The 144,179-nt window shown below is 38.1% G+C and overlaps 3 protein-coding genes and 1 long non-coding RNA gene across 8 annotated transcripts in view; 3 read left to right on the forward strand and 1 right to left on the reverse strand.

Moving 5' to 3' along the window:
• The first annotated feature begins 3,166 nt into the window (after positions 1-3,166).
• LOC128124262 (40S ribosomal protein S3a-like) lies at positions 3,167-4,368 on the forward strand. The gene is made up of 2 exons (XM_052760436.1): positions 3,167-3,181; positions 3,613-4,368. The coding sequence occupies exons 1-2, from the start codon at positions 3,167-3,169 to the stop codon at positions 4,309-4,311; spliced, it is 714 nt and encodes a 237-aa protein (XP_052616396.1). The 3' UTR covers positions 4,312-4,368.
• A 29,423-nt stretch (positions 4,369-33,791) lies between these two features.
• LOC128125486 (zinc finger protein 420-like) lies at positions 33,792-68,687 on the forward strand. Of its 5 annotated transcripts, XM_052762939.1 has the most exons (7): positions 33,792-33,991; positions 35,281-35,365; positions 35,619-35,712; positions 55,960-56,076; positions 64,185-64,370; positions 64,848-64,974; positions 65,847-68,687. In XM_052762939.1, the coding sequence occupies exons 6-7, from the start codon at positions 64,932-64,934 to the stop codon at positions 68,003-68,005; spliced, it is 2,202 nt and encodes a 733-aa protein (XP_052618899.1). In that variant the 5' UTR covers positions 33,792-33,991; positions 35,281-35,365; positions 35,619-35,712; positions 55,960-56,076; positions 64,185-64,370; positions 64,848-64,931; the 3' UTR covers positions 68,006-68,687. The 5 variants fall into 5 exon arrangements, with proteins under 5 accessions (XP_052618899.1, XP_052618895.1, XP_052618897.1 ...); XM_052762935.1 differs by having other exon boundaries at positions 64,185-64,974; XM_052762937.1 differs by lacking the exon at positions 64,185-64,370.
• Positions 68,688-95,075: 26,388 nt separating this feature from the next.
• LOC128094428 (vomeronasal type-2 receptor 116-like) lies at positions 95,076-127,075 on the forward strand. Its single transcript, XM_052712807.1, has 6 exons — positions 95,076-95,290; positions 116,470-116,761; positions 117,101-117,907; positions 118,539-118,766; positions 120,207-120,330; positions 126,150-127,075. Exons 1-6 carry the CDS (start codon positions 95,076-95,078, stop codon positions 127,073-127,075), a joined length of 2,592 nt encoding a protein of 863 aa, XP_052568767.1.
• Positions 127,076-135,456: 8,381 nt separating this feature from the next.
• Positions 135,457-144,179, reverse strand: part of LOC128125438 (uncharacterized) — a 31,126-nt gene continuing 22,403 nt past the window's right edge. The window contains exon 3 of the long non-coding RNA XR_008223160.1: positions 135,457-135,575. This is a non-coding gene — a long non-coding RNA (uncharacterized LOC128125438). The remainder of the gene's footprint in view (positions 135,576-144,179) is intronic.

A 144,179-nucleotide genomic window follows, 5' to 3' on the forward strand; every position in this document is an offset into this window, starting at 1 on the left:
TAATTTATATACTTTATTCTGGCAATTCACACATGTATCATGTGTCCTTTGGTGGTATTTTCTCTACTCTTGCCCATATCTACTGCTCAACTTACTACTCATTTCATTCCTCAGTCTAAGTAGTTTCCTTCTAACTTTCTGATGTTTGTGTGTTTGTATGTGTGCATATTAAATTAATGAGACAGTGTAATATTTTCTTTATATTGGTTTCACATGGGAACCCATCCTTAGGCCTTAAATTCTCAAATAATGCATATAGTGATATTTTATTTGTGCTGAAATGTGATTTTATTTGTATGTTAATAAATAAAGTTGCCTGGGGGTCAGAGCTAATAGCAAGCCATTTAGCAGAACTCTGGCAGTGGTAGCACACGCCCTTAATCCAATCACATGGCATGCAATGTCTCTGTGTTCAAGGACACAGCCAGCATGGTGACACACGCCTTTAATCCCAGTACCAACCACAGAGACCTGGAGGTCTGTATAGACAGGCAGTGATGAGGAAGTCATGTGGTTGAGTTAAAATCAATGAGAAGGCAGAACAGAAAGGCAATAAAAAGACAGGTCACACAGGAGAAGGTCTCTCTCTCAGGGGAAGAATGGCAGCAATTGGTAAGCTAAAGGCTATTCGCTAATGCTCTTACCTCTTGGGCTTTTAACTCTTTATTTGGCTCTGTGTTTCTTATTTAATAATACCGTTTAGAATTACATCTACATAATAACTCTCTTACTTTTTTGTGTAAAATGTTTGCATACATGCACACACACAAAAACATGCACATGCACACAAAAACTCACAATCATATACACATAAACACATAGACACAGAGATATACACAATTGTATCTAAAATCTGTGAAAAGTCTGAATTTCCAGAGTCTGTCTGTTTAGGTAACATGGATAACCTACTAATTTGTCCCCAATACTTGTTAATGACATCATTTAATTCTTCCAGGCTGCAGACATCTTCATTAGGTGTAAATAAACCTGTTGAGGATTTCCTCTAAATTATGTCTAAGAGAAGTCAGGACTCAGTAATCTTATTTGTTTAACTTCATCTTTGGTTCCAATCATTTATGAATTACATAGAATCAATTTGTTTAAATTTCTCTAAAATCCATGTATACAGTTTACTTAAAAATCACTGTGCATATATTTAAGTGTGGTAATTCATGAAACAAAACTTTCAAAATTCTAAGAATGCATGGCAAATAGCAATAGGGAATCTTTGTACATATGAAAATAAAATCAAAATTTTAGCTGAAGTCTTTTCTTTATTTCTTCATCTTTTGAGAATCCTTATGATTGATTCCATATCTAGCATATTCTGAATAACAGTGAAATAAATCCAGGCATACAAATATATATGTGCTATGCTGACTCATGTGCTTTCAGAAGGTTGCAAAAGGTTGCATGAAAGGTGTGGATGGACCATAAGATATTCCTACATTCACTGACTGAAGTAACTATATGTGCTTACCACAATGGAGCCCTCAGGTTCAACTCACACTAGAAACATTCACTGTTATTCCCACAACTCCTACGTGCTCATTAATTTATTATAGGTCATATTTTAGTCACCAATTTTCACAGTGATAGGGGACTCCCAACTTTACTATGGTTTCCCCTTTATATAGCTAAAACAATTGAGTGTACTTTTATACTCATGTTGTCTTTCACAATTTGAAAAAATTAAAGTTAAAATCTAACACTGGTTATGAAGAAGTCAGCATATCTAATATTTTAATGTTGGCCATGGACTGTCTTTAAACTGCATTAATCATGTTGAGATATGTACCATTTATCCCTAATTGTCTCCATGACTTTTACAACTAAGTGGTGTTGGATTCTTTCAAAGGCTTTTCTTCATCTCATGAGATGATCATATGTTATTTCCTTTTTTGAGGTTGTTTATGTGGTAGATTATGTTAATTGATTTTCTTGTATTGAACCATCCTTCCATCTCTGGGAAGAGGCTGACCTTGATCATGTTGGATGATATTTTTGATGCATTATTGGATTTGGTTTGCAAGTATTTTATTGAGTATTTTTGCATCTACTTTCATAAGGGAAATTGGACTATAATTTCCTTTTTTGTTCAATATTTAGGAGATCTGCATATCAAGGTAACTGCCTCGTAAAATGAATTGAGCATGGTCCTTCGATCTTTGTTTTGTGGAGTAAATGTTTGAGTATTGGTGATAACTCTTCTTTGAAAGTCTGCAATAATATTTTATGACCCAGGCTTTTTTTTGGGGGGGGGACTTTTAATGACAGCTTCTATTTTACTAGGGATTATAGGTCTATTTAAATTGTGTATATGATCTTGAGTCGACTTTTGTAGGAGATACATATTGAGAAAAATGCCTGTTTATTTTAGATTTTCCAGTTTGGTGGAGTATGTTTTGGTGGAGTATGTTCTTATGGTTCTCTGGATTTCCTCAGTGTCTGTTCTCTTCCCCTTTTCATTTCTGAATTTATTTAATCTCTATTTTGTTTCTGTGTCTTTTACTTAGTGTGGATAGTGATTTGTTTATCTTGTTGATTTTCACCAAGAACCAGCTCTTTGATTCCTTTTTTTTCTATGTATAGAGCACTTTGTTTCTATTTTATTGACTTCAACCCTGAGATTGATTAAGTTTTTGTATCTACTCCTCTTGGGTTACATTATTTCATTTTGTTATTGTTCTAGAGTTTCCAGGTGTGCTGTACTGTTGTTAGTGCGAGATCTCTCCAACATTTTTATGTAGCACTTAGTGATATGAAATTGCCTCTTAGAGCCAATTTCCCACAAGTTTGGGTATGCTGCATATTCATCTTGATAGAATTCTAGGATATCATTAATTTTTTTTCTTTTTTTCTGTCTTGGCCTATTTCTCATTCACTGGAGAACACTCCTGTTTGCATGAGTTTGTAAGATTTTGTTGTCACTCTTGTTGTTTGTATCCAACTTTAATTCATGATGGCCTGATATGATGCAGGAATTTATTTTAATTTTCATGTATCTGTCGAGAACTGCTTTGTTTCTAAAAATGAGGTCAATTTTGGAGAAAGCACATGAGGTACAAAGAAGAAGATATATTCTTTGGGTGAAATGTTCTGAAAACCTCTATTTGGTTTACAGCATCTGATATCGACAGTATTTCTCTGTTTAGGTTTTGTCTGCATGGCCTCTCCATTGGTGAGAGTGGGGTATTGAAGTCTCCAACTATCAATGTGTGGAGCTCAATATACGAATTTTAAAATACTGGGTTCTTTTACAAACATGAGTTACTTTGTATTGGAGCAGAGATTTTAAGAATTGAAATGCTATCTTGGTAGATTTTTTTTTCCTTTGATGAGTATGTATTGTCCTTCCCCTAAGAGCTTTGTTTAGTGGTTTGAAGTCTATTGTATCAGATATTAAAATGGCTACACAGGGGCTGGAGAGATGGCTCAGAGGTTAAGAGCACTGACTGCTCTTCCAAAGGTCCTGAGTTCAATTCCCAGCAACCACATGGTGGCTCACAACCACCTATAATGAGATCTGGTGCCCTCTTCTGGCCTGCAAGGACACATGTAGGCAGAATACTGTGTACATAATAAATAAATAAATCTTAAAAAAAAAAAAAGGTGAAAGCTCCGGCTATGTTCAATATTAGAAACATTGGAAAGACACTAGTCACGAGGACTCAAGGAACCAAAATTGCATCTGATGGCCTCAAGGGTCGTGTGTTTGAAGTGAGCCTTGCTGATCTACAGAATGATGAAGTTGCGTTTAGAAAATTCAAGCTAATTACTGAGGATGTTCAGGGCAAAAACTGTCTGACTAACTTCCATGGCATGGATCTTAGCCGGGACAAAATGTGTTCCATGGTCAAAAAGTGGCAGACCATGATTGAAGCTCATGTGGATGTCAAGACAACTGATGGTTATTTGCTCCGTCTGTTCTGTGTTGGTTTCACTAAAAAATGCAACAACCAGATACGCAAGACCTCTTATGCACAGCACCAGCAGGTCCGCCAGATCCGGAAGAAGATGATGGAAATCATGACCCGAGAAGTGCAGACAAATGACTTGAAGGAAGTGGTTAATAAATTGATTCCAGACAGCATTGGGAAAGACATAGAAAAGGCTTGCCAGTCCATTTATCCTCTTCATGATGTCTTCGTTAGAAAAGTAAAAATGCTGAAGAAACCCAAGTTTGAATTGGGAAAACTCATGGAGCTCCATGGTGAAGGTGGTAGTTCTGGAAAAGCTACTGGTGATGAGACAGGTGCTAAAGTTGAACGAGCGGATGGATATGAACCACCAGTCCAAGAATCTGTTTGAAATCCAGATTTTTAATAGTGACAAATAAAAGTCTTATTTGTGATGATGAAAAAAAAATGGCTACACAAGCTTGCTTCTTAAGTTCATTTTCTTGAAATATCTTTTTCCAATTTTTTACAATGAGTTAATGTCTGTATTAATGTTGAGGTGAGTTTTGAGAATGCAGCAAAAAGATGGGTCCTATTTTCACATCCATTCTGTCAGTCCCTGTCATTTAAATTTGGGAATTGAGTCCATTCATATTGAGAGATTTTAATAACTAATGATTACTGATTCTTGTTACTTGGTTTTGGGTGCTGTTGGTGCTCTGTGTGTGTGCTTCCCTTATTTTCTTTAATAGTCTAAGATTGTTTAATCCCTCTGTCTTCATGGTAGGCATTTTCCTTCTATCACTTTCTATATGTACTTACTTAAAGATGGATATTATCTGTAACATAATGGATAACCATGCCACCATCAACAGACCCAGAAAGGCTACCTAACAAGTAGGGCTCAAGGGGGTATATGATTCTCCCTGGGAAAGTGAGATAGAAGAGATTTTGTGAACAGGCTGGGTGTGGGTGTGAGTGGGAACAGGAAGTATCAGATTGGGGTGGGTGGAGGGAAATAGTATTGAAAAAGATGACTGGAAAGTGGAGGAAACTTGGGGTCAGGTAGAAACCTGGTGAAAGGGAAATTCACAGGAATTTGTAAAGATGACCCCAATTAGGACTCCTACCTAGAGCAGATACATATCCTGAACTGTCCATCTCCTATGGCCAGGTAAGATTTCCAGTGGAGGGACTGGAATAACAACCCAGCCACATAACCATTGACCTACAGTCTTTCCTGCCTATGTAATGTGCTGGGGTAAGGGTTGTACAGAGATTGTGGGAATAACAAACCAATGAATGGTCAAGCCTGAGACCCATAGCAAGAGAGTGAGCTCACTCCTAGCACTGCCTGGACCACCAGGACCCAGAGGCTGAATGGTCCATAGATCTAGGATAGAAATAAACATGACTACAGAAAAAACAATGTCAATATAATGTGGCCTTATGATCACAGATTTGTGCCTAACCCAAGTGAATTCAGAGAGGTTTCTTGCATTAACTAAAGGTACAGATGAAAAGACCCACAGACAAACATGATGAGCTCATAGAATCCTGATGAGGAGAGAGAGGAAGGAAGGTAAACGCCAAAAAGATAAAGAACATCACAAGAAAACCCACAGAATCAAATAATCTGGGCTTGAAAGAACTCACAGAGTCTGGACCAAGAACCATAGAGTCTGTGTGGGACTGACCTCGGCTCTCTACATATATGTGACAGTAATATAGCTTGGTCTTCTTGCAGGATTCCTAACAGTGGGAGACCGTGTTGTCTCTAACTCTTTGGCTGGCTTTTGGAGACCTATTCCTCAAACTGGAGTGCTTTACTAAGCCTCAATACAAGGGCAGATGTTTACCCTTATCTCACCTTGATATGCTAGGTTTTGTTGATATCCATGGGAGGTCTGCCACTTTCTGCACAGAAATGGAGGAGTGGATTGGAGGTGCAGGAAGGATATTCTGGGGAGAGAATGGGAGGAAAGAAGAAAGGGGAAACTGCAGGCATGATGTAAAATAAATAAATTTAATTAAAAAACACACAAATGATAAAACAAAAATTTGAAAGTTCACTGGCTACTTTTTCTAACGATGTGCCCCTTTGTTTGTGTTCAGGAGTGTTAGGTATTTATCATGTGCATATGTGTGTTTGTCTGTGTGTATATATCACATGCATACAGCCACAAGAGCCAGAATATGTTGCCAGATGCCCTCGGAATAGAGATGCAAGAGGTATAAGCAGCCCTGTAGGTCCTGGGGAATAGAACCCTGATCTTCTAGAAGAACAGCAAATGCTACTAACCACAAAGCTACCTCTTCAGGATGGTACAAGGAAATATTTACCTAAATAATGAACTGCAATTTTACCAAAACTTGAAGAAATGGGTTCCTTAAAAGTCATAAATGATAGAAGTTAGTGGTAAAATTAAACAAATAATAATTTTGATTACAATCTTCTCTTAGGCATATTAGAATTTTTTAAAGGGCACATGAGGTTTATATACACACAATTGATTAGTATTCAGCTGGTACTATCATTTAATTCACTGAGAATTAAATGATACAATTATCAAGAACAGGAACAAAATAAAACATCATCAATTCAGAGAAAGAAAACCCTTGTTATTTTACCTTTAGCTACAAACTTAAATGTGAGGGGTGTGTGTGTGTATGTGTATGTGTGTGTCTGTGTGTCTGTGTGTGTGTGTGTGTGTCTGTGTGTCTGTGTGTGTGTGTGTGTGTGTGTGTGTGTGTGTGTGTGCACGTGTGTGTATGAAAAGAGCCCGGAGAGATTTTTTTCAGGGTTAAAAAAAGTCTGATAGTTTTGGACATGTAAATTACATAGCCAATGATAAGAAAATTACAGTAGATGAATAAAAAAGCCAATCATTATGTGGAGCACCAGGAACCCTAGGGAAGAGAAGGAGGAAGGATTGTAGGAGGAAGAGAGGTCAAGGACACTATGAGAACATGGTGTTCAGGCTCAACTAAACAGGGATCACAGGGACTCAACGAGACTAAAGGGGCAGTCACAGGGCCTCCATGGGTCTGTGCTAGCTCCTCTGCATACATGCAGTGGTTGTTTAGCTTGGGGTGTTTGTGGGACTCTTAACAGTGGGAGATGCATGTCTCTCTCTGACTCTTTTGCCCGTTCTTGAGACAATTTTCCTCCTACTGGGTTGCCTCATCCAACCTTGATAAGAGGGTTTGTGTTGGGTTTTATGGCCTCTTGTTATGCTGTGTTTGTTTGACCTCCCTGAGAGGCCTGCTCTTTATGAAGGAAAAAGGAAAGCAATGGGTCTAGTGGAGAGAGGAAGTGTGGCACGGTGGCCGGAAGGGATGGAGAGAGGGGAGGCTACTGTTAGGATGTATTGTTTGTGGGAATAATAATAATTAAATAAGAAATCTAGGATAACACACAAAAAAAAACAGGGGAATGAAGTGAATAATACACTTCAAGACCTAAAAATGGAAATGAAATCAATAATAAGAAAAAGGACCAAAGTAAAAGATTTCTGGAAATAAAAAATTTAAAAATTCATGTGGGAAAAAAATATAGCCAAACTTCACCATCAGAATGTACCATTCCAATTCAATTTTTCACAGAACACCAGAGGAAAATTTTCACATTCATATGGATAAACAACAACAACAACAAGAAGAACATAAACAAAATAGCTGAAATAACTAAGAACAGTAAATGAACTCTTGGAGCTCTTACCATCCCTGATTTCCAGTTGTACTAAAAATCTATAGTAATAAAAACAGCATGATACAGTCATAAAAAGAGACAGGTTGGTCAATTGAATCAAACTGTTGATTCTTTTTCTTCTAGAGCTCTCAGGTGGGCTGTTAACTTGCTAGTATGAGATTTCTCCAGTTTCTTTATGTGGGTATTTAGAGCTCTGAACTTTCCTCTTAGTACTGCTTTCATAGTGTCCTATAAGTTTGGGTATGTTGTACATTCATTTTCATTGAATTCTAGGAAGTCTTTAATTTCTTTCTTTATTACTTCCTTGACTCAGTGGTGATCCAGTTGAGCATTATTCAGTTTCCATGAGATTGTAGGATTTGTGTAATTTTTGTTGTTCTTGAATTCTAACTTTAATCCTTGGTGGTCAGATAAAATATGGGAGGTCATTCTAATTTTTTTTGTAACTATTGAGATTTTCTTTGTAACTGAGTATATGGTGAATTTTAGAGAGGGTTCCATGGGGTACTGAGAAGAAGGTACATTCTCTTCTGTTTGAGTGGAATGTTCTGTAGATTTCTACTAAGTCCATTTGAGTCAAAACCTCTGTTAGTTCTCTTATTTCTCTGTTAAGTTTCTGTCTGGCAGACTTGTCCATTGGTGAGAGTGGGATGTTGAAGTCTCCCATTATTAGTGTGTGGGGTTTGATATGCAATTTTAAGCTTTGGTAATGTTTCTTTTACAAATGTGGGTGCCCTTGTATTTGGGGCATAAATGTTCAGAATTAAGACTTCATCTTGATGGATTTTTGCTGTGATGAGTATGTAATGACCTTTTTGATGTCTTTTGACTAATTTTAGTTTGAAGTCTATTTTGTTAGCTATTAAGATATCTACACCAGCTTGCTTCTTAAGTCCATTTGACTGGAACTTTTCCCAGCCCTTTCCTCTGAGGTAGTGCCTGTCTTTGAAGTTGAGGTGTGTTACTTGCATACAGCAGAAGGATGGATCCTATTTTCATATCCATTCTGTTAGCCTGTGTCTTTTTATAGAAGAATTGAGTCTATTGATATTAAGGAATATTAATGACCAGTGATTGTTAATTCCTGTTAATTTTTTGGTGGTAGTGTGTGTGTGTGTGTGTGTGTGTGTGTGTGTGTGTGTGTGTGTATTTCCCTTCTTTGAGATTTGTTGGTGTGGGATTATCTATTGCCTGTGTTTTCATGCATGCATCATCTAACTTTCTTAGGTTGAAGTTTCCTTTGTAGTGCTTTTGTAGGGACAAATTTGTGAATAGGTATTGTTTAAATCTGGTTTTGTTATGAAATATCTTGTTTACTCTGTCTATGGTGATTGAGAGTTTTGCTGGGTATAATAGTGTGGGCTGGCATCAATGGTTTCTTAATGTCTGTTCAAGACCTTCTGGCTTTCAGAGTCTCCATTGAGAAGTCAGGTATTATTTTGATGGGTCTGCCTTTATATGTTACTTGGCCTTTTTTCTTTGCAGAGCTTAATTTTTTTCTTTATTCTGTATGTTTAGTGGTTTGATTATTATGTGGTGAGGGTATTTTTTTGGGGGGAGGTCCAGTCTATTTGGTGTTCTGTAAGCTTCTTGTATCTTCATAGACATTTCCTTCTTTAGGTTGGGAAAGTTTTCTTCTATGATTTTGTTGAATATATTCTCTGTGCCTTTGACCTGACACTACTATTATTGTTATTGTTATTGTTATTATTATTATTATTATTATTATTATTATTATTATTATTATTATATCCCTATTATTCTTAGGTTTGGTCTTTTCATGGTGTCCTAGATTTCCTGGAAATTGTGTGTTATGACTTTTTTGGCTTTATTTTTTTTTGACTGATGAATCTATTTCCTCTATTGTATCTTCAATGCCAGAAATTCTCTCCTCCATCTCTTTCATTCTCTTGGTTTTGCTTACATTGTAGTTCCTGTTCATTTACTCAGTGGAGGGTAGTCAGGCCTGCCTGCAGGAGTCCTGCCTACTACCATGCGACTGGGGCTGCAATGGGTGGGGATAGAAGAGCATGAGTTGTGCCCCTGGGCCTAATGCCTAGAGGCTGAAGTGATCAGCTAGGAGAACAAAGATTCACCTCTTGGTTCAATCAGAGCTGGTGGAGTCCATGTCTCAGAGAGCAGCTGTGGTCTTAGGGGAAGGGTGGGTTTGAGCAGTGGAGTGGGGCTTGTTGGTTACAGGGTCTGGTGAAAGTCAGGCCTGCCTTCAAGAGTTTTGACTACTGGCCTGCACCTCAGGCTGCAATGGGTAGGGGTATGGGGGCATGGGTTGTGCCACTGGGCCTAAAGCCTAAATGCTGGGGTTACTGGCTAGGTGAACAAAGACTCACCTCAAAAATTCTCTTTTTAGGTCTCTGTCCCATTTTAGCTGGACAATTTGTTTTGATTGTGTCCACTTTATTGAATTCTTTATATTTTTGGATGTTAATCTTCTATTGGACATGTAGTTGGTAAAATTTGTTTCTCATTATGTGGGCTGCTGCTTTATCTGATGATGGTATCTTTGCCTTAAAGAAGCTTTTAAGTTTCAAGAGGTCCCATTTATTAATTGTTGTTCTTAGTGCCTGTGCTATCTGTGTTCTATTCAGAAAGACATCTTCTGTGACAATGCATTCAAAGCTATTCTGCACTTTTTCTTCTATCAGGTTTAGTGTATCTGGTTTATAGGTTTTATGATGTGAGTTTTGTGCAGGGTGATGAGTAAGGATCTATTTGCAATATTCTAAATGTAGACATCCATTTTGATCAATACCATGTGGTAAAGATGCTGTCTTTTTTCCAATGTGTACTTCTGACTTATTTTTTTAATCAAAAATCTGTTGTTCATAGGTGTGTAGATTCATGTCTGAGTTTTCAATTCAATTCCATTGATAAACATGTTTGTTTTTATTCCAATATCATGCTATTTTTGACTAAAGTTCTGCAGTACAACTGAAAATCTGGAATCAGGAGACCTCAATCAGCTCTTTTATTGTTCGGGATTGTTTTAGTCATCCTGGGTTTTGTTCTTCTACATGAAGTTGAGAATTATCCTTTCAAGATTTGTAAAGAATTGTGTTGGAATTTTGACAGGGATTGCATTAAATCAGTAGATTACTTCTGCTTGGATAGCCAATTTTACTATGTTAATGCTACCAATCCAAGAATATGAAAGATATTTCTATCTTCCTTAATAAAAATTGTTAGATTATATTCCTAAAGCTAGCCACCAAGGTCATTTCCCTTATTTGGGCACTTTCTCCTCCTGAGGTTGGCTACAAAGGTCCAGCTATCAAAGTATTGAAGTCTGGAAATCAAAAATCTCCTTTTGGATGCCCTAATTAACCATTCCAATCAAAAAATTAAACACCTCATCCTAACATGGGGTTTCCCCTTTTAGCTCTATAAACTGCCATTTGCCTTCAGACTACATCTGTCTCCTCTCTATCCAGATGCAGTACTTTTTCCCACCCCACCCCCAGGCAACTGATGATATTTTGTTTGTGCTCTAACAACTAAAGCTTACCTAGAGATCAGAGTATGGAGCTAGTGACTAGAGGCCCGGCTGTAGCTAGAGTTTTCCTGCCTGGCCCACAGGATAAATCTTTCTCACCCGCCAGTCCCACATCCATTTAGACCTGACCAAGTAAACACAGAGACTTATATTGGTTACAAACTGTATGGCCGTGGCAGGCTTCTTGCTAACTGTTCTTATATCTTAAATTAATCCATTTCCATTAATCTATACCTTGCCACATGGCTCGTGGCTTACCGGCAACTTCTCATGCTGTTTCTCATCATGGCAGATGGCAGCGTCTCTCTCACTCAGCCTTTTACTTCCCAGCTCTATTTTCCTCCTTGTCCCGCCTATACTTCCTGCCTGGCCACGGGCCAATCAGTGATTTATTTATTGACCAATCAGCAACACATTTGACATACAGACCATCCCACAGCACTTCCCCTTTTCTTTTCTTAAAAAGGAAGGTTTTAACCTTTACACATCATGAAAGTCAGCTTGGTATATTTGGGAATTTGGGCGTAGCTTCTCTTACTACTTCCTGCTGGAGGGGGGCGCTGTATCTTATGGGGACACAAAGAAAATTTTAGGATCATGGAGTAGTCCATGAGGCTGTATCATCTGAGCCAGTTGCCTTCAAACCATTCTGGATGTTGGATCATCTGGGCCATGGTGTCATCAGAGACCTTCAGGGGGTCTTGGCTGGTCAAATCTGATGTATCTTTTTTTTTTTTTTTTTTTTTGGTTTTTCGAGACAGGGTTTCTCTGTGCAGCTTTGCGCCTTTCCTGGGACTCACTTGGTAGCCCAGGCTGGCCTCGAACTCACAGAGATCAGCCTGACTCTGCCTCCCGAGTGCTGGGATTAAAGGTGTGCGCCACCACCGCCCGGCCCAAATCTGATGTATCTTAATCTGGAACAAAGCCTTTGGCTTTCTGTGGGAACAAAAGCAGAGTCTCCTTTCCAAAGCAACACATCCTTACATCCGAATTTTGAAGTCAAGGTATCTTTAAAATATACATATTGGTTTAACTCAACATCTTTTACAATCAAATGTTTTTCTGCAGTTAAAAATCCCAAAGACAACACAATCCAGATTCTCTGTGTAATATTCATCTTTACATGGCTTATTTTTTATATTAATTTCACTGTCTCTTTAAAGACTTTATTTTTTAAAACTATGTATTTGTTTCTGTAACTGTATATATCACCTTTTTAATCTCTTTCAAGCCTATGTATATTTTACACACATTTTAAACTATTACATCTGAATCTGTCTTATTGTGAATCTATTGCCTTAAACTGCAGCAGCTGTGGCTGCTGGCTCCGCCCACCTCAGCTTCCCAACATGGCGGCGGTATGCTTACCGCCAGCTCTGGGAGCCATCGTGGGTCTATGCTTTTATCCAAGCAGCATGTAGCCCAGAAACCTCTTTTTTTTTTTTGTTTTGTACTAGCAAAGTCTAAATCCACCAAGCAGCTTAATGTGCTACTTGCAGAGGCCTCATTCCCGCCATACAGCAGGTCGAGCGCGCATAATAGGAACCCGCCAGTAGCTCAAACCAGCAGCTGCCACTCATTTGAGAGAGGCAATTAGGAACTGTTTTTAGCTCCGTTTTAGAATCTTTTTTCTCAGTTTTTAGGTGGAAACTCTTGCCCCACGTTGGGCGCCATTTGTAGCTAGAGTTTTCCTGCCTGGCCCACAGGACAAATCTCTCTCACCCGCCAGTCCCACAGCCATTCAGACCTGACCAAGTAAACATAGAGACTTATATTGGTTACAAACTGTATGGCCGTGGCAGGCTTCTTGCTAACTGTTCTTATAGCTTAAATTAATCCATTTCCATTAATCTATACCTTGCCACATGGCTCATGGCTTACCGGCAACTTCACATGCTGTTTCTCATCATGGCGGCTGGCAGCGTCTCTCTCACTCAGCCTTTTACTTCCCAGCTCTATTTTCCTCCTTGTCCCGCCTATACTTCCTGCCTGGCCACGGGCCAATCAGTGATTTATTTATTGACCAATCAGCAGCACATTTGACATACAGACCATCCCACAGCACCCGGCAGTGGTGGCACATACCTTTAATCCCAGCACTTGGGAAGGAGAAACAGGAAGTGATATGGTAGGGTGGAGAAAGGAATATAAGTTGGACAGAGACAGGAGTTTGGCCCTTATAGGCTGAAGAGTTGGCGAGATAAGATGTGAGTGGCTGGCTGTTCCTTTGTCTCTCAAATCTTTCAGCATTTACCCCAATATCTGCTCTGAGTTTTTATTATTAAGATCAATTAGAATTCACCCTACATCTGGCATCCAACTTGTGAGACATGAACTCACAAAAAGCCACTCATCTGTGGCTTTGCAGCCACCAGCACAGACTAGAGCTACACATGGCCAGAGTCAATAACCCAACAGCCAAGGATTTCCTTTCTGTTCCCCAAATCCACTGAATAAGTCTGGAATTTTTTTCTATTGTAGCCTGTCTGCTGCAAACTTCACAGGCACATGGACTCAGAATGCTGCTGAAGTTATCCTCTCTCAGGAGCCACCTCTACCTTTAGGCAGCTCCCACCACACAAGTTTCTTCCTCACGATCTCCTGTGTGCATTTTTCAGATAACAGGTTCTCTCTCTCCTGGTGGGTTGTAGGTTTTCCCTGGACCCCTTTCTTGGGCTACTGTCACAGTAGGTAGCTGCCTCACTTCACCATCATCTGAACTGTAATCTTTGGCAGATTTGGTGAGACAACTGGAAATTCTCAAAGGCAGAGTTTTTCCCCACATTAAAATGGGAAACTATTAAAATGGAGGGAATTAGGTTTCTGTATGACAATACACTGGGCAGTTTGGAAATGGAGCAATTAAATGAGAGGATAATTAATTTAGATGGGATTTATATAGTGTCAATTATAAATATTATCTCTTTGATCATTTTTATCTTATCACTAAAAAAATAGTTAATATGAGTGCCAAGATAAAAGTTTTAGAAAAACTAATTAAAACAGATCATAGAGATATTCAGACCCAGAGCAAGTAATTTAAAGGAGAACCAATTTCAGCATTGCATTATAAGATTGAGAGGAACAACCTAAGATTTTCAAACAACCAATCTTAATTTACCCAGTAACTTTACAGGAACTGCCAAATGGTAAATATCCCCAAGGGTGAGTAAGAGCTTAATAGACCCCTGTTCAAATGTTAGATTTAAGGAGATTCAAGGAAGCAATAGTCTCATATGGTGTGCATTCACCTTTTGTAGTCAAGTTATAATAGAACTATCTCTCAAGACTGGGAGAGACTTGGTTACAACAATCTCAGAGCCTGGTCCTCAATTACAATGGAGGACCTGGTGGAAAGATAAGGCTAAAACCATTGAACAATGAAGTAGGGCTACAGGTATGAAAATCTCCCAAGACCAACCTTTTGGAGAGGGAGATTATGCTGATATACAAAGCCAATCTCTCTATGATGACTACACCTGGCTTTGTACCACACAGCAGCCTTGAATGCTTGCAACAGAATTGAAGAAGTAGAAAAAAACTGAGTCATTTACTAAAGTTATACAGGGCCCCAAAGAAACCTTCACTGATTTCTTACAGAGATTGACTTTTAGTAGTAAATTTGTCTAGCAGAAGCTAGATAATTGAATCTCTGGCTTTTGAAAACACTAATGCACATTGCAAAGGGGTAATTAGGCGATTAAAGGCAAGATCAACACCCTTAGAGGAGTGGATGTGAGATACAATCAATACTGAATCTGAAAAACATGATAATTTTTAGATATGAGAGGTGATTTCCAAAGGTTTGAAGAAAAAATGAAGTATCAGGTGTTTCAATTGTGGTAAAGAAGGTCACCTAAAGAGGGATTATAAACAGGTCACCCTAGAAACAATGCTTTTTCTAAGAATAATCCAAGAAGAATGTCCCTCCCTTCTTGAGTATGCAAGAGGTGTGGCAAAGGCAGACATTGGACTAATGAATATAGATCAATAAAAGACAGACAAGGTAACCCTTTGCCATTGGGGAATGACTTGATGGGCCTTTTGAAGACCACCATGTCAAATTCAGTTCAATCATTCCCTGTCACCATGGGGGAAACTCCTTCCCAGAGTAATTAAAGAACATAATTAATGCCTATTGGAAAAAGCCATGCTCTGGATGATAGAACAGCTATAGAAGATAAAACAAAATTTTCAGGAGAAACCATGAATCAAAATTGATAAAGGTTCAATTTGAATAAGAAAGACCCTCTTAATTAGAAGAGGTGACAGTTTATCAACCAGCATGACCATTCAATTTAAACTAACTTCTATGACTAACAAATGTTTTGGGTTTCTTTTTATCAGATATAACTTACCAAAGGAAACCTCCCCAAAATTAGGGTTGGGGAAGGGTTTTTTTTGTCTTTTCAGAAGAATGAAGGCATCCAGCTAAGGAATCTGAAGAACACTGGACAAATGAGACATCTGATGAAAAAGGAAGAAACGTTCAAAGGAAATGTTGCAAAAAAAAAAAAACCAAAAAACATTAAATTGGTCTATTAGTATATCACATCTCCAACAGGATAAGATTTCATAAATCTTCCTAAATGTTTGTTTTGGCTGTTCTTTATGGACATATAATGCAAATGGTCTTTTTGTAGTCCCAACTAAATTGAAAATTAAAATTGGCTGGAAATGAAGTGTGACTCTCTCCGTCTCTAAATCTAAGTATGTTTGTTAAAGTAAAATCTAAAATCTCTGTCTTATGTCTGAAGAGTCACCTGATATGGAACAGAATAAAAATCAAAATTGAGGACTATTCTATTCAAACTAAGCTCATAATTCTTTTGGTTTTGTCTGTTAACATTTTTCATAAGGTATAAATATATCTCAACATATTTATGTGTGTGTATATATATATATATAAATTTTTGTCATAATATTAATGGTCATATAGAGTACTAACTAATTCTAGAAAAAGGATTCATTTAACTTCCTGTATATCATTTCAGGTTTTGAGTCTCTATCAGGAAACTAGGAATTAAGTTTTGTACTCTGGATGTTGTCATGATATATTGTGTTCCCCAATATATTGTGCAGTCTAATAAAGCTTATCTGAGGATCAGAAGAAAAAGCCAGTCCCTCAATTAAACATAGAAGTCAGGCAATGGTAACACACACCTTTTATCCTAGCATTCAGGAGGCAGAGATCCATCCAGATCTCTTTGAGTTCAAGGCCTCATTGGGAACAGAGCCAGGTGTGGTGGCATATGCTTATAATCCCAGCACTAACCATAGAGGTCTAGAAGTCTGTACAGATAGACAGGAAGTGATGTAACTGGGTAGAAAAAGGAAGTGAGGTGGCAGAACAGAAAGGCATATAGGCATGAGTATACAGGAAATAGCTCTCTTGGTAAGCTGAGGCATTGGTAAGGTGAAGTTGGCTGTGGTTTGTCCTGTTCCTCTGATCTCTCAGTTTTTTCACCCCAGTATTTGGCTCCAGGTTTTTTATTAATAAGGCCATTTAGCAATTCATCTTACACATGGTACCCTAACTTTTGTGGCACAAATTCACTAAAACACTGCTCGTGGCCTTACAGGCCCCTGGCTCAGGCCTGAGCTCCATGTGGCTGGAGTGTCCACCACATGTGGTCCAGAGTCTCTTTGGCTTTTTCTCTCCTTGTGGGTTGTGGACTCTCTCTGGATTCCCATCTCAGATTACTATCACACTAGATAGCTGCCTTGAAACTCCCTCGGACTTCTGCTGTTCTGCGTAATAAGCAGATTTGGTGAGTCAATTAAAATATTTTAAAGGGAGAAATTAGTTAAAAGAGAAAATTTTCCCATATTAAAAAATGGGAAGCATTTTTACAATGGAGAGAATTTGGTCTCTGTTTGATAACACATTAGGCAGTCTGAAAATGGAACAATTGAGTGAGAGGATAATTAGTGTTGATGGGATTTATAAAACGTCAATTATGAATATTATTTGTTTGATCATTTTATTTTAGCATTAAAAAGGTTGGTTAATTTGAGTGCCAAGATAAAAGTTTTAGAAAATCTTTTTTAAACAAATTATAGAGATTTTCAGATGCAGATAGAAAAATTTAAAGGTGAACCTATCTCAGGAATGGATTAAATCATTACAGACAAACAGCCTCTTTTCAAACCAAACTTAATCTATCCAGTAACCTTACAGAAAGTGCCAAATGCTCAAGGGTATATATGAGCTAACTGGACTCCAGTGGAAATGTAAGATTTGAGATTTAAAGAAGCTATGGTCTCATATGGTATGTATTTTCCATTTGTAAATTAGATATTAAACTCATGGTCAACTTGTAATAGAATGTTCTGGACTGGAAGGATTTGGTTACAGCAGTCCTAGAGGCTGGGCCACAGTTACAATGGAAAACCTGGTGGAAAGAGGAGGCTAAGACTAAGAACAATATAGGGCTAGAGGTATGAAAATTTTCCATGATCATATTCTTGGAGATGGCGATTTTGTTGAAATACAAAGACAAACTTTATATGATTACCACACCGTAATTTTATTCAATTCTTGGGACAGAATTGAAGAAGTAGGAAAGATATCCCTTCTGGATTATGCAGAAGGTGTGGTAAAGGCAAATATTGGACTAACGAATGTAGATCACCAAAGGGCAGACAAGTTAATCCTTTGCCATTGCCATCAGCAAACCCCTTGAGGGACCTCTCACAGGCTACCATGGCAAATTCACTTCAGTCATTTCCTGCCATAGTAGAAGAAACCCCTTCTCAGAGCAATTAAATAATCAAATGCCTATTGTAATAAACTATACTGCTCAAGGTGATAGAGTAACTATAGCAGAGAGAACAAAAAATTCAAGAGAAACCATAAAGCAAATTTTTTGTCAAACTTCTATAAATGAACAAAGACCAAAATTAAAAATATGAATAAATGACATTCTCATGGATGGTCTTGTAGACATAGATATGGACATGCAAATAATTGCACCAGAATATTGGCATCCAAATTGGCCTCTTCAGGAGATCAATATTCAGCTGTTAGGGATTGAAACATTGTCTCAAGTGAAACATAGCACAAGGAGGGTCAAATGTATAGGGCCAGAAGGACAGAAAAAAATTAAAGCCATATGTGGCTAATATAGCTATGAATTTATGGGACTGTAATATATTACAACAATAGAACACCCAGATTAACATTCCTCCAATCTCAGAAACAAACCATAAACTAACACATGTTTCTGAGAGGAATATTAGAAGATATAAAGAACAGTCACCAGTCATCCAGATTGTACAAGAACAGGACACAACAGCTGCTGATCTTTCAAAGACACCAACAGCTTTACCTTTAAAATGGTTAACAGACAAGCCTATATGGTTTCAGCAAGGGCCTTTAACAACAGAAAAGCTGTAGGCCTTGGAAGAACTGGTACAAGAGTAGTTAAATGTTCGTCATATTGAAGAATCAAGAAGTCCCTGGTATTCTCCTGTATTTGTTATTAAAAAGAAATCTAGTAAGTACAGAATGGTAGCAGACCTAAGAGCAGTTAACAAGGTAATTCAATCAATGAGCACTCCACAATCTGGAATTCCTTTGCATATTCTGTTACCTAAAGAATGGCCTCTTACAGTTATTGATTTATTGTTATTGTTATTGTTTCTTCTCGATACCCTTACGAGAAAAGAACAGAAAAAGATTTGCCTTCATGGTGCCTACTTATAATTCTCAGCCAGTTAAAAGATATCAATGGAGGGTTCTCCCACTGGTAATGTTAAATACCCCAACTCTGTGCCAATATTTGTGTGACAGCTATTGGAAGTAATACATAAACAATTTCCTACTTTTATAATTCATCATCACATGGATGATATTTTACTAGCTGATTCAAATGCACATAATTTAGAAAGAATATTTGAAGAAGTAAAGAAAATTTTGCCTTGTTGGTGTAGCTAAAGTTTTCTTGCCTGGTCCACAGTCAGGACAAATCTCTCTCACCCGCCAGTCCCACAGTCTCTCAGACCCAACCAAGTAAACACAGAGACTTATATTGCTTACAAACTGTACGGCCGTGGCAGGCTTCTTGCTAACTGTTCTTACAGCTTAAATTAATCCATTTCCATTAATCTATACCTTGCCACATGGCTCATGGCTTACCGGCATCTTCACATGCTGTTTGTCATCATGTCTGCTGGCAGTGTCTCCTTCTGCCTTCCTGTTCATTCTTTTCTCCTCTCTGTTAGTCCCACCTATACTTCCTGCCTAGCCACTGGCCAATCAGTGTTTTATTTATTGACCAATCAGGGGAACACTTTTGCTATACAGAACATCCCACAGCATGTTGGGGATTACAAATTGCTCCTGAAAACATACAAATAGGATATTCTATTAATTATTTAGGATATGAAATAGGTCTACAAAAAAAATTAGACCCAAAAGGTGCAAATTAGGAGAGATGGATTACGACTCTTAATTACTTTCAAAGATTATTCGGAGACATTTCCCATCTATGGACTGTTGTCAGGGGAAAAAATGATAAACTGCATAATTTTTTCAAAACCTTAGAGGATGATAAGGACTTAAACAGTCCAAGAGAATTACCAGCTGAAGCTGAGAAAGAATTGGCATTGGTGAAAAAGAAAATACAGCATGCACATGTGGATCATGTGACTCCAAAGCTTGATTGCATTTTAGTTAATTTACCCTCTAGGCATTCTCCTTCAGGAATTTTAATGCAGAGGGAAGATATTGTATTGGAAATGATAATTCTACCATATAAAGGGAGTAAACAAAAATCAGTTCTAAAATCTCATGACTATGATGACACTTGGATAAGACAGGTGATTTCCAGTGGTTTGAAGAAAAATAATAACGTCAGACACTTTAATTGTGATAAACAAAGTCACCTAAAAAGTAACTGTAAACAGGGTTTTCCTAGAAACAATGTTTTTTCAAGGAACAATGGCAACAGAGGGCCCCTCCCTTCTGGATTATGCAGAAGATGTGGTAAATGCAAATATTGAACTAATGTATGTAGATCAACAAGGGACAGACAAGGTAATCCTTTGCCTTTGCCTTTGCCTTTGCCATTGGAAAACTCCCTTAGTGCCCTCTCTCAGGCCCCCAAGGCAAATTCAGCTCAATCCTTTCCTGCCATCATAGAAGAAACCCCTTTGCAGAGCAATTAAATAACCAAATGCCTATTGTAAAAAACCGCACTGCTTGGGGTGATAGAGAGAACAAAAACTCAGGAGAAACCATAAAGGGAATTTTTTGGCAAACTTCTATAAATGAACATTCTTATTGAAGGTCTTGTAAACACAGGTGTACCCCTCCCTTCTGAATTATAAGGACTTTGAACCACTTTGCTTAATTTTTTTTATTTGTTACCTGCCTTTCCTTTTTGGTTTGTGTCTGTATTAAAATGTAGGGGCTCTAGATATTGATGTTTCCCGTACAATGCCAGGCAGGATCCCATTAGCTCTTTTTACATGTTAAATCTATCACTTTGGGGATATTGTTTGTAATCTATCCCAGAAAATTACTGCAAGCTCTTTACCAAAGTTCACTTTCAGCCCCTAATTTGTCAATTTAATCATTAGTTAAAGGTACTACAATTTCTACTGGGTCTATTCCTGCTAATTGATGAAATCTCAATTTTCCTTTTGAAATCAACTCTGAGATCTTTTCCACATAAGTTTTTACAAAAATCAGAATTATATGCTATTCTGATGGTATTAATGGATTTTGGGGGAACCTCTCAACATAGTTATTAACTCTTAGTATGCTGAAAGAGTGGTATTATATATTGAGACTGCAGAATTTATTGCTAATGAGTCAGAATTAACTTTGTTATTTACTTATTAAGTTAAAAGATACAACCAGGAATAGGAAGCATTCCTTATATATAACTCACATCTGATACCATACAGGTCTGCCAGACCCTCTAGCACAAGGTAATGATGAGATCAATAAACTATTGACAGGAAATGTGCTGGAGGCCTCAGAATTACATAAAAAATTATGTCTGTAGTAAGGGTTTAAGAAAGGAATCTTCTATAACTTGGCAACAAGACAAGGGAATTAAAAGGAAATATTGTACTTGTTCTTTTTACAATGAAACTCCATTACCAGCAGGATGTAACCCAAAGGGTATTCAGAGGAATGAAATCTGGCAGATAGATATGTTTAATTTTGCAGAATTTCAAAAATTTAAATATATACACCATACCATTGTTACCTATTCAGGATTTCAATGAGCAACTGCTCTGAGTTCAGAAAAGGCTGATTCTGTAATCATGCATTTGCTAGAAGTTATGGCCATCAAGGGTATACCTGCACAAATTAAAACTGACAATACTCCAGCATATTTCTCTGGCAAAATGAAACTATTTTTTTTGCTTATTACAATATAAAGCATATTACAGGTATACCACATAATCCTATATGCCAAGCGGTTATAAAAAGATCAAATCAAACTCTAAAGGACATGCTAAATAAACAGAAAGGGGTAACAAAATCTCCCAGAAATAGATTACATAATGCTTTATTAATTTGGAATTTTCTCAATGCTAATGGGAAAGGAACAACAGCTGTGGAGAGACATTGGATAATAGAAAAAAACTACAGAATTTAATCAAACTATATACTTTAAGGATGTGCTGGCCTCAGAATGAAAACCAAACTATGTGTTACACTGAGGACGAGATTTTGCTTTTGTTTCTACAGGAGAAGAAAAGCTATAGATACTATCAAAATTGATAAATATTCAATTTGATCAAGAGAGACCTCTTGATTACAAGAGGTGATAGTTCATCAACCAGCATGACCATTCAATTTAAATTAATTTGTACAACTAACAAATGCTTTTCATTTGGTCAGATCTAACTTGCCAAAAGGGAACCTCCCCAAAGTTAGGTTGGGGGAAGGTTTTTGTTTTTGTCTTTTAGGAGAATGAAGGCTAGGGAATCTGAAGAAAACTGGACAAATGAGAAATCTGAAGAAAAAGGACAAATCATCCAGAAAAAAAAATGTTCCAAGAAAGAGTAAATTGGCCTATTGGTATATCATGTATCTAACAGGATAAAATTTTATGTCTTCCTAAATGTTTGTTTCTGCTGTTCTCTCCAGACACTTAACAAAAATGGTCTTCTTGTAGTCCCAGTTTAATTAAAAATTAAAGCTGGCTTTGGAGTTGGAGAATGGATCTCTCCTTCTCTAAAGCATACTTGGTAAAAGAAAATGCAAAATCTCTGTATCATGTCAGCAGCTCCATCTGATATGGGATAGAAGAAAATCAAAACTAAGGGTTTATTCCATTGCCATTAATCTCATAACTCTTTGGTTCTATTTTGACTCTTTAAAACATTTCTTAAGGTATAAATTTTATATCAAAATTTGTAAGAATAATATATATGTCTATTTTGAACTTTTGTCGTGATATTAATGGTCATATAGAATACTAATTCTAGAAAAAAGACTTCATCTAACTGCCTTACATGTTTTCACGTTTGAGTTTTTATCAGTTTTCTGCAGGGAATCATGACCACACCTAACAGCAAATTTGATGTCTCCAAAAAGTTGATGGGGCCCCACAATGATTATTCCATCAGGATGATGATAATACCACTAAGCTGACAAACACCTCCCAGAGATCAGCTTTAGACTACAACTGCTTAGCACAATCTTGAGATGAGACAATCCAGCCTCACAGACTACTCAAGCAAGGACTTGAGACAAGCCCTGCATTTTCACATTATGCAGAGAGTGGACAACAAATGATACAGGCACCTTTCCCAGGACTTGAAAATTAACTCAAAATTTTTCTTCTCAGGATACCCTAAAGATGCCATAACCCCCAGACAGAGGAAGTAATTTTAAGAACATGACGCCCACATTCCCAAGAGGTGGGGTGTGTGGTTTTTGGTAATTCTATGGGTTTGGGACAATTGTCATTGTTTAGAATAGTTAGTTACAAGTTGTTAATTGTTAAGTGTCAGGAAAAAGGTTAAACAAAGGAAATTAGATTCAGGATTCTTGTTTGAAAAATAAAAAAGGATATAGATAAAAGGTAGGTCATTGAATCTACTCTGAAAAAAGATATAAAAGATAGAATAAAGGATAGACTATTGAATATACTCAGATAAGAAAAAAAGAGAGACTATAGATATGATAAGATACAAAGGTGGATTATTTAATCTAGTTTTAAAAGGCAACTACTAGTTTTAAATATTTTACATTAGACTTGATTTTTGTATATTGTATGCAAATTGTGTATATTGATAGAAATTTGAGATGTATTTTTGTTAGAAAATGCTGTAAATATATTTCTTATCTTGTTCAAGGTATTGGACCTATACAGTTCATTTAACAATGTAATGCAATTTGCTAATCCTTGAAAGTTATTACCAACTATATAGGATATAAAAAATGTAAGTTAGTAGTTAGTCATTACAATCAAACTTGTAGTCATATTAGGTATGTTTTCAAGGTCAAGCAGAGATATATTTTAAATAGACAGGTTATCTTCAGACACTTCAGAGACCTACAAAATGTGGTATTTAAGATGTTTTAATAACATAGTTTGTTGGGGGGTTTTTTTTATGACTATGAGACATGTCTGCTCCTGACAGCACCAATCTACTTCACAGAAGATGATGGACATTGAAGGAACTCCACATGGAGTTTACTTTCATTGTGGCAAAAATTAGCCACTGGGCAAGAAAGTGCCCTCACATCAACTGCTGACAGTATACTGTCCAAAATGGACAAGCAGGACACAAAACAAAGGACTACCTGCCAATCCTTGCCAAGACAAGGTAGGAAGGCTCTTTAGAAAATCCTGCTTCACAAATGAGTCTGTCAGATATGCTAAGCCTATACACTGAAAATGATGCCCCAATGTTGCAGAGAAACCTTGGGTAACTATCCAGGCAGCTGGCTGTTTCTGTCATAACTCACATTTTTTGAAAGTCGCTTGTTTGCACTTCCTGTTTTACTAGGTAATATTGTTTCCTTCTCTGGTCTGTGAGGGAGTAGAATATTAGATAGTTATAGTTTTTCTGTTAAGAAATTCAGAAAAGAAAGTCACCAAAGAGGTGTAAAGTATGTGAATTTGAATGACATTGAAAGAGAGTTTTGATAATGTAAATTAGGATAGAAGGTAAATTAGATACAATCCTTTGGATTCACAAAAATAGGATAGATAATGGAATATTTTCTCTGAATTTGTCAAATGCAAATGGACTAGACATTGTTGATGTATTTATTTCTTGTATATGTTGTATATAGTTATAATACTTATTGTATATAGTTTTCCTTATATTAATTATAACTTTTTTATTTTTTATTTTAGATAAAAAAGGTGGAAATGTGGTGATATATTTTGTCTCCCAATATGTTGTGCACCCTAATAAATATCTGGCCCCAGTTTTTTTTATTAATAAGACCATTTAGCAATTCATCTTACAAGATGTACATAACAAATATTAATTTTTTAACCTCTTTGAGTTCTGCTGCATATGATATTTAAATGTATAAGTTTTCTGCAGTGAACCATTACCATGCATAACAGCAACATTTGAAGTCTCCAAAAGGAGGATGGGGCCCTACAACAATGATTCCACAGGGATTATGAAAATACCACTAATCTGATGAACACCACATAAAGACAGAATTTAGACTACAAACTGCTCAGAGAAATTTCAAGATGGATAACTGTTATGGTACAACCTCACAGACTACTCTAGCCAGGACTTGAAATAAACCCTGCACTTTCCCATTATACAGAGATTGGACAAGAAATGATACAGCTAGCTATCCTGGGACTTGACAACCTAATTTTTTTCAGGGTCTCCTAAAGATGCCGTCACTCCCAGAGAGTAGAAAGTAATTTTAAGAGCATGAAGCCCACATTCCCAAGAGGTGGGGTGAGTGGTTTTGGGTCTTTCAATGGGTTATGGATATTTGTCATTATTTAGGGTGGTTGGTTACAAGCTGTTATTTGGAATGGCAGGAAAAAAAGCTGAACAAAGGAGATTAGATTCAGGCTTATTGTTTTTGAAAAGAAAACAAGGAGATAGAGAAGTGAGAGGATAAAAGGGCAGTGTTGCTAGAGTTTTCCTGCCTGGCCCACAGTCAGGACAAATCTCTCTCACCCGCCAGTCCCAAGCCGCTCAAACCCGATCAAGTAAACACAGAGACTTATATTGGTTACAAACTGTATGGCCATGGCAGGCTTCTTGCTAACTGTTCTTACAGCTTAAATTAATCCATTTCTATAAATCTATACCTTGCCACATGGCTCATGGCTTACCGGTACTTTACATCTTCCTTGTCCAAATGGCGGCTGGCAGTGTCTCCCCCACCCAGCTTCCTGTTCTCTCAATTCTCCTCTCTGTTAGTCCCGCCTATACTTCCTGCCTGGCCACGGGCCAATCAGTGATTTATTCATTTACCAATCAGCAACACATTTGACATACAGACCATCCCACAGCACTTCCCCTTTTCTTTTCTTAAAAAGGAAGGTTTTAACCTTTACACATCTCCAAAGTCAGCTTGGTATATTTGGGAATTTGGGCGTAGCTTCTCTTACTACTTCCTGCTGGAGGGGGGCGCTGTATCTTATGGGGACACAAAGAATACTTTAGGATTATGGAGTAGTCCATGAGGGTGTATCATCTGAGCCAGTTGCCTTGAAACCATTCTGGATGTTGGATCATCTGGGCCATGGTGTCATCGGAGACCTTTCAGGGGGTCTTGGCTGGTCAAACCTGATGTATCTTAATCTGGAACAAATCCATAGCCTCTGGCTTTCTGTGGAAACAAAAGCAGAGCCTCCTTTCCAAAGCAACATATCCTTACATCCAAATTTTGAAGTCAAGGTACCTTTAAAATATACATTTTGGCATAACTCAACAGCTTTTGTAATCAAATGTTTTTCTTCAGTTACAAATATCAAAGAGAACATAATCCAGATTCTCTGTGTGGTAGCCATCTTTACGTGGCTTATTTTTTTATATTAGCTTGAGCCTATTGCTTTAAACTGCAGCAGCTGTGGTTGCTGGCTCCGCCCACCTCAGCTTCCCAACATGGCGGTGGTTTATCGCCAGCTCTGGGAGGTATCGTGGGTCTATGCTTTTATCTAAGCAGCGTGTAGCCCAGAAACCTCTTTTTTTTTGTTTTGTGCTAGCAAAGTCTAAATCCACCATGCAGCTTAATCTGCCACTTGCAGAGGCCTCATTCCCGCCATACGGCGGCGGCAGGTCAAGCACGCACACCAGGAACCCACAAGTAGCTCAAACCGGCAGCTGCTGCTCATTTGAGAGAGACAATTAGGAACTGTTTTTAGCTCCGTTTTAGAATCTTTTCTCAGGCTTTAGGTGGAAACTCTTGCCACCACATTGGACGCCATTTGTTGCTAGAGTTTTCCTGCCTGGCCCACAGTCAGGACAAATCTCTCTCACCCGCCAGTCCCAAGCCGCTCAAACCCGATCAAGTAAACACAGAGACTTATATTGGTTACAAACTGTATGGCCATGGCAGGCTTCTTGCTAACTGTTCTTACAGCTTAAATTAATCCATTTCTATAAATCTATACCTTGCCACGTGGCTTGTGGCTTACCGGTACTTTACATCTTCCTTGTCCAAACGGCGGCTGGCAGTGTCTCCCCCACCCAGCTTCCTGTTCTCTCAATTCTCCTCTCTGTTAGTCCCGCCTATACATCCTGCCTGGCCACTGCCAATCAGTGATTTATTCATTGACCAATCAGCAACACATTTGACATACAGACCATCCCACAGCAGGGCAGATTATTGAATCTGCTTTGAAAAACATCTACTTGTTTTAAATATTTTACAATGATATGGATTTTGGATATTGATACAAATTTGAGTTTATTTTTTTAGGACATACTGTACATACATTTCTACTCTTGTCCAATGTATTGTACCTATATAGCTCATTTAATCATATAATGTAAATTTCTAGTCCTTGATAGTTATTATTAGAAACTATTTAAAGATAATAAAGAAATGCAGGTTAGTACTTAGTCACCTATTGCAATCAAACTTGTAGCAATATTAGGTATGTTTTCTAGGTCAAACAGAAATATATTTTAGATAGACAGGTCATCTTCAAACACTTCAAAGATCTACAGAATATAGCATTTAAGATGTTTTAATAACAAAGAATATTTATGACAATGAGATAGGTCAGCTTCTGGCAGCACCAATATTCTTCAGAAAAGATGATGGACATTGAAGAAACTCCTTATGGAGTTTACTTTCTTTGTTGCAAAAGTTAGCCAATGGGCAAGAAATTGCCCTTGCCTCGACTGCTGACAGTATGATGTTCAAATTGAACAAGCAGGACACAAGACAAAGTGATTGCTGAGCTTTGCCAAGACAAGGTAAGACAGCCCTTCAGAGTATTCAACTTCAAAGAAAATTCTATAAAATATGTTAGGTCTGTGGGCTGAAGATGGATGTCCCAATATCACAGAAGAACCTTGGGTGAATGTCCAGCTGGCCAACTGTCTCTGTCATTTTCATATACTTTGGAAATCGCTTGCTTGCATCTCCTGCTTATTCAAGTAATATTTCCTTCTCAGGTCTCTGATGGAGTTGAAGACTAAATAGTTATAGTTATAGTTTTCCTTGTTAACAGATTCAGAAAAGAAACTCACTAAAGATGTGTGAAGTATATATTTGAGAAACAGCAAAAGATAATTGGGATTAGTAATGTAAATTAAGATAGAAGTTAAATCAGGCATAACCTTTGGACTTATGAAGACGAGAGAGACAATGGAGTATTTTTGAATTTGTAAAATGTTAATGGACTAGACATTACTGATGTAATTATTCCTGTATATATTGTATATAGTTATTGTTTATAGTTTTTCTTATATTAATTGTAACCTTTTTTATTTTAGACATTTTCCCATCTCATGTGTTCTATTACCCATTCTCTTCTCCCCTACCTCTAAATATCTCTCTCTCTTCTCTTCCTAGACCTCCTTCTTACTTTAATATCTCTCCCCTCTCCCTCTATGTCTCTGTCTCTGTCTCTCTCTGTCTCCTTCTCTCTCTCTCTCTCTCTCTCTCTCTCTCTCTCTCTCACAAACACACACACACACACACACACACACACACACACACACACACACACACACACACAAATTCTACATATGTGGAAAAAGCAGACAACACTCTTTTTGACCCGGGTTTATTTCACTTGACACTATGATCTCCAGTTTAGCCCATGTTCCTGCAACAGTAATGATTTTATTCTGATTCATGAATTCATAAATTCATGATTCATAAAATTCATTATGTATTTGTATCAATTCTTTTCTTTCTTCTTCTTCAAAATTTTACTGGTACACAGGTATTCACCTGACAGGACTGTTCTCTAAAATGTATAAGGAACTTAAAAATAATTAAACATTAAGAAAATAAGCAGCCCCATGAAAATTGGGCCATGGAACTAAACTGAAAATTCTCAAAAGAAGAAACATTTGTGCTCACCATCACTAGGCATCATTTTGTCCATTGTATGATGTTTATTTTCACACAGACATATTGTTTCAGCCATCTTATGTGCATTGACCACATCCTGCATCCCCAATAAATGGTTTTTTTGTATCTATAGAAAATCCTATGACACATAAATGAAAGAAACCAAACATGTAATATTTGTCTATCTTCATATAACCTATTTTACTCAATATAATGATAATGCCCCATTTAATGTTTGTTTGGGGAGGAATAGTTGCTGTACTGTTTGTAGCAATCATACTACAATACTACAGAAATGAATACTATATGTATCAGCATAATAGAGCATGCTATGACAATGTGGAAGTTGTTTCATTTGGCCATTTGCTGTGAGCCATTGGTGATGTGGGGGAAAATGTATTGAGGAGATCTCTCCTCTCATTTATTTCACCATGGATTTATTACCTTAATCCTAGCCAATGAGAGATTAATCTAGTTGGTCTCTATCAGGACTGGAGAGATGGCTCAGCAGTTAAAAACACTTGTGGCTCTTACAGAGGACCCAGATTTGGTCTCAGCACCCACAGGGTGGCTCACAACTGTCTGTAACTCCAATTACAAGGGATTCAATGCTCTGCTCTCTGAGGCACTGTGAGCATGTGGTGAATTCACACATATGCAGCCAAAACACTCATACATATAAAATAAATATACTTTAAAGCATCTTTACTGCCTTATGAAAAAATAACCTAGTTTATACATTTAAAGGGTGAGTCAATTATTAAGACATACTTTTATTATATGACTAAAAAATTTCTAAACTGCTTTATGATACGCAAACTTAAAATTTTAGGATAAGTCTGTTTGCAGAGACCATTTTTCATAATTACTAGGCTTGATATAATTAAAATATACATAGCTTATAAATGTAACAATAGGCTAATTTTGTTAATTGTGATTTAAACTGCTCTCAGAAACTCTATTTTTGGCAGCAATATCTTCATTTCTTTTTACAGAATTATTTCTTTTACATTTTGAGATTATAAAATAACTAAATCATTTCTTCCTTTCCCTTCTTCCCTCCAAGCCTTCCCATATACTCCTTCTTGCTCTCTTTCAAATTCAAGGCCTCTTTTTTCATTTAACAGTGTTACATAAGTATATGCATATGCATGCAGATTATATGCATTAGTGATTAACTCCAAGTCATTGTTATGCCCAGATCGTGGAGACCCCCCCAAAAGACCACCACAGAGACCGAATTCCACATGTAAAAGCAAACAACCTTTATTCTCTTCAAGCTCCGAGCTTGGTCTCTCTGTCTGTCCAACACAGTGGTGAGAACAAAGAGCCCAGAGCCCAGGCAGGGTAGGGTTTTTTATCACAGCAGAGGTTGGGGTGAGGGGATTTCCAGGGTTTAGGACTCTGATTGACTGACAATTGTCTAGGGGTATCTGTAAGACAAAAAGAGGTGTGTGCTAGACTCATCTGGCCACCTTATCTAATGGTTGCAATGTTTGGGATGTTAGGTACTTCCCCATCCCTGAGTGGATCCCTGGGTGGTGTTAAGCTTAAGGCTTTTCCTGGACCTGGGTGTTGCCTGCCAGTAAGCCTGTCACAGAAGCTGTGTGTGGGCCTCCAAGCCTGTCATGGTGATGGCTGTGTGGTCAAGCTGTTTTGGGGCCCCTCCACAGTCATCGATAAAGAATCAATGTCAAGGAAAGAAATAAACACCTCACCATTGGAGTCATTTAATCAAGAGGAAGTCCAGATTTTGCTCTCTCCTTCATGCTTTCTGTGTCTTCTGACCTCTGCTGTCTGTTGCATGAGTCTCAAACTGTGCCTTCTGGAAGGCTGTCTTGTGAATCTGTCTCTGTGTGTCAGTCTGTCTGTGTACTCTGTCTGTCCCTAACAAGATACAGGGAGTATGAAGTAAAGAATTCAGATATGGACTCTTAGTTAAAAGCTTTCATTTCTTTCCTTAACTCAACTTGGAGGTATTACTGGTGATCTGGAGTTAATCACTAATGTGTTTAATCCATGCACATGTGCAGAATCTATTAGCTGGTGACCGTGCTCACTTCGGCAGCACATATACTATTAGCTAGTGATGTCTTTTTTCTTTCTTTCTTCCTTTTCATACACAGAGAAACAATAAACTTACAACAATGTAAAACAAGTAGCCATATCATCTGAAAACTGAACTCGCTCACAACCCTGTGCTTTAAAGACAGGGCTTTAATTCTGAGTTTGTTTTCCTGAGCTTTCACCCCCTCTAGAGCTGGGATACCTTTTTACTGTCACACTCATGACTGTACAGCTTGAGCCTCAGAACACACCAGAGAAACATGGTCTTCATTATAATTATGACAAATCTATTTCTTAGCTAGAATCCCTAAAGGAACTTGGATAATTCTAGGGTCTCTTTTCCTCAGCTTGGGTGTATACAGAGAATTGTAGAGAACAATCAAGAGACCGAACAGTGTAGTATATACAGTAGTTTTACTTCTAGTTTTTTTGAGAAAAATCTAGACCATTTTCCAAAGTTGCTGCTCTAATTTACACTCCCATAAGCAGTGTATAATACTATCCCTTTGCTCACATTCATGTTAGAATTTATTTTTCCTGATGATGGCTATTCTGACTGTGATGAAATGGAATCTTAAGGGAGATTTAGTCTGCATCTCCCTGAAATCTGTGTATACAGAATTATTTTTGTCAACATGACCTGAGAAGTACCCAAACTAACTGCACATCCTAATCAATAGACACAAGTGTACAAGTGTATCTGATGTCCACTGACTTTAAACACCTCCAGGAAACTACATTGGAAACTCCAAAAGAAATGGACAAATAATCTGATTCATACCATATGCCAAAATTACATCAACATTGAAATAAATAAACTGATAATCAAGCAGCAACAACAGTGAGGCAATAATAAATGTACCCCCATTCAATAAAAAAAAGAAGAGAAAAAGAAAAGAAAAAGAATCACCAAGAAGAAGATTGATTCATCACAGAAGTCTGTCAAAACTTCAGAGAATAACTGATACTGAAGCTACTTAAAATATTCCTTGATTTAAAAGGAAAGTGAGGCTTCCAGACTCTTAATGAAGCTGGTATTACCTGATTCCCCACAAAAATGAAAGTACAGACTGATGTGGTCATTTTTATTATTTTTTTTTTCCTTTTCACATGATATACCTCACTTTCAGTGCACTCTCATCCCTGACTCCCTACAATCCCGGACCATTCTTCCAATAATTCTCTCTCCCCATCCCCCCCCCTCTGTGTGTGTGTGTGTGTGTGTGTGTGTGTGTGTGTGTGTGTGTGTGTGTGTGTCCTCTTCACTACCTCTCTCTCTCATATTCATTTCTATTCATTTTGGTTTTTTTGACCCATCGAAATTAACCAGGGCCATCTGTGAGGATGTGGGTTTGGTGCTATGTATTGGAGCTTGGTAGTTTCTCAGAGGAGACACAAGCAAAGACAGTGATTCCCCTTCTCCTAAAGTCTATCCATAACCACAGTTGAGAGCTAAAGGGAGGGGTCCTGTGAGTCTCTGCCCTTCCTAGACTGATTGTGACTAAGGCAGGTCTTGAGTGTGGGCAGTGTAGGTAAGACTGCTGCTCTGGGTTACTGATTACTCTAGTTGTGTGGAGTCTGGAGAATGGCAGTTCATGCCCATCCCCCCTCTTCCCCTTCTTATTTCCTTCCCACCACCTCTTCCTCAGTGTTCTCGGAAGATGGGATGGTGTAGCTGACTTGTTTAGGGCTGTGGCCATATACATTATTTATTTTCTGCATCTGGGACAGCAACGGGTTTCTGCATTTTTTTTTAAATAAATTTCCTATGTTTTATGTAAAAACAGCTTTTAAATGATTCCTGGAAGACAAAGCTCCTTGAGAGTTAGCAAAATGGCAATGCCACCATCTAGCAGTTACAGGAGTGCAGCACAGGGTGAATTCAGCACTAGGCTGTAAAAGGATTGAGTGACCACTGATTTCCTGAGACACCCATTTCCTCTCAAAATAATGAGCTCCTGAAATGTCTTCCCCCAAGTCATTATTGCTAATAGTGTAATTCCAGATAATTGCCTGATAATAGTGGAGGTCTGTGAAGGAAGGATAAAGATGGCTTATTAGAGTCATTCATTTGTATAATGATGAAAATGATTATCCAGCTTCCCAGTAAAGCTCTCTAGGGTGAGTTTCTGTGTTTAAAATATAGAATACTTTTTATATAAGAGTAGGGTATGCAGCTGGGTTTCACTTTTACCTTAAATAGTGCTACTTGTATGGAGCATTTTATTTTAATTCTTTGTTTTCTTTGATTGAGACATCTGGCTCCTCTATTTGGTCTTCAAACCTGATACTGTCTCCTATTTGATTTATTTTATTATTAGGCTTATTGCATTCTCCATTTCCTGTTTCATTTTATTTTGGTTTTTTTTTTCAGTGTTTCTAGCTATTTATTGAATTTACTTTTCATATCTTGCATTGTCCTCTTTTCTTTCAGGCATTTGCTGTTTTCTTGCCCATCGATCATTTTATACTTACCTCTTTGAGTTCATTAACGTGCTCTATATGCTTTGACCTCCTTGAACATGACTCTGGTTTTTCAGTTCTGTGTCATGGATATCATTTAAAGTGCTTTTCTTAAGGGATACAGCTAGGATCTGAGATTTGAGTCAAGGGCATTTTGTCTTCGTTTTGTTTTGGGAATGGGACCTGATCACCAGAATTAGGGTGTTATCTTTTGCTGTGCATTTTTAAACCAGGAGGCTGCTACCCCAAGATGAGAAGTTAGGAAGGAAAACTTGTATCCGAAAGGGTCAGAACCCAGGGTGGAGGTCAGATACGGGGGTGCAACGTCCTCCTAGACCCAGTTCTGGTCTAGGCTGGCAGCAAGCATGTGGGGAGGCTGTGCAGAGCGGGTCCAGGGCAGCCTGACAGCAGGAAGGCAGCCTGAGACCGAGTGGGAGGGACGGGTCTCGGCAGAGCGGGGGCATTCACCCGATTAGAGGAGAGAGGGTAAAAGAAAAAACTTCGATGGACTTGGAAAACTAATTTGGAAACTAATTAAGAAAGGGAAAGCGCCTGGCATGGGCGGACCTAAAGGAACCACGTAACCGGAACCGGCGTGTAGTGGGCGGGGCCAGGGAGACACTCTCAGGACCCAGGCCAGAGTGACAGGAAATTCCACCATTCACTGTGGGACCTGGGAGAGCTCAGTGGTCGGGATTCCGGGGTGGAGGACAGTCGCTTCTCTCGGAGGACCTGAAAACTCCCGGTAGCCACAGGTGCCACGTGGGGTGTCCTGGCAAAGTCACCAGTCAGCAGCGCAGCGGCGGGAACCGCAGCCCGGCGGCCCTGGAACCTCCCAGGTCAGAGGAGCTGCGGGGCTGGGACCTGCGGGAATGGAGCAGGGGTGTGCTCGCTGATGCTGCTCTTAAGGACGCCGTTCTCACAATTCTGTCGCTGATACCTTACCATTGTCGGGAAGTTTGAGATCCTATGAACTGGGACTTAATCGTGAATTTTTCATTTATCTTATGATTGTATAGTATTTTCACAAAGTAACCTGGTAGAGCTTTATGCTTGCATTATGTGCTGTCTGCAAACACCGTTCTTTTTTCTATTTACAAAGCTCCTGGAATTTAAATTCATGCATGCTTTCCCTGGGACTAGGCACCCAAAGAGCTTTGTAGATATTAGCCACTTGAGGAACCAGTGCAGATTTGATTGAATCAGAAAATACACCGTGACAGGACAAGACAGTGCAGGAGTTCCTCCATCTTGTATTCTTGCTGAGGCTGTTTCCAGGGTTAACTAGAGTCTGATTTCCTTGATGGAGAATCACATGGAAAAATACCCAACTCTGTTCTAGAAACCAAAGGTCAGGATGTCCTAGCTAATCTATCTTACTTAGCCTTTGTTAAAACTGCTTTTTTGTGGAGAACCTACCCCAGCTAACCTTTTATCCTAGATGCCTGTGTGTGCAGGAACCCCGCCTCAGGCAGGCTAACATCCTCTCTTAGATTCTGTTAAAAACTGCTTGCTTCTGTTAAAAACTTCCCCTGCAACTTCCAAGCAAGACTCCTGGACCGAGGTCTCTGCTCTTAAAAATTCCATGTTCTGGATACTTGGAGCCTTGCCTAGGACCCTGAACACTTGAGTGTGGTCTCTGCTGGCTGGAATAAAGACTTTGAGTTGGCTATAAACTGTTTGAATGCTAATCTCTGTTGGGCTACCCATAACAATACTTTAACAAGTGCTGCAGTTATGGTTGTGAACATTAACTTTTACTAAGAAAACTTTTACTCCCCATTAATTTTCCATCTGAAATCTATGCACTCTATGATGTACATGCAGCATTCAGAAATGTATCTTCCTATGTTTAGATATTAATGTAATACCTTAGGTCCAAGCAAGCACTTTATGGATGCTGTGAATGGATATCAGCCCACACTCTTTTTATAGTTGGGAAACTCACTGTGAATGAAAACAAAATTAGAAAGCACTCTTTGAATTATTATGATCACTTACCTAGATCAGAAAAATGTCTCCTTGGTTCAAGAAAAGCCCTCTGTCTGTGCACACGTAGCCAAACTTGTTTTTTTATTTCAAGGTTTGTTGACATTCAGTGCTGTGACTGTGAACTTACTTCTTGCAGGAGGAATTGGAATGCCTCAACCCTGCTCACAGGGCTCTTTACAAAGATCTCCTGTTGGCAAAGTACAACAGTCTGGTTTCTGTGGGTAAGAAAGTTTTCTTGCAGTCTCCGTTTCTCCTGCTCAGGGTATCTGAGAAAACTACTGTGACGTGTGTGAGCTGTGAGTGAATGAGTCTCACATCTCACAGAGTAAAGTGAAATCCTCGGAGAAAGAGAGACATTTATCCTGATCTTTTCTCTCTCCCTCATGTTTATCCTTTTGCAAGCGTCGGCATCCTTCATGTTTGTTCCATGGAAATTTCCAGGTACTTTCTGAAGAATCTCTTTCCTAAATGCAGGTCTCCCCAGTGCTCAGCCAGATCTGCTCACCTGCGAATCAGAACAATGAGCCCTAGATGGAGAAGAGAGAAGAGACAGTAGCAAAGGATCCTGGTGTGTAAGAGGGATTGAGGAGGGGGTGAAGGGATAGCGAGAGGCTCAAATGACAGTGGAAACAGAGCATTAAATTGGTTTTGCCACATTCTATTTCATTTGAATTGATTCTAGAGTATTCCACTGAGGATAATCTCAGGATTATCGTATTGTAGGCATTAGAAGACTATCTAATGAAAGACTCAAAGGCAAATCAAATTTTATTGTCCCTCTTTCATTCACATCACTGATCGTGCCTTTATACCAATATTAAAGATTTTCATTACTATAATTTGAATATAATGTTTAGTTAGAACCATTGATGCCTCTTGGTTTTTCCTGTTCTCAATTTTTGGAGCATTTTATAGCTCCTTCAGGTTCTGTTGTCTTAGGGTTACTTTCTCCATTTCCTAAAATAATGCCAGCAGGATTTTGGTAAGATTTGCTTAGTATCTCTGCAGAGTATGAAACTCTGACTGCATTGTCTGTCCATTGATATTCCCTGTCTTCTGTCTTCATGTCAACTCTCAATGGTTTGCATTGCTATAACTTCTATATATTTTGAAATCACCTCTGAATTTGGTCCTTCTCTCATAATTTTTGAAGTTGTTTCTCACAATTTCTCTATTCCTGTGAAAAATGCCTATATGAGCTTGGCACAAATTACTTGGAGCCTTTACAGAACACAAACGTTCTTTTATATTTCTTCCTGTGTTTGAATGAGAACATACTATCAGTGAGTCAGTATTCACTTATCTTTTATGTATACTTTTTTACTGTTGATATCAGCGTTGCAAGTTCTTGGAGAAGATACTTTTTAGTCATTGATCTTTACTAGGTTTGAAGACTTGTTCTATTTCTAAGACATGGTTACACTGGAGCATGCTGCTTGAAGTTAGAAGACTGGGCGTCTTCTGCTGTTGTGTGGATGATTCTCTGGAGGCCTGCTAGACGTTACTGGTTTTCTGTGCTGTTCATGGTTTTTCTCACTAATGTTCTGTCTCTTTTCCAACATCACCCAATGAAGGATGTTGAAACTTCCCTGCTTCACTGTCTTACTTGCTTCCTACAATTCTGCCATTGATTGCTTCATGTATTTGGAAACTGTTATGTGAAATGCATTTATATTGATCACATAACTTCCTGGAAAATGGACCATTTGATCATTTGTTAAAATTTTTGTTTTCTATGTTGATAGATTTGGCTTTTTCTTTTATCTACCATTATTATGACCAACCCTCATCACAGCATATCTTATTAAAAAACTTCCCTCACTCTTAGCATTTTGTATCCTTATATTTGAAGGAAGTACTTTCATAGAATATTCTTGTATAATATTAGTGGGACTAGCCTTAATTATTATACAGCCCAGGGGCTCAGGAGAGAGAACTACTAACGTCGAGGACTATTTTCAGGAAATAGAATCTCAGCACACCGACTTCTTAGTCCACTTGCTTTAATTCCTCTGGCATAACATCCTTTATACACAGTTTCAGTTCTGTTCTCGTGCCTAGCTCCTGTCTTGCCTGATTTCTCTATCTATTGCTCCCTCTAAGTTCTATCTTAATTCTCTCATCTTAATTCTGCCTCAACTAGGTCCTTTTCATTTTGTTCTTACCTAGCTAGTATTTCCCCATCTGACTCTTCCTCATCTTCCATCATGTTCCTCTAGTACTCTCTTCTAGCCCTTCAATCTAGTTCTTCCCCATCTCAGGTTGTTCCTCTCAAGTTCTTACCCATCTAGTTCTTCCATTCTCTTTTCTCTTCTCTGTCCTCCTGTGCCCTGGAAGTCCTGGTATATATACACTTACAAGCAGTAATCCCTTAACTGTGCAAAGCCAGGCTCCCAGGGTCAAATGGAGGGGTGATAAGAATCACATAGAGAGGCAATAACCATTAATTATCATTTGCAACCCCAAAGGTAAGTGACCAATGGGGAAATGAATTAACTAAAGGCTAGATTCAGGTAATATCTAAGAAGAGGGCTCTTATGTGCTCAACTATAAACTTAAACATGATTGGTAGAAAATGTTAAGATCTATAAGTTGCTAGGCCAATGGGAGAAAATAAAACTGTCTTCTTTTTTCCTGTGACTCCTATCTGTCCAAGCTATCTGCCGTTTTTCTGTAGAGTGGGGGAAAGTGTGCTCAGTCGCTAGGCAACCTGTGTACAGCTAGATGCCTCTGGTGATAGTTAAAGGGAGATCTGGAACTAGAGGTAAAGTTTGGGAAAGGAGGAAGTTAAGCTTAATTGGCACATCCACCAGGCCTTCTCAAACAGGTAGCCTGGATGCTTAAGTCTGTTCTTAGAGAGTACAGAAGTATCTCTGATAAGGTACTTTCCTCGATCTGGGGATGGACCTGGCCGGATGCTGCCAATGATGATAATTACAGGGAGGCTTGAACTGGGGTTCTGGCTGAGCATAGCTGTCAGCACAGAGAGTTATCTAAATATTCCTAGAAGTGATTAGGTAAGGAGTTAAAAGTCTATAAAGTTAGTAAGGCTGTAAGAATGGAGGGTCCGAGCTAAATTGTGTAAAGCTATTACTTAACATCCACCTGACCTAGGTAGTGTCTCCTTGTGGAATTTGCCTTAAATCAGGAGACTTTCATGTGGACTGTTGTTACTGCTAGTCCTTGAAAGTGGCCAAGGGAGCTATCTGATTCCAGAGAAAGCCTTTCCTGAGGCTGTTCTCCAAATGCCTGGAATGTGTGGGTCCAGAGAGTGATCAGTCCACATTGTTAGCCCTTCTTAGGGAAAAGTCAATTGGGAAAACTATGAAGGCATGCATGATGAAGACAGCTGATATATAACAAGCCAACTAACACCAAAAGCTTTTTGGGATTTGGCTTCCTCTGGAGGAATTCCCTGATCCCTCCAGGTAGTGACTTTGCCATAACCAGCTGAGTTCTTATGATATATTCCTGAAGCTGTATCCTATATTTATGTTTGATTTGAGGAACAGTGTCCACATACATTTCAAGAAATCACTGAAGGATAATATAAAAACAAATCATTTTGTTAATTTTTCTTTATTTCTTATGTCTCTTTCTGAGTTCCTTTCTATATTGTTGTTATTTTGCAGCATATTTAATTCCTTCATCAACTTGATTAGTATCTTCTCTGTGTTTTCTATTTTTGCTTGTTTGGTTGTTCAGGAAGCTGCAACACTGACTTCCCTGGTGGCTGCAGTGAGTTGAATTCGCACTGAGACTGTGTGTTCTTTCTCCTGCATTTTCTCCAGGGTTTGTTATTGTTTGGGACCCTGAGTGTACACACTGACTAAGCAGAGACGAGATCTCAGTGTATAATAGATGAGCATTTTCTTCATGACTAAAAGTGTGAAGCATGTACTATGGACATTTTGGCTGTTTTAGTTACTTTGAACGTGCTCTTTTTTTGCTTATTTATTGATTGCAATATTTATTTGCTTTGCATTTTTTTTAATTCTTGATGAAAATCTGTGTGTTTTTGTATTGTGCTATTAAAAGTTTGCTAACAAATTTCTCCATTCTGTAGGCTGTTTCTTCATACTTTTAGCTGTTACCATTTCCGTGCAAGTTTTTAATTGCATGCAATCCTGTTTGCTGCTTCTTGCTCTTGTGTTCTGTTAATTTGTAGTGCCATTTAGAAACTGTATATGGATTTATTTCCCCTTGTGCTACTTTGCAGGCTTCACAATTCACTAGAATTGTGAATTGGAATTCACTGGACCCTTTCATTCTTTTATATGTGGATATTCACTTTTCTCAACACCATTTGTTGATGAGGCTGTCTATTCTGTAGCATATGTTTTTGCCATTTTGGTGAAATTCACCTGCTTGGCCTGGTTCTGTTTCTTTTCTTCTTATTGTGTTGTATGTCTGTTCTGCCATTCCCAAGTTGCTCTTGTTCCTGTGGGTCTTTAGTGTCATCAGAAATCACAGCTCAGATGACTGAAGCTGTGCTCTGTGTGTCTGGGCTTACTCTCCACTCTTAGGGTCTTTGTGCTTCCCTGTACATTTGTAGGATTCTCTTCATTGTACCTATGAAGTAAATCATGGGGAGCTCAATTGTCATAGATTTTGAGTTAATCATATACATCTTTTAACACTGATAATTTTGCAATAATATGCCCTATTCCATGTGGATGCACGATTTTCCCACCTTCTTGTGTCATTCTTAATTTCTTCAGTGAATTCAGATTTTCATTTAAGAGGTCTCTTCTGCTTGGTTACTTTTTTTTCTTTTTTTTTCATTTTTTTTTTTGTTTGTTTTGTTTTGGGGTTTCTTTTATTGTTTTTTTTTCGAGACAGAGTTTTTCTGTGTAGTTTTTGGTGCCTGTCCTGGATCTCACTCTGTAGACCAGGCTGACCTCGAGATCCACCTGGCTCTGCCTCCTGAGTGCTGAAATTAAAGGTGTGTGCCACCACCACCTGGCTTGTTTTCTTCATTTTTTTTTTTAAAGTGTTTTTATTTGCTATCTGGTTTTAATTAAATAAATAGAACAATAACAAAGTATAAGGCTTTTCTAATTAGTTGTTTATATAGATGATAAAAGGAGATTTGCCTCTAACTAGGCATTGGTATCCCCCTTAAATTCTGTTGGTTTAAATTTTGTTTAATACTTATAATTAATAAATACTGATATTTAATCATTGCATAGGTTTAATCACCCACCATTACCCCGTCTTCACCCTCTCTCTCATCCCTGGTTAGCTGTGTTTTCTTCCCACTAGCCTACCTCATATTTTGTGTATGATTTAGGGCAGGTTTAGGCCAGGTAGCCAGGCCATTGTGTGTTCATAATTCCAACTGCCCTGTCATATAGCAAAAGTCTTACATGTGTCCCCTTTTCATCCTCCAGATCTTAAAATTTTTTACCTCCTCTTCTGTAATGTTCCCTGTGATTTAGATGTGGGAATATGGAATTCCCATTATGCTCTGTGAAGTAAACAGTCAACTGTTCTTAGTATTTGACCAGTTATAAGTCTCTGAAATAACTCTTGCCCATTGAAAACAAAGTTTCTTTGACCCAGGCTGAAAGTCGTACCAGGCTGTGGGTGTGAACTGAACAATTTAAAAGCAGTTTAGGTATTTTTATACATGGAGCAAAGTGTCAAGAGTGAATTTCTTCCTAGAGTCTGTGATCTTTCTTTTAATTGGCTTTCACCCAGGTTCCCAGTACCAACTATGGATTTCCTTCTGTGGAGCCAGCTTCAGATCAAGCCAGAAGGCCTTCTCTTACCCACCGAATAGTCTTGCCACTGACACCGATGGGCATTTCTTGGCTGGCGGGTTGGGATTATAGCACAGGATCCATATCTGAGTATGGCCATTGATAACTCCACTCCTTTTCCCAGCCTGCATAGCAGTTTCTGACATATTTGCTACCAGCAGGAAGTCCAAGATATTTTTAGACACTGAGTGGTCTGTTGACTTCTTACCCATCTTCCTTTTTTAAAAAAGCATTTTAAAAAAACAAAATCAACCAAACAAACACACAAAAACCCAAAACCAGGTGGTGTCCTATGTGGATTAAATAGCTTATTAAGAGGACTATGAGTGCTATCAGATCTGAACTTTCCCATGGGTATTATTGGATTACAGAGTTCTATTTCCTCTGTAGGAGGTCCACTTGCTTTCTGACTCTCTTATATTTTCCCCTTTAAATTTTTCTCTGTCATTCTTGAACTGTGTATCCACTGATGCATTGTGTTGAGTTAGTGTAGAAGGAGTGGACACCCTTCTCTGTCCTAATAGCAGTGGAATGATTCCAGTTCTCCTTCTTTAGTAGTGTTTGGTTTAGGTTTGTCTCTTTGTCTTTTTTTTTTTTTTTTTTTTTTTTTGACACAGGGTTTCTCCGTGTAGTTTTGGTGCCTGTCCTGGATCTCGGCTCTGTAGACCAGGCTGGCCTCAAACTCACAGAGATCCGCCTGCCTCTGCCTCCCGAGTGCTGGGATTAAAGGCATGTGCCACCACCACCCAGCAAACATACACCTTTGTTTCCACCCAGTTTCGAACCGGGGACCTTTTGAGTGTTAGGCGAACATGATAACCACTACACTACGGAAACTCACCTCATTGTCTTTATTATGGTACGTTCCTTCTATTCTCGCATTCTTCAGAGCTTTTATACTGAGCAAATGTGAATTTTGCCATGGGCCTTTCTTGAGTCTATTGACATGGTCATGTCTCATTTCACTGATTCTACATATTTGGTGTCTTACATTGATTAGTTTGTAAGTGTTGAAACAGTCTTGACATGAACTCAGCTTTTGGTCAGTTTCCATGTAATTTAAAGAATCTCTGTGTCTACGTCCATCCTGACAACTGATCTGTGATCTTTCTTTGCATGTGTTTGTTTTTTCTCATCTGCTTTGGGTGTCAATGTAAAGCTAGCTTTGTTGGATGACTTTTTAGATTTCCTTTTCTTCATGGTTTCTCCAATATTCTCCTTTTCATATTAGTGTAAAGTTTGTCTAAAGGAAAGGAGAATTCTGTGCTGAATCTGTCCAGGCCTCAGAGTCTACGAAGAAACTCTTCCTGCTTCAGTCTCAGCACTCAAATAATGCCTGCTCTAGTTTTAAGACAGAAAGTTGATTTGTTCACTTGTTTCTAGGAACTCGTCCCTTTCTCCTTCCATTCTGATTTATCTGCGTATGACTTTCCACAGCACTCCGTAAGGTAACACTGACGTCACTGGCATACACTGCAATGTCCTCTTTTCAGCTCCAGTCCTAGTACTTGAGGATTCACTCTTTTAGTTCAGATAGGGAGAACAGTGCTTTGTCAGTCCTCTTGTGTTCACAGAAACAAGTCTATTCCATTGACTGTGCATTGTCTTGGAGTCTCTAGTTCATTAGTTTCTATATAATCTTTCTGATATCTTTCGTCTAGTATTTCAAATTGACTTGTTCTTATGCTTGTAAGCCCTTAGGCACATAATTACGGAAAAATGTTTTTCACAACCAGTACCTCTTGTTGCTGAAACTTCTCAGAATGTCCTTGTCACCTATTTCTGTGTGACTGTCTTTTGTGACCTTGTACTCACCCTGACACTGTAAGAAAAAAATTGTCCTCAGTGCTTCATGAATTCTGCCTCATCGTTCCTTGATTTAAGTCTCTACAGTAGCTAATCAAGAAGCAGTAAGCGCCGGGCGGTGGTGGCACACGCCTTTAATCCCAGCACTCGGGAGGCAGAGCCAGGTGGATCTCTGTGAGTTCGAGGCCAGCCTGGGCTACCAAGTGAGTCCCAGGAAAGGCGCAAAGCTACACAGAGAAACCCTGTCTCGAAAAACCAAAAAAAAAAAAGAAGCAGTAAGCAAGGGGCTGTAGATGTGGGCTTAGCAGTTTAACAGAGTTGTTGCTCTTACGGTTTCCAAGTTCAGTTCCCTACATGCATATTCAACACCCTCCTGTAAAAACTCAGGTTCCAGAGGATCTGTTGCCCTTTTATGGCCACTGCAGGCACTGCATGTAAGCAGTGCTTAGACCTATGTTCATGCAAAGCCACTCATACACATAAAAAAAAAAAAGAAGAAGGAAGGAAGGAAGGAAGGAAGAAAAGAAAGAGAGAAAGGCCTAGAGGTAATGCATAAAGGTAACAACTCAGGTTAACAGGACAGGAAAGAACTTGGAGGTATCACTGATAGTGTGAGAGTAAGTGTAGAGCCTGTATATGTGACGGGATAGCTGACACCTCATGTCAGCATTGGAAGAGTTAGGGATGATCCTTGTGGGTGAGAAATAAAGTTGTTTCTGTACATGAAGCCCAGATCTGGAGAACATCCTGTGCCGTTGTAATGTAGCAAAAGAAGGTTTATCATACTGATGATGTAGTTAGGAACACAGCAGTAACTTTTGAGAGGATCCTCCCTATTTGTGGAAGAATTTATAATACAAAAAAATTCTGTGGACCAGAATCTCTTCAACAGAGAAGTCTGCTGTGGTATCAAATACCACAGTTTTCTTATTATGTGGTGTAATGACAGGCCCCAGATCTCAAAACCTCCTCACTGATCAGTTAGGTCTAATGTAGAAAGGACATGTTCCCACTGTGAATAGTTCCCAATTACCAAGCAGGACTTGGGATAAGGGCTGCATGTTAATTGTGTCCTAAGTCATACACAACTCTTCCATGATGTTCATGTGGGAAATGCATTGAGAAACTAAACACATTGACTGACATTCTCACTGTCACATGCACTCCAGGACTGTGGTTTGCAGTTGAACTTCTAAAGTCCCTGAAGGTCATACATATTCTCTGAGGAGAGTTGGCTACACTGGGAGCTTTTGATCTTGCTGAATTTCGTATTCATCTCTACACTGCTGTTGATATGAACTTTCTAGTCCTGTGTCCTCAGCTTTCTGATGCATAGCATTAGTGAAGTTGTTGAGTGATGTTTCTTTCCTTCATGAAAGTTGAGGGTTTCTCTCCTGTTCCCTCATATTGTAGCTTTTTTCTGAGCTACAGTCTGTTGTCTTTGCATTGCTTTAACTCTGTTTTTGATACTGTGAATTTCCTGACCTCATTTACTTGTTATTCTTCTTGTTTAGCTCATTGAGAGTCTTTTAAATTCCTCAAGGAATTCATAAATATCTGCAGTTGGTTTCTAGAGATTTATTTGAATTCTTTTATTTATTTTGAGCTTTGGACACTCTCTTGACTGTTGCTTGTATTTAATCATTTATAAAATTTGAATGTATTATGGAAAACAGTAAAGCAGTTCCTCTGAAATCATGGAGAAGAAACATAGAATGTATCTGCCCTATGACTTGATATGGTAAGTTGGGAATTAAGTTAGTAATAAGTGCAATCTGCTCTCTATATTTACCCTAAAATTCTTTAATAAGGAGTCATGGAAATGTCCATTAACTATCAAGACAATTATAGTAGATGACATAAATATAAATATGGTATGTGTTTGTGTGTGTGTGTGTCATAATTATGTAAACTAAAAAACCTTATCTATACATGTAGAATTAAGGCTTACTTTGTTACACAGGATTAACATAAAATATAGCATAGGTAAATAAGCCATAATCCTAGTTTCATATGAAACCATAAAGTCGATTTCCACAAAAGAAATTGTAGCAAACACGGACTGAATGATCTCAGAGTTGACACAGTAAATATTGTCAACTTGAGTTGTTAAGAACGGCCTGAGCACTGGAGAGGTGACTAAGAGGTTAAGCATGTGAGAATCCCCATACACATCACAGCTGTCAGTGAAACAAACTGAGAGGTAAGAAGGAAAACTCAGTTCAGCCTGACCTAGTCAGTGTGCTTCAAACATCTACAGAGTCTGACACCAAGTGGTTCATAGTCCAGTTTTGAAAAACATTTCTCAGTGTAATACAATCCCCAATGCACAAGGAAGCATAATTACATCTAAACTCAACTCAAAGTACATGTCATTTCCTCCAAAAAGATAGGTTCTAGAGATAGGTTACATATATTAGTGTAAGGGCCTAGGGAAGGATCTGGTGTGGTGTCCATCCAGATCATACAGTTAGCATGGAGTTCAGCAGGCCATAAAAACATGTGACATCTACTGTAATGGTGGGTTCTAGTGACTGAGAAACAAAGCTGAAGAGAAAGGTCTAGAGAGGGAGAGTCTAAGATGAACATTCTGGGTATCATTAACAGCATCTAATTCCAGCCTTCTATGTGTAAAACAGGTATTCCTTTCCTCTTTTGAGGAGACAACCCTGTATGATTAACTTTACTGTTTTCCCTTGTGATTTGGCACAAAGACTTTATGCTCCCAACATCTCCTCCCTTCTAATTTTTTTTTTTTTTTTAAGAATAGACACTGGCTATAATAGAGGCCAAGTTTGAATGCCCTCTATAGTTAGTCTCATTAGTATAGGTAAGCATAAGGGAATTATAAAATAGCTAATAGAGGACCTAGGAAAGGGAAAAGCCATCTTAACTCTGATGGCCAGTCAAAGGTCACTTGAGAGATTTTTGTCTGTCACATCATATAACTCGTTAAATTGACCACCAATAATATGAGAAAAGTCTGGCACATTAAAGCAAAATATGCCAAGTGGTTGTTGATAATGAAGATTATGCTTAAGCCACAAATAATCTGTAGTAGATCTTATTTGTAAAGCTGTGATCCTCAGTTCACCCAACTCTATTTTCTGCTAATACTTTTGCTGTATTATTAGTAAGTTTACTAATTATACAGGCCATTTTGAGGCTTTTCTTTGTATTCCAGTAACGATTCCTGGGATAGACAATAAAAAAAAGCTGTTGTGGCTGCAACTATTACAGGATCCAACAGATGTAAGAAACTATTACAGTTTTCAGAGAAAGCTCTCTTAAGGTTATTGATCAATTGCAAAGATTTACTGAGCAAAATGAGTATAATATGGACTGTCCCACATAAACCCTTCATGAACAACCCTAAGCATTGCAAAACAGTATCATACTGTCTCCTATCACAGGTGTGCCTTAAACCCCCCATCAGAAAAAAGAAAAAAAGAAAAAAAAACACAACAACATTTGGATTCTGCATTGGCAGTAATAAACTTAGCAACGTCATTTTGGGGTCAGTTTTCTAGTGTCCTTGTTTTTTCCCCAAAGTCTCAGCTTAATGAGTTAAAGTCCTGATGTCTCCCCAAGCTATCAGCTTACTTTCCCTCTTGGGATGTCTCCTCTTGATGGATTTGTCATCTGCCTTCAGATGTCTCATTCATCTAGTGGCCTCTGGATGTCTTGGTCAGTTGTATTGGGTCAGGAGCCACCAGGGACTTTGTTCATTTACTGGAAGACATAAGTTAACCTCACCTCAATGTTAGAATACTGAGTCCTTTCTACTGATTAATTTCTAGATCTTTTCATTTAACATATACTTTAGGCTATGTCTCCTTTTATGGCAAAAGCATTATCCTTTAAAGTGAAAAAAAAATTTTTTTTTTAAATTTAAAGTTAGCATAAGCTAAATGTAGCATAGCATGTGAGGGATTTAGATGAGTGTAAATAATACCCCCTTTTTATTTTTAAATTTTTGTGTTGCCAGTTAAGCATTTGATGTTGTCATTCCACAATAGCTTGACCCTGTGGATAATAAGGGATTTAGTAACATGATTAATATTAAAATTCCTCAAATCACTTTTGCTAACATAGGTAGGGTCATTATTAGTATTTAATTGTGATGAAAGTCCTAAAAAGGAAATATATAAAAGACTCTTTTACAAAGTCAGGTTCCAGATGTATCACAATGGTAGGTTCCTGGAGTCACTAGGGCCCCATCCCAGGCCTGGGGATGTGTTCTGTAACTGACTAGTTAGGGAAAGATATTAGGCACTCTGAGCACAGACCTCTACATATCTGACAGCAGAGAAGGCCCCAGACACAAGTTGCTATAGTTTCAGATGTCAAACTGATATCCATTTGTTACTAATTATCCTGTTTAGATCTGTACCCAAGTTTTAATTATATTATTTATTTTTTGATATCTAGTTTCTTGAGTTCTTTATCTATTTTGGATATTAGTCCTCTATCAGATATGGAGTGGGTTTCTCACCATTTTCAGTTGATATTGACCAAAGACTTGCTCTAGTCTACCTTTGTTATGTTCAGATGTGTCGCTTATATTTTTAATCTCTAGAGGACTTTTATCATGAAGGGTTGTTGGATGTTGTATCAGGCATTTTCTGCATCTAATGAAATGGTCATGTACTTTTTACTTTCAGTTTGTTTATATGGTGGATTACATTTATTGACTTTTTTCATATATTGAACCATCCCTTCAACATAGTAAAATTACACATAACAAAACAGTTATCAAGCAAGAATTGTAGATATAATATCTAGTCTATTTGTATTTGGCAAAATTAAAGGAGACATTCTATCTATCCTATATTTGTGAGTCTAAAGTTTTATATCTAATTTATCTTTTATCATAACCAAGGAAAATTATAACTATAACAATCTAGTCTTCAACTACATCAAAGACCTCAGAAGGATACAATATTACCTAAGTAAACAGGAAGAGCATTGTAAGCAACTTCCAAAAAATCTAGAATAACAAAGACAGCTTCTTGCCTGGACAGTCATCCTAAGTTCCTCTGCAATGTTGGGGCATCCATCTTCAGCCCTCAGGCCTAGTCCCTCAGTCTTTTTTTTTTCTCCTATGTCCTGTAGAATGTCTGACAGTTTATTCTGTGAAGCAGGAACCTGAAGGACCATCTTGCTTTGCAAAGTTCAGTGGGATGAAGCTGACTTGATCATGTAGATAATCTTTTTAATGTGTTCATGGATTTAGTTTGCAAGTATTTTATTGAGCATTTTTGCATCTATGTTCATAAGGGAACTTGGTCTGTTATTCTTTTTGCTTGCTGCACCTTTGTGTGGTTTCAGTATCAGAGTAACTGTGGCCTCATAAAATGAATTGGGAAATGTTGTTCCTTTTGTTTCATTTTTGTGGAATAATTTATGAAGTATTAGCATTAACTCTTGTTGAACTTTTGGTAGAATTACACTCTATAACCATCTGGCTCTGGGCTTTTTTTTTTTGATTGTGAGACTTTTAATGATTACTTCTATTTCACTAGGGGGTATAGGTCTATTTAAATTGCTTATCTGATGCTGTGGGATGGTCTGTATGTCAAATGTGTTGCTGATTGGTCAATAAATAAATCACTGATTGGTCAGTGGCCAGGCAGGAAGTATAGGCGGGAGAAGGAGAAGAATTCTGGGAAGGATGGCTGAGTCAGAGAGACACTGCCAGCCGCCATCAGGACAAGGAAGATGTAAAGTACCGGTAAGCCACAAGCCACGTGGCAAGGTATAGATTAATAAAAATGGATTAATTTAAGCTGTAAGAACAGCTAACAAGAAGCCTGCCACGGCCATACAGTTTGTAACCAATATAAGTCTCTGTGTTTACTTGGTCGGGTTTGAGTGGCTGTGGGACTGGCAGGTGAGAAAGATTTGTCCTGACTGTGGGCCAGGCAGGAAAACTCTAACAACAATCTGATCTTAGTATAGTCAAGAAATTATCCACTTCTTTTAGGTTTTCTAATTTGGTGGAGTTCAGGTTTTTAAAGTATGTCCTTATGATTCACTGTATTCCCTGAATGCCTGTTATTATGTTCCCTTTTCATTTCTGATTTTCATAATTTAGATATTCTCTTTGCCTTTTCATAAGTTTGGATAAGAGTTTGTCTATATTATTGATTTTCTCCAAGAACCCACTCTTTCTTTGTACTGTTCTCTTTGTTTCTATTTTATTGGTTCAAGCCCTGAGTTTGATTCTTTCTTGTTGTCTACTCTTCTTGGGTGTGCTTACTTCTTTTTGTTCTAGAGATTTCAGGTGTTCTGTTAAATTGCTAGTATGAGATCTCTCCAGGGTTTGCTTTTTGTTTGTTTGTTTTAGGCACTTAGTGATATGAACTTTTGTTCTATGATTATATTGAAAACATTTGGGGGGGGGCTTTGAGCTGTATTTCTTCTCCTTCCTCTATTCCTATTTTTCATAGGTTTCATCTTTTCATACTGTCACAGATTTCCTGGATATTTTATGTAGAGTGTTTTTTATAGTTAACATTTTCTTTGACTGATGTATCTATCCATTTCTTCTATCATATCTTCAGTGCCTAAGCTTCTCTTCCATCCCTTGTATTCTGTACATGAAGCTTTCCTCTGCAGATCTTTTTTGAATTCCTAATGTTTTTTTCATCTTCAGAATTCCCTTAGTTTTTGTTTTGTTTATTGATTCTATTTCCATTTTCAGGTCTTGAATAGTTTTATTCATTTCCTTACACTGTTTGTGTTTTCCTGGATTTCTTTAAGGGATTTTTATCATTTCTTCTTTAAGGGCCTTTATTGTCTTCATACAGGCAGTTTTAAGGTCTTTTCCTTATGCTTCTGCTATGTTGGAATATTCAGGACCTATGGAGGTAGGGTAGCTGGGTTCTAGTAAAGACATTGCCCTGGCTGTATTGACTGTGTTTTTATGCTACCATCTAGACATGTGGGATTGGGTTGATTATAGGCCTAGGTACTGGTTTCTGAATTTCTCTTCACTGTGGTGTGTGTTTTTACCCCTTGATTTCTGTTTTCTCTTTGGATTTTTGAAGAGTATGATGTCTGTGTGTTGCCTAGTAGTAGATTTTCTTTTGACCTGATAGGTGTGGCCAGTGGGGGTTCCAAGTAAAATGTGTTTCTGGGTAATGGCAGCTGACACTTAAGAATGTGGAATTCGGATAGGCCAGGATTCTGAGAGTATCTGCCGGAAGGAGTAGATCAGAGTGTTCAACAAGGATTTACTTACCTGTCTCCTTGGATTGGGGGTTACAATGAAGAGATGTCACCACAGAGGGTCTTCACCACAGAGGGTCTGCTATAGCACTGGGCATGAAACTTGGGTTGAATCTGGACCACTGGTTCTCAGCATGTAGGTCTTGACCCCTTATGGGATTGAATGACTCTTTCTTAGGGATTACATATGAGAAATCCTGTATATCAGATATTTACATTATGATTCATAATAGCAAAATTACGGGTATGAAATAGTAACAAAATAATTTTATATTTGGGGGCCACCACAATATGAGGAGCTGTATTAAAGACTCACAGCGTTAAGATCGAGACCCACTGAGCTAGAAGAACAGAAGAAAAGAGCTATAGATAGCTCACCTGCTTTCTTGGCAGGAATGATTAGTGGGTTAGTGAGAAGTACCTGCTGGAGTTGGGGGCCAGGATAAAGCAGCAAGTGTGGAAGAGAGGTTAGGGTAGGAAGGTCTGTGAGGTCCATAGGAGATGTGGTCAGAGGGGGAAAGGCTACAGCAAGTGTTCTGTTGTGGAGCTGGGGATGAGTTGGGGAATTGGATCTTGGGAAAAGAGGGTTAAGAGAGGATCAGTAGGCAGTCTACCTGAATTTCTGGCATGCCTGGCCTGTGGGTTTGCAGAGGGTACCTGCTGGTGCTGGGAGCCAGGAGTAGGGGGAGAGAGGGTAGAAGGTAAAGATCTGTGGGATCTAGGAGAGATGGAGATTGCTACAGGTGTTCTGCTGCAGAGCTTCAATGAGACTAGGTATTGGATCTGGAAGAATAGAGGGAGAAGAGAGGATATACAAGCAGTCTACCTGGATTTCTGGCAGGTGTGGCCTGTGGGTTAGCAGCGGTGCCTACTGGTTCTAGGGGCTAGGATAAAGCAAAGAAGAGGAGTGGTAAGAAGGGAAAGATCCGGGGTTGGGGATTTATCTCAGTGGTAGAGCGCTTGCCTAGCAAGCACAAAGCCCTGGGTTCAGTTCTCAGCTCCAGGGGAAAAAAAAAAAGAAGAGAAAGATCCATGAGATCTACAGGAGATGGGAGGTAGGGGGTAGGGAAGGCTGCCATGGATGTTCTTTATCTGCTATTTTTAAGGCAAAGAAACTCAGCTGAAGTAGTACACTAAACCATTTTCCATTTTTGTCCCATTCTTCAGTTTCTGTCTCCTAGCTATTTATGTCCCATCTGTTCAAACTTTCTGTTGACTACTCCATCCTTGAAGACCTCGCTCCAAATGTTTCCTTCCATTATACCCTTTCTACAGTCACAATCCTTCTACAGCATTCATTTTCTCTTCAGTTAGGTTGGTTTCCATTCTAGGTGCTTCTCTATCCTTCATGTTGTAATTTATATATAAGGTCAGTTAATGTTAGCCTCAGTCTTCGTTCAGGATAGCCATTTTGGGTGGGGATGTGCAAAGTGGGTTTTATAGCTACCCAACATGACTGGATGACTCTGATTCTTCCTTAGTTCACCCAATACACTATCATCCAAATTTAAATAAACAACAGAGTCAGTTAAAATGTTCAGTGGTTGGGAAACATCTAATAAAAGCTGATTTGAATTTGTATATAAAACATAAGTTCCTTGTCCTTTTGAAGTGCCATCTGTTAAAACTTTAAATGTAATCTCTATAGGATTTGTTTTATGTAATTTTATACAATACCCATGGGGTATTTTCAAACAATATTAAGAGGGATTTGTCTATTGATCCCAAATAACATGCTGTTGCAACCTGCCAATTTTTTATGAAAATAATAATCAACCTGCATTTTATTTAATGGCATGATGGTTTCTGTAGGCTCTTTATTAGCAAATTCTCTAAGATGGGTCCTTTCCATCATTAAGTCTGTAATTTCTTGTAAATAAGGAGTTACAGATTGTTGCATAGAATTATGACATGAATGAATTTCTATAGTACCATTACCTTTTTGACTTATATTTCCAACCAGAAATGAAGAGGAAAGAAAGTAGGATAAGTAATTGATTAGAAAGTAAGGGATTGATTCTATGAGGTACTGCTTCAGCAGCAGCATTATTTAATCACCTAAAAACACTCTCAGCTTCACGTGTTACATTTCTTACAGAATTTAACCAAGCGTCTCCAGAAGCAACTTGAAAGAGCAGAGTTAAATCTGTAGTAGTTACAGGCAGATATGACATAACCCAAAATTTTAAATTTTGCTTTTAGTTTATTTACCATGAAAGTTAAACACTCATTTAAATATTGATTGGATGAGCAAGAGAAGAGAATGTCATCCATATAATGAATGACCTCAGGAAATTTAATCAGCATTGGCTTAAATGTCCTACTTGTAATTGTTCCTGTGCTAGAAGCTGGGCCTGTTTTCATCTTTCCCCGTTTCATCATTCCATCATTGATCAAGCTATATTGAATTATTCTCAATGTGAGAGAAAACAAACAAAAATCAAACAAAAAACTAAGTTCTGGAGCATCCAAGCTAGCTTATACTGCAGCAGCAGAGCCCCACTCACCGTTCCTTGGAATTGATGTATTGCCTCAGATGCCTTTCTGTGCTCCAAGCTAGGCCAGACCCCAGCCCTGGAAAAGACAGTGGGGCTGGAGGGCTTTGGGTTCCAGTCAGCTTTCTTGGGAGGGCAAGCCCCAAACACACATGGCTGGCCTGGAGGCTGAGTGGCCGTGGAATCCATTTGGACAGGCCTGGCAAGATATATCCTACAGAAAATGTTTTCTCTCTCTTATTTGTTTGTTTGTTTGTTTTTAATAATTGGCAGGGATTTTATTTCCCCTTTCATGGGCTCTCTTTAATTCCTGTGCATATGACATTACAGAGCTATAACTCTGAAAATTTGGTTTTTTGGACCTTAAAAAACATTTCAATAATTGTACAGAATGCCTCGTTGCAAAGGAGTGAGAAGAACCCATGTTAATCCCATTCTGTCACTTATGATTGTGAAACCTTGGGCAAGAGGCTGAATTTCCCAAACACCTAATTTCTATTTGAAGAAAACTTTTCTTACCTTCTCTAAGGATTGAGCTCCTCACATTGATATTTATGATTCTTCCTGTGATCACATGACTGTTTCCATATGTACTTTTGGGGAAAATGTCAGTATTTTGCTGCTGAGAATTGCATCAATTCTGCTGATGGTTGTTAGTTATATAATCATTTATACCAGTCCTTTGTCAGTCAGAGTGTCTGTCCATCCATTTCCTTGTGTACTTTTCATTTTTTTTTCTGAGTGCCTTAAAATTTTCCTCATAAAGGTGAAGTCTTTATTATTTCAACTTATTCCTAGATCTTTATGAATCAACCTAAGTGGGTTAAATTTCTAATTTAATTCTCAAATTGTCATAGATTTGTAGAAAAATAGTCATCATGTGTGTTGCTAGAGTTTTCCTGCCTGGCCCACAGTCAGGACAAATCTCTCTCACCCGCCAGTCCCAAGCCGCTCAAACCCAATCAAGTAAACACAGAGACTTATATTGGTTACAAACTGTATGACCGTGGCAGGCTTCTTGCTAACTGTTCTTACAGCTTAAATTAATCCATTTCTATTAATCTATACCTTGCCACGTGGCTTGTGGCTTACCGGTACTTTACATCTTCCTTGTCCTGATGGCGGCTGACAGTGTCTCTCCCACCCAGCTTCCTGTTCTCTCAATTCTCCTCTCTCTTAGTCCCGCCTATACTTCCTGCCTGGCCACTGACCAATCAGTGATTTATTCATTGACCAATCAGCAACACATTTGACATACAGACCATCCCACAGCACTTCCCCTTTTCTTTTCTTAAAAAGGAAGGTTTTAACCTTTACACATCTCCAAAGTCAGCTTGGTATATTTGGGAATTTGGGCGTAGCTTCTCTTACTACTTCCTGCTGGAGGGGGGCGCTGTATCTTATGGGGAAACAAAGAAAATTTTAGGATCATTGAGTAGTCCGTGAGGCTGTATTGTCTGAGCCAGTTGCCTTGAAACCATTCTGGATGTTGGATCATCTGGGCCTTGCTGTCACCTTTCAGGGGGTCTTGGCTGGTCAAACCTGATGTATCTTAATCTGGAACAAATCCATAGCCTCTGGCTTTCTGTGGAAACAAAAGCAGAATCTCCTTTCCAAAGCAACATATCCTTACATCCAAATTTTGAAGTCAAGGTACCTTTAAAATATACATTTTGGCATAACTCAACAGCTTTTGTAATTAAATGTTTTTCTTTAGTTACGAATATCAAAGAGAACATAATCCAGATTCTTTGTGTGGTAGCCATCTTTACGTGGCTTATTTTTTTTTATATTAGCTTGAGCCTATTGCTTTGAACTGCAGTCTTCTAAGCCGCTGGCGCTGCTGGCTCTGCCCACTTCAGCTTCCCAACATGGCGGTGATACGTTTTCCACCAGCTCTGGGAGCCATCAATTCTCAGAAATAGTGGGTCTATGCTTTTATCAAAGCAGCATGTAGCCCAGAAACCTCTTTTTTTTTTTGTACTAGCAAAGTCTAAATCCACCATGCAGCTTAATGTGCCACTTGCAGAGACCTCATTCCCACCATACTGCAGGTTGAGCATGCACACACGCTAGGAACCTGCCAGTAGCTCAAACCGGCAGGCTGCCGCTAACTTGAAAGAGACAACTAGGAACTGTTTTTAGCTCCATTTTAGAATCTTTTTTCTCGGGTTTTAGGTGGAAACTCTTGCCCCACGTTGGGCGCCATTTGTAGCTTGAGTTTTCCTGCCTGGCCCACAGTCAGGACAAATCTCTGACACCCGCCAGTCCCACAGTAACTCAGACCCGACCAAGTAAACACAGAGACTTATATTGGTTACAGACTGTATGGCTGTGGCAGACTTCTTGCTAACTGTTCTTACAGCTTAAATTAATCCATTTCTATTAATCTATACCTTGCCATGTGGCTTGTGGCTTACCGGTACTTTACATCTTCCTTGTCCTGATGGCGACTGGCAGTGTCTCCCCGCCTCAGCCTTCCACTTTCCAGCCCTATTCTCCTCCTTGTCCCACCTATACTTCCTGCCTGGCCACTGACCAATCAGTGATTTATTCATTGACCAATTAGCAACACATTTGACATACAGACCATCCCACAGCACATGTGTGTTTTCTATTTTTTCAATAATAACTAAAACACTTGTCAAGTCTAAGAGTTGTCCATGGCGTCTGTGGAGAATTTTATATGTAACTTTATCATCATTATAGAGGAGTTTGGTGCCTTTCTTTCCTACCTGTATCTCCTTTTTATCCTTTGTTTTATTCAGATTTCTCTAGCTCACTCTTATGCCTCTGGATTAAATTGGACTGGAGAACACATGCATCTTCCTCTCCTTCTAGTTTTCCTGCAAATGCTGTTCATTATATCTCGGCACTGTATGGTTCGCCTCTGTGTGGCACATGTGCCCTTTACTGTGTTCAGCTGTGTTTTCGTTCTTCCTAGTTCCTTTAGGAGTTCATCACAGAATCTTGTTGAACTTTGTCTTAGACATTTCCATTTCTTTTGAAATTTTCATATCACAGGGCTTTTATTTCTAATAATGACATTTTAAAAAAAATACTCTGATTGGTAAAATTACTGATAGTATTTTTCTTCCCTCCAGTTAGAAATAATGGCTTATTGTTATGGGGTTTGGATATGGTATGTTACCCCCAGCCCTCCTCTATTCTTCTACTCTTTATGTAAAATGTCTTTATTCCCTCTGTTATCATGGGTAATTTCTCTGATTTTTATATGTATAGTTTACTTCCAATTATGATCTTTAGTGCTGCTTGAGTTCATGACCTGTGGTAGGTTGTAACTTTCTTCAAGTGAACTTCCTTCTCTGTGAATTTTAAGAGCCAACATTTCTGGGTGCAATGATAAGATCCAGTTACTTTCGTTCATTATTCTAAGTATATCCTTCCCTGCTTTCCTGTCTGTAGGAATGTTCACAATACCTCTGGTATCTTTGTCATTTTTAGGTTTTCTTATGTTATTTAGCACTGTCTGTAACAGGGTTGTTTTAATTTTAGCTTTTTACTTTTGACACCTTGATGTGAAATGTCAAAAAGAGTTCCAGTCTTTGTTCCTAAGAACCTCAGAGAAGAGCAAGAGGAAGAATGGATGATTCTCCTGTAGATGCACCCCAGGTAAGTCTCATGTCCACATTTCTTTGAAAATTGTTTGTTTTTTTTTCCCCCCTTTGGTGATCTGGGCCCTCTGATGGAGAAGCCACAGCAGCCCTGGAAGCTCAATATGTTTATTATACATAGCTGAATAAGGAGGCAGGTTTACCTAATCTCAGGAGGAGCCGTCTCTGTAGGGGAACAGTCTTCAAGTAGTAAATATCACGGAGAAAGCTGTGCATCCTGGGGAGAATGCTATGGTAGGCATTTTCTGCACACACTGTCAACATTCACACTCAGATCTAAGGAAGGCTTTGCCATTCCTATGAGCTTTGACGCTCCCATAGAGCTGAGACATTGCTCCTTAACACTCCCCTGGGACTGAAACATTGGTTCTTGACATGACCAACTCACATGTCAATAACACACACCACTCAGGACTTAACACACTCAGGGTTTCCTCCACACTCCACATTGGGCACACTGGAATGATAGAAAAATCACCCTCAGGGAAATGACTGAAATTAAGCAGAAATGGAGAATGTGTCTGACTTCTTCCTCCCTGCAACTGTTTCTCCAAAGGCAGCCTTCACCCCATGAGAGCTCTTATCTCCAGGCTGCCACATTCAACACTTCAGGAAGACAGAGCCTGTGCCCTAAAGACAGGATCTGAAGCAAGCCTGGGAATGAGGGAGAGAGATTCCTGTGTCAGAGAGATTCCCTGAGCCAAGCCAGTAAACTGTAGAGAGAGCCAGCAACAGTGGGGCAGTCTGGGATGACACAAGCCATGCCTTTAGGGAGGTCGGGAATATGGAGCATTAGAAGGTAGAAAAATGACATTAAGAAAACCTATGAGCACCACACATAGTAACAGACTTGACTATTTCTTTAAAGCTTAAAAAAATCTATTATTGCAAAAAAAACATTTTATACATATATATATTTAAAACTACAGGCAACCCAAAACAAAATTTTATTTTTAAAGATATATAGATATAGATGAAAGGATAAATAAAACAGAAAGCCAAGTGGGGACCTTTCAGGGGACCGGCCACGGTGTGCCAGTGAGCAAACACACCATGCACAACAGAGTCAGTGCAAGAGGTTTACTGGGGGAGGGGGAGAGCAAAAGAGTGAAAGGCTTTGTCGGAGTGGGGAAAAGAAGAGGCCAGAGAGAAAAGAGGAGGCAAGAGAAACGAAGAGACCATAGAGTGAGCTGTGCTCTGGCGGGCACTTAAAGGGAGCACATGTTGCAAAGCTAACTGTGGAAAGGCACCTGGCAACAGGTGATGATGTAACTGCTTTGGCGACAGAGACAGGCTGCTGCTGCAGCAGAAACTAACATTCCTTCCTTTTAGTTATTATAAAAAGGTGAGGAAATAGGAAGGGGTAGCAGGTGAGACAGGAATGGTGATGTCGTGTTTTCTCAACTGCTTCCTGTTGTCTGAGGTGTCAGCATCCTTGGGGGACCTGAGAAAGCTGGAGTGCTTGCCAAGTCCTGGGATAGCTGGCTGATTCACTCGTCCAGGTTCTGTGGGAACTTCTCTGGTGCTAGGGACTAGGAAAGTGCTGACCTGGTTGAAACAGTCTGTGAGGTTGGACCATTTGGGGCTAGCCATTTTCAAGCTGTTCAGGTCGCAGACTTTGAGAGGGCACCTGTTAGTATGCTAGTAGAGCAGAAGATAAAGTTAAGAAGTTTATGGAGGAAACCTTTTCTTAGCTTTTGGTAATTAAGGGAGGGGAGGACCAAGACCAGGGAAAGGTGGGGGAGATCCCACCCTCAGGAACAGACAGTAGGTGGGAAACTTGGACTGTGATTGATAGTACTTATCTGGAGTTTATTTGATGACCTGTTTGAAGTGGATTTAAGTCAACTCCCTGGAGCTCACAAGAATTTTCAAAATTTTTTTTTAGTTTACCAAAAGAGGTTTTAGACACAGTAGCATTCCCACTGTTTATAATCTGTACTGAAATCAACATTGTAGAAAAGGCAGTAGAGTCACATCATAAGGAACCCAAAAATGATTCTGGTTAAAAGCTTTAACACTCTTTCCTTTATCCAGAAGATGTATATAGATTAGACATACGTTTTTAGCACAATGAGAAACACTTTTAAATCTATACTTAGAAAGCAACCAAAGGGAATTTAAAATCTTGAGCTTGTGACTATGATAATAGTAGTGATACTGTAGCAGAGATAGATTAATAGCTTATCAGAACTCCATTGGTTAATGTTAAGACTGAACTTTTGGAGTCTTAATAACAGTATATTAGGGAGAGAAAGAAATATGAAACATTGTTCATTCTTTTATACACCTTAAATCAATTTCTTTTTATCACTAAATACGCTTTTTCATCCTCAGACTTTTATAACTTACATTTATATACCTTAAAACACCCTCTTTCTATCTAATTGACCAGGAGATACAGGTAGTTGATTACTGAGGACAGTCTTTGTAAATAGAGTTCTTTTCAATAAAGGAATAGTAAAAAGTTACATTGAAATCTGTTTGTGAGTTTATCTCTTCTGAGTCTGATAACAAGTTAAACTGTGTCACAATCTAGTAGTAGCTGTAGCAGAGAGAGACCTGTGGCCTGACTTTTTACACATAAAGAGAACTGAGAAGGCAGCTGCAGTCTTGGTTGTTGCTGTTAAACTCATAAAGTTATTACCAGCATAGTTATTGAACATCAGAGTTCTGAGAAGGATAAATTTCACCTGAGCAAGCAGAAATGCAGACCAGGCAGCTTCCAAATCTATTAAATGACAGGCTTACTGGCTACCTAGACAGCTACCCCAGGGTCCTCTGTGGTGGTTGGGAGCAGAGGTCTCAGGGCAGCATCAGTCTTCAGCTATCAGGTCCAGAAGATCTGACAGCTTTTCCTATGGAGTAGGAACTTGGGGGTGTGTGGGGGTGGGAGGTGAGGGGGAGGGGAACCAGCCTACCTTGTCTAGGCAAAACAGGGCAATTAATTCCTCAGTGTCCTGATTGTCTTGGCAGCAGTTGAGGTGAAAGGCAGTTTTTTTGCCCAGTGACCAACATTTTAAATTTGCCCAGTAGCCACATTTAAAGCAAGCTCTAGGTGGAGGTTCTTCTATGCCCATCCATCTTCTTTGGAGGAGATGGGGTGCTACCAGGAGCTGGCATGTCCCTCTATCTTGAAAAGCTTTTTTATTAAACATTTTAAATGCCATATTCTGCATATCTCTGAACCATTTGAAGACCATCTGCCTATTAGGTATATCTGAATAGACAAACTTTGCTTGTTTCTAGTTACTTTAAGCTTAACTTTGAAAATATATACAGGGGACTAAGAAAGGCTTATCCCTGTAATTAATTATATTAGTACTTAGCATGACTACAATTAAAGAATTTGATCAGTCATAAGATGGCTATTAACATGTTCCTTAACAGTCTACAATAAGTTAGCAACTTTCATAAAACTAGTATTTTACATTCCATTTCTGTTTAAGTTGACTCATCATTAGTTTGCATTTCTTAATTATTCTTTGCAGTTTCCAATAAGTTTGTAGCTTTTATAAGACTGGTACTTTATGTTCCATTCCTGTCAGGTTTAGCTTTAAAAATGATTTTAAATTGATGTTCTAGTATCAAAATAAAAGTTTTTAATTGTGCATAATGCATTCAGTAAAGAAACCAAAATAGCTGTTCTGTGGGTGAAAATGGAACAAGTTTATTCCAAACTGCTAAGGCCGTTTCCTGAGAAGGCAAGGAAATGTGACAGGGGAAAGATCCCCAGGGCCAAATGGGAACAGGAGAAAAGGGGGCCTGTGAGCCTGGGTGGGTTCTGTGAACAGGGACTGAGGGAGCCGTGAGGCCAGCACTACCCTTGAAAAGCCATTGGGTGCCCCTGCCCAAATGCCCAACCCTGAGAAAAAGACCCTCTCATGGAACCAGAAACTCCATTATAGAATATATCTTATTTGTCAAATAACTTATTTATCAAACACAACTTACCATTTATCTAAATTCTCCAGAACCTTGATGGTGAACATCAAAGACCTAAGTACTTAGGTGTAAATCTCTAAGTCAGTTTTTGTTAATCTGAATAGACCTTTATAACCTTAAATTTTTATCACCTTATACAGTATATTCTAAACCGGAGTTGAATTACATATACAGTATGTTGTACTAAATACAACCTTATATTTCTATCATACAAAAGTCCATGCCAATCCAAAATATTTGACACTTGTTGCTTCCTTATTGTAAAAGGAGATACAATGAACAGAGAGCTCATTAGGACTAAGAAGTGTCACATGATATGTACTCTTTAACCTTAGTAAAACATGTTTGCCGGCCATGTGGTTGCCTCCATCATGATGAGGTCACCAGCCAAGATGAAGGAGAGCCATGCAGTTGCTATTTAAAACGTTTTCCTAAACAATAGTTGAATCTAAGTTACATGGACATATATGCACAGAGTTGAATCTATGTTACAAATATATACACACAGAGTTAAATCCAGCTTACATTCCTACATAGTGTTAAATCCAAGTCACATGTGTACACATACACATACGTATCTTAAAGAGGAGTTGAATCACACACACACACACACACACACACACACACACACACGCAATACATGTATAGAATTTTAATTATAAGGTTTATGTTTTAAGTTTAAAGCCAAATTTTGTTACAAATTATATAAATTTTAAACCATACACAATGAGTAATTTACAAATCTTGAGATAAGAGTTAGCAGCATAATCTTAAGATATTATTACTTTTCTGAGAGCAGAGTGCAAAGAAATCATAGAGATAAATTATTTTTAGGAGTGGGGAAGTAGAGCCTTAGAGATAAGGGACTTTGGAAATGTTAAGTGTAGTAGAGCAAGTTTAAGATATTTGGGGAGCCTTTGTGACAGTAGCAGTTGTTGACAATTTGTGAGAATTCAGAAATCAAATTTGCCAATTTTGGCCATTGATTTGTACTAAGACCAAGATGTAATAAAATCTGAGTCCATAGAGGAAGAGAGATAGGGTTGCAAAGTGGAGCACTGTGCAAGTGTGTTCCTGTAAGTCCTAAGAGGAAGTTGAGAGTGTAAATGAGCTGCAGGATTGCAGGCAGAAGCAGAGATAGCACAGCGGGTTTACGGTCTGGCTGCAGAGTAAGGGAAAGCCAGGAAGACACAGAGGGGAAGGGAGCGTGTGGATCTGCAGGCCACAAGAGCCAGAGCCATATGGAGAATACAGTAGACTAGAACTTAAGCTGTGGAAGGCCACTGGGAGATGGGAAAAAGCAGGAGAGGTCCACGTGGATGTAGCAGGCTGCAGGAGCCAGCCAAGCACACATGTGTCCATGTGGAAAGTAACACAGGAAGAATCAGACTCTAAAATCTGGAATTAGATTCACTCATCAGACAAATAATCCATACATACCTTCCTGAGGGTTAGATCAGCAGATACTGCAGAGGAGAGCTGGTGTATGCTGAGCAAGATGAAGCTGGCCTCCCTGTCTAACTCCCACATTGCAACAAACATACAAAGAGAACATTTACAGTTTAGAGAGGGAGAGCAGAGAGAAACAAGCAGGTCTTGGAACAAAGAGAAAGAAAGTGGAGCATTCTTTCTCAGTTTCTTGACTACCTGGTCCAAGGTATACTGAGGCCACATTTGATTTGAAAGAAGTGGTCAGAGGATCTCCAGAAGTCATCCCAGTGGAAGTGAGGTTTATGACACAGTTCCCAAGGATGAAGCAGAGAGAAGTCCATAATGTGAGAGTCTCAGGCATCCCCTAGACTGAGAAGAGGACCGAACAGGCACAGGCTCCTCCGTGTGTCATCAGGCAAGAACAGAGGCCAAGGGCTCCGACCCCAAGAGAGACACAGTCACCTGGACTTTGAGAAAAACAAGAAGGCAAGAACTGTGCTCCAGAAATGAAGCCTCATATTCAGCGAATTAGTCAGAGGCAGGTAGCCCCGCCAGAGACCCAGTTGCTGGTATTGAATGGAAGGCAAAGCCATCAGTGACAAGAAAGCAGATCTGTTGTAGGTGGAGCAGGTGGCCAGAACAAATGCTAGGAAAGCCTATTGAATCTTGGCACCAATGAAAGGATAAAAAAGAAAGGTAAAGTAGGTACCTTCTGGTGGGCCCTGCCAAAGTATGCCAGTAAGCAAACATGCCACACAAAACTGAGATAGTGCAAGAAGTTTATTGGGGAAGGGGAGAGCAAAAGAGTGAAAGGTCATGTCACAGTGGGGACAAGAAGAGCCAGAGAGAAAAGAGGAGGCAAGAGAAACAAGAGACAAGAGCGAAATTTGTTTTTTTCATCAGAACCATGCAAGCCTTAAATTCCCTGCCGATGGTAAAGTGTTTATTTTCTGGGTTTTTTTTTTTTTTTTTTTTTGCTTCCTTTTCTTTGATAATTAAGATTAAGTCTTTAAATTTTGACACTTACACAGCTCAGCCTTGTTCCATTGTATCCTCCCTCGATTATTACTGTAAGGACATATATTTTCATGCACTTAAGACTTATAATTCTGAAAAAGATTCCATTGTAAATGATGATCAAAGAAATATATTGATGCCCAATTCCTACAGAGTGTGGACTTGTGTCCTTATATATTAGTGAGGAAGGAAGATCTCATGTGCCACATAGGTTGTATTTCAGGGGTTACCTAAACCATCTTATGAAAGTAACCCTAGAATCACATGGACCTTTCGCCTACATCACTGAACAATTTAAGGAAAAGTAGAAGTAGAAAAGACTCCGAGTATTATGTCATAATAGTAAATATTTAAGCACCCTAGAGAGCACAAATGAAGGAATGAATACATGGCTTGCTTTTGCCATAAAACTGATGTTCTGAGAGGAGATGCAAGTTGTAGTTTAGTGGATTCTTTCTTTGCTATTTGATATCACATGGTGGTAATACACCTATGGATGTGTTGACATCTGAAAACTAATTGTCTCAGGAGAGGTCTTGGTCTTATCTTGTTCTTGATAACAATGTTCAGTGGTAAGTTCTCAATAGATCAGTATTTTCTCTTTGTCTTAGTTTTCAGACAAGGTATAGATAGTCCTGCCCCCACTCCTCTATATTGTATCATGTGGAATATATTAGGAAGAATATTCTAGAGATATTACCTTGCCTCTATGCATAAGCTGTCAATTTTCAAGCCTAAATGAATGTCCCTCTTAATGACTTTGCTCTTTTCTTTTGGAGGGAAAATGCTCCCCGACCCTATATTTTTCCTTCCCCTGGAGCTATGTAATACATGGGTAGAAATTCTGCAGAGAGCTGGTAATCGACAGGTTTCTATGTCTGACTTACAATAAAAAAATCTGTATTGAGTATATGAGTGTTTATCTACATGTTTTTATGTGTATTGCATGCCTCCATTGATGCCCATGCAGCCCTAAGGTTGACCCTAAACCCTTGGTAAGAGAGTAAAGCACTGTGGTATGCTGCCATAAACGTAGAGAGAATTAAACTGTATTTCTCTGCAGGATCAACAAGTGCCCTTTACCTCTGAGCCATCTTTCCATCCCTTAGGTTTACATTTCTGAGGCACATTCATGGCGGAGTCAGTGTTTAATCTTGTGTCTTCTATTTTTTTTTTTGCAAAATAAATAATTATAAATGATACTTATGTATGAAACATAAATCATGTCAGACTATTGAGCTCAAATACTGAAGAAAAGAATAGAATTGAAACTACAAGATTCAAATTTTCAATTGAGACAATGTCATGAGCAATAATATATTCAAAATTAATGAAGATTTAGTATTCTCACACAACAATACAATCATTTGGATCACAGGAAATCTCTCTACTTCATTTGAATGCACTGTCACATAGAACATTTATTTACACATATTTTTCTAACTATTCTGGAGTGAACCCTCATATGGAATTTCTGAAATTGTTATTCATCTATATTGGTTTTGTCGACTTTTAGAAGAATGTATTTACTTGATGGTTGTGAAAATACTCCCATACAGTAACTTCACAAAATATTTGATCCTATGTGTTGTTTGAAATGTTGGATTATGCGCTGTTACTCTCCTTACTGTTAAAAAAATATACTCCTTGGCTTTTATTCATCCATGAATTCTCCATTCCATATTCTACATCTGTGTTCTACAAATGGTATAGAATTGTACCTGTGCCATGGGATCTCAACTGAGCATCTTAGAATAAAGTCAGCTGTAGCCCAGCTGCAGACAAGATTGATCCAGTGTCCTTATTTGAGCAAGGTCGACAGAGTTTTGCTCATGATGACTTTTCCATCCGAGGTGCAACATTGTGATCCTGTTTGATATCAACAAAGCCTTCAGTAAGGTATACTCCTGCATCTAGAACTCCAATGTATATCTTATATGCCTTCAAAGTTTGCTGATTGTAAGCCTATTATGTCATCCTGTTTTCACAGAGATAGAAAATACAACAGAGTATTCTAGACTGTATCTTTTATTAAAATTAACTTTCACATTCACTTTATTTGCCTGAATGTATGCATGAGTATTATATGTGCATCCTTCCTGCAGAGTTCATAAAAGAGCATTAGATCCAATGGAACATGAGTTATAATCTATTATGTAGTGCTGTGTGGGTTCTGGGAACAAAACTTGGGTCCTCCAGAAGAGCCACCCATGCTCTTCACTTCTGAACCATCTCTGCAGCACTGTTAGAAAACTTTTGTCTTTGAGTGTCATGCCTCATCAATATCATGAAAGTGTCTCTAATTCCTTACGTCTCTTTTACCTAGGAAAGCATTTTGTCAACAGCACATGGTAAATGTGTAATTTTCCATTACAGGGTCTGTTGACGTTCAGGAATGTGGCTGTGGACTTTTCCCCAGAGGAGTGGGAATGTCTGGACTCCTCTCAAAGGTCTCTGTATATGGATGTAATGTGGGAGAATTACAGCAATCTAGTTTTTGTAGGTAAGTATGCTTTTCTTGTAGAATTCCTGACTCTTCCTTTGTATTTACTTACTTTGTGGTATGTAAACTCTCCAATCTGTGTAGAGACTACCAGAATGTAGGAAAATTCTGATAATAACCATAGCTTTATATTTTTCTGTCTTCTCAGCAAAAACAAGTAATGCTATATAGTGTACAGTCTCTCTAACCCTCTCATACAGTTTTTAATCTTAATTTCACTGTTCAAAGAAAATTGAATATTCAGAGCAAGGAAATGCATTATAGTGCACTTAGTTGTTGGAATATTTTGATTTTACTCTTGAATTAAGCTATTCACCTATTTCTAATTTTTAAAATAGAGAGTTATTTAAATAGAGAAAGAGCTGTTGGTGGTGTGCATATGGGTGATTTTGTTCAATACTCTGAGATATAGTTTCTAGTCCTGGAAAATCATGATTTTAATCCTATTACTAGGAAGACTGAAGCAAGTGGATCCGGTGAGTTGTAGGCCAGCCTGTGTTACATAGTGAGTTCCTGGGCAATGAAGGCCAAATAGTGTGATTCTCTGAAAAATACAAATAAGAAAAAAGAGAAGCATTCTCCATAAGATTTTTAAGAGAGCTCTTTTCTCAAAGTACATTATTGCTCTATCACCTATTTGTTTAACCTTCTGCAAGGTATGCAGATTAGGTAATACTGAGAAGGCTATTATTTGTCTTTGTGGTCCTTGAGGTTCTTCTGAGCATCTATTTAATGACAGTGAAACACAAAAGTCCTCTGTTGAAAGCTCTATCCCTGAGAACTGCTAGTTGTATGTCTAAGAAAACATCAGTTATTGAATCTGTTTAATCAAGCATCAATCCTTATTATCCCTAATTGTGCTAATTTTTCAGAGAACCATTGCATATGTGGTAAATATGAGAAGGTCTTGGATCAAGACTCAAAGCACATTGTCCGTGAGGATGTAAATATCCAAGAAAAGTCTTACAAATGTTGTGAGCTTGGGAAAACGATTCATGAATCCTCCCAGGGTATACCGTATAACACAAGTGATACTACAGAAAACTTCAAGGAGTACAGAAATGGTAACCACAGTGATGCCTCTATTGAATCATCAGACCCAAGGAGACATGAAAGTGGGAACACTGCAGAAGAACAATATAAATATAAAGATTATGGGGAGTGTTTAAATTTGTGCCCCATCATTAGCCAATATCAGCAAATCCACACTGGAAAGAAAGAACACAAAAATAGAGAGTATGATGAATTTTTTGACTCTAAACATAAACTAAAGATGAAACAAATCCACAGTGGAGAGAAACCATACCAATGCAGGAAATGTGGAAAATGTTTCAGAACCTATTTGAGCCTCAGTAGACATCACAGAATTCATCCTGGAGAGAAACACTATAAATTTACAGAATGTAATAAATCTTTTCTGTATTTGTCACACCACAAAGTACATTACAGCATCCATTATGGAGAAAAACCCTACAAATGTACAGAATGTGGTAAGTGCTTTTATCGTTCATTGGGTTTTAAAAGACGTTACAGAATCCACACTGGAGAGGAGACTTACAAATGTAGTGATTGTAGAAAACCCTTTACCTGCTGCTTAGGTCTTAGAAAACATCAGAATATTAATGGAGGAGAGAAGCCTTATGAATGTAAACAATGTAGTAAGTCCTTCTATACATTGTCACACCTTGAGTACCATTATAGAACCCACAATGCAAAGAAACTTTACAGATGTAATGAATGTGGAAAATCCCTCTCCACCTCCTCAGGTCTTCAAAGACATCAACGAATTCATACAGGAGAGAAAGCTTACATATGTGGTGAATGTGACAAATGCTTTATCCAGAAATCTCAACTTAAAACACACCAAAGAATTCACACAGGAGAGAAAACTTACAAATGTAGTGAATGTGAGAAATCCTTTACTGTGGGCTCATCTCTTAGAATACATCAAAGAATTCACACAGGAGAGAAACCTTACAAATGCGGTGAATGTCACAAATGCTTTATCCAGCAAGCCCACCTTAGAAGACATCAAAAAACTCATACAGGAGAGAAACCTTACAAATGTAGTGAATGTGAGAAATCGTTTACTGTTGGCTCAGATCTTAGAATGCATCAGAAAATTCATACTGGAGAAAAACCTTACAAATGTAGTGAATGTGACAAATGTTTTATTCAGAAAGCCAAACTTAAAAAACATCAGCGAATTCATACAGGAGAGAAACCTTACAAATGTAGTGAATGTGACAAGTCCTTTACTGTTGGCTCAGATCTTAGAACACATCAAAAAATTCATACTGGAGAAAAACCTTACAAATGCAGTGAATGTGACAAATGCTTTATCCGGAAAGCCAACCTTAGAAGACACCAGAGAATTCATACAGGAGAGAAACCTTACAAATGTAATGAATGTGAGAAATGCTTTATCCAGAAAGCCAATCTTAGAACTCATCAGAGAATTCATACAGGAGAAAAACCTTACAAATGTAGCGAATGTGGGAAATCCTTTACCGTTGGCTCAGATCTTAGGAAGCATCAGAAATGTCATACTGGAGAAAAACCTTACAAATGCAGTGAATGTGACAAATGTTTTATCCGGAAAGCCCACCTTAGAAGACATCAAAGAATTCACACAGGAGAGAAACCTTACAAATGCAGTGAATGTGAAAAATGCTTTATCCAGAAAGCCAATCTTAGAACACATCAGAAAATCCATACAGGAGAGAAACCATATAAATGTAGTTACTGTGATAAATGCTTTATCCAGAAAGACCATCTTAGAACACATCAGAGACTTCATACAGGTGAGAAACCTTACAAATGCAGTGAATGTGAGAAATCTTTTACTGGTGGCTCAGTTCTTAGAAAACATCAGAAAATTCATACTGGAAGAAATCTTACCAATGCAGTGAATTTGACTAATCCCTTATCCAGGAAGCCCACCCTAGAACTCATCAAAGAATTGATACAGGAGAGAACGCTTATAAATGCAATGTATATGGCAAACTCCTTACCTGTCCCTCAGGTCTAAGAAAATATCAGAAAATACCTACTAAAGGCAAAAGTTTACATACTAAGTAATATGGCATATGCTTTATCAAAGCTCTGTCCTTATGGACCACCACAGGATCCACACTAGGGAATCATGTACTTGAGAAATGTGTGAAAACCTTTGAGTAATTTTTGAATCTGAAAAAAAGAAAAATGTCCAGACTTTATACTAAGGAAAAATTCTGCAAATGTGACATTGTAGGAAAATTTTCATTAAGACGTTTTACCTTCTCAACTTCAAATGTTTCATAATGAATACAAAATGGAGAAGCCTGAAGAATGTGCTGTTGTGTAACAGTTTTGTGGAGACAAGCATTCCATCCTGTAGGGAAGCTAAATAAGACAGGAAATAAACCATTCAAAATAGCTTCCAGAACTGAAACTGTCAAGATTCACTATGCTTGAAGAAACTTATACCAGTCTTGCTGCTTAGAAGAGGCTTTGATGAATTGAGCCATTAAAATACATTGTCCTTTAACATGTAGATATATCTGCAGGTGTGTAGTATGCTATGGGTGTCCAGTATTCAAAAGCTGTATTTCATGCTGACTTGGAGTTTCATGATGACAACTGTCTTTATGTAACTTTTGCTCTTGTAAGCAACTCCAGTCTCGTATTTATATAAGTAACCCCAATAAAGCCCATTGGTTCAACAAGTTGGATTTCAGTGGCAAGCTTGGTTCTGTTGTCAGTTCCCATCTTGGCTGAGTGGGTGCATATGAATGTTGTATCTTCCTAGGAAAGGTCTCATATAGTATGTACTGAACATATTAATTGTTCCTCTAAACTTGTACACCAGAAAATCAATATTAGAAAGCATTTGAATCAACTAAAGTGGGGAAGATTGTTTTGCTCACTGCTCCAGGCTTACTGTTATAGTAGTACATTGTCTCATTGAAAGGGCTCAACACAGACAAAATATAGAGGCTTGGGAAGGCCACTCTCTTCCTTGCTTTCAAGGAGGAGAGTGAGAGGTCTGCAGTGGGACAAATGAAAATAAGAATACAAACCTGTGTTATTGACAGACATCATCCAAAATGGGCTGTGTCTATGCATTGCTCTGAAATCATGTTTAGTCTCTATCATTCAAACTCCAATGACCTTCAGAAGACTGCTGTTCGCAGGTAAATACTCAACATCATTTTGCTATCCTCATGTCCTGTTGTACCTTAGAAATTCCGCTCTATAAGCCTCAACACATGAATTGAATCCTTTTGTTAAATTCTTTACACAATACTAATAATGTAGACATATCAGAAAATTTAACATTAAATAAAACTTAAGAAAATACTTTAATAAAGACTTATAGTCAGCTTAATTTCATGTGAATCCATCCATACAAATACCGAGACTGTAAAGCTTTAAAGAGATGACCTATGAGCAAGAAAAGATGCACATACTCATATACAGCTTAGAAATCCCCAAGGGTATGCTGGAAAATCATTCTGAAGTACTGCAAAAAGATGAAGTATTTAGTCCAATTCCAAAGTATTATATTAGAATACTGATACTAAAAACAGCAAGGCTCAAAAATTTTAGACCTTAGACAAGGCAATGTGTTACAATGGACAAACCATACCATTGCGTGTTTCATGGATTTTTAGTACAAGAGAATAGTCATATTCAACTAATGAGGAAGTACTGTTTGAGAACATTTTGGTGTTTATTGAAACATGAACTTAAAAGGTTACTACAATCTTGAGTAAACTCAAGCTCCTATTGGCAAAACACCATGTGGTAATTTGTATCAATTGCTGCTGTATCAGGGCTGATTAATCTGAGAGGATACAATGGAAACAGGCTTCTGGACTGGCCCTTAGAAATCTGGAGAATGCAACCAGCTGAACAGACTTATGGGATGTCAATTTGGGGAGTTCCATGGATCATAATGCCCCTTCTTGATGACATTAGATGACTATTCTACTTAATTCATCACAGATTTCTAGGGATAAATTTGTAAACTTGAGTACAATGAAGATATCTCACCTTGTACCCCTTATATGATATTGTTTGCCTCATTCTGTGCTCATTTATAAACACAGTTCCTATGTATGATTGCAGCAACACCTTGGAAGCTTGGTAGAGTAGGACTAGGACAGCCTGACAGCTAAAGCTGTGTAGGAGGTAGCCTGAACAGAGTGGGACAGATGGGTATCAGTGGGACTCGGACAATCGCCTGATCTGAGGAATGATGGGGAAATGAAGCAGAGGTTGTGTGGGCCTGGGAAATTTAGCAGCATTTGTGCAAGTGCATGGTGAAATCTAGATTACAGGAGCTGTGTTTCCTGAACCAGGGCATCATGGTCTGGAAAACCCAGCATTCCCAGAGAAACCTCTAGGAGCTACATTGTTCAGAACCAAATAGAAGACACAGATGTCATCTCCATATCTTGTAGGGACAGGAAAACTCAGTTGCAGGACACCCTGAGGCATCTGAGAGAATTACCAGTCAGCAGTGCAATGGGGGAAACTGCAGCCCAGTGGAGCTGCAGGCCTGGGAAATGTGTCAGCAACCTAACCAGGGCTTAGACTGTGCAGGAGGATACTGGGAGGTAGAGAGAAATGTATGGTATAGTTTGGAGGGAGCAGAAGAGATGGCTCAGTATGTAATAGTACTTCCTGCTCTTGAAGAGGATATGGGCTCTGTTCCAAGCACCCTCATGGTGGCTGACAACTACGTCTGGAGAACTAATGCCTTCTTCTGACTTCAGCAGGCATCAGACACAACAGAGGACATACTGCTAGACATCAATACTTATGAGATGAATTTTAAAAATCTAAGAATTTTTTTAAAACAATGTGCAAATGGGAAATGAAATTGGGTTTGCCATATTTTTCTAAAAATTATTGTGGAATATTCTATACTAAATAATCTCAAGATTATGTTCTTGTATATGTTACTGGCTTATAACATGAGAATTAATACTAGGGAAAATATAATTTATTTTGTTGTGTTTGTGAACAATGACATCCCTATTCCATTTGTATCACTTGTGTGTTCATTTCACTATTATGAATTTCATTACTCTGATTTTACATGCTATAAAATTAGAAAAATTCTTCCCTTTAAGTTTTGTTTGCTGATCTCCTAACTTTGAAGGTTTTTGTAATTTCTTTAGATTCCATTTCCTTTGTGGTCAGTTTTTCCATTTCCTAACATGATGCCAGCAGGAATTTGGGAAGAATTATTTAGTATCTTTGCAGAGGATTAGGCCCTGTCTATATTGTCTTCCCATTAACATCTCCTGTTGTCTGTCTTTACAACATTATTCAATGTCTTTTATTGCAAAATTTTAAAAGATTTTGGAATTTTAGTTTAATCTCCTGGGGGTCTTTGAAGTCTTGGAGCTTTCTCCATATTTTGTATCTTTTTAGCATTACTTCGTTTGTCTTGCAGAAACTGCCCGTTCCTCTTGAATCAACTTTCTTAGAATCTTTATGGAGAGAAACCTCTCATTTATTGTCTTCTTGTGACTGAATGAGGACATGGTAGCCATGTATCAGTGCTCATATATCATATATGTATTTTTCTGTTTTTCATTTTCTGTTGCTTTTCAGTATGCATGTTGATCAGTGAGTAATTCTCCATTATTGCAAGAATGTACTATAGTTATTTCATACAAAATCACATGTGTAATATATTTGAATCTTATGTGAATTTCTTGAAGAAATTGTACACAGACTTGCGTGATTGTAACTGGAGAGTTTCTCTCCAGGTCCTGCCAAGCCCCCGCAGTCCCTTTGGATGACAGTCCAGGCTGCCAGCTGTCTCTGTCTACTCTCGCAAGACTCCCAAAAGTTGCTTGCGTCCTTCTTCTGTTTCTCAGGTAATAGTATATCCTTCTGAGGTCTTTGATGTAGTTGAAGATTAAATAGTTATAATTTCCTTGGTTATGATAAAAGATAAGTTAGATATAAAACCTTAGACTCACAAACATAAGATAGATAGGATATCTTCTTTAATTTTGCCAAATACAAATAAACTAAATATCATAAATAGACTAGATATTGTAACTATAATTCTTGTTTAATGATTGTTTTGTTATATGTAATTTTACTATGTTAAAGATAAAACCTTCCTTTAAAAAAAAAAAAGAAAAAGGAGAAGTGCTTTGGATGATTGATTTATAAATAAAACACTGATTGGCCAGTAGCCAGACAAAAAATATAGGTGGGACAAAAAGAGAAAAAAAAAGTCTAAAAAGTAAATGGCTGAAACAAAAAGATGCTGCCAGCAGCCGCAATGAAAAACAAGATGTTAATATACCGGTAAGCCACGAGCCATGTGGCAACTTATAGATTAATAAAAATGAGTTAATTTAAGATACAAAAACAGCTAGCTAGAAGCCTGAGCCATTGGGCCAAACAGTTTGTTTATTTTGTAAATGGTCTGTGAGACTGCGAGGACTTGGTGGGACCCAGAGAGAAACTCTCCAGCTACACATGATGCCTTCAATAAGTTGAATTCCCACTGACACTGTATCTCTGTGTTCTTTTTAATGCATTGTCTGCAGGGTTTGTTACTGTTAAGGATGTGTGTATAGACACTGACTAGGCAGAGACTGAATTTCAGTGCACATTAGGTGAGAATTTTGTTCATGAATAATGGTGTGTAGCATGGAGATTCCAGACAGAAAATTGGTTTCAGGGTGAATCAGTGGGAAACACAAGATAGGTTTCACCTATGATGAGTGCTGCCCATTGACCAGCTGTAATGGGTGCCCTGAGTGCTAGGCATCTCTTGTATCACTTTGGTTCTTATAAACAGGAAGTCAGGAATGAGATATGCAGTGAAAATGGTAGCATATGCATTAAACACGTGAAAGAACTTTCAATCTGTGATTGGGAGGGTGACTGTGTGGAGTGTGAACCCTATGGAGCAGTATCAGGAAGACAGGTACAGAGATGGCAGAGTTGTGAGCCTATGGTCACAACCTGAACCTGACTCAGTTGAGAGTTTCTATAAAGATAATGCAAAGGCCATTGCAGAAATGAAAAATCAGGACTTCTCTCATGTCTTTTCTTTGACTAGGACCCTATGATTATAACTAGACCTGTCTGAACATGGGTGGGAGGTTACTTACTAGATCATAACTGGTTCCCTCTCTGAAAAAGAAACACCCTTCCACCACCTCTTATTAACTGTCAACAGACATTCAGGGAAGCTCCCAATCTCAGGCACCCTACTCAGCAATGATGAATTGTTAGCCCCAATCCTCTGAGTCATTGTACTAATTACCAGGGTAATATGGTCAGATCCAGAAGGTTTTTCAAGGCATTCTTCCCCCATACCCTGGCTCTGGCTTTTCCTATATATTCCAGGATGGTCCTGTGACCTGGACAGGCTTGTGAAGAGGAAGATATAGGGGATTAGAATAAAGAAGATAGAAAAGATTGGCTCAAGTGTTCTTGTATGATCTATGTCTTATGCCAAGAAAGTTATTAAGAAGTATAGCATACTATACAGTTTTCCTGAAAGTGAAAATGGGAGTGCATCAATAGCCTATCATATAATGGGATGGAGTAAATGAGAATCTAGTCAATCCGTGTGGCACAAGGGGAACACACAACATCTCAATGGCATCAAAGAACAAGCACACAACAGCCTTGAGATAGACAACCCCAACCCCTTATGCTGGGAACAGTTGAGTTCTTGGGGTCAGAAAATATAACTCCCCAAGTCCCTTGCCTTGGGACATTCTTGGCTCTGCCAGGCATATTCCTGGTTTTAGAGGAGGTAATATATTCTTTCTGCATACACTGGGGCCTCAAGGAAAGCTTCAGGTTGATCTAACCATAACGATTACTTGAGCCTTGGAGGAGGTGATAGATGTTCCACTTAGCGTAGAGCATCTCAGTTTGGGCCATTATTGTTTTCTGTACTAAAGTCTGTGCACTGCCATAAGAAGATTCACTGATGAAGGCTGAGTACAGCACTTTACTGTCGGTGTAAGCAAGTATTTATCAAGAAGTTTGCCATACGGACATTTTAGGAAATCTACAGTAGTGTGTCCCCTATGGAGCCCACTACCTACCACACTGTGCTCCTCACCAGGTTTCCGAACCTGGTATTATTGCTCTCTGAAGAGAGCCTTAAATCCAGTCAGACAATGGTTGCCTGTAGGAGTTACTACTCTGTTGCTTTCATAAAGCACCATGACAAAGGCAACTTATAAAAGAAAGGGCTTTCGCCAGGCGGTGGTGGCACGCGCCTTTAATCCCAGCACTCGGGAGGCAGAGGCAGGCGGATCTCTGTGAGTTCAAGGCCAGCCTGGGCTACCAAGTGAGTTCCAGGAAAGGCGCAATGCTACACAGAGAAACCCTGTCTTGAAAAACCAAAAAAAAAAAAAAAAAGAAAAAGAAAGGGCTTTCTTTGGCTCATGCTTCCAGAGGAATAAGAGTAAATAATGACAGGGAGGGCTGAGAGCAAGCAGCTTTGTTGATGGAACAACAGCTGAGAAAAGACATGCTCAACCAGATCCTTAAGAAGGGAAAGAGAGTGAAGGTGACTTGTGGATGTTTTTTTCTCAGAGCCTGTCCCCAGTGACACATTTTATTTAATAATGTTCCATCAACAAAATTTCCCAAAATGTTTTGAACAACTGAGGATTTAGAGTTCCAATACATGTCTATGGGGGACATTGTCACTCAAACTATGACAAGCTTCCATGTCATTCATGCCACCAGTCTATCAAAGGGCATATTTTAGAGGAATTTAATATCAGTGTAGAAAATAGACCTTGAATTTCTTGTTTATTTCTGAGGCAGTCTCACTATGTCATCCTGACTGGCCTGTAATGTGATAAGGAGACCAGGCCAGCTTCCACCTCACATAGATCTTCCTACCTGTCCCTCCTTGGAGCTGACATTAAAAACCTGCCTTGACTCACAATTCCAGGCTTGAATTTCACTTTTATCTTTTAATATTCTGCTAGAATGCAACTAAAATTTTGTTCACTTTTTCATCTATTATTTCTTTGATTGAGTGATTCAGTTCTATTGCTTTATCTTCAAGCCCTGATGTTAGTCTTCTCCCTTCTCCATCCTGAAGCACAGGCTTTCCCTTGAGTTACTATTTAACTTATTCTGTTCTTTCTCACTTCATATCAGGTTTTGAGTCCCTGAGTTTTCTATCTCCATATAATGTAATGTTCACATTCTACATTGTTGAATTAAATCCTTAGCCATTTGCTTTTGTTTTCTTGGCCTTCTCTGAGTTTCTTAGATATTAATCTCATAAGGATCAACTGAAGATATGTTTGGATCATTTAATGTACTTTTGTAAGCTCTGTGGGTATGGTTGTAAACATTAACATTTACTGTGTAAAATTTTAACCATTAACTTTCCATTTGAGATGTATACACTCTGTGATGTAAGTAAAGTGCTCATTTTATTTCTGAGTTATCTCTTATTTGTTCAGACAGATTCTCTTTACACAGCCTTGCCTGTGATAGAACTCACTATATAGACAAGGCTATCCTGGAACTCACAGAGATCTGCCTGCCTCTGCCTCCAGAGTGATGGTTATAGAAGCCTAAGTGACCATGCCCAGCTTTTGTACTCATCATCTGGATTCCTTTTTAAACTGCTGCACATGGATTTGGGCTATGTGTGAGTGAGTCACACATCTCATACAGTTCAGTAAAATTCTCAAGGGAAAAAGACTTTCATGAACTTTCCTGTCTTCTTCATGAGTTTCATTTGGGGAGGTCTTAAGCTTTTTTCATTTTGTTCCACTATTAATTCAGAAACACAGTAGTGAATAATGTTGTCAGTTCCATTTTCCCCCTTGAATTTGATGGAGCTTTGATTAGAAGTGGGACTCAAGTTTTACAATGTGAAAATGGTCCCTCACTACCTCTTCTCAATCTGTTTGACTGTTAGGAAATATTTTCTAGACTCCTCTATTTTATTTTCTCTTTATCTATGGAGCATAGTGTTAGAAATCCAGGTGCATTCCGAAGAATGTCTTTCCCATATGCAGGTCTCACACTGCTTAGCTAGACCTTCTTACCTGAGAAGCAGAAAAGAAGCCCTGGAAGGTGAAAAGAGGAGACAGTAGCAAAGGTTCTAGGCATGTTGGTAGGTGGAGTTGAGGAAGATTTGATGAGTGTCTCAAGTGACAGTAGAAACAGGAAATGATACTGATTTGTCGCATTGTTTAAATAGAAATGATTCAGGAGAATTTTGCTGATAAACACCTCAGGATTATGAGATGTTTAAGAGTAAGGCATTGTAAGAATTAATAGTAGGAGCAACTATTGTCCTGACTCAATATAGTGATGCTGTCTGTCTTTCATTCACATTGGTGCTCCTGTCTTCATTTCAGTCCCAAATAGTTTCACTACTATAATTTTAATGTCATGTGAAATTGGGGGCATTGATGCCTCCATGTTATTGTCTGCTGTTATATTTTGGAACACTTTGTAGTTCCTTCAGATTCTGTTTATTTAGGGTTAATTTTTTCCACTTTCTCTAACAATGCCAGCAGATTTTTTAATAAGAACTGCATAATATCACTGTAGTGTATTAAACGCAGTCTACACTGTCTTTCCATTGATATCTGATGCTGGCTGAGCCATGAATGTACTCTATGTTTTTCATTCTTATAATGTTAATGAATGTTCGTTTCACCTTTAGGCTTTATGTTCCTCTCAAAATTTCTCAAAATGTATTTATTCACATTTTCTATAATTTTTGAACTTATTTCTATCCAAAGTACTAGGAGCATTTTTTGAGGAAATGTTTTGATTATTACGGAATACAAACCTCTTTCAAGATTGTCTTTATATAACTGCATATAACTGCATGTATTCTTTTTTCACTCTCTTCCAAGCCTACATACATTTTTACACACATTGTAAACTATTCCATCTGAATCTGCCTTATTGTGAACCTATTGCTTCAAACTGCAGAATTAGCAGGACTGAAAAGGCAGCTGTGGCTGCTGGCTCTGCCCACCTCAGCTTTCCAACATGGCAGAACTATGTTTACCACAAGCTTTGGAGGAACCATTCTCACCACCGGACACTGGGGGGAAATGAGTCTATGCCTCTATCAAAGCAGCATGTAGCCCAGAAACATTTTTTTAACTAGCAAGAACTATATCCACCACGCAGCACAGTGCACAGTTTGGAGACAACTGTGTAACATGGCGTAGGTCAAGCCCGCACACCATGAACCCATCATAGAGTAGCTAAAGCTCGCATATTGTTATTGGTGAAATTATTAAGGCCACTCCATGTAGTTAAAAGGAGATTTATTTAATGGTGTAACTAAAAATTAAGGGATAGGTAGGTCGCAGGGTCTGGGGAAGGTGTATCACAGTCCAGCGGTGTTCTCTGGAGCTCTGCTTGGCCCACCTCCACCGTCCAGGGTCCCGGAACAGAGAGAGAGAGAGCACTGGCCCATCCAGATCTCGGGTCTCCAGGTGCCTCCCTTGGCCCCACCTTGTAGGCGTGACAGTTGCCAAAGTCTCAATGGGGGTTGGAACTTCCAGATCAAAGCTAGAATGGCTACCCACTACATCTCCCCCTTTTTGTCTAAATAAGAAGGTTCTAACCTAATACAAGACTGTATACAAAGGAATGGTTATCAAATTTTGTCCAGGAATAATGAGGGATAATGACCTAGATAAGATGGAACTACAACCAATGCAAACAATATCAAGCAAGAAACACATACTAAAATCCAGAGAAGTATAGAGCATAGGTAAATGGCATGTTACAAAGATCATTCCAAAAGGTGTCCTATCCTAAAGAACCTGAATCTAATACTTAATATGTTCTATCTACTAAGTTGTAACTATAACTGCTAGTCTTCAATCCCATCAAAGACCTGAGAAGGAATATAATGGTACCTGAGAAATGGTAGATGGATGCAAGCAACTTTCAGGAGTCTTGCAAGAGTAGACCGAGACAGCTGGCAGCCTGGACAGTCACCTAATGTTTCTCAGCATTGTTGGTGCATTCAAATTGGCTACAGCCCTAAAGTATCTGACAGACCATTTTCAGAAGCAGAAATTCTGAAAGACCATCTTACCCTGTCTTGGCAGAGTACAGTGGTCGCTTTACTTGTGTCCCGCTTGTCCAGAAAGGACAGCATTGCATTCATACTGTTAGCCATCGAGGCAAGGGCAGTTCTTTGCCCAGTAGGCCATTTTGTGCCAAGAAGACAAACTTCCAAGTGGAAATGTCTTAGAAGGCCAACATTCTCTCAGGATCAAATTGGTACAGCCAGGAGCAATTGTGTCTCACGTCAACAGAATTCTAAGTTATTTGAATGCCATATTCTCTAGGTCTATAAAGTGTTTGAAGATTACCTGTCCATCTGACCTATGTATCTGTAAATCTGGATAACCTAACTAATGTAACTATAGACATGACAAGCATAGGTGACTATAAATCTATAAGTCTTATCTACTGAAATAACCTAAGGATGAAGGCTTCACGTAAACGAGGTAAACAGTCTATAATCAAATGTATGGTAAAGAACGATGACTTCAAAATTGTGACAATACACAAGATATGTATAACAGAGGTAGGAATGTATAGTGCAATATGCAATATGACAATAATCTTAAATACATATCAATATACCGAATGTCCTAAACAGAAGTAGAACATACATAAAGTATGACAGATACAAATTTACATTTGTATCAATATACAAATATTTCAAATAAGAGTAGAAATATATGTACATTATTAACAAATATAGTTCTGTATTTGTATCAATATACAAATTATCTTAAACAGGAATATAAAATAGTTTACATTTGTATCAACATATAAGAATCCATAACAGTACAAATTACAGTGCAAATTATCTAAGGCTGCCATTTTACTAAATTTGTTTACTAGTATATACAAAAATCTACCATAATATCTTTTTTGTTGTTGTTTTTTTTGTTTGTTTGTTTTTTGTTTTTTTTTCTACCATAATATCTTATACCTATCCATTCCATTTCTTCTTTTCCCTTTTTTCTCCTTTTTTTAGAATACTGAGTCTAATATTTTCTTCCACCCCCAACCTTATAACCATCATCCATAACCCTGAGACTTATGAAACCTAAGGAAGAAGGGGCATCATTTTCTTAGAATTGCTTCCTGCTGTTTAAGGGGTGATGTTATCTCTGTTGGGTACTGTGAGAAAGCTCAGATAGTTAAATCTCAGTTAGACTAACTGTAGGTTCCGCAGCAAGTCTTAGAGTAATGGGTAAGACTGTCTGAAATTCTGGCAAGAAGTGTAGTATGATGATGATTACCATGGCATCATTCTGGATTGGGTAGAGTTGTTGTTGTTGGGACCCCATCTTCCTTCTGGAGACTTCCGAGATTGCTATTGGAAAAACTTATTTGTTATCAAAATGGAAGGTTTGGATTTAAAGAGGACATAGCATGTAAGAAAGGATTCTGAGAAATCAAGAGTAAGCATAGAGAGAATTAAAATCTAGAAGACAATGGTCCCTTTTTATTGGTTTCCTTCTGTCCCACACCAGAGGGCTCTTCTGATATGGGACTGAAGAATCTCTCAACCTTTTCTTTTAGCAATATGCTTGGGTTTAGAGAAGGAGTGAGCCAATTCCATCTCCAAAGCCAGCTTAGCTTATAATTAAATTGGAACCACAACTTCTCTAGATTGATAGAGAGATAGGTGTTAGACAGTGAGATTTTACCATGTGTAGATTGGTACCAATAGATTCTTTCTTTCTGCTGTAAACATCCGGATATCCAAGGCCTTATGATTTTTGGAAGATGGGTATTTCCATTATCCTGGAAAGACAAAAACAGAACCCTACCCCAACCTTTGATTGTTAAATTTTTCTTACACCTTGTAGAGATGTCATATTGGTGGATGATCTTTTACTTCTCCTCATCAAGGGTTTTTTCCTGTTCGAATCAAATTTTTATTAATTTTGTTGGTATTCATAGCTTTTCTTCTCCTGCAGAAACAAAGGCAAAACCCCTTCCCCAATGTAGAACATATCCAGGTTTCCATTATGAGGTCAGCATATCCTTGAAATAAACCGGTTGGTTTAGCTCAGGAGTTTTGTCTGTCGTCCAATGTCTCTCCGCAGCTATTGTTCTTTTCTCATCGGCATTGAGAAAACTCAAGGTTAATAAAACACTATGTAATCTATTTCTAGGAGTCATTGTTACCTGTTGCTGTTTATTTAGCATATCCTTTAAAGTTCGATTGGATCTTTCTATGACTGCTTGGCCTGTGGGATTGTGTGGTATACCTGTAACATGCTTTATATTGTAATAAGCAAAGAATTGTCTCATTTTATTGGAGACATATGCTGGGGCATTGTCCGTCTTAATTTGTACAGGTATTCCCATGATGGCCATATCTTCTAATAGGTGTGTAATCACAGAATCAGCCTTTTCAGAACTCATAGGAGTTGCCCATTGAAATCCAGAATAGGTGTCAATGGTATGATGTACATACTTTAATCTCCCAAATTCTGCAAAATGAAACACATCCATCTGCCAAATTTCATTTCTTTGTATACCTTTTGGATTGCTCCCTGCAGGTAATGGAATTTGGTTATAGATGGAACAGTTAGGACATTTTTTCACAATATCCTTAGCCTGTTGCCAAGTGATGGAGAAATCCTTCTTCAAACCTTTGCTATTTACATGGTATTTCTTATGAAATTCTGAGGCTTCTAGCACCTTACCTATTAGTAACTGATCAATCTCATCATTACCTTGTGCTAGAGGTCCTGGCAGACCTGTATGGGATCTGATATGTGTTATATATATATATATATATATATATATATATATATATATATATATATATATATATATATATATATATATATATATATATGATGTTCCCTTTTTCTGATGATTTCCTGCAATTGTATGAATAATGAAGTTAATTCTATATTATCAGGAATAAATTCAGCAGTTTCAATATGTAAAACAACTCTCTCTGCATATTGAGAGTCAGTGACTATATTGAAGTGTTCTGTGAAGTCCATCAGTACCATAAGAATGGCATACAGTTCTGCCTTTTGTATAGAGCTGTATGGACTTTGTGCCACTTTACTTAAGTCTCCTGATTTATATCCTGCTTTCCATGATTTATTTGCATCAGTATAGAATGTGAGGACTCCAGAAATTGGCTTTTGTCATACAATGTGAGCAAGGACCCATTCAGTCTTCTTTATGAATTCTATTCTCTTGCTTTTGGGATAGTGGTTGTTAATCTCTCCCAAAAAGTTACTGCAGGCTCTCTGCCAGTATTCATTATCTTTCCATAGTGATGAAATTTCCTCATTAGTTAAAGGTACTACAATTTCTGCTTGGTCCATTCCTGTCAACTGGCGAAGTCTTAGTTTACCTTTTTGAATCAAATCAGAGATCTTTTCTATATAAGTCTTTAATTTCTTATTTGGTTTACGTGGTAGGAATATCGATTCCAATATAATATCTTCCCTCTGCATCAAAATACCTGTTGGGGAATGTCTGGAGGGGAATATGATAAGAATGCATTTAAGTTCCGGATCCACACGATCCACATGTGCTTCTCGAATTGACTTTTCTACTAGAGCCAATTCTTTCTCAGCTTTGGCTGATAATTCTCTTGGACTATTTAATTCTTTGTCCCCTTCTAGAGTATTAGCCAAATTTTCTAGTCCATCTTTGGGTATTCCCATAATACCCAGTAAGTTGGAAATGCTTCCTAATAACTTTTGAAAATCATTAAGAGTCTTCAATCGATCTCTCCTTAGTTGTACCTTTTGCAGTCTAATTTTTTTGTAACTCTATCTTATATCCTAAGTAATTAATAGAATCTCCTCTTTGTATATTTTCAGAAGCAATTTGCAGTCCCCAGAGAAGCAAAACTTTTTTTACTTCTTCAAACATGATTTCTAATGTATCTAACTTTGGATCAGCTAATAGGATATCATCCATATAGTGATAAATTATGGATTGTAGAAACTTTACATGAATTATCTCCAATGGTTTCTGCACAAAGTATTGGCAAAAAGTAGGACTGTTTAACATTCCCTGTGGGAGGACCTTCCATGGATATCTCTTGACTGGCTGAGAATTGTTATAATTAGGTACTGTGAAGGCAAATTTTTCTCTATCATTTTCTTGTAAGGGTACGGTAAAGAAACAGTCTTTTAAGTCAATAACTATTATAGGCCATTCTTTAGGTAGCAGAGAGGGCAAGAGCCTTCCAGTCTGTAGGGAGCCCATTGGCTGAATTACCTTATTAATAGCTCTCAGATCTGTCAGCATTCTCCAATTACCAGACTTTTTTTTAATAACAAATACAGGAGAAATCCAAGGGCTGGTAGAGTCTTCAATGTGTTGAGCATTTAACTGCTCTTGAACCTGTTCTAAAGCTTGTAGCTTCTCTTTTGCCAAAGGCCATTGTCCAACCCAGACAGGTTTATTAGTTAGCCATTTTAAAGGTAAGGCAGTTGGTACTTCTGAGAGTTCAACAGCAATCGTGCTCTGTTTGTGAACAGCCTGAATAGTTGGTGACTGATTTTTATAGCATGCCATGATATTATTCCTAGAAACATGCATTTGTCTGTATTCCTTTTCTGAAAGTGTAGGAATTTTAATCTGGGTATTCCACTGTTGTAACAGATCTCGGCCCCAAAGATTTACTGCTACATTTGCTACATATGGCTTCAGCCTTCCTCTCTGTCCTTCTGGCCCTATGCATTCAACCCATCTCGAACTCTGTTTTATCTGAGATAGGGTGCCAATCCCTAAAAGTTGGACATCTACCTCTTGAAGAGGCCAATTCGGATGCCATGATTTTGGTGTAATTATAGTCACATCTGCACCTGTGTCTACCAGGCCCTCCAGAACCAGGCCATTAATTCGAAACCTAAGCTTTGGTCTTTGTTCATTTACGGAAGTCTGCCAAAATATTTGTTTTATAGTGTTCTTTGTAAACTGTGATCCACCTATCAGAGCTGTTTTATCATCCATTGCAGTATCGGATTTTACATTAGGCATTGGTTTATTCAGTTGTCCTGGAGAGGAATTTCTTTCACAGTGGCTGGGAATGTTCGTACTACATTTGATTTGGGGGCCTGCAAGAGGCCCCCTGAGGTGTTTCCCACCAGTAAAGGGTTGCCTCGTATATCTATTTTTGATCTGCACTCACTGGTCCAATGTCGGCCTTTGCCACACCTTCTACATAATCCGGGAGGTGGTTGGGGTCTCCTGTTTAGGCTATTCCTAAAAGAAGTATTACTTCTAGGAGTACCCCATGTACAGTTTTTACTTATATGACCTGGTGTACCACATTTAAAACATTTGGTAACACGGGGCCTTCTTTCAACTCTGGGATTTGTCTCTCCTATCCAAGCCTCATTACTGTAGTTACGAGACTCAACACCATTAGTATACTGAATCCATTCTTCCAAAGGAGCTGATCTGATCTTTAATGGTGTAAGTATTCTTCTGTATTCTGCATTAGCATTGTTGAATGCCAAGGACTCAGTTAATACTTTTCTTAATTCTTTATCTGATATAGCTTTTGTTATAGCTGTGTTCAACCTTTGTAAAAAATCAGAAGGGTTTGTGCGGTCCCTGAAATATCTTTGTGTATACCTCAGTTGGTTTTCCAGGTTCTGGAATTTTTTCCCAAGCATTTAGAGCTGCTGTACAGCATAAGGATATTGTATGCTCATCATAAGTGGCTTGTACATTCCTGTCAGCAAAACATCCCTCACCAAGTATTTGATCTTGGGAGATCACAAAACCTCTGAGTTTACCTTGTTGTTCTAAATTTTTTGCCTCTTCTCTAAACCAGCTTTTCCACTGTAGCTGCTGGCTATATTCTAGAACAGCTGAAATTAACTGATGCCAGTCATCTGGGATGATTCTATGTGAGGTAGACAACGAATTTAATATCTGTCTTACATATGTGGAGTGTATCCCATACGTAACTACTGCTTCCTTTATATTTTTAAAGTCCCTTGTTGAAATTGGTTGTAATGTATATGTATTATATGGCTTGGGGTGTGTGTCATCCGCTGGCTTCTCATGGATGATAACAGGATAAGCCATTGTATGAGAGCCATTTGGAGATGTTACAACCTCTATGGTCTTGCCCTTCTGCTTATTAGGTCCCTTGTCATGTTTACTGAGAGTTTCTTCTAAGGCTTGCAAACGAGCACCTAGGGTCTGTTCTATGGAGTGAACCTCCTCTCTGGCAAGGGACTCCAGATTTCTCATGGAATCATAGAAGTTTTTATGTTCCTCAGAAACACATGATTCCATGGACCTTATCAATTAATGATAGTCTTTCTTCCTTATATAGTGTCTGGAGAGTTAGTGTTCTGTCCATTAAATATTCACATTTATTATCAATAAGATCAATTTTCAGTACAAGCCTGTTTTGTAAATCCTGATCAGCAGATTCCAGTGAAAGAATCTTTTTCTGTAAGCTTTCATTGCTCTCTTTTAAAGCAGATTCCAGAGAGAGAATCTTTTTCTGTAAGCCTTCATTGCTATCTTTGAAAGCCTGTAAATCCTGGTTAGCAGATTCCAGAGAGAGAATCTTTCTCTGTAAGCCTTCATTGCTATCTTTGAAAGCCTGTAAATCCTGGTTAGCAGATTCCAGAGAGAGAATCTTTTTCTGTAAGTTTTAATTGCTATCTTTTAAAGCCTGTATCAGTCCCAATAATGACTCATCTTTGTTCTTGTTATTAAACTAGTGTTTGAACCCTGTGTGAATTATTACAATGAATGCCAAAATGGTACAGGCCAGATATGCCTTAGGAAGGTTGTGTATTTCCAGGAAGATGTCATTCATCATACAGGTAAAAAGGTTTTCAAATTCTTGTGAGGTAATGTTGTCGGCCATATTACAAGAATTACTCAGAATTTGTTAGGTAATTTTAAGGTGTAAAATTACCAAGTACTTTTACTTGAAACAATATGCTTACCTTTCATGGTTTGGGGGGGTGTAGTAGCACTTTTCAGCCAGCAGGTGGCATTGGTACAGCTCCAAAGCAGGGCCTGCTGGTGATCTTGGCTGACTGCAGCTCTCTGGAGTCGAGATGACGAGAGCTGGAGCCGGCACTCAGGAAGCGGGGGAGTGCCTCTTTCGCTGGTTTCAGGGCTAAGAACCATGTAGGCGTTCCCTGGTTATATGGAACTTTGCAGGCGGGTTTAGGTACCCGCTAGCCGGGGAGGAGGCTGAGGGTGGGAGCCACCCAGGCCTTTAGAATTTGCCCCACATGAGCGCCAGATATTGGTGAAATTATTAAGGCCACTCCATGTAGTTAAAAGGAGATTTATTTAGTGTCGTAACTTACAAATTAAGGGATAGGTAGGTCGTGGGGTCTGGGGAAGGTGTATCACAGTCCAGCGGTGTTCTCTGGAGCTCTGCTTGGCCCACCTCCACCGTCCAGGGTCCCGGAACAGAGAGAGAGCACTGGCCCATCCAGATCTTGGGTCTCCAGGTGCCTCCCTTGGCCCCGCCTTGTAGGCATGACAGTTGCCAAAGTCTCAATGGGGGTTGGAACTTCCAGATCAAAGCTGGAATGGCTACCCACTACATATTGTGGTGTCTCGCTGCCCACATAAGACGTGAAGCAGGAACTTAGGTGGAAACTCAAACCTTTAGGCACCATTTGTACCTGAAGTTTTTCTGTGTCCCACCTGGCCCATTGTCAGGACAAATCACTCTAACATGCCAGTCCCGCAGCCACTTGGACCCAAGTAAACACACAGAGGCTTATATTAATTAAAACTGTTAGTCCATTAGCTCAGGCTAACTATTGACTAGCTCTTACACTTAAATTAACCCATAATTCTTATTTATGTTTAGCCACGTGGCTTGGTACCTTTTCTCAGTTCTGCCTTCACATCTTGCTTCCTCTGTCTGACTGGCAACTCCTGACTCAGCCTTCCTGTTCCCAGATTCTCCTCTCTCTTGTTCCACCTATACTTTCTGCCTAGCTACTGGCCAATCAGCACTTTATTTATTAACCAATCAGAGCAACACATTCACAGCATACAGAATGATATCTACAGCAAAAGTGTTCATTGTAGAAACCTCTCTTACGCTTGGTTTAAATTTTTCATATATTACCTCTTCATTCTCCAGCTCTTTCAATCATCTCCCCTGCCCCCCACTGCTTCTGTAATGTTTCTGATATCTGTATGTTATAATATGAATTTCCCATTATAAGCTTTGCACTCAGAAGTCTCTGAAATAACTGTTGCCTGCTGCAAAAATTAAAGTTTCTCTGAAACCCATGTTGAAAGTACTACTAGGCTATGGTATGAATAGAACCATTTAGAGACAGTTTGAATATTTGCACATGTAGCAAATAATGGATTCTCTCCTAGGACATGTGACATGTCTAGTCACTCATTTTTGGCCAGGTTCCCAGTGCCATGCCTATATTTTCTTCTGTGGAGCCTGACTCAAATCTCTCCAGAAAGCCTTTTACTGACAGAATAGTTTTTTGTTGACCAAGGAAGCAGGTAGACTAATTGCAGACCTCTACTTCTCCATTAGCTTCTCTAAATCTAATTCCCTATTCTCATCCCCAGCTCTACACCAGACTGCCTGCTATGGTCTTTCCTCACCCTCTGCCTCCATTTCCAGGGAATTAAGTAGATACTAGTAGAACACCCCACTTTTCTTCTTCCTTTGGATAACCTCAACCTCATCCCCTTTGACTATCCCCATTCATAAGTCTCAAGTCCAAATACCTAGAAACACATTTTACCTGGAACCCTCAATGGCCACACCTAGCAGGATTCCCAGAAGAACTTCATAACAGGAAATACACATCCACCAAACTCCTCAGAATCATGGAGGGGAACAGAACCAAAGGAATAAATCACCCACCCAAAAAAAGACAAAAGCAGATAGCAGCACCCAAAATTACCATTTTCTTGCTTCTTTCCTTCTTGGATTAAGAAGTATATGCTATATTTAAAGAAGCTCATAGTTAACAGGTATGGTGTTTTCAGGAATATTTTTGATATTTTATGTTTTTTTGTGTTTTTACTGTTGCATAGGACAGTGATATACCTCATAATATTATAAAGGCTTTATATTGGATAAAATTGTATTAATATGCATTGATATGAAGTTTTGTGTTGTGATATTTTGTTTCTGTTCTGACAAATAAAGTTTGCCTGAAGATAAGAGGTTGGAGCTTGCCACTAGTTAACCATAGAGGACTAGGGGTATGTACAGACAGGAGATAGGAAGTGACATGGCTGGGCAGAGAGAAGAAGTGATAAAGCAAGTTAGAGACAGGAGATTTCCCCCTTTTCTTTCTGAGGAGCTAGAGAGGTAGGAGGTGACTATGGCTGTCCCTTTGCTTCTCTGATGTTTTAGCTTTTACCATGATATCTGACTCTGAGTATTTATTATTAAGACTAATAAGTATCATGCATTATGCCCACCGAGCAAGTCTGGAATTTTTTTCTGTTGTAGCCTCTCCACAGCAAACTCCACAGGTGATTGGGTTCCAAACGTTGTCAGACTTAGCCCCTCACCTCCAGCCAACTGCCTTTAGGCAGTTTCCACTACATCTGCTTCCTCCCCACAATCCTCTGTGTGCATTTTTCAGACAGCAGTTTCCCTTTCCCGGTGGGTTGTGGATTTTCCCTGGACCCTCTCCTCTCCTCAGATGGCTGCCAAACTAGTTAGCTGCCTTGAAAACCTGCTTGGGCTTCTACTGCTCTACTCAGCACCAGTCAGCTTCACATCTTCATCATGATCAGCAGATTTGGTGAGACAATTGGGATTTCTTAAAGGGGAGAATTAGTTTTAAAAAAAGACATAAAGAGAACTTTTTCCACATTAAAAAATGGGAAACTATATCTTGATAGAGGGAGTTAGTTCTCTATATGATTACATAATGGATGGTTTAAAAATGGAAAAATTAAATTAGAAGATAAGGAACTTAGATGGAATTTATGTAATGCCAATTATAAACATCATTAGTTTGATTATTCTTGTTTTATTCATGAAAAAAGTTGGTTAATATGAGTACCAAGGTACAAGTTATAGGAAAACTTGTTCAAACAGATCATAGAGATATTCAGACCCAGACAGTAGAATTTAAATGAGAACCAATCCAGCATTGCATTATACAGTCAGAGAGGAATAGCCCAAGGTTTTCAAACAACCAACCTTAATTTATCTAGTCACATTACAGGAACAGCCAAAGGATAGGTATCTCCAAGGCTGTGCAAGAGCTGAATAGACTCCTGTGGAAATGTTAGATTTGAGGAGATTTAAGGAAGTGATAGTCTCCTATGGTATGCATTTACCTTTTGTGAAGAAGATGTTAAACTCATAGTCAACTTGTAACAGAATTATCCCACAAGACTGGAGAGATTTAGTTGCAGCAGTATTGGAGCCTGGTCCTCAATTACAGTGGAGGATCTAGTAGAAAGATGAGGTTAGGACCATTGAACAATGTAGGAGGGATAGAGGTAGTGAAATCTCCAAGGATCAACTTCTTGGAGAGGCAATTATGCTAATGTACAAAGATAGTCTCTATATGATGATCACACTTTGGCTCTATGCTGTGCAGCATCTTTGAATGCTTGGGATGGAATTAAAGAAGTCAGAAAGAGAACTGAGTCATTTACTAAAGTCATACAGGGACCAAAAGAAACCTTCACTGATTTCTTACAAAGATTGACTTTATAAGTAAATATAATGATACCAAATTCAGAAGCTAGACAAATAATAGGTGAATTTCTGGCTTTTGAAAATGCTCCTTCACAATGCAAAAGCATAATTAGGGCTTTAAAGGCAAGATCAGCACCCATAGAAGGATAAATCTAAGATATAGTCAATATTGAATCTCATAACTATGATGATATTTGAATAAGAGTAGTGATTTCCAGAGGCTTGAAGAAAAATCAAAACATTTGGGTGTTTTAATTGTGAGAAACAAGGTGACCTAAAAAGCAATTGTTGGCATGCTATTCCTAGAAACAATGTGTTTCTAAGAATAACCCCAACAGAACGCCCCTCTCTTTTGGAGTATACAGAAGATTTGGCAAAGACTGACATTGGACCAATGAATATAGATCAACAAGGGACAAAATAACCCTTTGCCATCAGGAAACATTTTAGGGGCCTCTGGAAGGCCACCATATCAAATTTTGTTCAGTTATTTCCTGTTACTATAGGAGAAACACCTTCCCAGAGCAATTAAACAACCTAATTCCTATTGTAAAAAAATGATACTGCTCTGTATGATAGAACAGCTATAGAAGATAAATCAAATTTTTCAGGAGAAACCATAAGCAAATATTTTGGCAAATTCTATAAATGATCAAAGACCAAAGTTAAAATTATGAATAAATGATATTGTAATTGAAGATATAGTAGACACAGGTGCAGATGAAACACTAATTGAACCATGATCTTGATATCCAAATTGTCCTCTTCAGGAGGTAAATGTTCAGACTTTAGGGATTGAAGCATTGTCTCAGGTAAACAAAGAGTGATATGGGTTGAGTACAGAGAGGAAAATTAAAGCCATATGTGGCTAACAGCAATTAACTTATGGGGACATGACTTTTTACAGCAATGGAATACCCAGATTAACATTCCTCCAATCTCAGAAACAAACCATGAACTAGCATATGTATCTGGGGAAAATATTGCAAGGTATTTTAAAGAACAATCACTGTCTTTTCAGGATGTACAAGAACAGGGTACAACAGGTGTTGATCTTTCAAAGGTACCAAGAGCCCTACCTTTAAAATGGTTAAGAGACAAATCTGTATGAGTTGAGCAATGGCCTTTAATATCAGAGAAATTACAGGCCTTAGAACAGCTGGGACAGGAGTAGCTAAATGCTCAGCATATTGAAGAATCAACCAGCCCTTGGAATTCTCCTGTATTTGTTATTAAAAAGAAATCTTGAAAATGAAGAATGGTAACAGATCTAAGAGCTGTTAATAAGGTGATTCAGACAATAAACTATCTACAGCCTGGAATTCCTTTGCTTTCTCTGTTACCTAAATGATTGCCTCTTATAGTTACTGATTTAAAAGACAATTTCTTCACTACACCTTGACAAGAAAAGGATAGAGAAAAATTGCCTCAATGGTGCCTACTTATAATAATTCTCAGCCTGTTAAGAGTTATCAATGGAATGTTCTCCCAAAGGGAATGTTAAATAGCCCCACCCTGTGACAATATTTTGTACAACAACCGTTGGAAATGATAAATGAGCAATTTCCTCAATCTATGCAATTATATGAACAATATCTTACTAGCTAATTCAAATGTAGATTCCTTAGAGAAAATGCTTGAAGAAGTAAAGAAAATTTTGCCTTGTTGGGGATTACAAATTGCTTCTGAAAAACTACAAAGAAGGGATTCTATTAATACTTAGGATATAAAATAGGTCTATAAAAATTCAACCCCAAAAGGTACAACTCAGGAGATATCAACTGCAGACTTTTAATGACTTTCAAAAATTGCTGGGAGACATTACCTATCTATAGCCCTCTTTTGGAGTACCAACTCAAGAACTGAGTAATTTGTTTCAAACCAAAAATGCCATTGAGTTTCTTTTTGTTTATGTTGACCTTCTACTTCTTGGTAAGTAGTTATCCTTATCTATAGTTTGGATACCCAGTGAGACTGTGTCAGAGGATATTTAATTTTTCCTTTGTGAGTGCATAATAATTAGCAGTTTCTTTTCTATTAGGGATGGGATCATGTGTCTTCTTCTCTCAGTGCTGGTACTCCATCTGACTTAGACTTGAACAGGCCCTGTGCATACTATCACAGTCTCTGTGTGTTTGTGTGAGAATTAGTCCTGCTGTGTTTCCAAGGCCTTATTTCCTTGGTATCTTCTGTCTTCACCATCTCCTACAATCTTTCTGCCTCCTCTTCCATAGAGCTCCCTAAGGCCATAGGGGAGGGATTTGATAGATCCATCCAATTTAGAACTGAGTGTTCCAAGGTTTCACAAACTGTACATTGTCCAGTTGTGGGTCTCTGTTTTTATTCCTGTCTACTGTAGGAGGAAGCATCTTTGATGATGGATAAACAAGGTACTGTCTATAGCAAAATGTTGTTAGAAGTCATTTAGTGCTCTAACGTCATATGCTCCTTTAGTATAACAGAAGTATTTTCCCCCTAGGTCCATGGCCTATCTAACACCAGATTATTGGCACTGGGAAGTTTTAGGAATGGATTCTATCTTATGAAGTAGGCCATAAATCCAATCAGATAATGGTTGGTTATGACCACAACTTTGGTGCCATTAATGCACCAGCATATCTTGCAGGAAGGTCACCATCATCAATTACAGGGTTTGCAACTCTGTTGTTAGTATGCACATTACCTTCTTGTACCTGGCAAAAGACTCAGTACGGGTGAAGGCTCCAAGTATGCACCTAGTGATCTCAATTTTGTCACATTTATGTAAATAACCAATATATGTTTCTGAGTGTCACAACCCTTCATTACTCTTTTGGAACCAATCTATACACATATGATAACTACCAATATTAAGACTTGGCTTATTACCTGATTTTGTGGATGGACCTATTTATTTTCAAATATTTGCATTGATATCATACAACAGATACAATATTTATTTTACTAGGCTCTCCTGGCTAGTTTTTTGTCAACTTGACAGAAGGTAGTGTCAGTTGGAAAAAGGAAACTTCAATTGAGACAATACAAGAACAGATTTGCCTGTGGAAAAGCCAAGCATACAATGATTTTCTTGATTGACATGAGTGCCTGCCTTATTGTGAGTTGTGCCACATATGAGCAAACGTTCCTTGCTGCAAAAAATCAGACTGAGCAAGTCACGAGGTAAAAGGAAATAAGCAGTTTTTTCCATGGCCTCAAAGTCAGTTCCTGCATCTAGGTTCCTGCCTTGAGTTCCTTCCATGTCTTCACTAGGTTATGGACTGTAAGATGTAAGATGAATTAAACCTTTTCCTCCTCAAGTTGATTTTTGTCTTTTTTAAAAAATCAGGGTAATAGGAACCCTAATCAAGACAATTTGTTTTCCAATATTTTTCATGGTCAGTTGTGGTTTAGCTTTTAGACTTCGAAGAAGACAGAAGACAGTGATGAGGATATGTAGCTTTCTTAGACATTTGTTTTGCTTCTTTAAAATCAGTACCTTACAAAATAATATATGTGGATTTTTCTTGGCTCACAGTTTGAGATTATATTCTGTCACAGCAGGAAGCCATATCTTTAGGAGAGGAAGGCAACTGAACACATGGGATTCCACACAGTGAGGAAGCAGAGAATGTAGGTTGCTACTATTTACATCTTTTGTTGGGGCATCTATCTTCAGCTGACAGGCCTTGAGTTTTTAAGCACTAGAAGTTTTTTTTTAAATAGCTAGAAGTTTCTCCTGTCCTGCCTGTGCCCTGCAGTCCTATGGCTTGCTTATAAAATAATCACTCAGAAGCTTATATTAATTAAAACTGCTCAGCCATTAGCTCAGGCCTACCACTGACTAGCTCTTACATTTAAACTCAGCCCATTTCTGTTAATCTATATGTTGCCACGTGTTCCATGGTTTTATCTATGTGCTGGTTACATGCTGCTCCCTGGATGGCGGGCTGGCATCTCCTGACTCAGCCTTCTTCTCCCAGAATTTTTCTTTTTTGTTTATCTCGCCTATACTTCCTGCCTGGCTACTGGCCAATCAGCATTTTATTTATCAACCAATCAGAGCAACACATTCACAGCATGCAGAAAGGCATTCCCATCATCTTTTCTTCTTTTTTATTCCTTTTGGAACCATGACCAATTAATTGGTGCTATCTATACTTAGGATTTCCCTCTGCAAATTAACATTCTTTAGAAAAATCTCTAACACTAATGCTCCAAGATTGGTTTTCACAGTAATTCTAAATCCTGTCATATTGGCCTGATTGACCATTGAAGACAAACTCATTTACCTTTGTAGCCAGGAGTCCAGAGATGGGGTAGATTTAAAATTCCAAATAGTTTTCATGGATATACTAGCAAGGATCTAATACACTCCTTCTTTCCTTTACTTCATAAGGTTTTCTCAGTTTTCTAATTAAAGTGGTGGAGTCCCCCAGCATTTTGGAGAGGCCAAGACTGTGTGATAATCACAAAGAACATTCAGCAGTGACAACTGTGCATGCTGTGGGTTATGGAGCAATATGAATGAAGATAATCAAGTTCTTTGTGTCTGTGAAGGCCTGAAGTAAAACTGACATGAAGAACATTGAGCTACTAGATAGATTTAATTAACGTTTAGAGACTTTCTGAATCGGCCTCCATTGGACCAACAACTGACAAGTGGAATTTCATAAAACTAAGAATCTTCTTCATGGCTAAAGAAATAATCAACATGGTGCAAAGGGGGCCCACAGAATGGAAGAGAATCTTTGACAGCTATACATCTCAAAGAGGTATATCCAGAATATACAAAAAAACTAAAGAAGCCATGAGTCAAATAAACAAATGACCAATTTTTAAAATGGACCTGGAACTGGCTGATATACATGGGAGGACTGCACTTTTCTCAAGGAAAGGGAGAGGAAGTGCTGGATGGAGAACCGAGATGTTGTGGGGAGAGAAGGGAGGGAGGGGAAGCTATGATCAGGCTAGAAAAAATTCAATTAATTGATTAATTATTGAAAAAAATTAACTTAATTTTGTTTAAAATAAAAAAGTAAAATAAAAATAAAATGGGCCTGGAACCTTACAGAGAGTTCTCAAAAGAATAAAATAGAGCCTAAGAAACTTCCAAAAAAGATAATCATCACCAGCTATTATGGAAATGCAATCATGATTTTTTAATAATTCATCCTATCCCAGTCAGAGTAGCAAAAATAAGCAAAACAATAAAGAGTTGCAGTGGGAAAACTGGCTACTTCAGGCAGGCTGTTAAAATAGAGAAGGGTGGAAGGGACAGTGAACCTCACTTAGCTGTGTACTAGTCCAATAATACTGGTTCATCCCTATCAAGGAGAAGTCATTGTTCACACAATGATTCACTTTGTATAATATGTATACTTTTCATTGTGGTAACCTTTACATTAGCATCATCATGGCTATAGTGCAACACACAGTAGTGTTCTGGACTTAATTCATCTCTGTGCTTTTAAAAACAGAGCACTTCTCCTGACAGATTTATTCAGTGTTTTGGGAGGGGATGAAAGCGTAGGTGAAGTTCTAAGGTATTATATTTCTTAACGCCACTATGATCTAAGAAATGAAGAAGTCACAGGTGGACCCAACGTTCAAAGAATAGAGTGTATCATGACAATATGTTGATTCAATGATTCATAGTGAATAGAATATTACAAAAGGTCAAAGTTCAGATTCAAACAGGAAACTTGATTTTTTTCATTGACATAAAATTGATCATTTAGAAATCAATTCAGCAGAACCATTATTTTCATCAGAAAGAGACAAAGTATTTAGAGTTAGCCATGGACATAATATATTCATTCAGACATGCATTTATAGAAGAAGGAATATTCTGTGACTCATGAAGACCCTGGAAAGAAAAACAATTGATAGTCTCTATTTCTGCAGAGCATCGTTTCTACTGTTGTGAGTTGGTCAGGCCTGGCATGGGCCTTTTCTGGCCCTCTTCCCTTTCATCTATTATGGCATCATCTGGTTTAACATGTTTGTATCATCATAAATGGTTTTCTCACAAATAGTTTCCTGGTTCACATTTGTGGACAAATCCAACAAGACAATTTCATGCCTTGGGACAGGTTCTCTATGATCTTGGATGAAGTCATACTGCCTGTGGCTAGAAAAGTTCCTAAAAAACATTTTTAAACCATCTTGTTTGTGATTCTTAATGCAGGGCCTCAGATTCAAAGCCTGCGGGGAGAAAGTATAAAAGAATTCCACAGGGGAGTGAAGATTCTTGTCAGAACATACTAGAGATGATTCAAGTGATTAAATTCAGCCACCAAAAATTTAAAAACCAACATGCATACACATATGAGCTGTGCATATCCATGCTGGACATTTAGAGTTCACATTATCATTCTCATGGATGGCCAGATACTTTGTTAATATGCTGTTCTCTTGGATTTTTATCTCTTGCTTTCTGCAGATTCCTATTCTTGTGTGTTCCTACAGCATCATTGAGTGCTTAGTCAGAATGAATTACCATTTAACTGGTAAAGGAAATGTGATGATTACTGGGTTTTTTCCTGCTTTTGCTATCTATCCACTCAAAAGAACAATTGATTGGCGGATGACTAATTTTAACAGAGATTTTACGGTTGAGTATGTCTTTTTTTCCATTTATTCATTATCTAAATTTGGCATTCATATGCCTTGGGGAAGTATGCATTCAAATATCATTATTCCTCACTTTGATTCCTAGATCTCTTCTGTGGTGCTGTCTTTTTAGTGACTCATCTTGTGCTTTCAAGGGGAAAATGGGAATTTGAGTTTTATTCATTTTCTTTTCCACAGTAGACACTGGGATTTTCCCCGATATTCCCTGTCGAGCCTCTAACTCCTCAGGATTTGGATGTTTTCAATATTACCTCTACTGCAGATGGATTATATAATAAAAGGATGATAGAGTACTGAGGGGACTCTAGAAGTCTATCTGTGCTCCTATGAGAAAAGATGATACCAGTGAAGTCAGTGACCAGTGATTTCACTGTGTGTGAGTGAAAGTATTATCTGTGTTTGCTGTTGAAGATTTGAGAGCAGGGATGTCAGAATTAGACATTGAGACCAACTTTCTGCTTTAGAAAAGCCTTCATTTGTCTCAGATTCTTTCATCTGACTTCTAATATTTGTATTATCTGATAACTTACAGGCTTATCTGTTTGCTTCATGAACATACAATATATATTTGTTCATTGTTATGAATGTGTTTCTGTGTGCCCCTTAATTGTGATGGGGCCTCTGAGGACTGCTTCTAGTTATTCTCAAAGATGCAAGATTGAGACTTAGTGTCAGGCATGTCTAATTGAGTATATTAGGTCGTGCTAAAGAGAAACAATCATGTATATTGAGGTTTAATAGAAACCAGGTGTGTTTTATCTCTAGCTCACATGCCCATCACTGTAGGTAACCACACAATAAGTATCTGAAAATGAGAAGTGCAGCTTACTCTCAAGTCTGAACTCAACAATGGCAATATGAAAATACATATTCAAGAGTTAGGTTGGAGGTGGTAGGTGGAAAATCATCTAAAATAAACATAGGACTGAGGTTGGATAATTATCTGTATAGCATTACTATGGCTGCTGAAATATGACTGTAGAGGAAGTAATCAATTCAGAAGTAGGAAGAGAAAAAGTGTTCAAGTGTGAAATGTCACTTGATATTTAGGATATCTTAAAAGGATTAGTCTTAAATGAACATACTGAAGGCAGCTAGGGAAATTTAAAAATTAGCATCTAGATAAAATATTCTGTGGAAGAATGTACTGGCTCCAGGGTTCATTGCTTACTTCAAGTAAGGTTACAAAGCTCTATGGTCTACCAGACACTTGACCTTGTATGCAGGAAAGAGACTCTTCTGCTTTACAGCAGATCGTGTCCCTTCCTCCTCTTCTTCTCTGCTCTCTAATCTTAGCAGATCAGTCACCACTGTGTAGCAGCCTAAATCCCTCTTCAGGTTATACATCAGCAACCCCATGCCTGCAAGGGAACTGTAACAATGTGAGCTCTCTGTGGCTGGCTTATCTAATATGTAAATGAAGAGAGTGCTTTGTAAGAATGATTTAATATCTTATGAAATTGGAAATGAAACTAAAATAAACTTGCAATAAAAGCTATAAAAATTAACATGTTTGATTTAGATAACACATTTTCAAATTATACCTTTCTTAGAGAGTGAGGCACATGCAATCTTATGCTTTTCAAGACTCATTACTGCTGCCATGCCTTTGATAAAAATTTTTACATAGGTATGTAATTTGAAAAATGGATTTTTCTGCTTTTCTCCAGTTAAATTTCCTCATGTTCTAATTTTAGCTGCATGATTATAATTATTTTAATTGACATAACTACAAAAGATCAGGAGTTGTGAGGCTAGCATTATTTTCTATTTCACTAGCTTTTGTGTGGTCTAATTTTCTAATTGGATTTTACTTTCTTGTTGTAGAAAGATGGTAAATAAATATTTTATAGGTATAGAATAATGTCTAGTAGGTACAAAACATGTCTACCATCTGATTAAGCATATGAATCTACATAAGCACATGTTTATGCACACTATAGAATCTCTTTTCCTGCAAAGTGGTGACAGTTTCTCTCACTGTGTATGGGAGTGCTTTTTCTTCACACTGCATTTGAACTATGGCTGACTTATTATGTCCAAGTTGCATTGTATCATTTGTGTGCACATTTGTGTATTAGTAACTTCAAACAATTTATATATTGGATGAACCTGTGAAGTCAGATTTTAAGATTTTTTTTTCTAGTTTACTGTGGATATATACCATTTTTCAGTATTTTTCAAATTGAAGGACATAAATATCTGGTTACAGATTATTTGAAAATATTTTACAATGTAAGGTTTATTTTAAATATTTATGATATTTCATTCTGAAGCTGTAAAATAACATGAACTTTTAATTGTACAAAGTCTATTTATCTTTTGTTCATCTTTGGTCATGAATCCCCAATCTAAAATAACAGAAGGAAAAGCATGTTAATTATACTATAGCATTTTCCTTCCAGAATAATAGAGAATCTCAGTAATTGGGTTTTCTCTGGAAAATAAAAAGACTAGGTGAATATCAATTTGTACACTGAGTTACCTTCATCCATTTTATTCAGAAGAATGAATATTTATTGAATCTCTTTTGCTATAGAATGGAAATGATGTGAGCCAGAAACACTTAGCAATCCACACAGGATGTTGATCCTTTCCTACTCTTCCTACTGACCAATCTGTGAATTTAGGCACCATTGTCACACTTCTTAAAGTATTATTATTTATCAGTTATCAAAACTATATTTTTCAGAAATGGCAGATCCTTTCTATTTAATCCTCAATTATTTCCAATGATTGACCTTAATTGTCATAATTCTCAGTAATATTTATACAAGTTCATAAATGTTAAACAACTTTTGAATATATTTATCATCATGACATGAATATCTAGTTATGGGGTAGAGGATGATAATTCATCATCTGTAAAAATGTACAATGATTAAATTATGGAGTTTAATATGTCCTCCTTTCAACTTTAATCATAATAATTATATGTTTTCTGGCAAACCATGTGCTATCAAATCAAATACGTTGCTGGTTATTGTGGTGGTGCACACCTCTAATCTGAACATTTGTGTGGCACAGACAGGTTTTCAAGACAGGCATGGTCTATATAGAAATTTTAAGAAAACCCAAATAAATATTTACATATTTAACAATAGTATTCTTTAACAACTATCTTTCTAGATGCTCTTAAGTACGAGAAACACTTTGTAAGTAGACCTAATAAAACAACACAGTTTGTGAATACATTTCAGTGAAAATTTCATATGTAATACTTTTTGGGCAGGATGTAAACCCCTATTGAGTTGTCTACAGTATCTTGGTTCCCAGAAGAACAAAATGCCAAGCTCCAAGTCTGTGTTCTCACAGTGAAACAGAAACATTGTCCCATATTTTGTATTGATGTGTACATAATACATAGAAACATAAAGGAGTCCTTATTTACATCATCTGAGCTCTATAGATGTTTTTTTTAAATTTTCAAACTAATATGTTTTGTGTAGAAACTGTCTTCTCAAGATTTTGATCATCAGTGCCCATTGGTTGGTATAAAACAAAGTTTCTGGGCCAGAATGCGCATATTTCAAGGGCATTTTGAAATTATTATTTCATGTGGGTGTGTTATTGAAGGCTGCTATATGCATAGTGGACAAACAGTAATTTCTGTAAACACATCAGCTATCTAGAGGTTTAGAAATGCACTAGGTATGTTAAATATAAAGATAGAGTTTATAAAGTATATAAAGATATGATGTCCTTTGACTTCAGAATTTCTCTGTTTAGGTTTTTTGTTCCATGTTACTTGTCTGTTGCTGAAAATGGGGAATTGAAGTCACTCACCATCTCTGTTTTGGGGTTTATCTGTGCTTTTGAATCTAATACTGTTTCATTAAGGTATTTGGGGACTCCTGTGTTTATGTGTACATGATTAGAATTGTAATGCCCTGCTATTGGATTTTTTTCCTTTCATGAGCAGAAAGTATGCTTCACTATTTCTTCTGCATAGGTTTTGTTTGATGTCTTATTTGTCACATCTTAGGATAGTTATGCATGCTAAGTTTTTAGTTGTATTTGCTTGGGATCCTTTTTCCATCCTTTAACTCTAATTTGAGGTCTATCATGGTTCTGAATTTCATTCTTGGAGACAGGAAAAACCCTTGGTATTGTTTTCTGAATCAATCTATTTATGTTGTCTTGTCATAATATTATGAGACCATAAATATTAAGTTATTATTGGATGTTATGTATTACTTCATGCCATTTGTTTGCTTTTAGTTGTTCTATTAGATGTTTATTATTCGGTGTTATTAATTCAGTGAATTGTTAATTGTTTCCTGACATCTTGGACATTATTTTGCCTTTTTTTCAGACCTAATTATTCTATCCCATTTCCTTTTCAAAACTGTTAGTGGTAATAATTTTCTTCAACCTTTTTTATCATGAAGAGTTTACCTTTCCCTCTTACTATGACTGACAGTTTTTCTGTTTATATTAGTCTGGTGGAGCATTGGTGCTGGTTCATGACTTGTAGAACATCCATCCCTTCTGGCTTTCTAGTCTCTACTGAAAGAATCTGCTGCTATTCTGATGGGTCTCCCTTTAAATGTGACTTCATCTTTCTCATTTGAAGTTTTCTGTGTCCTTTTTGGTTCTGGATTTTAGCTGTCATTATTATTTTATAACATTGCAGTTTTTGTGGTCATATATATATTTGGAGTTTTGAAAAATCAAAGAGACTTAACATATCCCTGAAGAACATTGCAACCAAAAGCTAAAGAATGCACATTCTTCTCTGGATTTCATAGGACTCTATGCAAAATAGACCACATATTAAGATAAAAGAAAGTCTATAAAATACAGAAAAATTAAAATCACATCCTGGAATTTTTCAGTCTACCATGGACTACATGAGGATAGAAACAAAAAAATGAAGGAAAACAAATTTATGGAAATTAAGTTACACAAAACTGAATCAAACTTGATTGAAGGAACAAAACAAGAAGGAAATTATAAAATTCTTAGAGTTGAGGAAAATTAAATCACAATATACCAAAATCTATGGGAAAACTTAAAACAGTCATAAGAGGAAAGTTTATGGCACCGTGAATCCACATCAGAAAGTTTGAGAAATCACAAACTAATAACTCGATGAGACACCTGAATCCTTTAAAATACAAGAACAATTAACAACTCATAAAGGTAAGATCAACAAATCAAATGAAGAGTTCATCAAAATCAGGGTAGAAATTAATGACCTAGAAGTAGAAAAATCAATTCAAAGAATGAATGAAACTAAAGATAAAAGATTGACAAAACTTTAGCCAAATAAAGAATAAGATAGATAATCAAAATTAATAAATTTTATAATAATAAAGATATTATTATATATAATAATATCCTAATAATAATCAAAATTAATAAAATTAGAGATGGAAGGGGAGCCATTACAACAGACACTGAGGACATTTGAGCAATCATAAAGAGATGTTTAAAAATATATATATACCTCTAAATTGGATAAGTTTAAAGAAATGTCTAAGTTTCCAGATATACATATTTCCAACAAAAATTAAATCAAGATAACCTTATTAAGTTAAATAGACCCAAAACATCCAGTGATATCAAAATATTAATTAAAAGTCTTCCAAATAAAAAAAGCAAAAAGGCACATGTAGTCAGTGCAAAATTGTACCAGGCTTTCAAAGAGGATCTTACACTAACATATCAAACTATTGCACAAAAAAAGGAAAACAAAGAACATATACTTTATGAAGGCAGTATTACTCTGATTTAAAAAACATATTAAGACCCTACCCAAAGCACAAACAATTATAGATTAATGTCTGATGAACATAGACACAAATAAATTGCTTGAAACCTAGATTCCAGAATATAGCAAAATGGTTATATGGCATAACCTTATTGTCTCATCCAGGAAATGTCAGGCTGGTTGAACATCCCTAAATTAATTAATGTAATCTACCATATGAACAGACTAAAGTACAGGAAAAAATTGTTCATCTGATTAAATGGAGTAAAGGTCTCTGATAAAATCCAACAGCATTTCATGATAGAAGTCCAGAGAAAATAGGTATAAAGAGAATGTACCTCAGCATTACAAAGGTAGTATATAATAAACCCACAGCTAGCATCATAAAAACCAAATGAAAAAACTCAATATGTTTCAATAAATTTCTGAAAAATACAAAGATGTCCATTATCACTGCTTCTATTCAATATAGGACTTGTATTCCTACCAAGAGAAATAAGGGAAATGAAAGAAACAGAGAGGTTACAGATAGGAAAAGAATCAAAGCATCTTTACTTGCAGATGATGTAGTAAAATACAAAAAAAGATCCTGCAGACTGTCTCAGAAATCTATACAGCTGATACAGATATTCACCAGCACAGCAGGATACAAAAACCTCACAGAAAATCTGATGGACAAATGCTAAACATACTGAGTAAGAAATCAAGAAACCAATCCCTCTCAGAATAACTCCCCAAATAAGCATCAGTGGATAAGTGTAACCAAGGGGGTGAAAGACAGATGCAATAAAATCTTTAAGACAATGAAAGATTTTTAAATAAGACACTGTTGTGGTGTTTTCACCAGAGAAGACTGCTCTGACATGGGTTTAAACCAAATGACGTCTTTATTAGCAGGACAGCAACTGCACTGGGTGTTTGGGATCACAGTGTAACCCAAGCCTTTCTCCTGGTGAGCTTTTAAGCACATAAAACATGTTTTGGTGACATACTTTAGTTAATAAGAACAGTTAGCCAGAAGCAGAAATCAAAAAATGCAAGGTTAGTACATTTTTGAGACTTTCCCTGAAAGATAGAGTTGATGGATTAGGCCTTTGTTTTAGTTTTCATAGGTGGTGCTGTGGACTGAGTTTTAGAGTCTGAATGGTACTTCCATCATTCAGCCAGTTGTGCTAACATCTGGGGGCCTAGTAAGGTCTAGGGCTCTGTACCAACAACTGCTGTTAGTAAATAAGTCAATCCATGGAATTATATTGTTTTAGTTTAAGATGTAGGGCCCTGATGTTAATCCAATCAGAATGAAAATTAAAGGCCCAGCCAGTGCTGAGAGTAGAGTAGTTAGCCAGAATAAACAAGACAACAGAGACTGGTCCCAATTATTTCCCCAAATATGGCAAGACATTCCCTAAATACAATTAGCATAGAAACAACATTTTTCCCCCAAGGCCATGAAGTTTTGTTTTTTTTTAATCTCATAAGAAGGCTAAGCCTTTCAAATTTTGTAGGACCATTGCTGCAAGGGAATATAACTGCTGTTTTAATTTAGAAAATGAAACTCTCAATATCTCTAGGTCCTGATCAACACATGTACTTAGTTTAGAAAGCATCAGAAGATGTACACTTAGTCAAACCATTGGTAAATGTCTACCAAGTAATCTCAGAGGCCCACTAATTTTCTTGTTATCCATATGTGTTAACCCATAAGGCAGAATAACAGGCATCAGTGAGCAAAGATAAGGTGAATATTTGTTTCTGGTCAGTAGTCACATTAGCTAATAACTTCCCTATATGTGTCTTCGTTGGTTCCCAGGTCTAGGCCTGCCTGAGGGACATGGGAGTTAGACCATAACCATGTATTCATACCAAACCCAAGTCTCAGGAAGAGGTAGAGGGGTAGGGAGTGGAAGTCTCCAGGGCCAGATGAAACCTTAATTTCAATGTCCATTATCACTGCTTCTATTCAATATAGGACTTGTATACACAATGGAGTATTATTTTGAATCTGGAGACAGTCCATTGGCAGCAGTGTCCGTGGCTTTCACTTTCTTGACCTTTGTGTGGTAGATCCATGATATAATGTCAACTATCTTCATAGCCTCCGTAGTGGAGAGATTCACTCTGTAGAATTCTTTCCAAGTTCGTTTCAATGTCCCTGTGGCCACCTGCCTGACTAGCAGTATCACCAGAATAGAGCAAATGTAAACTGGTGGTGGACTCAAAGGTCAGCGGGGTCTCTCAGATAGTTCAGTGTATAGACTTTAAAGAGAACTAGAGTGCCTGTAGTGACTTGAAAATGAAATGGTTAGTGTTCTCTCAACTGCTGTTATCTGAGCCTGAGATGTAGTGGGGGAAGTCTTCCAAATATAATCTTATGGGTGTGTAGGAGAGGTAAACACCCCCATATGTTGTGCAACAGCCAAAGGAAGGAGACCTATCCATCATTTGGTAAATTCTTTTTTAAAATTTTTTTATTCATTTTTATACTAACCACAGATCCCACTCTCATCCCTCTTCCCCCACACCCATCACATTCCCCCCACCCCCGACTTACACACCATTATCACCTCCAAAGGAGTAAGTCCTCCCATGGGGGGACAGAAAAGCCTGGAACATTCAGTTGAGGCAGGACCATTCACCTCCTCCCTGCATCAAGGGTAAGCAAGGTGTCAAACCATAGGTAATGGGATCCAGATAGCAAGCTAATGTACAAGGGACAGATCCTTATCATACTGCCAGGGACTTCTCAAACAGACCCAGCTACACAACTGCCTCCCATATTGCAGAGGGTCTAGTCTGGTCCCATGCAGACACCATAGCAGTCAATCTAAGTGTGTGAGTTCCTACGACCTTGGTTCAGTTGACTGTGTAGATTTCCCCATCATGATTTTGACCCCCACCCTCCTTGCTCATATAATCCCTCTTCCCTCTCTTTGACTGGACTCCCAGGGCTCTGCCTGGTGCTTGGCTGTGGATCTCTACATTTGCTTCCATCAGTTACTAGATGAAGGCTCTATGATAACAGTTATTGTATTCACCAATCTGATTACCAGGGTTGGCCAGTTCAGGAACCCTCTCCACTATTACTAGTAGTCTAATCTGGGGTTGTCCTTGTGGATTCCTGGGAATTCCCCTAGCACCAGGTTTCTCCCTTACCCCATAATGTCTCCCTCTAACAAGATAATCTAACATCTGAATGTTCATTGCTCTCCTACTCCATCCATCCCCAAGCTCAATGATCCTGTTCCGTCATGTTCTGACCTCCTATCCCCTCATCTCTATTGCCCACCTCATCCTGAGTTTGCTCATGGATATCTCCTCTGTTTCCCTTCCCAAGGTGATCCATGAATCACTTTTAGGGTCCTCCTTTTTTCCTAGCTTCTCTGGAGCTATAGGTTGTAGTCTGATTATCCTTTGCTTTGCAGCTAGTATCCACTTATAAGTGAATACATACAATATTTGTCTTTCTGAGTCTGGGTTACCTCACTCAGGATGATATTTTCTAGGTTCCATACATCTGCCAGAATTCATGGTGTCATTATTTTTCACAGCTGAGTAATACTCCATTGTGTATATACACCATGTTTTCTTTATTCATTCTTTGGTAGAGGGGCATCTAGGTTGCTTCAAGGTTCTGGCTGTTATGAATAATGCTGCTATGAAAATAGCTGAGCAAGTGTCCTTGTGGTATAACTGAGCATCCCTTGGGTATATGCTTAAGAATGATATCATTGGATCTTGAGGTAGATTGATTCCCAATTTTGTGATAAGTCACCATACTTATTTCCAAAGTGCCTTGCTGTGGGATGTCCTGTATGTTGTGAATAAATAAAATGCTGATTGACAAGTAGCCAGGCAGGAAGTATAGGATAGGCAGGACAAACAGGGAAGAGAGGCGGGGAGATGGACATCTGGAGGAGACACCAGTCTGCTATCCAGGTAGCAGCATTAAAGACAGCAGGTAAAGCCATGGAACACATGGCGACATATAGATTAACAGAAATGGGAAGAGTATAAGAGTAAGAGCTAGACAATGGTAGGCCTGAGCTATTGGCCGAGCAGTTTAAATAATATAAGCGTCTGTGTGTTTATTTTATAAGTGGTCTACAGGACTGCTGGGTCATGGCGGGACCCAGAGAGAAAAACTCTAGCTACAGTGGCTCTACAAGTTTGTTCTCCCACCAAAAGTGGAGAAGTCTTCCCTTTGCTCCACATCCTCTCTAATATAAGCTGTTATCACTGTTTTTGATCTTAGCCATTCTGATGATAGCTCACTGTCATTTTGATTTGAATTTCCATGAGGACTAAGGATGTTGAGCAATTCCTTAAATGTCTTTTGGCTATTTGAGATTCTTCTGTTGAAAATTATCTATTTAGATCTGTAGCCCATTTTTCAATTAGATTGTTTGGTATTGTGCTGTCTAGTTTCTTAAGTTCTTTTTGTATTTTAGAGATGAATTGTCTGTCAGATGTGGGATTAATGAAGCTCTTTTCCCATTCTATAGGCTGTGACTTTGTCTAATTTACTGTGTCCTTCACCTAACAGAATCTTCTCAGTTTCAGGAGGTCCCATTTATTAATTGTTGCTCTCAGTGTCTGTGGTACTGGTGTTATATTTAGGAAGTGGTCTTCTGTGCCAATACATACTAGGCTACATTCTAATTTCTGCTCTATCAGGTTCAGTGTAGCTGGATTTTTGTTGAGGTCTTTGATCCACTTGGATTTGAGTTTTGTGTATGGTGGTAGATATGGATCTATTTGCAATCTTCTACATGTTGACATCTAGTTATGCCAGAATCATTTGTTAAAGATGCTTTCTTTTTTTCATGGTACACTTTTAGCTCCTTTGTCAAAAATCAGGTATTCAAAGATGTGTGGTTTAATGTCAGGATCTTCAATTTGATTCCACGTGTCCACGTGTCAGTTTTTATGTCATTGCCAAGCTGTTTATATTAATATAGCTCTATAGTAGAGCTTGAAGTCAGGGATGGTAATGCCTCCAGAAGTTGATTTATTGTAAATGATTTTTAGCTATCCTATATTTTTTTGTGTTTCCATATGAGGTTGAGTATTGTTCTTTCCAAGTCTGTGAAGAATTGTGTTGGGATTTTGATGGGGGATTGCACTGAATCTGTAGATTGCTTTTTATAAGATTGCCATTTTTATTATGTTGGTTCTACCTATCCATGACCATGGGATGGATATCTTTCCATTTTCTGATATCTTCTTCAATTTTTTTCTTCAAGGACTTGAAGTTCTTGTCATACAGGACTTTCACTTGTTTGGTTAGAGTTATGCCAAGGTATTTTATAGTATTTGTGGCTATTGTGAAGGGTGATGTTTCTCTGATTTATTTCTCGGCCTGTTTATCATTTGTATATAGGAGTGCTACTGATTTCTTTTTTAGTGAATCCTTTATCTTACCACATTACTGAAGGTGTTTATTAGTTGTAGGATTCTCTGGTAGAATATTTGGAGTCACTTATGTACACTATCATATCATCTGCAAATAGTGAAAGTTTGACTTCTTCCTTTCCAATTTGTATTCCTTTAACTCTTTTTGTTGTCTTATTGCTCTAGCTAGAACTTCAAGTACTATATTGAATAGATATGGGGAGAGTGGACAGCCTTGTCTTGTTCCTGATTTTAGTGGAATCACTTTGAATTTCTGTCCATTTGGTTTGATGTTGGCTGTCAGCTTGATGTAAATTACCTTTATTATGTTTAGGTATGTTTCTTATATTCCTGATCTCTCCAAGACCTTTATCATGAAGGGGTGTTGGATTTTGTCAAAGGCTTTTTCAGCATCTAATGAGATGATCACATGGTTTTTTCTTTAGGTTTGTTTATATGATTAATTACATTGACAGATTTTTGTATGTTGAACCATCCCTGAATCTCTGGGATGAAGCCTACTTGATCATGGTGGATGATTTTTTGCCTTGTCCTTTATTTGGTTTGCCAGTATTTTACTGAATATTTTTGCATCATTGTTCATGAGGGAGATTGGTCTGTAATTCTCTTTCTTTGTTGCATCTTTGTGTGGTTTGGGTATCAGGGTAACTGTAGCATCAGAGAAAGAGTTTTGCAGTGTTCCTTTTCTTTCTATTGTGTGGAACAATTTGAGAAGTATTGGTATTAACTCTTCTTTGAAATTCTGGTAGAATTCTGTACTGAAACCATCTGGCCCCGAGATTTTTTTTGGTTGAGACACTTTTAATGACTGCTTCTATTCCATAGGGTTCATAAGTCTATTTAAATTATTTATTTGGTCTTGATTTAATTTCAGTATGTGGTACCTATCCAGAATATTGTCCATTTCTTTTAGATTTTCCAATTTTGTGGAATGTAGGTTTTTGAAGTATGACATGATGATTCTCTGGATTTCCTCATTGTCAGTTCTTATGTCTTCTTTTTCATTTCTGACTTTGTTAATTTGAATATTTTCTCTCCGCTTTTTGGTTAGTTTCGATAAGCGTTTGTCTATCTTCTTGATTTTCCCAAAGAACCAACAACTCTTTGTTTCATTGATTCTTTGTACTCTCCTCTTTGTTTCTATTTTATTGATTTCAGCCCTCAATTTGATTATTTTCTGGCATCTACTTCTCCTGGGTGAGTATGCTTCTTTTTGTTCTGGAGCTTTCAGGTATGCTCTTAAGTTGGTAGTGTGAGATTTCTCCAAATTCTTTGTGTACACATTTAGAGCTATGAAATTTCGTCTTAGTACTGCTTTCATAGTGTCCCATAAGTCGGGGTATGTTGTAAATTCAAATTCATTGAATTCTAGGAAGTCTTTACTGTCTTTCTTTATTTATTCCTTGACCTTGGCTGGTGATTCAGTTGAGTATTATTCAGTTTCCATGAGTTTTATGCTTTCTGTAATTTGTGTTGTTGTTGAATTCTAACTTTAAGCCATGGTGGTCTGATAAAATACAGGTTATTCTTATTTTTTACATCTGTTGAGATTTGATTTGTAATCAAATATGTGGTTGATTTTAGAGAAGGTTCCATGGGGTACTGAGAAGAAGTCATATTCTTTTGTGTTTTGAGTGGAAAGTTTTGTAGATATCTATTAAGTCCATTTGAGTCATAATGTCTGTTAGTTCCCTCATTTCTCTGTTAAATTTCTGTCTGGCAGACCTGTCCATTGGTGAGAGTGGGGTGTTGAAATCTCCCACTACTAGTGTGTGGGGTTTGGTGTATGATACAAGCTTTAGCAATATTTCATATATATATATATATATATATATATATATATATATATATATATATATATATATGAATGCCCTTTATTGGGGGCATAAATGTTCAGAATTGAGACTTCATCTTGATGGATTTTTCCTGTGATGAATATGTAATGTCCTTCTCAATCTCTTTTGATTCATTTTAATTTGAAGTCTATTTTGTTAGATATTAAGATAGCTACAGCAGCTTGCCTCTTAAGTCCATTTGTTTGGAAAGTCTTTTCCCAAAGCTTTACTCTGAGATAGTGTCTGTCTTTGAAGTTAAGGTGTGTTTCTTACATGCAGCAGAAGGATGGATCCTGTTTTCATATCCATTCTGCTACCCTGTGTCTTTTTATAGGTAAATTGAGTCCATTGATATTAAGGGATATTAATGACCACTGATTGTTAATTCCTGTTATCCTTTGGTGGTAGTATTGTACGTTTCCCTTCTTTGAGATTTATTGGTGTGGGATTATCTATCACTTGTGTTTTCATGGGTGCATCTAACTTCCTTAGGCTGGATTTTTCCCTCTAGTGCTTTCTGTAGGGCTGAATTTGTGGATAGGTATTGTTTAAATCTGGTTTTATTGTGGAAAAGTTTGTTTACTCCATCTATGGTGATTGAGCATTTTGCTGGGTGTAGTAGTCTTAGCTGACATCTGTGATCTCATAGTGCCTGCATAATATCTATCTAGGACCTTCTGGCTTTCAGAGTCTCCATTGAGGAGTTTGGTGTTATTCTGATGGGTTACTGTTATATATTACTTGGTCTTTTTCCTTTGCAGCTTGTAATATTTTTTCTCTATACTATATGTTTAGTGGTTTGATTATTATACGGAGAGGGGATCTTGGGGGGGGGGGGTTCCAGTCTATTTGGTGTTCTATAAGCTTCTTGTATCTTGATAAGCATTTCCTTCTTTAGGTTGGGAAAGTTTTCTTCTATGATTTTATTAAATATATTCTCTTTCCTTTGAGCTGGTATTCTTCTCCTTCTTCTATCCCTATTAATCTTAGGTTTGTTTTTTTCATGGTGTCCCAGATTTCCTGGACATTTTGTGTTATGACTTTGTTGGCCTTAATGTTTTCTTTGACCAATGAATTTATTTCCTCTTTTGTATGTTCAACACCAGAGATTCTCTCTTCCATCGATTCCATTCTATTTGTTATGCTTGCATTTGTAGTTACTGTTCATTAACTTGGATTTTCCATTTCTAGCATTCCATTGGTTTGTGTCTTCTTTATTGCCTCTGTTTCAGTTTTCAAGTGTTGTTGAACTGTTTCCTTCACCTGTTTGATTGCTTTTTCTTTGTTTGCTTGACTTTCTTTAAGAGATTTATTGATTTCTTCTCATTTCTTTGTTTATCTTTTCCTCAATTTCTTTAAGGAATTTTTTATTTCCTATTTAAAGGCCTATATCATCTTCATAAAGGATTTTAAGATTATTTTTCAGCTGGGTGGTGGTGGCGCATGCCTTTAATCCCAACACTCAGGAGGCAGAGCCAGGCAGATCTCTGTGAGTTCGAGGCCAGCCTGGACTACCAAGTGAGTTCCAGGAAAGGTGCAAAGCTACACAGAGAAACCCTGTCTTGAAAAACAAAAAAAAAAAGATTATTTTTCTTCTGCTTCATTTACATTGGGATGTTCAGGTCTTGCTGTAGTAGAAACACTAGGTTCTGGTGGTGCCATATTGCTCTTTATGTTGTTGAATGTATTCTTGCACTGGCATCTACCCAGTTCCTCCAATCAGTACAAACAGTGTCTGTGTCTCAGGGAGCCACTCTTGGTTCAATCATTACTGGCAGTATTTGTGTCTCAGGAAGCTGCTGGAATCTTGAGTTGATGGGTGGGGTTTGGGTGATGTAGTGGAGTTTGTAGTTTGCAGAGTCCAATGAGGTTGTGGAGGAAAGGCGTAGCCTTAGGATTTTTGCCTGCTGGCCTGCAGCTGGAGCTCTTGGTCCAATCAGTGCTGATGAAGTCTCTGTCTCAAGAAGCAGCTGTGGTCTTGGAGGATGGGTTTGTTGGGAGGATTGAGTGGGGCTTGTAAGTTACAGGATCTGATGGGTGTGGTAGTCAGGCCTGCCTGTAGGACTCCTGCCTCCTTGCCTGTAACTGGGGCTGCAATGGGTAGGTGTATTGTGGAACAGGTTGTGCCTGGGGCCTGAGGACTAGAGGCTGGGGTGATCAGCTAGGAGAACAATGACTCACATCTTGGTCCAATAGGAGCCAGCTGGAGTCTGTGTCTCAGGAAGTAGCTACAGTCTCAAGGGACGGGTCCATTTAGTAGATTCTAATGAGACTTTTGTTAAAGTTTTTTTTATTTGTTTGTTTGTTTTTAAAGTACTATTTATTTTTTTTTTACCTGCATAGAACTCTAGGATCTATATGCCCAATGAAGTTTTTAATCTATGTCTAACACTTCAGCTGTTAATTGAAAGATTTTGGCTTTGAAAGCCATTGTTGGACCCCAATGCTTGGAGAGACCAATTCAGGCAACCAGTTCTTAAAAGGGCTTTTCAGCCACTATTTGAACAGTTTCAGTCTGGGTAGGGAACACTTCTACCCACCAGGAAAAGGGATCTTTAAAAACTAGTATGAATTTTTATCATCATCCAGAGAAGGCTGGAGTTTGTGAAGTCAATTTTCCTATAGTTTGTTAGGGTGTTGCTCTCTTATTTGGACCCCTTCATGTGTAAGAGCTCTCTATTTTAGATTCAGTTGACTACAAAACTGGCATCTGGCTCAGACATCCCATGCTAGACTATTGAGTCTAGCTATAGCATACCTTAGTCTAAGCAACTCAGAAAATTTTGTGGTCCCCAGAGGAGTACCCTGGTGAAGGTTAGTTACCAACTTTCCTGCCAGTAGTTACTGAGAGAGTAATCTTTTCTTCTGGTGTCCTCCATCAACCTGTGTGTTTGAGCTATACATTGCTTCTCTACCATAGAGTCTCAGTCATGGCCATGTGGTAGTATGTACTGAGAATATCAAGAGTCCCCACTAAGGGTCTAAGGGCCGGTTTGTTGACAGCCAGGTCAGCCACCCAGAAGTAGAGAACAGCAATTTGTAGAGGAAGCCAAATAGTCTCTAGGAGAGCTAAGATTTTTTAACGTCCTTTTTCCCAGCAGTAAGTAGCCTTCTTCCTCTCTATGGACATGGCCAGTAGCAAAAGCTTACTGAACAATGTCTGTGTGTATGTTGGTGGACATTCTTTTTCCACATCAGAGATCCTGGGTAAAATCAATCAGTTCTGTTCTCTCATCTGAGATACTTTGCTTGGGCCCAAATCATTCTGTTTCAATTAAAATAACTGTTGCAGCTCCCATGTACCTGGTTGTATCTTTCACTTCTTGACAGTCATGAATGAAACCTATGTCATTAGGAAAAAAGGGTAGACAAATTGATGGCAGTGGGTTTCTCAAACCAGACTTGAGGGAGAGCCAGGAGAAGGGCCTGGTACTGTGTCACATAGTCATTAGAGAGCCAGTGTCCTAGTGCTTCTCAGAGGAGGGCCTCAACTATGTCATGAGGATGTGTGAGTACAAGATCTTGACCCAAAGTTAACTTGTTTGTGTTCTTTCATTAAACTAGCAGTAGCCACCAAAGCTCTTAGAAGGGTGAGCCATCATGTGATTATAGTATCCAACTGTTTGTTGTTTCCATGTCACAAAATAAATAAATAAATAAATAAATAAATAAATAAATAAATAAATAAAATGACAGGCATAAAAATGAAACAATAGAAGAAAGAATGGCAAGCAGGCAGGACAGAAGGAGGGAAGGGAGAAAGTGAGGGAGGGGGAGGAAGAAGGGAGGAAAGGACAAAGAAAGGAAGGAAAGAATGATAAAAAAAAATAAGAAATTGGACTTCAGGAAATCAATATTTCTCTACAGCAAATTAGATAGTCACCCATGAAAAGACAGAATACAGAACGGGATAAATATTATCTGCTATAATTTAACAGAAGGTTGGTGACTAGATTATATAAAGAACTCAAAAATTTTAAGATCAAGAAATAAACAAATTAAAATGTAGCATGGATAAACAGAGTTTCCTCAAAATGTGAAGTACAAAGTTTTGATAAACAATGATTTAAATGCTCAACATCCACAGCCATCAGGGAAACACAAATTAAAACTAATTTCAAACTTCTTTTATCCCAGCCAAAATGGCAAGGTCCAAAAAATCAAAGGATGACACATTACCATGGATTTTGGGAAAAAAGAAAACCTTATTCACTGCTTGTGGGATCAAAAACTGGTGCAGCAACTGAGTTTCTACTTTAGTAACTATTCCTTCACATACCATCTCTTCAATTAACTACTTAGGGATTCTTGTTACAGGGTCTTTTAACAGTGTTAGGGACTCTGATGTGGTTCTTTGATTGAGGAAGAGTTTGCAAAGCACTTCCTTTTCTGCGGATGTTCACTTGTCTAAGTACCTTCTAACTCAACTCCAAAGACTTTTTGAGATTACTGGAAAACCACTGTCAAGTCCAGTTTTGTTTCCTGTGACTTTTAATTCCACAAAAGTGAACAAAAGATGTCTAGGCATGTTTCCCATTTTTATGTTCATGTTTTTTATATGTTTTGAGATGATTTTTACCGTGGAATGAGAACCTAGGGGTGAACTTCGACTTTATGTCTGTTACATTCTAGTTACCAAACCATCTCATGGAAGAAAGTGCTTTGTCCAGTTGACATTTTCTGCACTTCCATGATGAACCACAATATTCTATGGATGTGGATGGCACTTTAGGCTTTAGTTTGTCCTGTTAATCTATAGGTAACATCATTTGTATCTTCTGAATATATTTGGTGGGAAACCCCTTTGGTCAGATAGCAGAACAGCTTATCCTGCTGGTTTCTTGCCCTTTCTGCTTGGATTACCATTTCCATGCTTTTGCTGTAAGATTGTCTTTCATTGGCAGTGAGGTAGATATTTTTGTTAGAATGTGGCATTTGTGTAGATGCACATATTTATGTTAGTGTACATACACAAGTGTGTGCCAGAATGTGGATGACAGAACTCAACCTATGTTGTATTTCTTGTGGACCCAGCCACATTCTGGGGACAAGATCCACATTGTCAGAGAGTTTACTGAGATGGCTAAACAAACATGACAGCAAGATTGAGGGATCCACCCTAACCATAACTCCAAAACTGGAACTGAAAGTTTTCACTACTGTGCCCTGTGTGAAGCATGAGTACTAGGGATCAAACTCAGGTCCTCATGCTGGAATGGCAAGCACTTTCTTTAGTGAGCTGTCTCCCAAGCCCAGTTTTCATATTATTAGATTCAAAGTTACTATTTTATATTCCTCACTGACTTTCATTTTTAATTTTAGTTATCCCATTCTAGTATTTCTTCCAAATATCCCCACATTTCCATAATTAGACATTTATTAATAGCATAAATATCTTAGTACTTTGTTTTTGATGGATTTATATTATTACTAAATAGCCAGGGTTCCTCTGAATCATTCTGTACACACAGATGCCAGGCCTGCTTTGTTTTCTCATGAGCTTAAGAAGTTATTCATCTCCTTTTCTACAGAGCCTATAAACATGAAGAAAATAACATTGCATATTCATGAATCACTAAAAGTATGTCAAAGTAAGGATGAACTTTGGCACACAAATCAAAGAGCAATTTACAAAATGCAACCACAATAAAACAAAACTTTGTGAATATTATATTTTTCATGTGTAATGTCATAATTTCCTCCATGTGTGAAAATTTGGTCATTACAGAGTGCAAGTTATTTTCCTTCTTACTGATTAATATTAAGAGAATGAGTAAATAAATCAGAAGGTAACATTCTGGCATTGCAAATGTGAGAACTGAGTTTACATCTGCAGATTTCAAATGGGGAGGAGGGCATTACAGTGAACTTGTATAAACCTGTTGCTCTTTTGGTGAAATGAAGGACAGAGGCAGGGGAATTACTGCCATCCCATGAGCTACAAAAAGACATAGTATTAAATAAGGTGGATGATTATGATGTCCATCTGAAGTTGTTTTTAGTCTAGCATCCATTTGCCTACACACACACACACACACACACACACACACACACACACCTGAAAGAGAAATATGTACACATATCATACAAATACACATATAAAAATAAATTGTTATAAAAAATGTCAACTGCTCTTCAGACATGTTGAATAAGCTGATGTTCTTGAATTAAGCAGTATCTTAGTAACTGGTGGCTTGATCAAGAAACATTTGTTTCTTGTGGCTGTACAGATTGAAAGTTGAATACCAGGATATTTGAAGATCTCATCCAAATTCTTGGACAGAATTTATCACAGGTACAAAGCCAACAAATTAATCCCTTTGGAGCTCAAGTTATTGAGAGGTACACATTCAGGGTTATACAACATCCTAAAGAAATAAAACTAAGACCATTTTAGACATATGGAAACTTAATATAGTAGAAGCTTCTTAAAACACATTAACATGCATTAAAGGAATCCCAATGGAATCACCAAATAATAGGGGAGACACAGACACAACTAAACACTTCTCACCACAAAATGAAACTTACAATGGGTTAATTGAGTTGTTGGCCAAATGTGCCCTAAGGAAATGATCAAACCACCTGGCTACTGCCAAGGCTATTGGTTGCTCTACACAAAATGTAGGTAAGGCCCTAATGCTAGAGACAACATTGACATGACTTGTTGAACATGGAGAAGTTGAGTTGGTGCCAATCTAGAGTGTTTGCTCCTATGAACCTGGAAAGTACTCTGTGTACTACCGAAGGAGAAAGGTAAATACCAACCTAGCTATGAATGCTTCAATCTACAATGGTTCCCTGACTGCAAGATACACTGGTACAACAGTGGTACAAAGCTTGTGGGAACAACCAACCAACATCTGATTGGATTTAAAATCGACTCAATCAGATAGACTCCATCATTGCTCAGGTGGCCAAGAACATGACACTAGATAGCCCACAGACCTAGGAAGAAGCCAAAAACTATTGTTTTGCTGAAGGAATGTAGAAATAAAATGACTCCTTGGGGCATTCTGATATCTTCATAGATACGTGTGTTACTCAGCCATCATCAGAAAAGTTCCCTGCAGAAGTAGCACAGTCAGTCCTACATGGGATGTATCCATATAATCCATTCCCTTGGGTCTCAAGGAATGCAGCAGAAGAGGAGGTGGAAACATTGTAAGAGCCAGGGAAGATGGACTACACTGAGGAAACAAAGCCATCTAAGCACAGCAGGACTGGTATACATGTGCGCTCAGATAAACTTGGAAGCATGCACAGGACCAATACCAGTATAAGATAGATGCAGTGCTTATGCTGAGAGACGAAGTGGACACAAACCCTCATCTTTAATTCAGAAGCTATCTCAAAGCTATTACAAGCCCCCATCCCCAACCTAGTGGTAAATAGAAAATTTATATTTCTCCATGGGAGTCTTGTTAGGTATACAGAGTATGCCTAAGGGTAGGCCCCACGCTCAGTAGTAGATATGAAAAAAATGAAGCTCAATGGTGTTTTTGGAGGTTAATTTTTTAAAATTATACATCTTTTGTGTGCATATTATAGTTTCTGACTTTTTGTTCTTGTGGTTTTCTGTATATTAAAATGTATGTCTCTGCCTATTTATGTGTTCCTTTTTCTTTGGCACTTTTTCTTCTAGTCATTTGTTTGTTTTGCCCAATACTGGTTTGTTTATTTTTTTAAATTATTATTATTTTTTAGATGCCTGCTTGTTTTCTAATGAGAAAGAAAGGAAAAGGGTGGATTTGGGTCAGAGGGGTTGTGAGAAGGACCTGGGAGGAATTGGTGGAGGAGAAACTGTAATTAGGATATATCACATGAAAAAAATCTATTTCAATAATTAAAAAAAAACTCCTAATTCCAGCAAATGCTAGGGAGATAATTAAACATAGATATTTGGAAACAGAAGCATTCAAACTGTAAAGACCATTGAACTAAACTTACACATATATCATGTGTTGTGTCTTTAATTTATTTCTATTTTATATGCATTGGTGTTTTGCCTGCATGATATCTGTGTGAAGGTATGAGATCTTGGAGTTAAAATAGTTGTGAGCTGCCATGTGGCTGCTAGGAATTGAACACAAGTCCTCTAAAAGAACATCAACTGCTGTTAAATGTCGAGCCATCTCTCCAGCCGCATGTGTTGTTTCTTATGAGTCTTTATCCTAAATATTGTTCTACCTTCTATGCAGGTTAAAGTTGAGGAACTACCAATGTATTTTGGCCATGATGTTTGCCATTGAGGAGATCAACAGCAATCCCTATTTTTTACCCAACATAACCCTGGGATTTGAGGTCCAGAATGTTCCAGAGGGTCAAAGAAGCACTATGGACAATCTTTTTGTCTCACTTTCAGGCTCTGGTTATGCCATCTCTAATTACAGATGTGCAAGAGAGAGCATGTCAGCTGCTGTTCTTACGGGACCATCATGGGCAATATCCGAATACATCGGGACACTGCTGGATCTTTACAAATTTCCACAGGTGAGAGAAGGTGATGGGACAGGACATGATGTCAGCTCTACTTGGCGACATTTTAGGTGAGGGAAAGCAGGGAAACAAATCACTCTTAATGAGAAGAGAAATGATGCAGACTGTTGGAGATGCATCTATGTTTCTACAGCATTGACTAGAGAGAAAGGAAAGGTTGAAGCAGAAATAGTACACTATTGAACCTCTGAAAATTTTCTGTACTTTTTTGGAAAACCCATAGGAAGACAAATTTGACCTTCAAAGCAGTATTCTCCTACAGGCTTTGAACCATTGCTGTAGAATTGAGTTGAATTTTGTGACAATGTTCTTTCTGATTGTTTTACTCTATAGCTTACTTTTGGACCTTTTGATACTACCCTCAGTGAACAAGGACGGTTTTCTTCCCTGTACCAGGTGGCCCCCAAAGACACATCTCTGAAATTTGGCATTGTGTCTTTGATGCTTCATTTCCACTGGATCTGGGTTGGGCTGTTCATCATAGATGATCACAAAGGTGCCCAGATTCTGTCAGATTTGAGAAATGAGATGGAGAAAAATGGAGTCTGCATAGCATTTGTGGAAATGATCCTAGTCATCAGGGGTTCATCTCTGACCACACCCTTAAAAAATCAGATGCCAATCCTGGAATCATCAGCAAATGTGATTATTATTTATGGGGACACTGATTCTCTGTTAAGCTTAATAGTAAATATTAAGCAGATGTTACTCACATGGAAAGTCTGGGTCCTCACCTCATACTGGGATGATTCCAAATTTTTTAACTATTTTCTGTTGGATTCATTGCATGGGGCCCTTGTTTTTTCACACCATAAGGAGGACATGATTAATTTTACAGATTTTATTCAGACAGTCAGTCCTTTCAAATACCCACAAGACATTTACCTTCATGTATTGTGGCACTTATTCTTCAATTGCTCATTTTTGAGGAAAGACTGTAAAATTGTGGATAACTGTCTGCCTAATGCCTCCTTGGGATTCTTGCCACATAACATATTTAACATGGCCATGAGTGAAGAGAGTTACAATGTGTACAATGCTGTGTATGCTGTGGCCCACAGTCTACATGAAATGATGCTCAATCAAGTACAATTTCAAACTCGTGGAAAAGGAAAAGAGATGGTATTCTTCCCATGGCAGGTAATGCTACTTATGTAATATTATATCATCAGCAACATAACACACTAAGGGTTTATAGATGCAGTCAAACGAGACAATACATATTTTAGATTATTTTATCAAAAATCTTAAGGGAAGACTTTGCAAGGAGGAGTCTGTTTTAAGTCAAAATACAGTTGTATTACAAAGGGTCATACAATATTTCCAGGGTAATTTTTTCAATATAAAAGAGTCCATTACCAAGAGATTTCACACAACAGATAGGGCAAAGACAAATAATTGTCTCAATGGACCTGAAGACATCTAAAATGTTTATGTTATGAAAGTTATCATTCATAAAATCATTCATTTTATATAGTGAAATTCTAAGTATTTTCAAAACTTAATTTTCAAAGAAGGGGAGACTTTTCTCCATGCGCATTCATGATTTAGGAATGCATCATTCTAAGTTTTCCAGTGGAAAAGTTTTGGAAACTTTAGGAGCATAATGATATTTCCATTATCTTGAGTATCATTTTTTTGACGTGATTGGTACCTATTTCAAAGGTGCTTTTCATAGTAGTGATTAAAATCAAGAAGAGATGTTCCCTTATTCTGCCTCCGTTGTACTTCTCTGGAGTTTATGTAACATAACAGCATGCATCTCTTTTAGCTTCACCCTTTTTTAAAGAATACACAACTCATCAATCATGCTGGAGACCATGTGGTTCTGGATTGGAAAAGGAAATCACATGCAGAATATGACATTCTCAATTTTTGGAATTTCCCAGAAGGTCTTGGGTTAAATGTGAAAGTAGGAACATTTTCTCCAAATGCTCCAGAGGGCCAGAAATTGTCCTTATCTTCTCACATGATACAGTGGGCCACAGGATTAACAGAGGTGGGTTTCATCTTACTTCAGTATTTTGATCTGTAGTAAATTTCAAAAATATATTTCTGTGTGTCACGACCCTTCAGTGTTTACACAGGGCCCATTTATAAACACATAATTGTAGCTAAAAGTTTTCCTTTGTCCTCCCAGTTCCCGCGTCCTTGCAGTCCCACAGCTGCTCAGACCGAAATGAACACACAGAGGCTTATATTAATTACGAACTGTATGGCCTGTTGGCTCAGGCTTCTCACTAGCTAGATCTTACATCTTAAATTAACCCACTTCTATAAAACTATACTTTGTCACATGACTCATGACTTACCAGTATCTTTACATCTTGTTTCTCATGGCGGCTGCTGGCAACTCCTGACTCCACCTTCCTCTTCCCAGAATTTTCCTCTCTGCTGATCCCACCTACACTACACTTCCTGCCTGGCTACTGGCCAATCAGCATTTTATTTATTAACCAAATCAGAGCAACAAACATTCACAGCATACAGAAAGACATCCCCAGCACTAATAACCAATAAAAAGAATTGTCTTCATACCTAATTTTGCTGGAAGAACTGTTTATTTTCCAATTTGCTCATTTATTTAACATCATAAATATAGCATGTGTCATGATTATTTCTATCACTGGCATGAGTAACTTGACAGAAGATTTATTTTGATTCCATCTTGGAACGTTTCAGTTAATGGTCAGTTGGCCTTTTGCTTTTAGACCCCTATCAATGCAGAAGAACATGATTGAAATGTATAAACATGTTACTTTTTCTTTTCTTGTTGTAAAAAATGCTACCTGACAAATAGTGTAAGAGGATGTTTCTTGTTTGAGGGTATATTCAATCACTGCTGGAAGCCATGTTTTTAGATGGCAGATGTAGCTGTTCACATTGCATCAACAGTCAGGTTTCAGAGACAGCTGAATGCTACTGTTCACCTTCTTTCTTTTCATTCATTCAGGGACCAGGGCCAATAAATCAGGGCCACTCACATTAGAGAAGATTTTTGATCACAAGCAACCCAATCTAGAAAAATTTTTACAATAATTCTCATAGGTTTTTTTTCCACAGTGGTTCTAAAATAAACCACTATCATGGAAGACAAGATGAACCATTATTATGGAAGAAAAATTATTCACTTTTGTATCCAGGAGTCAAGAGACAGTAGGTTTGTAGTCTCACCAAGACATGTGACCAGGTACCTAAATTTTTACCTCTATGCCTCACATCATAATCTTTGAATAATTTTCCAATGAAATCACATTATTAGGGCCCATGTTGACCACATGGGCCTTTGCATAGCTCACCCTACTAGTAGAAACAATTCAACTATCTGCATTTAGAGACAATAAAAACAAATTAACGATTCCATATTTGAAAACTCTCTGCCTATTACACATTCCATAAAAACCTGAATATTTGCTACCATTCATTTTATTATTCTCAGATTCCTCAGTCTGTATGCAGTGAAAGCTGTGATCCCGGATTCAGAAAAAGTCACCAGGAGGGCAAAGCTGCTTGTTGCTTTGACTGTACCCCTTGCCCAGAGAATGAAATTTCCAATGAGACAGGTAAATGTAAATCATGCAGAAAACATTTACAGCCGTCCACATCTGTAATATCTATGCAAATAAAAAATACCTGTAAGGTTCACTTCAGTGAAAACAATCCTCTTCCTTCCAGCTGTTAGTAAAGCATGGGTTACAGTTCATTTTTCCTTCTAAAATAACACACCTTTGACATTGAGATTTATACCTTCTTTGTATTCTTGAACAATTGTGGACATGACTGTATTACAGAAAACTGCTCTTCCCTCACCAGAGTATTATGCTTCAACTCACCATGCCACTTGTTTTAGTGTCTTTTTTATTGCTATGAAAAGGCACCATGACCAAGCAACTTATAAAAGAAGGCATTTCCCTGGACTTACATTTTCAGGTATTTAGAGTCCATGAAGGCAGAGGATAGTCATGTATGATGTTTTGAAGAAAAAGCTCCTCATAGACTCATATGTTTGAATACTTGGTCTACAATTGGGAAACCATTTGGTAAGGATTAGGAGGTATGGCCTTGTTGAAGGAGGCCTGTCACTGAGGGTGGACTTCAAAGTTTCAAAAGTCTACTTCATTCCCAGTTAGCAATCTCTCTTTCAATCTCTCTCTCTTTCTCTCTCTCTCTCTCTTTCAATCTCTCTCTCTCCCTCTCTCTCTCCACACACACACACACACACACACACACTATATATATATATATATATATATATATATATATATATATATATATACATTTATATATTTGCCTCATTGACTAAGACAGTGTGACAAGAAGAACAGTTGAGAATCCACACACTGACAAACAAGTATGAGTCAGTAAAGACATACTGTGAATGGCATGATCCTTAAGGTCCTTCCCCAGCAACATGTCTCTTCTATCAGGTGGGAAATATCCTAATCCTCCCCAAATAATTTCACCAAGGCAGAAGGCACAGAAATTTATGACATATGATAGACATTCTTATTAAAATCACCACATTTTACTCCCAACCCCTGTACTCCTATGAGCATGTCATAATTTTAAAAATTCATTTAATCTGAGTTGAAATGTCCCCCTAGTCATTCACTATCTCAATGGTATTTAAAATTTAGCCTTATTGAAATGCAAGGAAATCTCTTAATTGGTACTCCCTACAAAATAAACAGACAAACTACATAATTCTCCCAAAGTGTGGCACAGAATATATATTAGGATTACAAAATAGAGAAATAGGGGTATAATGAAGATATAATGTACCAAGGCAAGATCAAAATGCAGCAGAGAATACTTCTAATCCTGTAGCTCCATGTCTGTTGTCAAAAGCCTGAATGAACTTTCCATTCCAGCTTCAATGCCTTCAACATACTAATGTGTGTTGGTTCCACTCTCTATCTAAACCTCTTCTTGGCAGATATCTCATAACTGTGGCATATCTGAACTTTGGGTTCTCCAAAATAAACCAATCTTAACTTTCACAGCTCAAACAATGGACCTTCAAGATGTGGTGGTATTGTGTTCCCCAAAATATTTTGCACCTTAATAAACTTATCTGGGGTCAGAGAGAGAACAGCCACAATATTAAACATAGAGGATAGGCAGTGGTATCACACACCTTTAATCCTAGCATTCCAGAGGCAGAAATCCATCTGTTCAAGGATACAGCCAAGCATGGTGACTCATGCATTTAATCCCAGAAAGCGAGCCTTTAATCCCAGGGAGTGATAGTACAAAGCAGAAAGGTATATAAGGCGTGAGAACCAGAAACTAGCAGTATTTGGCTGGTTAAGCTTTTAGGCTTTGAGCAGCACAGTTCAGGTGAGATTCATCCTGGAAAAGGAATGAGAAGCTTCCAGTCTGAGGAAACAGAATCAGCTGAGGAACTAGCGAGGTGAGGTAGCTGTGGCTTGTTCTGCTTCTCTGATCTTCCAGCATTCGCCCCAATACCTGGCTTCAGGTTTGATTTTATTAATAAGAACTTTGAAGATTCATGCTACACCTTCATGCACTATATATGTGTGGACTCTTCAGCCTTAAGTCTGGTCTAAGCAGATTTTAAATTTTGAGGAAGATTCTGTAACCCCTTAACTCATGTATCCTTCAAGAGTCTACAGCTATTAATTTATGGACAACACTGTCAATTTCAGCTGTCTCTGTGGGATGGGGTCCATTCCCTTTGAATAATGTTTGAAGCAGGGTCCCTTTGCTCTTACTTCTTTAAGAGCGGAAAATTCCTTAGATCTTTTCTTTTTCACCAATTGGAAGTTTAGCTAGGTGGTGTATTGCCCTAAACATACCCTTCCTGTCATTACAATGTGGATCAGGCCTCGCTTTAATCTTATATCTTTCAGCACAAACTGTGGCACCAAAATTGAATTCCTTGGTGCTCTTTTTCTTCTAACTGCGAATTCCAGATTTTGTTGTTCTGTTTGTTTGTTTGTGGGATTTTTTTGTCCCACTTACTGTTTTTAATTGTAGACCTGCATAAGCATGATTACTAACCACTACACAAGTACATCAATTTTAGTTTGTTTTGAAATGCTCTCCATAAATTAAATCAGCCCATTATTTTTTTATTTATTCCCAGGTATATTTGTAGGATAAGGTCACAGAAATGTTCTCAAACCCAGTTGCAAATATTGTTCCTTCCTGAAATCTTTTGATCTGGGCTTCCATATTCTGAATTGCCCTATGTACTGCTGTCTTCCAAGCTCCTACTAGGATGTTTTATTACATCTACTTACAGTGTTCAACTGATTTTCTAGTTCAAAGTCCCCAATTCTTCCACAGTTGTTCAAACAAACCACATGGTCAGACCATCATGGCAACAGACACTGGTACCAACCTTGATACCAGTTTCGTATCTATTACTGTGACAAGAAACCGTGATCAATAGAACTTATAAAATGAAGCATTTAACTTGGAGCTTATGGTTTCAGAGAGTTCGAGTCTATGATGGGGGAGCAAATGTATGCCAACATGAAAAGATGAAAAATCACATCTTCCTTCATAAGTACAAGGCATAAAGAGCAATGATTTTAGTTCTTTTGAACTTCAAAGTCCTCACCCAGTGACACACATCCCCACAAGGCCACGCCTCCCAATCCAGCCCAAATGTTATATTAAGTGGGAACCAAGTATTCAAACAAATGAGAATGTTGGGGTCATTTTTTTAAAAAACCACCACTGAGTTGAACATACTCCAATTAAGTATCAATTCTTCATAATGATCACAATAAGGACCATTTGTGGTTTTCACTTTTACATCTCCAAATTCTTGGAGAAGAGCATGGTTCTGAAAATATAATACATCAGAGGGTTGTGTTTTATTTCATAGATAGATAGATAATACATGAATGACACATAGAAAATAAAATCTAAATCCATTGCATGTGAATGCAATTGTGTCATTACATGGAACAAGAAGAGAAATCTCACACAGATTTACCTTGCTAGCATTTTTATGAATATTCTTTTATTCCTGGGATATTTTAATTGAATAATTACTATCTAGAAAAGATTAATGGACTTACATTCCTTACCTCTATAATAGAGACTTTCTAAATTTTATTTTTTTATAATTGGAATCATTTCTTTCTATATATGTACAAAGAGCTAGTTTTTTTAGCAAATATATTGACAAGATGGACCACCTCATCATTACCTTGGATATGTATGACTTTTACACACTGGACATGTATGAGGTTCATGTACTTGTTCCATTTGCACAAAGGGGGAGCACTTTACCCACCACAGCCAAATCCCATACAGCTACATGTTAATAACTAGCTTTTAAAAGAAAATGACGGCCAAGGATGAGAATAATGCACAAATATTAGACAGTTTAGAATTAAATATGGTACTAACCCAAATACTGTAGGGAAATCTTAATCTATTCTGTAAAGAAAAATTGTTTAATACTGTGTAAAGAATTTGCATAGCTGATATAGTGCATGTCTTTCTTTAAAAAGAGATGATGTGCAACATATGAAGCATTTATTATGAACTAGGACATTGACAGCAAAATCAATATCCAAATACAGAAGAGGAGTAACAGTGGAGGAGAGAGACATGAAAGTACAGTGTAAAAGTATAACTTCAGAAGCTAATGATGTGGGCTTGAGAGATGGCTCCAAGGTTCAGAGCACTGGCTGCTCTTCCAGGGATCCAGGTTCATATCCCAGCTCACAACATTCTGTAACTCCAGTTCCAGGATGTCTTATGTCCTATACTGGTCTCTTCAGGGACTGGGTATTCATGGTTGCCAGACCTGTAAAGGACCCACACATGTGAATTAAAAGTAGACATTTTATTTTGAAATAAATGAAATGAGCATAGGTAGGCAAGCTGAAGAAATTGGAAGGACAACAAACAGTACTAACAAAGAGAGTTAATGCTACTAAAAACCGAATTAATTTTTTAATTCATTAAAAATACCAGCAAAAGTGAAAATAAAGTCTGCACAACGGGACTGAGGCATATAAGAACCCACAGAGACTGTGGCAGCATGCACAGGGTAAATCCAGGCTAAATCCAGATGGGATCAAAGCATGAAGATGAAGAAGTGAACATGGTTCCCACCCTTACCAAGAACATTTCTGCAACCGATGCTCACTTGCTAAAGAAAACTAAATTTTCCCAATGAACCATCACTGGGTATAGTAATAACCCTTAAGGATAGGACTGTTGCCCAGGGGTAGATGGCCAACATAAAATGACCTCAGATGTATCTTTGTCTCAGTTTGTTTTCTTTGGCCTGAATTTTTCTTTATTTGCTTTGTTTTTATTGGACTTTTCCATTATAGATTGTTTTGAAACTTTGTGTTTTTATAGTTTGTGTATGTGTGCATATATGTGTGGATATATGCATGTGTGTCTATTTGTGCATGTGTGTAAGAGAGAGAGACAGAGATGTTAATTGTTTGATTTGGTTTGATGGCATTTTATTTGTTTCTATTTTAAAGAGAGAGAGAAAGAACATCTGTGAAATTGTATGTTCATGGAGGTCAGGAGGATCTGGGAGGAATAGGGGAGGGGAAAATCATGATCATAATATATAGGGAATGTGAATTGTAACATGATGATATAAAGACAATTAAATATATATATATTGAAAATAAAAAGGTACATAAAATGTGTACATTATTAATGTATTGAAAATTGGACAGAAAAATCCATGTGCATATATTATAATGTAAGAGTAAATTGATAAGCTATCAGAATTATAGTGTTCAAACATTGTTAATGAAGATTTTAAAATATATGAGCAGTTCTGTATTTATTCATTGCATAGATACTATTGTACAGAATTATGAGAACAGTGTTACTGGTGAAGTGTTTCAAGGCTCCAAGAAGTTAAGAATACTAATTCACTCAGGCTTCTTTAGAGAATGAGGACACAGAGAGCATCATGGAATTTACAAATGTGGATACATTTGGGATACATATAAGAGAACTTCGTTGTAAGATAAGGATTTCAAGGACATTCTCTCTATCACACTGAAATCCTGTGCCCTTTAAAGAATGGAGATGTATTGATGAAGAGGCAATGTCAGCCAAATTAGGTTAATGCAATATACATCAGTGCTCTAATGACTTATAAAACAGATACAACAGTGTCTCTACAGGCAAGGATACTATATGAGTAACAACAGAAAAAGCATTCAGGCTGTTTAATTTGTGTCAGCATGAAGTAGAAGGCAAATCAAGTTTAAGGATATTCTCTAGAAAATTCTTCTGTATTTGTGTCTGAAACAAACAAATGTTTCAGATTACACTGCAATATTCTGAAGCTGGGAAGTGACTTAGGATAAAAAGAGAAACCTGAGTATGCACTCATGATCACCTGCATTTCTGCCAGATGTGGACCAGTGTGTGAAGTGTCCAGAAACTCACTATGCAAATACAAAGAAGAGCTACTGCCTACAGAAAAGGGTGACATTTCTGGCCTATGATGACCCCTTAGGGAAGACACTCACCTTCATGTCCCTGGGCTTCTCCTCACTCACAGTTGTTGTTCTTGGGGTGTTCCTGAAACACAGAGACACTCCCATTGTCAAGGCCAATAACCGGCATCTCAGTTACACCCTGCTCATCACTCTGACCCTCTGTTTTCTCTGTCCCTTGCTTTACACTGGCCATCCTAGCACTGTCACCTGTATCCTGCAGCAGAACACATTTGGACTTCTGTTCACTGTGGCTCTTTCCACTGTGCTGGCCAAAACTCTCACTGTACTTATAGCCTTCAAGATCACTGCTCCAGGGAGAATGAGGAGGTGGCTGCTGATAGCAAGGGCCCCTAATTTCATCATTCCCATCTGCACCCTGCTTCAAGTTGTTCTCTGTGGAATTTGGCTGGCAACCTCTCCTCCATATATTGACAAAGATGCTCATTCAGAACATGGGCACATCATCATCATTTGCAACAAAGGCTCAGCTATTGCCTTCTACTGCATCCTGGGATATCTTGGAATACTGGCCCTAGGGAGCTACCTTATGGCTTTTTTGTCCATGAATCTGCCTGACACATTCAATGAAGCCAAGTTCCTGGCTTTCAGCATGCTGGTGTTCTGCAGTGTCTGGGTCAGCTTCCTCCCTGTCTACCACAGCACCAAGGGGAAGGTCATGGTGGCTATGGAAGTCTTCTCTATCTTGGCTTCCAGTACATCACTCTTAGGCATCATCTTTGTCCCCAAGTGCTACATCATATTATTAAGACCAGAAAGGAACTCACTTCACCACATTAGGGAGAAAACATATGCTAGGAGGAAAAACCTTAAAACCTAGCTCCCATGTTTCTTAAATTAAAGAACTTTGAAGCATGATTGTTCTTCACTATCTGAACACTCACATATGAAGTTATAATTTGGTTTTTGATCCCATAAGCTGTTATTTCTTTAGGTGATCATATTAGACTACATTAATTCTGTATCCATCTTTTTGTCACATTGAAATACAAGCAGCATGTTGAGTCCTCCTCTTGCATTCACTATTGCTTTTGTGTTTTGGTTTCATTTGCTGATGAAATATAAATTTGTGAATTCTTCCACTTGGATCATTCACATACATTATTAATTTGACAACTGGATATCAAAAAATATTTACTCTATCAACTGTGGGTGCTCACAAACATATTCAAGTCATGTATGTAAATATTCTTCAATGTTTTGTATTTGACATTCAATACAGCAAATTTGTGTCAATATAGTGTATTGTTTCTGAAGCCCATAAGACACTTCACCAATTTATCGTGCTTTCTTATGGTATATAATTATATTACAAAGAAATCCAAAATTTCACATACTATGTAACTTTTCATGATTATACTATACCAGGTTACTATATATTAAGTTATTGCTAATATAGGACCTCATTTTATAACCCAACTACAAACGTCAACCAAAACAGCCAATTTGCAGTCAGTGCATGGAGGCACTCTTTGAATTGTGGTGATGTACATAAAATGTGTGGCTATAACTGCTCCCACTTTGTATTCATTTCTCTTTTTGATTCTAAACATCTAAGCAGCCTTTATCTCATCACTTCTTCACAGACCATGACCTTTTATTAAATTGATGCATATTCTTTCAACTCACACTTTGGATTGGGAAAGCCTTTCACATCAGGAGGGCATTTCCAGCCATAATATTGGAGGCTTCTCCATATCTAGGACTTCAGATGGAGTCAGCACAAGATCCTGTGCCTTGGTGCCTGTCTGTGTATTGGGTGTATGTGAACTAGGGTGTATGTACGCACCATGTTTGAGAAAGTCAGACCAGTCAGGAAGACTAGTTCAAGAAGTTTAAATTAGAAGTCATAAAGGCAAGGAATAGCACACATAGAGTCCCCGTAAGTGGGACATATTGCCTTACCCATCTACAAGGGCCCAGGAATCTTCCCATGATGCACTCCTGTCATTCATAGGGAATCCCACTTTTTATCTTCAAAGCTCAGCTACCTAGTCCCTTCAAATAGTAGCTTATAGATGTTCTAAAATGTCTGTGTAAGGATCATGGCCTCCAGTTAAGCTTCCTTATCATAGAAGACTCCACAACTATTAACCCAGACAGTTAGGACTCTGCTGAAAGTCCAGTGGTGGCAGTTCTCAGCTGGCACCATCTGGTCACCAGATGTTCTGCGCACCAGATCTTCTACTGAGAATGTGTAGCTTGTCAGAGTAGTCACACCTGTTATTGGCTAGAATGATCGTGGTCCTGGGAAAGGTTAGTAGGTAAATATTAGTATATACATGAGAGAAGCAGGGAGGCACCTGTCACCTCCTACCTCTTCTATTCATCCATCCACAAAGGCTGAGATCCTCTCTTCACTCTGCCTTACTACTTCCTGTCTCCTCTCTGACAATTGTCCTCCAAACCTGTGTGGTTAATTTAGGTCAGCTAGTGGCCAGCTCTACCCTCTGACTCCAGGCAAACTTTATTTTCAGAACACAATCAAAATATCACACATTCCCCCCTTTTTGTCTAAATGAAAAGCAAAGGTTTTAACTAACATGATAAAACTATATACAAAAACTACAATAACTATATACAAATATATAAAGGCAACAATTACATTAACAATGTTCAATCAATTTGTACTTAACAAATTCAGAGAAAATACTCCATTATCTATTCTCTCTTGGTGAGTCCAAAGTGTTGTATCTAATTCACATTCTATCCTAACTAGTATTACCAACCCAAAATTATCCTTTTATATCTCTCAACTTTATACACTTCACACCTCTTTTGTTAGTTTCTTGTTAACAAGGAAAACTATAACTATAAATACCTAGTCTTCAACTTCATCAGAGACCTGAGAAGGATATAATATTACCCGATCAAGCAGAAAGTGCAGTGCAAACAACTTCCAAAACTAAGAAATGACAGAAATAGCTGGCTGCCTAGACAGTCACCCAAGATTCCTCTGCAATGTTGAGGAATGTGTCTTTGGCCTATAGGCCTAGAATGTCTGATAGACTTGTCTGTGAAGCAGGGATTTTGAAGGACTGTCCCACCTTGTCTTGGCAAGGTTTGGCAGTCACTCTTTTGTGTCCTGCTTGTCCAATTTGGACAACAACTATCAACAGTCAAGGCAGGGGCAGTTTCTTGCCCAGTGGCTAACTTTTGCCACAATGAAAATAAACTCCATATGGAGTTTCTTTGATGCTCATCATCTTCTCTGAAGTAGATTGGTACTGCCAGGAGCAGACATGTCTACTTGTCAAAAAAAACCCTTATGTTATTAAAATATCTTAAATGCCATATTCTGTAGACCTCTGAAGTTTTTGAAGACCATCTATCTATCGAAAATACATCTCTGTTTCACCTTGAAAACATACCTACATGACTACAAGTTTGGATATAAGAGGTGACTATCTACTAACCTGTATTTCTTTATTATCCCAAATAGTTTGTAACAAAAACTTTCAAGGACTAGAAATTTAAATTACATTGTTAAATAAGTTGCATAAGTATAATACCTTAAACAAGAGTAGAAATGTATGTATAGTATGTTGTAACAAAAATAACCTAAAATTTGTATCAATATACAAAAATATCTTTAACAAGATTAGAAATATATACATTATAACAAAAATAACTTCAAATTTGTATCAATATAAAAAATCCATACCAACATAAAATATTTAAGACTAGTAGTTGCTGTTTGATTTAAAAGTAGATTCAACAATCTATCCTTTTATCTTATCATTTTTATATTACCCCCTTTTTCTTTTCAGAACAAGATCCTTTGTTCAGCTTTTTCCTGAACATTTCCAATAACAACTTGAAACCAACCCCCCTAAACAATGACCAATATCCATAGTCCACTGAACAACCAACTCCCCCCACTACCTCTTAGGAATATGGCAACATGTTCTTAAAATTACTTCCTTTTTCTGGGGGTGACAGCATCTTTAGGGAGCCCTGAAAAAAATTGGGATAATTGTCAAGTCCTGGAAGAGCTGCTGTATCATTTGTTCTCCCATTTCTGTGTAATGAGAAAGGGCAGGGCTTATCTCAAGTCGTGGCTACAGTAGTCTGTGAAGCTGGACCATCTCAGCTAGCCACCTTGAAATTGTCTTGAGCAGTTTGTAGTCCAAAGTTGATCTTTGGTGTGTTGTCAGCTTAGTGGCTTTACCACAGTCCTGAATCAACCTGAATCATCGTTGTGGGGTTCCATCCTCCTTTGGAGACTTCAAAAGTCACTGTTAGGCATGGTCTTGGTTCACTGCAGAAACTTAAATTTTTAAATGTCATGTGCAGCAGATTTCAAAAAGGTTAATGGACCATAATTTGTTATTTATGTTGAGTACAAAAAATTAATTCCTAGTTACCTGATAGAGACTCAAACATGAAATCATAATCTATATGACCATTAATTTTATGAAAAAAGTTGAAAATATATATATATTACTTTTATAAGTTTTAAGATAATATTTATACCTTAAGTTTTAAAGAGTTAAAATAAAACCAAAGAATTATGAGATTAGTGGCAATAGACTAGTCCCTTAATTTTGGTTTTTCTTCTGTCCCATATCAGGTGGTTCTTCTGACATGAGACAGAGATTTTGGATTTTCCTTTAACAAGCATGATTGGGTTTAGAGAAGGGGCAAGCCACAATTCAACTCCAAAACCAGCTTTAAATTTTAATTCAACTGGGCTATTAAAAGACCATTTACACTATATGTCTGTAGAAATGAGCAGAAACAAACATTTGGGGAGATTTATGAAATGTTATCCTGTTAGAAATATGATATACCAAGAGGCCAATTTACTCTTTTTCTTGGGACATTTTCTCTGGATGATTCATCCTTTTTTTCAGATGTCTCATTTATCCAGTGGTCTTCAGATTCCTTAGTTGGATTCCTTCATTCTCCTGGAAATACAAAAACAAAACCCTGCCCCAACCTTAACTTTTGGGAGTTTCCCTTTTGGCAAGTTATATCTGATCAAATGAAAAGCATTCATTAATCTTAAAAATTAGTTTAGATTGAATGCTCATGCTGTTTGATGAACTGCTACCTCTTCTAATCAAGAGATCTCTCTTGCTTGAATCTAATATTTATCAATTTTGATGGCATCCATAGCTTTTCTTCTCCTGTGGAAACAAAAGAAAAACCTCTTCTCTGATGTAACACATATCCTCTGGTTTCCATTCTGAAGTCAACACATCTCTAAAGTATATAGGCTGATTTAATTCAGCTGTTTTTTTCTACTATCCAAAGTCTCTCTGAAGCTGTTGTTTCTTTCTCATTAGTTAATAAAACATTGTACAATCTATCTCTGGGGGGTCTCTGTTATCCCTTTCTGTTTATTAAACATATCTTCTAAGGTACAATTAGATCTTTCTATAACTGCTTGTTCTGTAGGATTGTTGTGGTATACCTAAAACATAATTTATGTTATAATATTCAAAATAACTGTTTCATTTTCCCTTGTTCATCTGCATTCTTTAGTTCAATGTCAGCCTTTGACACACCTTCTGTGTACTCCAGAAGGCAGGGACCTTCTTTTTGAGTTATCTCTAGAAAAAACAGGGCCCCAGTTGATAGCACTAGCCAAGCAATTTGGCATGGCATCAGAAGTGGCACAACCCTCAGACACCAGCATGACCATAGGTTGTGGCCCAGACCCTGGCATCCATGTGGGCTCTGATGGCAACATAGACATGGGCCAAGGACATCAACCTAGACACCAGATGCTGCAGGACTATGTACCCAGACATGGTACTCAGTGGCACCCAGGGCCAGGTTGTCACCATGGGCCTAGGCAACTGCACAAGCAAATCAGACCGGCATGGCCCCTGAGGAAGTATGGCCCACACACACCAATTTTTCCCCAGGTGGTGGCCCAGACCACAGACCCCTGTATGGCCCGCAATGATGTCAGAAGCCACAGACAACACCACAGACCCCCTTGGCTGCTCTAGGGTCCCTGCTCAAGATCTGATCCTTAGTCATAGCTCAGACCTAGACTTCTCCCTGGACTTGGGTGGCCAGCTGGCCATTCATGTCAGCCTGTTCCTCACCACCTTCTCCTCTCTAGATCTGCTTCTCTTCCAAGCCCACAAATCATTCCTCCTCTCCCACCTACCCACCATATACTCTCTCACCACAATGATACCCAACCACCTAGTGCCAGGGTTCTTGGTTGTTTTGTAGGTAGTGCTTTGGCTGAGTACTGCCCAGTCCAGCCATAAGAGATGGCAGAGAGATGTTGCTTTTCCTTTCTCCCATGACCAGGCCTGAAGATGTCAAGGAGTACTTGGTGTGATGGTACCTGGTTGCCTGGCACCAGAGGACTGTCTTGCCTTGTCTTGGAATGGTTTGGCAGTCACTCTTCAAATTGAGTGTTCCAGTTTGATTTGAGAGTGACCCCATAGGTTCAAATGTTTAAGTAATTGGTCCATAGCTTCTCTCCCTCTGAAACTGTAATCCCCCAGTCTGCTCTTTCTTCTCTAAGTTGCCAGGTAACAGAGTTTTGTCAGAGCAACTGAAAAGTAACTAAGACAGAGATTGGTACCAGCAGTGAGGTGTTGGTGTGAAAGGGCCTTACCATACAGGTTTTTGGGGGAAGGTGAAAAGATTTGAGAACTTTGAATTTGGAATGCAGTTGAACACTGTGAGGCTCAACAGATCATGCTAATAGGAACTAAGAGCAACATGGAGTACATAGGCCAAGCCCAAGAGCTTTCAGACAAGAGTAATATTAAGAATTGGATTAGAGACCTTTCTTGTCATATGTTAGTAAAGTGAAGCCAGTATTTCCAAATCTCAACTTTTTAACTTCTTATGAAATCCTGGGAGTTTGCATGCATGTTCTACACATGAAAACTAGTACATGCTGAAATTTCCGGCGTTATGAAATAGGATGTGTACATAGCTCAGGGGTGTTTAAGAATGACTTCTTAAATTTATTGAGGGGTTTGCCCATTCTTTTCTAATGAAATAAATCATTACTGCAAAAGCTAAAACCAACAAGATGCTAGCCTTTTTTCTGTTGAACTTTAATATTAGTTACTTAAATCTGGGAATGCTTTGCCAGTTTCTTTCCTCATTTTCATCCTTGCACTCCACCTCTTCATTCTGTCCTTATGTGTCTTCTTGCTGTACTACAATTTTCTTTTTCTTTTCTTTTCTCATTTTTGACAGGGTTTCCCTATCCCAATAAACTCACAATCCTCCTGCTTTAGCTTCCCAAGGATTTCTATTATAAGCAAGTATTATCGCATGAAGCCTACAGTACACTTTTTAAGGATTCTTTCCTCCGTGGCCTGTGTGATCAGTCTCAAGTTTGGGCCTGGAAATGTCTCAATTATATCTAAACCTGTGTGCTACTTTAGCTGGGATTATAATTCTGAAATAACCTCTGTATCTCTCACTTCGAAGTGTTGCTTTTCATACCTTCCACTGTTACAGATGAGAAGCCTGATCTCAAGTTGCATTGCCATTTCTTTGTATGGAATGAGGCTGCTCATTTTAGTATTTTGGTTGCTTTTGATGATCTACACCTTCAAGTTGATATCTTTAATCATAGGAAGTGTATCAGTTGCTTCCTACTGAACCTCCTAAATCTTGAGATTAATTCTTTCTCAAAGTCTCCATTTTTACAATGAATCATTAGGCTTGGGATATGGTCATCAGTAAAAATATTGTGCAAACATGTGTAAGGTTGGCTCAATCCACAGAAAATATAATTTAAAGAGTCATTTTCTCTTGAACCTTTGAATTCAAGAGAATTCTTGCAGTTGAACAGTATGTAGGAAGTAACTAGCATGCACAAATCACTGTGGAGAACTTGTTACAATAAATGCTGTTCAGAACACAAAAATTTCTGTCCTCCTAAATTGAGAAAAATGTACCTCATTATTTTGTTCTGTTGTTTTTATTTTTAAAGGATGTCATAAAATTCATTTATTTTATATCAAATGGTGTGCACCAGAGTTACAGTTACCAGTGAATCCTGAGAACAAGTGAATACTGTGGTGGCATGGAGGAATGTTTCTCTTTCAGTGGACATCTATATCATCCCCTTCATGCCTCAGGGAGCATTGGGAAAGAGGTCAGAATGTAAGCACTGGAGAAGGTGTAGACTACAGTATTGTTATATAATACTTCCTCCAAGATATCCATTATGGAGGGAAGGTGTTAAGGCTCATGATTTCCTAGAAGGCAGTAAAACAGTTCATCCTGCAGAGAAATGTCTAAACCTCCAGAAGTAAACTATACAAGGGTTTCAAGAAGTCCATGGGGCAGGCCAAATTCTTCAGGCCAACCCCCACCAGCACATATAAGCAGTGAGGACTTAAGACAGCCACTTGGACCCCATGAGATGCCCAGAAGTTTTCCCAACAAGCAGAGCTGTCCTAAAGAGTGAGATCAGATAAACTACCTAGAAGAGGAAGATATCAGCCAAGCACTGGCAATAGCCTGATTTGTTTTGGGTACCTTTGGGACATCCTTGACTGAATACATATTTCATTTTTATTTATATCTGAGTAATTTTCCATTGTGTGTATCATATTTTCAATTATTCATGTCAGGTGATGGACATATAGGTTGATTACATTTCCTGTGAATATAATGAGTATAATGGCAAGTGCTCATTGGTAATATAGAAAGTCCTTGTTTATGCCCAGGAATGGTTATTGTGCATCAGCTTCCTCAGAGATTAGAGCGATTCATCTTGAACTAAGCTGCTTAAGACAGAGGCTGTTAGAAGACAGAAAAAGTACTGGATGTTGTAGGGGGAAGTGACACATTCTGTCCTGCACATAAGCTCCTTAAGACATGAATTAGAAATGTAAATTATCTTCAGGATGTCCTTGAAACAGACCAGATTCATTAGGCCCCTCCCTCCCAGAGTAAGTAATAAAGGCTGCTCAGACTCATTCTCAGACAAGCCAAAATGCAAAGAAGACTCTGAGACCAGACCTGCTGCCTGGGAGAAAGCAGCAGAAACCAGCCTGTAAGGGGCTGGGGTTGTCTGTCCAAGGCTTAATCTCTGATGCTGTTGAAATACTCTGTTCTCCCTTTGTGCAATATTGACTGATTAGATTCCTGTTTACTTTATACCATTATAGTATACACATTTGTTGACTGTCACATTTTCAGATTCAGGAAAAACTATAGATACTGTACTTCTTAACAAATTTTATTGGCATAAGACAGCTTGTGCAAGATCTCCTGAGCCCATTTTTCTATCTTCTTTATTCTGATCACTGGACCTTCCATCTCAGGAGCCTGTCACTGAAGAATGACTTGCTGGTCCAGGTCAAAGGATCATCCTAGAAGACATAATGAAAAGAAAGGAAAAGTGTTATGAAATATTATTTTTAACTGTGTAAATGTGTGTTACATTTATTTCTGCTGCTTTTGTTAACAATTCAAAGATGTGTTACATTTGTTTGATTAAATAGAATGAATCTGGGGTCAGGAGGCTGAGTCCACAACTACCTGACAGGAAGTGGTAGGGAGGAACTAAGTATAGCCAGTGTTCTTAAAGAGGAGCTGAGCAGAAGGACACCCCTTTTTTGAGAAGACACGAGCAAGGAGAGAAAGTTGGCTACTTGCTATTTAGTCTCTCTGAGTGTGCAGAATTTCACCTCAACCTTTGAATCCTGAGTTCTACAGAAGGATAGAGATTTAGATAAAGTTCTCTTTAGCAGCAGTAATAGAGCCCATGCCTGAGGGAACAGAATTCCTGCCTGGCTGCAGCCTGATGCTGAATCACTGCTGGTAGCTGCAGGGTTGCCATTGCTGGTCGGGACATCAGTTGCTTAAGGTACAGCCACTGTTTTGAATGCAAAACAACAGAAGAGCCAGAGCCAGAGGATGGGAGAGAATACAGTAAAAAAAAAAACAACAACAACAAAAAAAAACTTCTTGCCCTTAACCATGCCACTCAGTTCATCTACTCAAGGCCTCTTAAGATGGAAGCCATCAACATTTCATCATGGCTGAGAGAGGGGCCCCAGAGGTTGAGGGTCTTCCCTAAACATCTGCCAGTGGTCCGTAGCAAATAGTAGAGCAGTTTCTCTACTTACAGTTAAAGAGGGAGAGCCATTAATGAGTTGCCCATGATCCAGGAACAAATTCCCACACATGCTCAGAAAGATAACTGTAGTTAAAATAAAAGGATCCCAGTCAAAGAAAAGGCATGAAAGGAATGGGGCTGATGATTTCACTTCTGCCACCACATTCTGTATTATCTGTAAAGAAACTCTTGAGTCAGGATCAAGTCCAGCATGACCAGGTCAATCACCAGGTGACATCTCTGCCCTGTCTATATCAGGCTCCTTGATGCTGCTCTATAGAGCTCACATCCCACACATTCACCTTTCCAAATACAGATAGGAAATTCTTTCACCTGTTTAGGGCACTTGTTACCACTTCTGCTCAGTAAGCATCTCTGATTTATTTTGTTTTTTGAAGACAGGGTTTCTCTAGGTAGCCCAGCTGTCCTGGAACTTGATTGTAGACCAGACTAGCCTTGACAAGGCTCAGAGACTCACCTGCCTCTACTTCCTGAGTGCTGGGATGCACCACCACCACCCTTTCTACAAGAAACATAATGAAATGAGAGATGCTGAATCACTATGATTGCCACTCAGGATACAAGATACCCATTACTGCAGGTCAGTGAGCAGCACTCATCACTGTTGGCACATACTTTGTACTTTCCAGTGAAGCATCCACAAACCAGTCTTCTGTCTGGAATCTCTGTGCTACAAACTTGGACATGAAAAAAATTCTCACCTAATGTGCACCAAGATTCTCTCCACACTAAAGGTACTCAACAATAACAAATCCTGTAGACATAGCAACAGGAAAAACTCAGAGAAAAAGTGTCAGTGGGAATCCAACTTACTGCAGCCTCCACGCAAGTCAGTGTGCAGCTTGTCCAACAACCAAACAACCAAAAAAGTCAATAAAATCAAACAGTATCACATATGTGGTTTTGTAAGAAATGATTCATTATACTACATTCTTGTAATAATGAATAATTACTCACTGTTCAACATGCATATGAACAGCAAGAGCAAACAGAAAAATATATATGACAAGAGAACACAGACATGTGGCTAGCATTTAACCATGGTAACACAATTGGTGAGGAGGATTCTATTCTCTAAATATTCTGAGCAAACTGTTTCAAGAGAAATGGACAATTTCTTCCAAATGAACAAGGGAATGGTAAAACAATATGAAATTTTTAAAAAGCACAGAGATCACAAACCTTCAGATCATCAAACCAAGATTTCACATCTGTTAAATTACAGCAATGAAAACCACCGAGGAAGGACATGAAGAGACACAAAGGAAGGTATCAACGAGAAGACAATGTTCACAAAGTTTAATATTTGTCAGAGATATTAAGCAATTCTTATCAAAATCATGTTGTCATTATATTAGGAAATGAGAAAATTGACCATAAAAGGAATACAATCGAAAGGAACTACTGAAACCTTAAAAGTTAAGAGGTCAGGAAACAAATGAAGAGGCAAGAAGTTTCCTATTTTTACAGTATTCTAAAATGAAAATAATGGAATTCATATATTATTGATATGAACATGCAAGAGATACATCATAATTCACTCATATACAGTCAAATAAATAGTATTTTCTACTAAAATTAATTCATTTTTTTCCTTTTTTCCGTTATTAAGAAATTTTCTATTTATTTTACATAGCAACCACAGATTCCCCCTCCTCCCTCTTCCTGCCTCACAGGTTTCCCCCACCCAAAACTCCCCCCATTTCCACCTCCTCCAAGGCAAAGTCTCCCATGGGGAGTCAACAGAGCCTGGTACATTCAGTTGAGGCAGGTCCAAGCTCCTCCCCCCGCACCAAGGCTGCGCAAGGTGTCACACCTTAGGCACTAGACTCCATAAAGCCCACTCATGCATGAGGGACAGATCCAGATCCCCCTGCCTGGGGACCCTCTAAACAGTTCAAGCTAAGCAACTGTCTTGGGTATCCAGAGGACTAGTCCAGGCCCATGGGGGCTCCACAACTATTGGTCCACAGTTCATGTATTTCCACTAGTTTGGCTGGCAGTCTCTGTATATATTTCCATCATGATCTCGATGTCCCTTGCTTATAGAATCCCTTCTCTCTCTCATCTATTGGACTCCTGGAGCTCAGTCTGGTGCCCAGCCGTGGATCTCTACATCTGCTTCCATCACTAACTGGATGAAAGCTCTATGATGACAGTTAGGGTATTCACTAATCTGGTTACTAGAGTAGGCCAGTTCAAGTACCCTCTCGACCATTGCTAGTAGTCTAAGGTAGGGTCATCCTTGTGGATTACTGGGAACTTCCTTACCACTCTGTTTCTCCCTATTCCCATGGTGCCTTCATTTATCATGGTATCTCTTTCACTGCTCTTCCACTCTGTCCCTGCTCTAGCTCGAACCTTCCGTTTCCTTATGATCTCATCCCCTATTCCTTGCCTGCCATTATCTTCCCTAATCCACAGTTTGCTCATGTAGATCTCATCTATTTCCCCTTCTCTGAACTATCTATGTGTCCCTCTTAGGGTCCTCCTTGTTAGCTAGCTTCTCTGGAGCTGGGGGGTTGTAGTCTGGTTATCCTTTGCTTTACATCTAGTATCCACTTATGAGTGAGTACATACCATGTTTGTCCTTCTGAGTCTGGGTTACCTCACTCAGGATGATATTTTCTAGTTCCATCCATTTGCCTGCATATTTCATGATATCATTGTTTTTCTCTGCTGAGTAGTACTCCACTGTGTGTGTGTGTGTATATATATATATACATATATATATATATTATATTATATATATATAATATTTTCTTTATCCATTCTTCAGTTGAGGGGCACCTACGTTGTTTCCAGGTTCTGGTTGTTATGAATAATGATGCTATGAACATAGATGAGCATGTATCCTTGTGGTATAATTGAGCATTCCTTGGGTGTATGCCCAAGAGTGGTATAGTTGGGTCTTGAGGAAGATTGAATCCCAATTTTCTGAAAAACTGCCATACTGATTTTCAAAGTGGCTGCACAAGTTTGCACTCCAAAACAGTGGAGGAGTGTTGTCCTTGATCTAAATCCTTTCCAACATAAGCTGTTATCAGTGTTTTTTATCTCAGCCATTCTGTCAGGTATAAGATGGTATCTCAGAGTCATTTAAGTTTGCATTTCCCTGATGACTAAGAATGTTGAGCAATTCCGTAAATGTCTTTCAACCACTTGAGATTCTTCTATTGAGAATTCTCTCTTAAGCTGTGTAGTTAAATTTTTAATTGGATTGTTCATTATTTTGATGTCAAGTTTCTTTAATTCTTTATATATTTTGGAGAGCAGCCATCTGTCAGATGTGGGGTTAGTGAAGATCTTTTTCCATTCTGTAGGCTGTCATTTTGTCTTATTGACCACATCCTTTGCCTTACAGAAACTTCTCAGTTTCAGGAGTTTCCAATTATTAATTGTTGCTCTTAGTGTCTGTGCTACTGTGTTATATTTAGGAAGTGGTCTCCTGTGCCAATGTGTTCAAGACTACTTCATACTTTCACTTCTATCAGGTTCAATGTAACTGGATTTATGTTGAGGTCTTTGGTCATTTTGGACTTGAGTTTTGTGCATGGAGATAAATATGAATCTATTTGCAATTTTCTACATGCTAACTTCCAATTATGCCAGCACCTTTTGTTGAAGATGCTTTCTTTTTCCAATTTTACATTTTTTTGCTTCTTTGTCAAAAATCAGGTATTCATAGGTGTGTGGATTAATTTCAGCATCTTCAATTCGATTCCATTGGTCCAAATGTCAGTTTTTATGCCAATGTAAAGCTGCTTTTATTACTATAGCTCTATAGTAGAGCTTGAGGTCAGGGATGGTAATGCCTTCAGAGATTGTTTTATTGTACAGGATTGTTATAGCTATCCTAGGTTTTTGTTTTTCCAAATGAAGTTGAGTATTGTTCTTTCAAGATCTGTGAAGAATTGTGTTGAGATTTTTATGGGAATTATATTGAATCTGTAGATTGTTTTTGTAAGATTGCCATTTTTACTATGTTAATCCTACATATCCATGAGTATGGGAGATCTTTCCATTTTCTGATATCTTCTTCAATTTTTTTCTTCAGAGACTTAAATTTCTTATCATATAGGTCTTTCACTTGCTTAGTTAGAGTTACCCCAAGGTATTTTACATTATTTGTGGCTATTGTAAAGGGTGATAGTCTCTGATTTCTTTCTCAGCCCATTTATCATTTGTATATAGGAGGGCTACTGATTTTTTTTAGTTAATCTTGTATTCAGCCACATTACTGAAGGTGTTCATCAGCTGTAGGAGTTCCCTGGTAGAATTTTGGGGTTTACTCATGTATACTATCATAACGTCTTCAAGTAGCGAAAGTTTGACTTCTTCCTTTCCTTTTTGTAACTCCTTCATCTCCTTTTGTTGTCTTAATTGCTCTAGCTTGGACTTCAAGCAGTATATCGAATAGAGATGGGGAGAGTGGACAGTCTTGTATTGTTCCTGATTTTAGTGGAATCACTTTGAGTTTATCTCCACTTAATTTGATGTTGAATGTTGGCTTACTGTAAATTGCCTTTATTATGTTTAAGTATGTTTCTTTTATTCCTGATCTTTCCAAGACCTTTATCATGAAGGAGTGATGGATTTTGTCAAAGGCTTTTTCAGCATCTAATGAGATGATCATGGAGTTTTTTTCTCTTTCAGTGTGTTTATATGGTGTATTACTTTGACAGATTTTCCTATGTTGTATCATCTTTGCATCTCTTGAAGCTTCTTGGTCATGGTAGATAGATTCTTTGATGTGTTCCTGGATTCAGTTAGCCAGTATTTTCTTGAGTATTTTTGCATCAATGTTCATGGGGGATATTGGTCTGTAATTCTCTTTCTTTGTTACATCTTTGTGTGGTTTGGGTATCAGGGCAACTGTAGCCTCATAAAAAGAGTTTGGTAATGATGCTTCTGTTTCTATTATGTGGAACCATTTCAGGAGTATTGGTATTAGCTCTTCTTGGAAAATCTGGTAGAATTCTGCATTGAAACCATCTCATCCTGGGTTTTTTGTTTTTGTTTGTTTTTTTTTTTTTCGGTTGGGAGACTTTTAATGACTTTCTATTTCCTTAGGGGTTATAGGTCTATTAAAGTTGTATACTGGTTTTGATTTAATTTTGGTACATGGTACCTATCCAGAAAACCGTCCATTTCTTATACATTTTCCAATTTTGTGGAGTATAAGTTTTTGAAGTATGATCTGATAATTCTCTGGATTTCCTTGTTGTCTGTTGTTATGTCCCCCTTTTAATTTATGATTTTGTTAATTTGGATGTTCTCCCTCTGCCTTTTGGTTAGTTTGGATAAGGGCTTGTCTATCTTGTTGATTTTCTCAAAGAACCAACTCTTTCTTTCATTGATTCTTTGTATTGATCTCTGTTTCTATTTTATTGATTTCAGCAGTCAATTTGATTATTTCTTGGCATATAATCTTCCTGGGTGAGTGTGCTTCTTTTTGTTCTAGAGCTTTTAGGTGTGTGTTAAGTTGTCAGTGTGAGATTTCTTTATATGAGCATTTAGTGCTATGAATTTCCTTTTAGCACTGCTTTCATAGTGTTCCATAAGTTTGGGTATGTTGTGCATTCATTTTCATTGAATTCTAGGAGTCTTTAATTTCTTTCTTTATTTCTTCCTTGACCAATTGGTGATTCATTTGTGCATTATTCAGTTTCCATGAGATTGTAAGCTTTCTATAACTTGTGTTGTTGTTGAAATCTAACTTTAAGCCATGGTGGTCCAATAAAATATAGGAGGTTATTTCAATTTTTTGTATCTGTTGAGATTTGCTTTGTGACCAAGTATGTAGTCAGTTTTAGAGAAGGTTCCATATGGTACTGAGAAGGTATATTCTTTTGTATTAAAGTGAATGTTCTGTAGATACCTATTAAGTCCACTTGAGTCATAACATCTGTTACATCCCTTATTTCTCTGTTAAGTTTCTGTCTGGAAGATCTGTCCATTGGTGAGAGTGGGATGTTGAAATCTCCCACTACGAGTGTGTGGGGTTTGATGTGTGACTTAAGCTTTAGTGATTTTTTTTTATATAAGCGCATGCCCTTGTATTTGGGGCATAAATGTTCAGAATTGAGATTTCATCTTGATGCATCTTTCCTGTGATGAATATGTAATGTCCTTCCTGATCTCTTTCTATTGATTTTAGTTTGAAGTCTATTTTGTTAGATATTAAGATAGCTACAGCAGCTTGCTTCTTAAGTCCATTTCATTGGAAAGTCTTTTCCCAACCTTTTACTCTGAAGTAGGTCTGTCTTTGAATTTAAGGTGTGTTTCTTGCACGCAGCAGAAGGATGGATCCTGTTTTCATATCCATTCTGCTAGCCTGTGTCTTTTTATAGGTGAATTGAGTCCATTGGTATTAAGGGATATTAATGACCAGTGATTGTTAATTCCTGTTTTCTTTTGCTGGTAGTGTGTGTGTGTTTTCCTTCTTTGGGATTTGCTGCTGTGGGGTTATCTATTGCCTGTTTTTATGGGTGCATCTAAATTCCTTAGGTTAGATTTTTTTTCTTCTAGTGCTTTCTGTAGGGGAACACTACTCCATTGTTGGTGGAAATGCAAACTGGTACAGCCACTTTGGAAATCAGTATGGCGGTTTCTCAGAAAACTGGAAATCAATCTTCCTCAAGACCCAAATGTACCACTCTTGGGCATATACCCAAGGAATGCTCAATCATACCACAAGGACACATCATAACAGCATTATTCATAATAGCCAGAACCTGGAAACAACCTAGATGCCCCACAACTGAAGAATGGATTTTAAAAATGTGGTTCATATACACAATGGAATACTACTCAGCAGAGAAAAACAATTACATCATGAAATTGCAAGCAGGTGGATGGAACTAGAAAATATCATCCTGAGTGAGGTAACCCAGACTCAGAAGGACAAACATGGCATGTACTCACGCATATGTGGAAACTGGATATAAAGCAAAAGATAATCAGGCAACAACCCACAACTCCAGAGAAGCTAACAGAAAAGACCCAGTGAGGGATTCATAGACCACCCTGGGATGGGGAAATAGAGGAGCCCTCCATGAGTAAACTGGGGATGAGGTGAAGGTAATGGAGGGTAGGGGATAGGGGATGAGAGCATTAGAGAATGGGATGGTTGAGCTGGAACAGGGAGGGATGGGGAAAGCAATGAAAGAGATACCATGATAGAGAGAGAGATCTTGTAGATAGAAAGAAACCAGGTGGTAGGGAAGTTGCCAGGAATCCCCAAGGATGATCCCAGCCTGGACTACTAGCAATAGTAGAGAGGGTGCCTGAACTGAACTGGCTTGCCCCAGAGATCAGACCAGTGAATACCCTAATTGTCATCACAGAGCTTTTCTCCAATGACTGATGGAGATAGATACAGAGATCCACAGCCAATCACCAGGCAGAGCTCCAAGAGTCCAGTCAAAGAGAGAAAAGAGGATTTTTTTGAGCAAGTGTATCAGGATCGTGATGGAAAAGCATGCAATGATGACCAAACCAAACTAGAGGGAACTCATGAAAGTTGGATCAATGGCTGTGGAGCCTACATGGGACTGGACTAGGCCCTCTGCATGGCAAGATAGTTGTATAGCTTGATCTGCTTGGGGTGTCCCCTGGCAGTAGGATCAAAATCCATCCCTGGTGCATGAGTGGGCTTTTTGGAGCCCACTACCTATGACAGGACACCTCATGCAGGCTTGAGGCAGGGGGAAGAGCTTGTACTTGCCTCTACTGGATGTACCTCCCCATGGGAGGCCTTGCTTTCTTGTGGGTGGGATGGGGGGGTGAAAGGGGAAGGCTTGGGGGGCGGGATGAGGGAAGAGTGGGATCT

This window comes from Peromyscus californicus, unplaced genomic scaffold (genome assembly GCF_007827085.1).
Source record: "Peromyscus californicus insignis strain IS unplaced genomic scaffold, ASM782708v3 Scaffold_4__1_contigs__length_199733344, whole genome shotgun sequence".
Taxonomy (NCBI): domain Eukaryota; kingdom Metazoa; phylum Chordata; class Mammalia; order Rodentia; family Cricetidae; genus Peromyscus; species Peromyscus californicus.

What these genes read in the sequence shown, in the direction of transcription:
- LOC128125486 (XM_052762937.1), top strand. Translation starts at nt 56,047, where the DNA reads ATGGATGATTCTCCTGTAGATGCACCCCAG. An exon ending in CTCCTGTAGATGCACCCCAG is followed by an intron (nt 56,077 to 64,847) that starts GTAAGTCTCATG and finishes TTTCCATTACAG; the next exon opens with GGTCTGTTGACGTTCAGGAA. An exon ending in CAGCAATCTAGTTTTTGTAG is followed by an intron (nt 64,975 to 65,846) that starts GTAAGTATGCTT and finishes CTAATTTTTCAG; the next exon opens with AGAACCATTGCATATGTGGT.
- LOC128094428 (XM_052712807.1), top strand. Translation starts at nt 95,076, where the DNA reads ATGCTGTTCTCTTGGATTTTTATCTCTTGCTTTCTGCAGATTCCTATT. An exon ending in ATCTTTACAAATTTCCACAG is followed by an intron (nt 116,762 to 117,100) that starts GTGAGAGAAGGT and finishes TTTACTCTATAG; the next exon opens with CTTACTTTTGGACCTTTTGA. An exon ending in GGGCCACAGGATTAACAGAG is followed by an intron (nt 118,767 to 120,206) that starts GTGGGTTTCATC and finishes TATTATTCTCAG; the next exon opens with ATTCCTCAGTCTGTATGCAG.